This window comes from Macaca mulatta, chromosome 8 (genome assembly GCF_049350105.2).
Source record: "Macaca mulatta isolate MMU2019108-1 chromosome 8, T2T-MMU8v2.0, whole genome shotgun sequence".
Lineage (NCBI taxonomy): Eukaryota > Metazoa > Chordata > Mammalia > Primates > Cercopithecidae > Macaca > Macaca mulatta.
This window is the reverse complement of record NC_133413.1, coordinates 31,842,325-31,986,105: the sequence shown is the minus strand read 5'-3', so window position 1 is coordinate 31,986,105 and position 143,781 is coordinate 31,842,325. Positions and strand designations below refer to the sequence as shown.

The window sequence follows — 143,781 nt, the reverse complement described above, 5'->3', positions numbered from 1 at the left end:
GGGGAAACATTCCCAGAAAATAAGTCTGGTGCCAACTGAGACATGAGGAGATAGAAGCAGAGCACTGTTGCCTTTTATTTTATATGCTTTTGTATTGTTTGAATTTTGCCCCCAATAATAATGTAGTACTTTTTGATTTTTGCTTATTATTATTATTATTTTTTTTTAAGAGAGAGGGTCTTGTTCTTTCACCCAGGCTGAAGTGCAGTGGTGTGATCATGGTTCGCTGCAACCTCCACCTCCTGGGCTTAAGCCATCCTCCCACCTCAGCCTGGCAAGTAGTGGGGAATACAGGCACCAGCCACCACGCCTGGCTAATGTTGTTGTTTTTTGTAGAGACAGGGTCTCGCTATGTTGCCCAGACTAATCTCAAACTCCTGTCCTCAAGCAGTCCTCCCACCTCAGCCCCCCAGAGTGCTGGGGTTACAGGTATGAGTCACCACACCTAGCCATAGTACTTTTTAAAAATAAGCTTTGTACTTAAGAATAGTTTTAGATTTACAGAAAAGTTACAAAGATAATAGAGTTCCCATATGGTAATCCAGTTTCCTCAATTGTTAACATTTTATATTTGTCACAAGTAATGAACCAACTTTGATACATTATTATTAACTAATGTCCATACTTAAATGGGGTTTCTCAAGTGTTTTTCTAATGTCCTTTCTCTGTTCCAGAATCCCATCCAGGATACCACATTATGTTTAGTGGTCATGTCCCCTTGTGACTGTGGCATTTTCTCAGACTTTCCTTGTTTTTGATGACCTTGACAGTTTTGAGGAATACTGGTCAGGTATTTTGTAGAATTTCCCTCAATTTGGATTTGTCTGCTGTTTTTCTCATAATTAGACTTGGGTTATGAATTTGGAGGAGAAAGACCACAGAAGTTAAGTGCCATTCACATTACATCATATCCAAGGATACATTACTTTTATAATGAAACATACGATGAAATATTAAACAAGGCCAGCATTCACAATGGAATATATAAGTTTTATAATGAAACATACAATGAAATATACAATGAAAAGGATATATTACATTTGTAATGAAATGTACAATGAAATATCATTTCTTTTTGTTAGTTTTTTTTTGTTTGTTTGTTTTGTTTTGTCTTTTTCTAGAGACAGGGTCTCGCTATGTTGCTCAGGCTGGTCTTGAACTCCTGGGCTCAAGTGATTCTCCCACCTCAGCCTCCCAAAGTGCTGGGATTACAGGCGCGAGCCACTGTGCCCAGCAAAACATATTCTTAAATAGGATTATGCCAAAAATCTGTTTGACTCTGGGTGGTGGATTACAAGGATTTTCTAAATATTTTCCTTTACAGTTTTCTATAAAAAGCATACAATATATTTTATAATTTAAAAAATTAGTTTAAAAAAGCCCACCGTAAATACTCAAGCTGCCTGGCTGTGGAGACGGGAGGGAGGGAGGGAAGCATCCCGGGGCCTCAGCCTGGCCTGCGTGGGAGCAGAAAGTGTCAGAGTGATGGGGAACACACCAGGACTTGGCTGCATGCTGGGAGCAGTCAAGATTACTTATGGCAGGACAGAAAGTAACAGCAACAAAAGGAGAGCGAGGGCCAGGGCTGGGGAGACAGCTCTAATGAGAACATTGAGATGCATTCCAGGCGAAAGGGTAACCCAAAAATGTAAGCAAGCCTAGAGCAGAGATTAGTTATAGCCAAATAAGTCAGGCAGAACTCAGAGGGTGCAGGCGGCTTCGGGGAGGGACAGGCCACCTCTGTGTCTCCAAATCCAGCAACCTGAGGCTTTGTATAAATACTGACTTTTTAGGGAAGACACAGAGGAGCCTCTCTCTTTTTCCACTGGAGGGATTAAGAAGAGTTTATTGATTTTCAAACAGGCTGTTTCGAATCAGGGCTTATTTTAGATCTAATAAGGCTCTTCTTTTTTTTTTAATTGGGTACAGAGAAGGGAATTTAATGTCAATCTCTGGGTAAAGTATTTTTAATTACTTTGGACGATGTTACATTGAAACTAAGATTGTAGGTCACGCGCAAATCCCAGGGAACTGGTCCTACAAGGATATTCTACTAGAATTAGGGGAGCCTTGCACAAGGTGTCTCCCAGCTCTTGGTCCAGCATGAAAATGACTGCGCAGATGGGCTGGCATCCATAGATGGGGTAAATGATGATAACTTCCAGAGTAAATGAACTTTTTTTTTTTTTTTTTGATAGAGTCTTTCTCTGTTGCCTAGGCTGGAGTGCAGTGGCTTCATCTCAGCTCACTGCAATTTCCACCTCCCAGGTTCAAGTGATTCTCCTGCCTCAGCCTCCCGAGTCGCTGGGATTAGAGGCGTGCACTGCCACGCCTGGCTAAGTTTTGTATTTTAGTAGAGGTGGGGTTTTGCCATGTTGGCCAGGTTGGTCTCAAACTCCTGACCTCAGGTGATCCGCCTGCCTCAGCCTCCCAAAGTGCTGGGATTACAGGTGTGAGCCACCATGCCCAGCCTAAACAACTTTTTTCCCCCTTTAATTAATTAATTTATTTTTTTAAAATTTAAACTTTTTAATAATAGAGATGGGGTTCACTATGTTGCACAGGCTGGTCTTGAAATCCTGGGCTTAAGCAATCTTCCTGCATCAGCCTCCCAAAGTGCTGGGATTACAGGCGTGAGCCACCACGCTTGGCCTTTTAATTATAACTGGCAAACTTCTACACATCCTTCAAGACCCAAATCAAGTGTTCTGTGAAGTCTGCTCTATGAGCCATCATAGCAGCTCTGACTTCTGCCCCCACTATGGAATATCACAGCTACTTTAATTATTGCATTTGTCACGTTGCACTACAATCATTAATTTACGGTTCTGCTCCCCCAGTAGACTATAAATCTTAGAGAGCAGAGGCTGTAGCTTATTCTCATCTTGTATGCCTTTCTTCTTCAGGGTAGCTCAGTTATTAGAAAACAGAAGGCACTCAAATAAAAAATGCTTTTTTGGCCAGATACGGTGGTTCCTGCTTAATCTCAGCACTTTGGGAGGCTGAAGTGGGAGGATTGCTCGAGCCCAGGAGTTTGAGACCAGCCTGGGCAACATTGCAAGACCCAATTTCTATAAAAAATAAACAAAATTAGCCAGGTGTCCTGGCACGTTCCTGTAGTCCCAGCTACATGGGAGGCTGAAGCAGGAGGATCACTTGAGCCTGGGGAGTCGAAGTTGCAGTGAGCCAAGACAACACCACTGCTCTCTAGTCTGAGTGACAGAGCGAGACCCTATTTAAAAAAAAGGAATTGCTGGGCACGGTGGCTCACACCTGTAATCCCAGCAATTTGGGAGGTCAAGGCAGATGGATCACAAGGTCAAGAGATCGAGAACACCCTGGCCAACATGGTGAAAACCTGTCTCTACTAAAAATACAAAAATTAGCTGGGTGTGGTGGCATGCGCCTGTAGTCCCAGCTACTTGGGAGGTTGAGGCAGGAGAATTGCTTGAACCCGGGAGGCAGAGGTTGCAGTAAGCTGAGATCGTGCCTCTGCACTCCAGCCTGGTAACAAAGCAAGACTCCATATCAAATAAAAAAATTTAAAAAGCTTTTTCCTGAATAATAGACTTAGCTATCCTTCTGTAGATCTGGTGTGTCTAGATGTACTGTCACATGTGCATCTAGTCAATTTTTGATTTACTAACTTTATGAGGATTCATTGTTGAGCACTTCCTATGAGTGTAAGTTCTGTGCTAGACATAAAACTTCTGTGCAAGGTTATGTAATCATGCTGTGATGTAGCTCTTGATCTTTAAAGAAATACAATGGAGGAAAATATTAAACCATTAGAGAATAGAAGAAGATGTAATTATAAAAAAATTCTAAGTCAAGTGCCCCCATGCATGATGAAGATGGCGCTTGTCGAGGGGCTGAGGCAGGGGAAGCGGCAATGGCTGGAGTCATCAGGAAGGGCTTTCTGGAGAAGTGGGGGTTGGGTTGAGATATGGAAGACAGGGACAAGCAGCCAGGTGGAAGGAATGGGGGAGAGCTTCAGACCTGCAGAGCAGCCTCCAGGATGGGATGGAGCACAGAGGGGAGGGGATGGTGAAGAGAACAGAGTGGGATTCCTGATTGCAGCTCGGAGTCTTTGAGGTCCACACTAAGCTGTAGTGTAGGCCGGGATGACATCACGGACACTCGCAGTGAACCAAGAGGCCAAGTGCTGAGTGAGCACAGCTGACACCAGAAGCTTGCAATGATCTGAGTGAAACTGGGGCCAGGGATATAGCATCAGTAGGCAGACAGTGGGGGCCCTGGAGGCAGCATCTAGATAACCAACAGGGATGGGGCTACAGGAATTGGTGAGATCTGGCAGTGTAGGCACCAGAGCCCCAGGAAGCCGGATGACACCACCGATTGTTGTGTCCCTATCCCTGCTCCTCCCTCTGAAACAGGCCTCTTCTCTCTACAGTGATTCATGGCCCTAAGTTATTCCTGAAGACTAAGAAGGGGCAGGAGGAAAGGAAAGGATGGGTTGAGGTGATACCTAGAAAGGAAACAAAATTCTGAGTAGAGGGAATTCAGGAAGAAGCATGGCACTTGGGCAAGCTTTTGCTGGACACCACGCTATGGCTACCTGCTAGCACTGTGCCCTGGGCAGGCTGCCTGATCTCTCTGAGCCTTAATCTCATTTGTACAACTCAAATGCTCATCCTTCTCTTCTGTTTGTAATTGATGGGTAAATATCGTATATATTCATGGTGTAAAATTTCTTTCTCTCTCTCTTTATTTTTCTTGAGACAGGGTCTCACTCTGTCATCCAGGCTGGAGTGTGATGGTGCAGTCATGGCTCACTGCAGCCTCCACCTCCTGGGATCAGGTGATCCTCCTGCTTCAGCCTCCTGAGTAGCTAGGAGCACAGGTACACACCGTCACACTTCACTAATTTTATTTTATTTTATTTATTTATTTATTTTGAGACGGAGTCTCGCTCTGTCGCCCAGGCTGGAGTGCAGTGGCTGGATCTCGGCTCACTGCAAGCTCCGCCTCCTGGGTTCACGCCATTCTCCTGCCTCAGCCTCCCGAGTAGCTGGGCCTACAGGTGCCCGCCACCTCGCCCGGCTAGTTTTTTGTATTTTTTAGTAGAGACGGGGTTTCACCGTGTTAGCCAGGATGGTCTCGATCTCCTGACCTCGTGATCCACCCGTCTCGGCCTCCCAAAGTGCTGGGATTACAGGCTTGAGCCACCGCGCCCGGCCAACACTTCACTAATTTTAAAGATTACTTTTAGAGACAGGGTCTCGCTATGTTATCCAGGCTGGTCTTGAACTCCTGGGTTCAAGTGATCTGCTAGCTTTGGCTTCCCGAAATGTTGGGATTACAGGTGAGCCTTTGTGCCTGGCTTCCAGCTATTTCACACATGCATTACCTCGTATATTTATTTTTTGGTGGTGAGAACACGTAAAATGTACTCTCGGCAATTTTCAAGAATACGATACATTGTTATTAACTGTAGTCACCATGATGTCTGATATGGTTTGACTCTCTGTCCCCACCCAAACCTCATCTCGAACTGTAATCCCCATGTGTCACGGGAGGGGCCTGGTGGGAGGTGATTGGATCATGGGGGTGGATTTTCCCCTTGCTATTCTTGTGATACTGAGTTCTCACGACGACATCTGATGGTTTAAAAGTGGTTCTCTTATGGCCAGGTGTGGTGGCTCACGCCTGTAATCCCAGCACTTTGGGAGGCTGAGGCAGGCGGATCACCTGAGGTCAGGAGTTTGAGACCAGCCGGACCAACATGGAGAAACCCCGTCTCCACTAAAAATACAAAATTAGCCGGGCATGGTGGCAAATGCCTGTAATCCCAGCTACTAGGAAGGCTGAGGCAGGAGATTCACTTGAATCTGGGAGGCAGAGGTTGTGGTGAGCTGAGACCATGCCATTGCACTCTAGCCTGGGCAAAAAGAGCGAAACTCTGTCTCAAAAAAAAAAAAAAAAAAAAGCGGTTTTCTCCATGTACCCCACCCCTGCCCCGCTCCTGCCACCTTCTGAAGAAGGTCCTTGCCTCGCCTTTGCCTTCTGCGGTGATTGTAAGTTTCCTGAAGCCTCCCCAGTCCTATGGAAGTATGAGTCAATTAAACCTCTTTCCTTTATAAATTACCCAGTCTCAGGCAGTTCTTTATAACAGTGTGAAAGTGAACTAATACAATGTCCAATGCATCTCTTGAACTATTCCTCTTGTCTGATATTTTGTGTCCTTTGACCAACACCTCCCCAATCCTCCCTGTCAACCTTATGGTGCAGTTCTTGGGACATAAAGCAAATGAGGCACTTGGTTGCAAGCGACTCACTGGGATCATCTAAAGTGTGCAGAGGGTGATGGTCAAGTTGATTGCAAACAGTTCATCCCGGCATGGCCCTCCCGGCCTCATGGTGACCTGCGGCAGACACACAGCGAGGACTCACTATGTGTGGGATGAAGCTCAGATCCGGGGGTGAGCCCGGGGTGCAGAGTGGCCCGGGCAGCAGGGCCACTTTTCTGCGCACTGAGGAGCAGGTGCTCTCATTGGCTGCCTGTCTGCCATTGAGTCGCCAAATCCTCTTTGAGGGCCTACTCTGTGCCAGACCCTGAGTGGGTGCTGGGGACGTGGTTTGGTCTCTGCCTCTCTGTGGTCTTTTGGCTTCTGTGCCCTGTCCCTCACTGCTCAGCTCCCCCTGCCTGCATTAGTCAGTGGTCTTTGTTTTCAAGTGTCTCACTGAAACCCCACTCAAACTAACTGAAGTAAAGGGAGCCATTGGGAGATGCTAGTATAAATCATCCACAGAAAGAAAGGCAGGGGTGGACATGGAAAATAGAGGGAGGCAGCGGAGAATGAGGCTGGCTTCCGGGTTGACAGACCTAGCTCAACAGGGAGCAAGCTGGGATTTTAAAATAGCTGCAGTTGGGTGTGGCAACTCACGCCTGTAATCTCAGCACTTGGGAGGCTGAGGCAGGAGGAATGCTTGAGCCCAGGAGTTCATGACCATCCTGGGCAACATAGTGAAACTCTGTCTCTACAAAAAATAATTTAAAAATTAGCCAGGCATAGTGGCATGTGTCTGTGGTCCCAGCTACTCAGGAAGCTGAGGCGGGAGGATTACTTGACCCCAGGAGTTCGAGGCTGCAGTGAGCCATGATTAGGCCACTGCAATCCAGCATGGGTGACACAGCAAGACACTATCTCAAAAAGAAAAAGCAAAGAATTGGGTTTTTGTCTCTACTTAACAAAGGAGATTTCTTCCATTATACCTCCCCAAATTCCAAACTCTCCAATATTTTAATAGTGTTATGCTCTAATTTAGAAACTCTGCTCTCATTTGAAATTTACTGAGGATCTGTATAACAATAATATTAATAAATAGCAATTGTTGGCTGGGTGCAGTGACTTATCCCTGTAGTTCCAGCACTTTGGGAGGCCAGGGCAGGAGGACTCCTTGAGGCCAAGAGTTTGTGACCAGCTTGGGCAACATAGTGAGACCCCATCTCTAAAAAAATTTAAAAATTAGTCAGGTATGGTGGTGCACGCCTGTAGTCCTAGCTACTCAGGAGGCTGAAGTGGGAAGATTGCTTGGGCCTAGGAGTTTGAGACTTTTGTGAGCTATGATGTCACCATAGCACCCCAGCCTGGGTGACAGAGCAATGCCCTGTCTCAAAAAAAATAAAAAATGCCAGGCATGGTATAACACCTATAATCCCAACAATTTTGGAGATCAAAGCAGGTGGATCACTTGAGCCCAGGAGTTGGAGACCAGTCTGGACAACATGGTGAAACCCCATCTCTACAAAAAAAAACAAAAATTAGCCGGATGTAGCAGTGCATGCCTGTAGTCCAAGCTACTAGGGAGGCTGAGGCAGGAAGGGATTTTGCTTGAGCCCAGGCTGGGATTTCAAGACTTCAGGAAGCTGAGATCACACCACTGCACTCTAACCTGGGCAACAAAGCAAGACTCTGCCTCAAAAAAAGAAAAAATATATCTGGTAGATACTAGGCAGACATTTTTCTGAGCATGGTTTTGATCTTTTGGTAGGAACATTCCAGGAGAAAAACAAGAAAAAAAGCTTCTTAAGGATCTGCTATTCCTCGGCTGAAGGATCGGGTATCAGGCTGATTGATGAAGGTCATGACGTGCAGCAGTTAGAGAAACAAAGCCCTCTTCTCATGATCAGAAGAGCCGCATGGCGTGTGTGAGCCAGTTGCTATCCTGCCTCCTTCAAGGTTAAGTACCTCTAAAAACTACATGTGTCTGTTAGAAATTTTACTTAACCCGAGAAATAAGCAACAATGTGTGATAGGGCCATAAAGAGTTCTGCACCTATGTTCAGATTATTTGCAGAATCATTTCTATTATGATTCTGACCTGTGTACAAACAAATAGACTTCTTAATGCATGGATCAAGTATAATAGTCACCTCTGAAGATTTTTAACATGAGAATGTGATGGGGTGGGACTGTTAACAATCATATTAACAGCTGCATAAGTCATTTTCTCATTTTTCTACTTTTCATAATAATCATGTAACTAGTATAATATATTAGTATTAATGTTATTTCTTTGGTTAAATAAAAATTCCAAAGGACACAGGGCAGATTTTGGAAGTTCTTAACCATGAATGAATCAAGATACGATAGTGATTAGCCTTAGATAAATCCCGAGAAAATTACATTCATTTGGTGGATTGAGACCAAATGCAGATTTTTTTCTTTTTTTTTTTTTTTTAAATAAAAAGGAGACTCACGCCTGTAATCCCAGCACTTTGGGAGGCCGAGGCAGGCAGATCACTTGAGGTCAGGAGTTCGAGACTAGCCTGGCTAACATGGTGAAACCCCATCTCTACTAAAAATACAAAAATTAGCTGAGGGTTGTGGCAGGCGCCTGTAATCCCAGCTACTTGGGAGGCTGAGGCAGGAGAATCGCTTGACCCTGGGAGGTGGAGGTTGCAGTGAGCTGAGATTGTGCCACTGCACTCCGGCCTGGGCGACAAGAGTGGAACTCCGTCTCAAAAAAATAAATTAAATAAAATAAAACAAAATAAACATTTAACCCTCAATTTTTCTTTTAAAAAATTAGTATTTTCTATTTGATTACTATTGGAAATTGACCATGTCCACATTCCCTCTGTGTTAGTCCGTTTATGTTGCATAAAGGAATACCTGAGGCTGAGTGATTTATAAAGAAAAGAGGTACATTTTGGCTTATGGTTCTGCAGGCTGTACAAGTATGGCACTAACATCTGCTTGGCTTCTGGTGAGGCACCAGGGAGCTTACAATCATGGCGGACAATGAGGAGAAGGCAGTGTCACATGGCAAGAGCGGGAGCAAGAAAGACAGCGGGGAGGTGACACACTTTTTTTTTTTTCTTTCTTTTTTGGACAGGGCCATGCTCTGTTGCCCCTGCTGGAGTGCAGTGGCACAATCATAGCTCACTGCAGCCTCAAGCTCCTGGCTCAAGCCATTCTCCCATCTCAGCCTCCCAAAATTCTGGGATTATAAACATGAGCCAGTCCATACTCTTTTAAACAACCAGATCTCACGTGAGCAAGAACTCACTCGTTACTACCAGGAGGGCACCAAGCCGTTCATGAGGGATGCACCCCCATGATCCAACACCTCCCACTAGGCCGCCTCTCCAACACTGGAGGTCAAATTTCACCATGAGATTTGGAAGGGACAAACATCCAAACCATGTCACCCTTCCTTTCCTTCTTATCAATTCATAAAACAGAATATACTCCACCTATTGTTCGTCCCCTCACCCCAAATCCTCTTATTCTCATTAAGGAAGAGTTGCCAAATAATAATATTTGATGGTAGTTTCTGATACGAGAAAGAGAATTAGATAGAGGCCGAGGGCACATCCAACAGATATGGGCAAAGGGCGAGGTCATGTGTATGGGGAAATCTGTAAGATATCATCTAGACATTTTTATTTTGACAATACATTCCCTTATTTGAAAAAGTAGTTTTCCAATGTCTCATGGCTGTAATATCAATACTTATTCTTCTTTCTTTTTCCCCCTCTTTCCTTCTGTGAATGGAATAATCCCAAAACTTTGGGAGGCTGAGGTAGGAGCACTGCTTGGAGTCAGGAGTTCGAGACCAACCTGGGCAACATAGCAATACCCCATCTCTACCAAAAATTTAAAAATTAGCCAGGCATGGTAGCAAGATCCTGTAGTCCCAGCTACTTGGGAGGCTGAAGTGGGTGAATTGCTTGAGCCCAGGAATTTGAGGCTATAGTGAGCTATGAGCACACCACTGCACTCCAGCATGGGCAACAGAGGCAGACCATGTTTCTTAAAAAAAACCAACCAACCAACAAAACAAAAAGAAAAATCTGGACCGAACTCACAGTGTTCTGAATTGCTTTTTGGTTCTAATTCAGTTATTGAGTGCTTACTATGTACTATGCTGAGATACCTGGGGAAAGGCCAGGCTTTTACACACTACCTTCTGATATTGTCTTAGGTGAATCAAAGAATAAAATGGAACTAGGCATGGTGCCTCATGCCTGTAATCTCAGCACTTTGGATCGCTTCAGTCTTGGAGTTCAACACCAGTCTAGGCAACATAGCGAGACCTCATCACTACCCAAAATTTAAAAATTAGCCAGGCACAGTGGCATATACCTGTGGTCCCAGCTAGTTGGGAGGATTGCTTAAGCCCAGGAGTCTGAGGCTGCAGGGAGCTGTGATCACACCACTGTACTCCAGCCTGGGTGACAGAATGAGACCCCGTCTCAAAAAAAAAAAAAAAAAAAAGAATGGAAGGGTCTAAGGATTTGGAGGGAGGCAAAAGGGAAGAGCTACAGGAAGGCATAAAGAGAACCTTGGCCTTTAGGCCTAGATGGGATCTTTCTGGCTTTTTCTTTCTTTTTTTCTTTTTTTTAAGACAGAGTTTCATTCTTATTGCCCAGGCTGGAGTGCAATGGCACTGTATTGGCTTACTAGTCTCCCAGGTTCAAGCAATTCTCCTGCCTCAGCCTCCCTAGTAGCTGGGATTACAGGTGTGCACCATCATGTCTGGCTAATTTTTTTTTGTATTTTTAGTGGAGACACGGTGGCACCATGCTGGCCAGGCTGCTTTCGAACCCCTGACCTCAGGTGATCCACCCGCCTCAGCATCCCAAAGTGTTGGGATTACAGGCGTGAGCCCCTGCGCCCGGCCTCTTGTTGGCTTTTTCCAAGGTCAGCAGTTGTGCTATTGACGCAAACCACTGTCTGTTGTAGCAAGTGAGATTCTCTCTCCACACCCCACACTTGGGCATTGCTGGGAGACTCTAGGCAGCTCTGGGGTCTTAAGGGTGTACCAGTTGGTTATTGAGGGCAGTAATCTCAGATCCAGACGTGCAGTGATAAGAGGAAAATCCTGTTTGGTTGGATTCTGCAGTCTCTCTGACCTGCACTGGAAATATTTTCTGAGGACCTTCTAGCTGAAAGCTTCCTTTATTGTTTCATCGTGTGATGAAACAACAGCCTTACTCTTTTTTCTTATTTGTCATGGCTACCAAAAATCACAGAGATGTTTTTCAGACCAATATATTGGGGACCTTATTGCTTCCAAATTTTCCAGGCAGAGAAGGAAGAACTAAACTTATGGTGAAAGAATACTGTGAGTTTAATTATTGTTTTTTATTTCCTGAAACGCAAGGCTCAAAAGTTCCTGGGTCAAAAGAATGCAGCTGGGCATGATGGCTCACTCACACCTGTAATCCCAGCACTTTGAGAGGCCAAGGTGGAAGGATTATTTGAGCCCAGAATTTCGAGACTAGCCAGGGCAACATAGCAAAACCTCATATCTATAAAAACAAAACAAAACAACAACAAAAAAAAACAGGCCGGGCGCGGTGGCTCAAGCCTGTAATCCCAGCACTTTGGGAGGCCGAGACGGGCGGATCACAAGGTCAGGAGATCGAGACCATCCTGGCTAACATGGTGAAACCCCGTCTCTACTAAAAATACAAAAAATTAGCCGGGCGAGGTGGCGGGCGCCTGTAGTCCCAGCTACTCCGGAGGCTGAGGCAGGAGAATGGCGTGAACCCGGGAGGCGGAGCTTGCAGTGAGCTGAGATCCGGCCACTGCACTCCAGCCTGGGCGACAGAGCGAGACTCCGTCTCAAAAAAAAAAAAAAAAAACTAAGAGTGGGCTCACACACTGTCCAGTAGAACTTGATGCTGGACTGGGCTGGAGGGTCCACCCAATGGTGTCTTGTTCCAGAATTATTTTAAAGCCTTAAGAATTGATGTACTGGAAACAGTGGCTCCAGCCTGTAATCCCAGCACTTTGGGAGGCTGAGGCAGGAGGATCACTTGAGGCCAAGAGTTTGAGACCAGCCTGGGCAACACAGTGAGACTTCATCTCAAAAATTAAAAAAAAAAAAAAAAGAATGAGTGTAGCTGCAACTTCATTTAGTGACACAACATGGGTGAGAAGTATAATATTGGTTGTGAAATATAATACTATTAGCTACCATTTATTAGCACCTCCTGTGTTCCAGGTTTTCTGCTAACTGCTTTGTGTACCTGGTCTCAAAGTCAAATCATCTCACAATCAGTCACAGTGGTTAGTTAGTCAGGGCTAGTACATCTGCTTCTCCACATTCCCTGTTGTTCTGTTCATTTCCACTTTATTAATCTTGATGTATACACATTCTCAATCTTAAACCCCTGCAAATTACTGTTAGAAAGAGGAAGCATACAAATCAGGGAAACAAATGTTTGGCATGATTTTCTAAAGAGTGATCAATTGTGAAGGCTTTGTTTGTTCTTAAATTCTGAAGACTAGGAGGTATATTTGTACTTTTTACTAGGAAGGAAAACCACCACCATTCTTGTTGAATTATTCTGCTAATGTTTACTTTGTTGAAACAGTGGTATTTTATGCAAACAAAACAGAAAAGTCTCTTTTTGGGCGTGGCAGGGGGCAAAGGCCTTTTCTCTATTACTAGGAACTGGTTGAACATCCCTAATCCAAAAAATACAAAATACAAAATGCTCCAAAATCCAAAACTTTTTGAACACTGACATGATGCTCAAAGGATTGGAGCATTTTGGATTTCAGATTTTTGGATTAGGGTGCTCAACTGGTAATTACATAATGTAAATATTAAAAAAAAAATAAAAACACTCTCAAATGCAAAACACTTCTGGTCTCAAGCATTTCAGAGAAGGAATACTCAACCTGTAGTCTGGAAGGAGGCTTTGTCATTTCCATCACTGCCCATGGATTGTAATGGACTTGTGGGGTGTCAAGTCTTCTAGAATGAAGTCTGACTTACTCTCCTTTTCAATATAAATCATGTGTAGTCATAGACACATAATCTTTGCACTTGTCCTCAGGAACAATGTATGCAGGTGTGTGTGCATATAAATAAGTAAACCAAAAATAGTATTCTAAGCCAACTGATGGACCCTGTCCCTTTGGCCAAGGACATTCCAAAGTTAACTTGAAAAACTAGTTCAGTCCATGATGGGAAGGGGACATGTCAGACATGCCTCCTCATTCCCTCCTCCCTTTTGCAATTCAGGCCCAGCTGACCAACATTAACATCAACACAGAGACCTGAAGACTGATAGGACAGACTCTTTAAGTCTGAAAAGAAACATTTACAGTCTATTCTTTCTGAAGCCTGCTACCTGGAGGCTTCATCTACATAATAAAACCTTCATCTCTACAACCCCTTATCTTCACCCAGACATTCCAGGTCTTTAGAAAAGAACTCTTTCAACCAATTGCCAATCAAAAAATCTTTGAATCTGCCTATGACCTGGAATGCCACCCCCACCTTCCAATGTCCCACCTTTCTAGATGAAACGAATGTACATCTTACATGTGTTGATTACATGTCTCCCTAAAATGTATAAAAAAATATAAAATTAAGCTGTAGCCTGATCACCTTGGGTACATGTTCTTAGGATCTTCTGGGGCTGTGTCACAGGCCATTCATTGGTCACTCATATTAAGGGAGGAGACCACCCCTCATATTGTCTTATGCCCAATTTCTGCCTCCAAAGAAAGAAAAAGTAAAAACTAAATGGCAGAAATGAAATCCACAAACAGACAGCCCGGCACCACACCCTGGGCCTGGTAGTTAAAGATCGACCCCTGACCTAATCGGTTATGTTATCTATAGATTACAGACATTGTACAGAAAAGCACTGTGAAAATCCCTATCCTGTTTTGTTCCGATCTCATTACCAGTGCATGCAGCCCCCAGTCACGTACCCCCTGCTTGCTCAATCAATCACAACCCTCTCACGTGCACCCACTTAGAGTTGTGAGCCCTTAAAAGGGACAGGAATTGCTCACTTGGGGAGCTCGGCTCTTGCGACAGGAGTCTTGCTGATGCCCCCAGCCGAATAAACCCCTTCCTTCTTTAACTCGGTGTCTGAGGAGTTTTGTCTGCGACAATATTTGGCTCAGAATAAATCTCTTCAAATATTTTACAGTGTTGGACTCTTTTTTTTTTTTTTTTTTTTTGGACAAATATGTAGTATATATGTAATTATTTCTTTTTGTTTTTTTTGTTTTTTGACACAGTGTCTCACTGTGCTGCCCAGGCTGGGGTACAGTGGCATGATCTTGACTCACTACAGCCTCGACCTCCCAGGCTCAAGCGATCCTCTCACCTCAGCCTACTGAGGTAACTGGGACTACAGGCTTGCACCACCACGCCTGGCTAAGTTTTGTATTTTTAGTAGAGACAGGGTTTCACCATGTTGCCCAGGCTGGTCTCAAACTCCTGGGCTCAAGTGATCCTCCCCTTCAGCCTCCCAAGTGCTGGGATTACAGGCCTGAGCCACGACTGTGCTTGGCCTGCATCATTTCTTTAAGCTGTTTCACTTCTCCTGAGTAGCCCTACAAAACTACACAAAATAATTATGCACAATAACCTAATTGAAATATACATTTTAAAAGAGAATTTAGATTTCCAGAGAGGAGGACAGCTGCCCATTGACAAGAACTCTTGCCACTAGGAAGCCTTTTTGGTTTTTTTGAGACAGAGTTTCACTCTCATTGCCCAGACTGGAGTGCAATGGTGTGATCTTGGCTGACTGCAACCTCTGCCTCCCAGGTTCAAGGGATTCTCCTGCCTCAGCTTCCCGAGTAGCTGGGACTACAGGCATGCACCACCATGCCTGGCTAATTTTGTATTTTTAGTAGAGACACGGTTTCTCCATGTTGGTGAGGCTGGTCTCGAACTCCCAAACTCAGGTGATCCACTCGCCTTGGCCTCCCAAAGTGCTGGGATTATAGGTGTGAGCCACCGCGCCCAGCAGGAAGCCATTTTTGAGGGGCTTTCCGAAATCTGAGAGAGACAACGTGACACCTTCACTGGAAGGGCAGGAAAAGCCACTGTCAGCTGGCAACTGGCTCCCATCACTTGGATGGTATTAAGTCCTGCGGTGCTCCCTCTGGGCCTGGGAACTTACCTCCTATCCTGGTTATACCATCTTTGGGAGAGACTTTGGGAACATCAGTGTAGGTTGGCTCTCAGAAATCAGGGGTGTTAACTCAAAGTTCCTCTCACAAATTTTCAGTTGCCTCCAGGCAAGGTTTAAAAGAAACTACACTTTGGGAGGCCAAAGCAGGAAGACTGCTTGAGGCCAGGAGTTTGAGGCCAGCATGGGCAATATAGTGAAACATCATCTCTACATAAACCTTGAAAAATTATCCAGGCATGGTGGCATGTACCTGTAGTCCCAGCTACTCAGGAGGCTAAGGTGGGAGGATCACTTGAGCCTGGGAGGTGGACGCTGCAGTAAGCCATGATTGTGCTTAGGTAACAGAGTAAGACTCTGTCTCAATAAATAAATTAAATTAAATTATGGATAAGAAAAACACTAGTAGAAAATCTAGTAAGATGAGGCCAGGCACAGTGGCTCATGCCTGTAATCTCAGTACTTTGGGAGGCCAAGGCTGGCAGATTATTTGAGCTCAGGAGTTCAAGAGCAGCCTGGGCAACATGGTGAAACCCCATACCTACTAAAAATACAAAAAGTAGCTGGGTGTGGTGGTGCGTGCCTGTAGTCCCAGCTACTCAGGAGGCTAAGTTGGGAGAATCACTTGAACCTGGGAGGCAGAGGTTACAGTGAGCTGAGATCACGCAGGATCACGCCACTGCACTCCAGCCTGGGCAGCAGAGCAAGACTCCCTCTCAGAAAAAAAAAAAAAAAAAGAAGAAGAAAGAAAAGACAAAAGATAATCTAGTAAAGTGGTATCAGTACTTGTCTCTTGGCCGGGTGTGGTGGCTCACCCCTGTAATCCCACCACTTTGGGAGGCCGAGGCAGGCAGATCATGAGGTCAAGAGATCGAGACCATCTGGCTAACATGCTGAAATCCTGTCTCTACTAAAAATAAAAATTAAAAAATTAGCTGGGCATGGTGGCATGTGCCTGTAGTCCTAGCTACTCGGGAGGCTGAGGCAGGAGAATCACTCGAACCTGGGAGGCAAAGGTTGCAGTGAGCCAAGATCGCGCCACTGCACTCCAGCCTGGCAACAGAGTGAGACTCCATCTCAAAAAAAAAAAAAAGTAGTTGTCTCTTTATGTTGGGATTGTGAATGTTTTCCTTTTCTTTCCTTTTTTCCCAAATTTCATGTACTGAATGTGACTTATATTTATAATAAAACTAAAATCTGCAAAAAAATTTCTAGCCTTGTCTTGCAAATTCAAGTGTAATTATTTTACGTATGTGCCACCTGGGAAACTTTTAAAGTTTTTCAGAGATTTTGAGGTCTGGCCTGGGGGTGTCAATGCACAGCCAAGGTCAAGGGCTTCCACGGACTCTCATAATCTGATGTAACCCTTCTGTGAGGTCCATGGCAAATGGGACCCTAGACTAGAATAATCACAGCTGAAGGGAGTGCTCACAGTCATCCATTACTGTATTGAGCACCCCTGACATAACTAACTCCATCTTAGAAAAATACTCCATTTTATATTTCACAGGGGACTCTGCCAACAAGGATAAGATGTTTTGTTTAATAAACAAATAAAAAGATAAAGACTGCATCCAACCAGATAAAGACACAAACAAGCACACTCCTCCAGGATCAGTTCTCACCAGAGGACTCTGTGACTATAAAAGGTCAGGCTTTCAGCAGCTCGAAATGGCTGTCTTAACTGACACCGTCTGGCAGTCACTCATGATAAGAACTTTGCATCTGCCTCTGAAGGTTCTGCCACCTAAAACACTCTTCCTTTAAAGACCGACCTGGCCGGGCGCGGTGGCTCAAGCCTGTAATTCCAGCACTTTGGGAGGCCGAGACAGGTGGATCACGAGGTCAGGAGAGCGAGACCATCCTGGCTAACACGGCGAAACCCCGTCTCTACTAAAAAATACAAAAAATTAGCTGGGCGAAGTGGTGGGCGCCTGTAGTCTCAGCTACTCGGGAGGCTGAGGCAGGAGAATGGCGTGAACCCCGGAGGCGGAGCTTGTAGTGAGCCGAGATCCAGCCACTGCACTCCAGCCTGGGCGACAGAATGAGATTCCGTGCCAAAAAAAAAAAAAAAAGAAAGACCAACCGGACCAGGCCCAGATTCCTTTTGTCCCTGCCACCTAAAACACTCTTCCTTGAAAGACCGACCTGGACCAGGCCAGAGACTCCTTTTGTCTCTGCTCCCCTGGTCTGGTCCATTAACCCTTTCTCCTATCTCTTTTTTCTGAAATTCGGGAATACTTAGACAAGCAAATTCCTTTTCAAATGAGTGGAGTAGGAGACATGGATGATTTCTCTCAGTTCCTGCCCCTCTTTCCTGAGAGCTGCTCCTGTTCAGGAGCAGTAGTTGTGCTTGCAATACAGGACCACACTCTCTGGATCCTAAGAGTTTCAGATTGGGACTGTGAAATGCTACTTAGTCATTCCTGCAGGGCAAGCAACAGAAGACACAAAAACCAGGGAGCTGAGAGCTGCCACGGTGGGTCTTGTGCATGCATAAGCAGCGACCACATGTGACTGCTGAGAGACCTACAGAGCAGACAAATTTGAGAGAGAACAAAAGCACAGTCAGCCAGCGCCGGCTTCCTGGTCCAGCCATTTGTGGGGCCGGCTATCCTCAGTGCTCTTGGAATCCATGAGCTATCTCCAAGGCCTCCCAGAAAAGGCCTTTTGCTTAAGCTAGTTTGAAGTAGTGTTTTTACCTCTTGACCCCCAAATCCTTAATTAGGAAAAATGGTAACCAAGGCAAAATGCATAACTTAAGCAATAATTAACATCGAGATAGAAATGCAAATGGAAGCAAACATTAAGGATGTATTAGTCATCTTTCCCTGTTGAAAATCTCAGAGCAATCATTCTTAGCTTTTTGAGGATGGCAGTAGTTAGAATTTTTTTTCTTTTCTTTCTTCTCTTTTTTTTTTTTTTTTTGAGACAGGGCTTGCTCTGTCATCCAGGCTGGAGTGCAGTGGTGTGATCACGGCTCACTGCAGCCTCGACCTCCCAGGCTCAAACCATCCTCCTGTCTCAGCCTTCTGAGTAGCTAAAACTACAGGCAGGTGCCAGCATGCCTGCTAATTTTTGTATTTTTTGGAGAGAGGTGTCTTCCTATGTGACCAAGGCTGGTCTTGAACTCCTGGGTTCCAGCAATCCTCCTACCTTGGCCTCCCAAAGTGCTGGAATTATAGGCATGAGCCACTGTACCTGGTCAGTTATAAATTTCTTTATAAAGGATAAGATTATTGTTACTCTGTAAATTTACTTTAATTTCTTTACCTGATAGCTCAATTAGAATTATTACTGTTATCATTTGTCCAATAATCTGATATAAATTTTTAATACTTCAGCCATTAAAATATAGCATTGTGTAGAATTAGTTGAAATTTTATTAACATGTTGTGCACAATTAGTTCACCAAAATCAATGAATTTTACCTTGTGAACATTAAAATACTTTCCAAATGCAAATTGTGATGTGTGCCTCAAACTTTGTAAATTCTTGTTAAAATGGATTACGAATAGTTCACACAGAAATTGAAGAACTTCTGTGGGTTACCCTTGGGTGGCCTCTACTGAACTTGTAATTTATCAACGAAGGGCCAAGTAGGTGTCAACGAAAAGAGTCAAACTCTGTAAAATATTTGAAGAGATTTATTCTGAACCAAATATGAGTGACCATGGCCCGACACAGCCCTCAGGAGGTCCTGAGAACATGTGCCCAAGGTGGTGGGGGTGCAGCTTGGTTTTATACATTTTAGGGAGGCATGAGACATCAATCAAATACATTCAAGAAATACATTAGTTTAGTGCAGAAAGGCGGGACAACTCAAAGCAGAGGCTCCCGGGCTATAGGTAAATTTAAACGTTTTCTGATTGGCAGTTGATTGAGTTTGTCTAAAGACCTGAGATGGATAGAAATGAAATGTTCAGGTTAGAATAAAAACTTGTGGAGATCAAGGTTCTTCTGAAGTCTTCTAGTGGCTGCCCTGAGACACAATAGATGACAAGTGTTTCCTATTTAGATGTTTAAAAGGTGCTAGAGTTTTAATTAATCTCTTCAGGATTGGGAGGACCTGGAAGAAAAATATCTAGCTATGTTAATAGAGATTCTTTACAGATGCAAATTTTCCCCCAGAAAGAACAGCTTTGCCGGGCCATATCAAGATATGGCAAAGAAACATGTTTTGGGGTAAAATATTTTGATTTTCTTCCTTGTCCTGTGATGTTATGCCAGAGTCAGGTTGGAAAGTAAGTCATGATAGATAGTGTTAAATAAAACCCATCTGATGAGGATTTGCGGTTTGTAGGGCATGACTCCCCAGGCCCCTTAGATAGAAATTTGGGCAAGATTAAAAAAAAAAAAATCAAAGCTTAGTCTTCATAGGTATCCAAGTCAGACTGTCTGTATTTGAATCCAGGCTGTACTACTCACCAAATAACCTTGGGCTAGGTATTATATTTGTTTCCCTGACAAGATTTCTCCACTGGAAAATCAGGTATTAGTGGTATCTAATCATAAGGTCTTTGTGAGCTTTTAGGAAGACAATCCATTTAAAGCACCTAGGAAAATGCCTAGGACACAGTAGGTAACCATTAATTTCTTATCTCTATGATTAACAAAGAATATTAGTAACTATTGTTAAGCTGCTTCTGTTGAAAGACCCTTTTCCTGACTTGTATTAATCAGGACTTTCTAGAGGGACAGAACTAATAGGATAGACATATATATATATGAAAGGGATTTTATTAAGGAGAATTGATTCATACAATCACAAGGTAAAGTCCCAAGATAGGTTGTCTGCAAGCTGAGGGGCAAGGAAGGTAGCGGTGGATCAGTCGAGTCTCAAAACCTCAAAAGTAGGGAAGCCGATAGTGCAGTCTTCAGTCTGGGCCAAAGGCCCGAGAGCCCCTGGCAAACCACTGGTGTGAAGTCCAAGAGTCCAAAAGCTTAAGAACTTGTAGTCTGATGTTCCAGGGCAGGAGGCAGCCAGCAAAGGAGAAAGATGAAGTCCAGAAGACTCAGCAAGTCTGCTCTTCCATCTTCTCCTGCCTGCTTTATTCAGCTGGCAGCTGATTAGATGGTGCTCACCCAGAGTGGGGGTGAGTCTGCCTTTCCCAGTCTACTGACTCAAATGTTCATCTCCTTTGGCAACACCCTCACAGACACACCTACGAACAATACTTTGCATCCTTCAATCCAATCAAGTTGACACTCAGTATTAACCATCACAAGCCTTGTCCTGTGTACTTGTGCTCATAGAGTAAGGGCTAAGGTTGAGTCAAGGTCAAGGTCCAGTCAAGGCTTTCCTCTTGATATGGTTTGACTGTGTCCCCACCCAAATCTTATCTTGAATTGTAGCTCCCATAATTCCTACATGTCAAGGGAGGGACCTGGTGGGAGGTAATTGAATCATGGGGTGGGTCTTTCCCATGCTGTTCTCCTGATAGTGAATAAGTCTCATGAGATCTGATGGTTTTATAAAGAGGAGTTCCCCTGCACATGCTCTCTTGCCTGCCGCCATGTAAGACATCTCTCGCTCTTCCACCAAGATTATGAGGCCCCCCAGCATGCGGAACGGTGAGTCAATTAAACCTCTTTCCTTTATAAATTACCCAGTCACGGGTATGTCTTTACCAGTGGGATGAAAACAGACTAACACACCTTTCCTGTGAAACTTCCCTCTGTTTCTCAAAGTGAGTATCCTCTTCAGGTTCCCTGGGCATTCCTCCATACTGAATTGGAATTAACTGTTTAGCTGGGCTCCCTTTCTAGACTGTAGGTACTCTGAAGACAGGAACTGTGTTATTCTCCTCTGAACCCCATAACAGTTTGTTGAATAAATACATGAATAAAAAAGAGCAGAGGCTCTCCTGAGAGAGAGCATAGAAGAGGTTATTGAAAACATGGAAGAAGTTGGGATGAGAATAAAAAGGGTCTCACAAATTTAGGGAAAGACTGATTGTTCTGTAGCCATGGTAACAAACAGCCACCAGAACCAATTTTAAATCTGTTCAATTAATTCGTGACAACTAGCCTCAGTGAACATGCTTTTGCAAACCAACCAATCAATGTCAGCCTTTGCTTATGAAAATCAGCTAATAAGAAAGGATTTGGGGTGGGTGTGGTGGCTCACACCTGTAATCCCAGCACTTTGGGAGGTGGGTGGGTAGATCACTTGAGGCCAGGACTTCGAGACCAGCTTGGGCAGCATGGTAAAACCCCATCTCTAACCTGTAATCCCAGCTACTCAGGAGGCTGAGGCAGGAGAATTGCTTGAACCTGGGAGACAGAGGTTGTAGTGAGCTGAGATCACACCACTGCACTCCGGCCTGGATGACAGAACGAGACTCCATCTCAAAAAAAAAAAAAAAAAAATTAGCTGTGCAAGGTGGACATGGTGTCGGGCACCTGTAATCTCAGCTACTCGGGAGGCTGAGGCCTGAGAATCACTTAAGCCAAAGAGGCAGAGGTTGCAGTGAGCCAAGACCACTCCACTCTAGCCTGGGCAACAGAGCGAGACTCTGTCTCAAAAAAAAAAAAAAAAAAAAAATGGATTTGCTTCATTAGAAACACCTCCAAGTGACAACAAATCAATGTTATGTCTCACTTATGTGACCACACTTCTTCAGATGATGTCAACCTATGTATATCTGTGAACTTCTCAAAAACCCTAAATGAGATCAGATCAGCAGTCTGGTCTGCTCCTGGAGACCACGCCTGACCAGTGTAGTAATATAGTTCTCCTTCATTATAGAAGCAATAAATTCAGTTTTGCTCTTTTATTTCAGGTATTGAGTGCTAGTTTCATCATTCTTTAACAACTCTGATATGGAAATTTTTTTAAAGGTAAAATTCACATAACAAATGTCTTAGTCCATCCAGGTTGCTATAAGAAAAGACTTTAAGAGGGATAACTTAGAAACAACAGAAATTTAATTCTTACAGCTCTAGAGGCTGGGAAGTCCAAGATCGAGGTACCAGCAGATTCAGTGTCTGGTGAGGGATCCTTCCTTGTAAGGTGACTTCTATGTGTCCTCACATGGCAGCAGGGGCTTGCAGGCTCCCTCAGGCCTCTTTGTGAGGGCACTAATCCCATTCATGGAGGTGGAGCCCTCATGGCCTAATCATTTCCCAAAGACCCCACCTCTTAACACTGTTGCATTGGAGATTAAGTTTTAGCATATGATTTCCAGGGAAACACAGGTTTGGACAATAGCAACAAAATTCACCATTTTAAACATTTTACAGCATACAATTTAGTGATATTTTAGTATATTTACAATATTGTGCAACCATTATCCTTATCTAATTTCAGAATATTCTCTTCACCCCCAAGGGGAAGCCTTGTACCTTCCAGTTTCCTTTTCTGTTCATTCCCTGTCAATGACTAATCTTTCTGTCTTTATAGATTTGTTTATTTTGAATAGTTCATATAAATGGAATCGTACTGTATGAGGCCTTTTGGGTCTGCCTTCCTTCACTTAGCATGTTTTCAAGGTTCATTTATGCTATAGCAAGCATCAGTACTTTGCTTGTTTTTATGGCCAAATTATAGTCTACTGCATGAACACAGTACATATTTATTTATTTATTTAGTTAGTTTTTTGAGACAGGGTCTCACTCTGTCACCCAGACTGGAGTGCAGTGACACCATCTTGGCTCACTGAAACCTCCACCTCCTGGGTGCAAGTGATTCTCCTGCCTCAGCCTCCTGAGTAGCTGGGATTGCAGGTGTGCTCCACCAAACCCAACTAATTTTTGTATTTTAGTAGAGTCAGGGTTTCACCATGTTGGCCAGGTTGGTCTCAAGCTCCTGACCTCAGGTGACCTGCCTGTCTTGGCCTCCCAAAGTGCTGGGATTACAGGCATGAGCCACCATGCTGGGCCTATACTACGTATTTTTAACCCATTCATCTGTTAATGGACACTAGGCTATTTTCTACCTGCAGCTGTTGTACATAATGCTTCCATAAATGTTGGGGTACACATATTTGAGTTCCTGTTTTCAATTTTTTGGGGGTATTTTACTTATAAGAAAAATTGCTGGGTCAGCTGGAATATCTATGTTTAATTTTAGAGGAACTGTCAAACTGTTTTTCACAGTGGCTGTACCATGTTTCTTCCCACCAGCAATGAGCAAGAGATCCAATTTTTCCACGACCTTGCCAACAGGTTATTTTTCATTGTTTTGAATACAGACATCTTATGGGTGTGAAATGGTATCCTGTGGATTTGATTTGCATTTCCCTAATGCCTAATGATGTTGAGAATTCTTTGGTTATTTGTATACCATCTTTGGAGAAATATTTATTCACGTTCTTTGCCCACTTTAAAACTGGGTTGTGTGCTTTTTTGTTGTTGAATTGTAGAGTTTCTGTATATAATCTGAATGTTGTGCCCTTATCAGACATGATTTGCAAATATTTTCCCATTTTGTGCATTGTCTTTTCACTCTCTTGATATTTTGATACAGAAAAGTTTTTAATTTTGTTGTTGCCTATGCTTTAGCATCATATCTGTAGGTCTTATATGCTTTTTGTTCTTTCATCACTTCCTTTTTAAATTTAGTTGATTTTGTTTGTGTGTGCTACGATTTTAATTACCTTTTTCTTTCCACATATATAAAAGTTATTTTCTAACTGGTTACCTTGGGCACTACAACGAACAACTTAAACTTACAACAACCTACAGTAATTAACACTAACTAGTGTTAATAAACACCAGTTTGAATAGTATACAAAAACTGTGCTCCTATACATCTGTATCCCTTTCCCTTATATTGTTATTATCACAGATTACATCTTTATACATCGTGGGCCCATTACTAGAGATTCATAATTATTGTTTTATATATTTGTCTTTTAAACCATATAGGGAAAAAAGAGGAGTTACTAAACAAAACACAGTAATACTGGATTTTGTATTTACCTATGTAGTTACCTTTACCAGTGTTATTTATTTCTTCTATGGCTTTGAGTTACTGACTAGTATTCTTTCATTTCAGCCAGAAAGATTCTCGTTAGCATTTCTTGTAGGGTAGATCTAAAAAAAAATGTGGAAATATCTTAATTTATTCTTTATTCTTGAAGAATAGTTTTGCTGGGTTAGAATCCTTGGTTGTCAAGTCTTTTATTGTTTTCGTTTTTATTTTCTCAAGACTTTAGATGTGTTATCCTACTGCCTTCTGGTCTCTGTGGTTTCTGATGAGCAATCAGTTGTTAATCTTGCTGAGGATCCCTTGTATATAATGAATTGTATCTCTCTTGCTGCTTCGGCATTCCATATTTGTCTTTGGGTTTTGACAATTTGCCTATAATGTGTCTTGGTGTGGATCTCTTTAAGTTTATCCTGCTTGAGTTTCTTGGATGTGTTTATTCATGTCTCTCCTCAAATTTGAGAAGCTATTATTTCCTAAAATATTTCCTTCAATATTTTTCTTCCTTTATTAAATCTCTCTTTGGCACTCCTATGATGTGTATATATATTGACATGCTTGATGGTGTCCCAGAAGTTCCTTGGGCTCTGTTCATCTTTCTTTCTTCTGTATTTTCTGGTCTTTAGACTGGTTGATTTCAATTGCTTTATCTTTCAGTTTGCTGATTCTTTCTTCTGTCTGCTCAAATCTGCCATTGCATTCCTCTAATGAATTTTTCATTTCAGCTATTGTAATTTTTAGCTCCAGAATTTCTATTTGATTCTTTTTTACTATTTCCTTATTGATGTTCCCTATTCATTCATACATTATTCTCCTGCTTTCCATCAAACATTTATTGGTTTCCTTTAACCTATTGACTATATTTAAGAGAGTTAATCTGACATCTTTGGCTAGTAATTCCAGTGTCTGGGCTTCCTCAGGAATGGTTTCTGTCAAACTCTTTTTATCTTGTGAATGAGCCATACTTTTATGTTTCCTTGTATGCTTTGTAATTTTTTGTTAAGAACTGGATATTTTGAGTATTGCAATGTGGTAACATTGGAAATCAGTTTCTCCTCCTCCTCAGCGATTGCTGATTTTTGCTTTTTGAAGGCTGCTGCTGTCCACTTGCTAACTGACTTTTTCAAACTTTTTTTTTTTTTTTGAAAAGTGTGTATTCACAGTTGTGTTCAGTCACTGAAGTTTCTGTTCTATTATCTATCTAGTCATCCAGTGACCTGACAAAGATTTCTTGACGTGGTTAGCTCCCAGAATGGAAAAAAAAAAATTGTCACCTTAAATATTCTAATGGATGCCACCAGGTAAAGCCATTACAGCTCATGAAGGCTGAATACAAGGCAAGTATTAGAGAGAGAAAAGCAGATTAGTGGTTGCCAGGGGTTAGGAGGAAGGAGAATAGGAAATGACTGCTAAAGGATATGAAATTTTCTTTCTGGAGTGATGAAAATATTAAAAAATAATATTTAGATAGAAATGATGGTTGCATAACCACCATTATTAAAAACCAGATAATTTTTTAAAAGGTAAATTATACACCAATAAAGCTGTTACAGAAAAATCTAAACTGGATATTTCAAAGGCATCTCAAACTCAGTGTGTCAAACATTAATTTTTGTTTGTTTGTTTGTTTGAGGCAGTCTCGCTCTGTTGCCCAGGCTGGAGTGCAATGGTGCAATCTTGGCTCACTGCAACCTCTGCCTCCCAGGTTCAAGCGATTCTCCTGCTTCAGCCTCCTGAGTAGCTGGGATTACAGGTGCACACCACCACGCCCAGCTAATTTTTGTATTTTTAGTAGAGACGGTGTTTCACCATGTTGGTCAGGCTAGTCTCCAATTCCTGATCTTGTGATCCGCCCGCCTCAGCCTTCCAAAGTACTGGGATTACAGGAGTGAGCCATTGTGCCTGGCAAACATCAAATTCTTATTCTTCAATATCAAACTTTGTTCTCTTCTGGTGATCTCCAATGCTTAGTGAGTGTATCACTATCCATCTACTTATGCAAAATAGAAACTCCTAGGGTCATGCTTGCCACCTGTCTCTCCCTTCCCTTAATATTTAGTTCATCCCTGAATCTTATCAGTTTCGTCTCTTAGTTACATCTTTAATTTTTCCACTTGTCCATATCTTTATTGCCACATCCCAAAGCTGCCATTATCTCTTGTTAAACAAAGCTTTTTCTCTGGCCTCATATCTACGATCATGTGTCACTTAACAATGGGGATGAGTTCTGATAAATGTATCATTAGGCAATTTCGTCATTGTCTGAGTATCACAGAGTGTACTTACACAAACTAGATGATATATCCTACTATATGTCTAAGCTATAGCCTATTGCTCCTAGACTACAAACCTGTATGCACGTTACTGCTCTGAATACCACAGGTGAGTGTAACACAATGGTAAGTACTATACTTTTATACAACTAGCAGCCCAGTAGGTTTGTTTACACCAGCCTTGCCACAACACATGAGTAATGTGTTGCACTATGATGTTCCAATGGCTATGACATCACTTGGAGATAAGCATTTTTCAGCTCCATTATAATCTTATGAGACCACTGTCATGTATGTGGTCTGTCATTGACTGAAACATTGTTATGCAGTGCGTGACTGTACACGTATAATATGCTCTTGCCTCTTTTCAGTTAACCATCCCTACAGCAGCCAGCAATGTTGGGACCAGGCAGATGCTTACTGCATCAGCAGAGCAGGACACTAGAAAATTGAAGCAAATTTTTGATATTTTGTAACAGGACACAAAATTTCTGCAAGTCACAGACAACTCAGTTCACTCTTGCTTAAATAGGGAGAAAATGTATTATCTATAAGAACTAGGCTCTATGTTTGGGCTCAGCCAAGTCTTGAAGCATCTAGATGTTTTATATCTTTGCATTCTGTTGCTTCCCCTCATGGTGGTAAGGTGGCTGCCAGTTGCAAATAGGCAACATGTTCCCCTATTCACACCCAGTGGAAGAAGGAAAACCTCCCCCAACTGTGAAATGTAAGTTCTTCCCTTAGCTTGTATTAGGCAAATTATATATGCGCCTGTGGATCAGGGAAAGGCCAAATATTCATTGGAATGGACTGATTAAAGTCAATCCATGGATGGGTGGATAGCTGAACAAAATTGAAGATCTGTTAGGAAGAAGAAAGTGAGGTGCTATGGTCTGAATCTCTGTCCCATCCCCCAAATTTATGTTTGAAATTCCATCCCCACGATGGTGGCATTAGAAGGTGGGGCCTATGCCAGGCACGATGGCTCACATCTGTAATCTCAGCACTTCAGGAGGCCGAGGTGGGTGGATCACCTGAGGTCAGGAGTTTGAGACCAGCCTAGTCAACATGGTGAAACCCTGTCTCTACTAAAAATACAAAAAATTAGCCAGGTGTGGTGGCACATGCCTGTAATCCCAGCTACTTGGGAGGCTGAGGCAGGAGAATCACTTAAACCTGGGAGGTGGAGGTTGCAGTGAGCTGAGATTGCACCATCGCACTCTAGCCTGGGGGACAAGAGTGAAACTTGGCCTCAAAAAAAAAAAAAAAAGAAGAAGGTAGGGCCTTTTGGAGATGAATAGGTCATGAGGATAAAGCCCTCATGAATGGGATTAGCATCCTTATAAAAGAGACCCAAGGAAGATTGTTTGCCCTTTTGCCATGTGAGGGCACAGTAAAAAGATGGCCTTCACCAGATATCAAAACTACCAGTGCCTTGATCTGGGACTTCCCGGCCTCCAGAACTGTGAGAAATAAATTTCTGTTGTTGAAGTCCCTCAGTCTATGGCATTTTCTTACAGCAGCTTAAATGGACCAAGACATGGAAGACAGATGCTTGTCCTTGATCTCATATGACTCTTCTTCGGTGCAGAGCTTTAAAAATACAGAAGAGGCCACATATCTTGCAAAGAGGAAGGCAGCCTTAGCAAAATATCATTTACAACATGAGAGATTTCACCCTTAATTTTCAACATTCAAAACTGAAAATGCACTTGATTTTATGTGGGACAAACAAAATTTAATAATTGTAACTTAGTAAAGAGTTTTTTAATTTTTCTAATTGCATTATGATAAAGTTAGAATGTAAAGAATGCCCTCTGGGGCAGGGTGTTGTGGCTCACACCTGTAATCCCAGCACTTTGGGAGGCCAATGAAGGAGTATAGCTTGAGCCCAGGAGTTAGAGAGCAGTCTAGGCAACATAGGGAAATCTTGTCTCTACAAAAAGAATTTAAAAATGAGCTGGACATGGTTGTGCGTGCCTATAGTCCCAGCTAATTGGGAGGCTGAGGTGGGAGGATCATGTGAACCTGGGAGGTCAAGGCTGCAGTGAGCCAGGATAGTGACACTGTATTTCAGCCTGAGTGAGACACCTTTTCTTTTTTTTTTTTTTTTTTTTTTTGAGCCGGAGTCTCACGCTGTTGCCCAGGCTGGAGTGCAGTGGCGCGATCTCGGCTCACTGCAAGCTCCGCCTCCTGGGTTCACGCCATTCTCCTGCCTCAGCCTCCTGAGTAGCTGGGACTACAGGTGCCCGCCACCGTGCCCGGCTAATTTTTTGTATTTTTAGTAGAGACGGGGTTTCACTGTGGTCTCGATCTCCTGACCTTGTGATCCGCCCGCCTCGGCCTCCCAAAGTGCTGGGATTACAGGCTTGAGCCACCGCGCCCGGCGAGACCTTTTCTTAAAAAAAAAAAAAAAAAAAAAGAAGCCATCTGGGATTCAATATGGTCATTTTTTTTTTTTTCTGATTACAAAGTCTACTGAACATAGGGGCAAAAGTTCACTGGTTACAGCAACCAAAAGTAGAAGTCTTCCCTTTCGTGCTAAGCATTTAAGCAAGATATATTACACATCCACAGCAGTGCCAGGTAGCCTTAAGTAAAAAGGGAACATATTTTAGGCACAGTTGCAGGGTAAGTTGAAAGACTTGAAATTGTTCTTTGAACTAACAGGCATAGATACTGACATGGTTTGGCTGTGTCTCCACCTAAGTCTCATCTTGAATTGCAACTCCCACAATTCCCACATGTTGTGGGAGAAACCTGGTGGAAGGTGATTGAATCATGGGGGTGGCTCTTTCCTGTTCTGTTCTTGTGATAGAACAGACCGTTGGTCTCGGTCTCAGTCTCATGAGATCTGATGGTTTTAAAAACAGGAGTTTCCCTGCACAAGCCCTCTTTTCTTGTCTGCCGCCATGTGAGATGTGCCTTTCACCTTCTGCCATGATTGTAAGGCCTTCCAGCCATGTGGAACTGTAAGTCCAATAAACCTCTTTCTTTTGTAAATTGCCCATTCTTGGGTATGTCTTCATCAGCAGTGTGAAAACAGACCAATACAGATACATTAATGATGATTAAGTCCTAAAAATCTATTCTATTACAATCAAGCACAGTTAGCCTACAGATAAGGGATGCCAAAGTATAATCTTCATAAAAATGAGGTTATTCATTTGAAAGTATACATGTGTCACTGACACTGAGGATGTGTTGAGGCCCAGGCAATTCATTTCCTTATACCACTGTTTGGCAGCTCCTGGAAATGTACTGTAGAAATTCTGATTCTTCTTCTTCTTCTTCTTCTTTTTTTTTTTTTTTTTCAATAGAGATGAGGTCTGGCTGGTCTCAAACTCCTGGGCTGAAGCAATCCACCCACCTCAGCCTCCCAAAGTGCTGGGATTATAGGCATGAGCTACAGAACCCGGCCATCCTGACTACACAGTCAGAATCTGTAGTTGGTTGGTTAAAGAAAAAAGTCAGCTATATGGGGTTTCATAAAATTATAATGTATATCTTCAAAATTTTATTTTTAACTTAAAACTTAAACAGGTTTATCTACCCATCATTCCTTTGATGTCAGGCTAAGACCTCTGCTTTGCGTGTGGGCCTGCTGACAGGGGGCTGCACAGAGGACATTGATTAGCACAGCAAGCAGCATTATCAATTTCAGCTTCAGTAGAATGAGGACTCAAGACACTTGTGAAGCAAAATGAGGGCAAAGTCCTATATTTTAACATTTCTCTCTCCCTCCCAAACATTCATGGTTGTTTTGCCCACACCTAATTCCACAGCATTTTTTTCTTTAACAACATGTCTTTATCAGGCCTTTCCCAAGTTTTCAATTTATTTTCATAGAGAGTATTCTCTTCACACTCATAATTGTTTGATTTTGGTAATACTGAATTAAATTACATCGTTAGTGAGTACAACTTGCATAAACAAGTTTTGGAACAAATACAACTGACTTTTTTTTTTCTTTTTTTTTTGAGACTGATTCCTGCTCTGTTGCCCAGGCAGGAGTACAGCGGCGCAATCTTGGCTTACTGCAGCCTCTGCCTCCTAGGCTCAGCCAATCTTCCTGCCTCGGCCTCCTGAGTAGCTGGGATTACAGGGACCCACTACCATGCCCAGCTAACTTTTGTATTTTTAGTAGAGATGAGGTTTCATCATGTTGGCCAGGTTGGTCTTGGACTGACCTCGAGTGATCCGTCCACCTTGGCCTCCCAAAGTGCTGGGATTACAGGCGTGAGCCACCATGCCTGGCCAAATACAACTGATTTTTGGAAAGCATACAACTCAGGGAGAGTGGTGATTAGCCTACCAAGGAGCAGACGACTTCCTACTAGGGGAAATTTGGGTTCTGAGCATTAGGCATTATTTTTCACAGAGAGCAGAGATTGGCTCAAAAGTCTGAACCATACAGGTAGCTAACGAAAGCTGAGTTAGTTTAAGAAATGGAAAATCTAGGCCAGGCATGGTGGCTCACGCCTGTAATCCCAGCACGTTGGGAGGCTGAGGCAGGAGGGTGGCTTGAGCCCAGGAGTTCAAGACCAGCCTGGTCAACAGGGTGAGTCCCTGTCACTGAAAATTTTAAAAAGGAAAAAAGAAAGTCTAAATTCAGGGACTTAGCACCACTCAAACTTTCATGAAGGTGAGCAATGCTGAAACCCTGTGGAGAGGAATGCTGACAATGAAGGCTTGGGCAATCCATTCTTGACTGGGTCTCTAGGGGGCCTGACAATGCTTCTCTTCTCAAAGCCTGAGCCTCCATTTGCATGTGTTTAGTGTCACCAACCTAGTCCCAGCTAAATGCTCTAAAATATTTAAATACAACACCCTTTAAGGGAGACAGGAAAGGAACTGCTCCTAGTTTTGTTCAATAAAGTATTAAAGTCTAAAGTATCCTTAAAATGGGTCAGAAGGAGCGATGGCTCATGGCTGTAATCCCAGCACTTTGGGAGGCCCAGGCAGGTGGACAACTTGAGCCCAGGAGTTCGAGACCATCCTGGGAAACATAGGGAGACTCTATCTCCACAAAAAAAAAAAATTAAAAAATTAGCTGGGCCTGGTAGCACAAGTCTGTGGTTCCAGCTTCTCAGGAGGCTGAGGCAGGAGGATCACTTGAGCCCAAGAGGTTGAGGCTGCAGTGAATCGTGTTTATACGCCTGCACTCCAGGCTGGGTAACAGAGCCAGCCTCTGTCTTCAAACAAAAATAAATAAAACTCTCCAAGAGCACCCATTTGCTAGACACTGTGGTGGTGGGAGGGGGGATTATACTGTCTACTGGTGCCCTCTTGTGTTAAAATAGCGGGTCTACATGGGGATTATGAAGCTTTAAGAATGCATCTATCTGACAGATCTTCTTTTACCTTGGATTGCACATTAAAAATTAGCCCCAAAACAATTCAAGTGGTGGTGCTCGAGGTGGGGCCATGGAATCAGAAGTGTTTTCTCCCCACCTCCTAAACTGTGTAAAATGAAATTATTAATGTATTACTTTTACCAGCAAAACACACACACACACACACACACACACACACACACACACACACAAAACAGAACAAAACACCACCACAAATTACCACTACAGTTAATTAGTTATAACAAGCAGACCCAGACTGGGCACAATGGCTCACACCTGTAATCCCAGCACTTTGGGAGGCTGAGGCAGGAGGATTGCTTGAGGCCAGAAGTTCAAGACCAGCCTGGGCCATATAGCAAGACCCTCTCCTCTATAAAAATATAAAAGATTGAGCTGGGCATGGTGGCACAGTCCTGTAGTCCTAGTTTCTTAGGAGGCTGAGGCAGGAGGATTGTGTGAGTCCAGGAGTTTGAGATTGCAGTGGGCTATGATTGTGCCACTTGCACTCCAGCCTGGGCAACAGCAAGACCCTGTCCCTTAAAAAACAAAACAAAACCCCAAGCAGACCCAATTTAAAGTTTTGTATGGAATGACCTGGAGCCCCAGCATCGGGTACCCCTTTGGGTAATTCTTATTGAATTCAATGAGAAGATCAAACAACTCTTTTAAAATGTCCCTATTGTTTTGCCAGGTAGGAGTGAAGAGTATTTTCCTTCAGCCCTCCTGAAGTTTCAATTAATCCAAGTCTATGAAATGAACTGACAAGAGACTGATTAAGAGAAAAGGGACACACATTTAGTACATGTGTTACTGGAAAGGGATCCCCTTCCAGACCGTAAGAGAGGCTTCTCGGATCTCGCACAACAAAGAATGCAGGGTGAGTCCATAGAGTAAAGTGAAAGCAAGTTTATTAAGAAAGTAAAGGAATAAAGAATGGCTACTCCATAGGCAGAGCAATGGCATGGGCTGCTTGACTGAGGATGCTTATAGTTATTTCTTGATTATATGCTAAATGAGGCGTGGATTATTCATGAGTTTTCTGGGAAAGGGGTGGATAATTCCTAGAACTGAAGGGTCCTCCCCTTTTTAAACCATATAGGGTAATTTTCTGATGTTGCTATGGCATCTATAAACTGTCATGGCACTGGTGGGAGTGTCTTTTATCATGCTAATGCATTATAATTATAATGAGCAGTGAGCACGACCAGAGGTCACTTTGGCCGCCATCTTGGTTTTGGCAGATTTTGGTCGCCTTCTTTACCACATGCCGTTTTATCAGCAAGGTCTTTGTGACCTGTATCTTGTGCTGACCTCCTATGTCACCCTATGACTTAGAATACCTTAACCCCCTGGGAATGCAGCCCAGTAGGTCTCAGCCTCATTTTATCCAGTCCCTACTCAAGATGGAGTCCCTCTGGTTCAAACACCTCTGACATGCATGGAAGCATCACAGGAAAGTGAGTCCTCAATACCCAATGAGATTTAGAAGCTATATCCCCTTCTCCATAGGGGAGAGGGAAGTGGGGAATGTAGGCAACTTTTGGAGGAAAAGTAAATAGTTTTTAGGGGAGGTGAATGGAGACAAAGAACAGATAATGGTGTGGGATGAAGTTCATCTGGACTCTGGATGTGGTGTTTGACTTTCAGTCTCTTCCGTGATGAGTTTACTCTTCCTTGGTTGATGAAAAAACAAGGGAAGGGATAGAATACAATTGTGTTCTCTTCTGGCAGATCTTTAGGTAGATAAGGAAACCTCAAAGAAAAAACTCTTCTGGCCTCTGCTGATTCCCAAGTACCTTCAATATAAAATAATCAGCATACCAAGGTGCCATATTTGGGGGTGATATCCCCTGGACTCTTTCGGTCTCATTTAGTTGAAGAACTTAAAGACAGGCAAAGCCTTTAGGAAAGGTGAATCCACATCTGTTTTCCCTGTTTGCATTTAGGAAGCCCACTGAATTATAGAGTATCTACCTTAAAAGGTTTAGTCTTCCAATAAAGCAATGGAGAATGTGCTTAAGATCATGAACTCTGGAGCCAGAATGCCACTTACTAGCTGAGTGGACTTTTGGCAGTTACTTAACCTCTTTGTGCCTCAATTTCCAGTTCTGCAAAATAAGGATAGTAATATCACCTACCTCATTAATATAGTTAAAGGAAATAATGTGCAATTAATGAGTTACATGTAAACTGCTTTTAACAGTGCTTGGTATGTAGTCAGCTCTATGCAAGCTTAATGCGATTTTTTAAAAAGTCAGACTTGACAAAGTATATTAGGGTTAAGAATAGTTCTTGTATTATTTCTCCCGCTCAGTATTCTTATCTCTCAAGGTTTTTGTTAATAATAGTTTCTGTTAAGCCTCAACAAGTTAAACTGATGCTTAATGAAATTTATGTTATATTTAAGGGAAAGTAAACTAAATTTCTAAGAAGATAGGTGTGGCAAAATAAAAAATATTTGGTCTTTGTCCCTGGTCCCTGGCACAGAGTTTCTCAAGCCCTTGGAAATTACTGGGTTGGTTGTTTGTTTTGAGATGGAGTCTTGCTCTCAGGCGGAGTGCAGTGGTGCCAATCTTGGGTCACTGCAACCTCCGCCTCCCGAGTTCAAGCAATTCTGCCTCAGCCTCCCAAGTAGTTGGGATTACAGATGCCCACCACCATGCCTGGCTAATTTTTGTATTTTTAGTAGAGATGGGGTTTCACCATGTTGGCCAGGCTGGTCTTGAACTCCTAACCTCAAGTTATCTGCTTGCCTCAATCTCCCAAAGTGCTGGGATTGCAGGCATGAGCCACCATGCCTGACCAGAATGTACTGTCTTTTGTATGCTAATGAGAACATATGACTAGAGGATCAGAACTCTCAGCCCTGACCCACAAACTCCAGGGAGGTTACAGGGACTACAAAATGAATCATAAAAACTCCTGAATGATTAGACTTGGAAAGCTTCCAGGCTAGTGCTGTGCTGAGAGGCTGACGTGCTCAAAGAAGGAATGGAAACCCTGTGCCATCCCATCCCATCTCATGGCCTTGGCATTTCTTCCTTTCAGCTGTTCCTGAGTTGTACCCTTGTAATACATCTGCAGTAGTAAACACACACTTTCCTGAGTTCTCTGAGTCATTCTAGAGAATTACTGAGCCTGAGGGATCATGGGAATACCCCAATTTGGAGTTGGCTGGACAGAAGTATGGGTAGTTTGGGCACCCTATTTGGTGCTGACAAATGAAGTAGGGGTAGTTCTATGGGAATGTGGGGTCTGGGCTAACTCCAGATAGCATCAGAACTGTACTGAATTGCTGGACATTCAGTTGGTGTTGGAGAATTGGTTGCTGGTGTTTGAAAAACCACACATTTGGTGTCAGAAAACACTACACAATGGGGTTTCGAGTGGATAAGATGACCTCTGATGACGTCATGTGCCATGGCAATTAATATACAGCAGTCCTTCCCAAAGTCATCTTCCTCCCAGTGTGGAGACTCTCTAAAGAGATGCTGACAGTGCACTGGGAGAAACCCAGATGTAAATGGATGTGTGCGTACATGCTGGGGTTTAAAAATATGAGCATGGGCTGGGCACGGTGGCTCACGCCTGTAATCCCAGCACTTTGGGAGGCGGAGGTGGGTGGATCACCTAAGGTCAGGAGTTCGAAACCAGCCTGGCCATAACATGGCGAAACCCTGTCTCTACTAAAAATACGAAAATTAGCTGGGCACAGTGGCACACGCCTGTAGTCCCAGCTGCTTGGGAGGCTGAGGCAGGAGAATCACTTGAACCCGGGAGGCAGAGGTTGCAGTGAGCCGAGATCATGCCACTGCACTGCAGCCCGGGTGACAGAGCAAGACTGTCTCAAAATAAACAAATAAATAAAATAAAAAATAAAAATAAGAGCATGAACTCTTTGATGCCATTCCCTTCAAAAGGTAGAGCCTAATTCCCCATCCTTTCAGTGTAGAATGGACTTAGTGACTCAATTCTAACAAATCAAATTCAGCAGAAATGATCGTGTACAACTTCAGAGACTAGGTCATGAAAGGCCCCGTGGCTTCCGTCCTCTCTGGGATCACTCATTCTGGAGAAAGCCAGCTGCCATGTCAAGAGAACACCCAGGTAGCCTTGTAGAGAGGCTCATGTGATGACGAACTAAGGCCTTCTGGCAACAACCATGTTAGTGCGCCATCTTGGAAATGGATACTGCAGCCCCAGCATCAGCTAAGACACACACAGATTCTTGATTCTCAGAAACTGAGTGAGCTAATAAGATGTGTGTTGTTTTAGTTTTGGGGGTAATTTGTTACACAGCATACATAACTACTACAGTGTGTCCTTATGGATGAAGTGAAGTTTCATCACTGTTTCCAGACCTTACACTATTCAATTGGCGAAGATCCATCATCATTTTGACCAAACAGCTAGTGCCAGATTGCAATAAGATGATTTGATAAAATGGTTTCTCTTTTTTCCCTGTCCAGTTACTACCTCATGTCACATGGATGTCTGGGTTCTCCTAATCACTTAGCTTATTTGTCTAGAATATTTGGGATGTAGTTTCAGTATAGTCTCAAGTGAGACAGAGTGCCACTAGGAGAAGGCTGACAGCCTGGCTATGCAGAAGCCCCAAAGAGTGAAGTCTGCAGTCATCTGTCTGAGCTTTGGTTCTCTATCTTGAAGAATCAGAAACTATGTTTCATTAGAATATTCAGAAATTCATAGACTAAACTGACAAACTTGGGGGCAGAACCACACAAAACAAAATTCACGAGACTGACGTATAAACCAGAGAATTTCTCTAAATTTACTATGTGCAGAATGAAATTTTGGTGCCCTTATGCAGAATTCTCCCTCTTCCTGAACAATAATAGCTTAAAGGCCATATTAACAATCAGAAGATGGTTCAGTTAGACTTGTAATTAGTGCCAAAAGAAGTGGCAAGTCTCAAGGTATGTTCTCCCTAAGCCACATACCTTGGGTCTTGATAAACTAGTCCTAACTGAAGTAGAGAACACTTTGGGTCACTGAATTACTCACATCTCTTGGATGCAGGACTTCCTTTTCATGGATAACACTGTATACACACTGTCATATTTTGTTTCTTCAAATCCCATTTTGGTGAGTTGATAATTTTGGTTATTTTCTTTCCTCAAATGAGTTAATATCATGTAACAACCTACAGTGTACCTGGGAAGCATTGAGACTCTCCTCACTATGTGTTGATTCTCTGGTGGTTTCTTCTTATCAAGTCCTTAGAAGGTATCTCACTGTTGCCCCACATAGTACCTGTGTAGTTTGGAAAGGCCATTTACTTAGCATATCAGAGCCTATCCAGAGAGAATACATTAGAACCAGTATAGAATTTCAAAGACTGTCTTGTAATTTCTGATTTCTTTTATCTAGAAAATTTCCATGATCAACAACATTCTGAACTGATCACCAGGGGGTTGAAAAATGAATAAATAGCAGTCAACAGAAATAGGGCATTTATGTTCTCCTTTTCAAAAGCTCAATGTTTCATCCACTACAGTATAGTTTTCCAAGTTTAGTCGTGAGTATTCTTACCAAGATCATTCCAATTTCGAACAATTGGGCTAATTTGCACTGTCAGATTCAGAAATTCAAAAATATATTTTTCTCTATTCACAATTAAAAATTAAATTTTGAGTCAGGAGTTTGAGACCAGCCTGGGCAACACAGCAAGATCCTGTCTCCACAAAAAGTTAAAAACCATAAAAAAGCCAGGCATGGCGGCTTATGCCTGTAGTCCCAACTACTCAAGAAGCTGAGGATCACTTCAGCTTGAGGAGGTCAAGTGATCCATGCGAGCAAAGATTGTGCCACTGCACTCCAGCCTAGGTAACAGAGTGAGATCCTTGTCTCTAAAATAAATAAATAAAAATTAAATTTTGAGAAAATATCTTAGTATTTTAGTATCTCAGTATTAGTCAATACCTACTAATTCAAAAGTTGAGAAGTATGTTCCAGTAAATGTATACTTGAATTACTTTGAAAATCTGGAATTATAAAATCCTCAACATCTTGCTCACTACAGACAATAGAATAATAAAGCTCAATGATGAGTGATTAGTACTATGCTAAAATATTAACAATTTCAGAAACGTGTATAAATTTCAAAATTTCTTTTCGTTTCATTGTCCTCAGAAACCCAAGAATGCCACTCATTTGTATTCTACTGAAGACATCTTTCCCTGATTACTTTTGTTTTACCAAAAAGAAAAAAACTGTATTTTTCTTAAAAACAAAGTGAAGTCTAAATTAATTCAATAGCTACTGAAATTTCACCTGAAATTTTAAACAGCTACAAATCCACAAGAGGAAAAAGTAAACACATTAGCTTTAATACAACTAGTACATAATAAAAATTAAGAGAAAAGATTAATTCAAATAGAAAACCTGATTATGCCCACTAAAGGCGCTGTTATCAGCCTTTTTATTCAGTTTAGTCTATGCTAGAATGTAAATACATAACAGTATGTCTTTTCTTGTCATGGTAGTCTTTCACATAACTAAAATTTGTGGCAGCAGTTTATACAACAAAAGAAAAGCTAAATCTGTAAATTATCAGAAAAGAAGCAAGGATATATGAAAATAATACATTTATATAAATTACAAAGGACAGTTACAATGAAACTCCATTAGTTTCCTCTCAACCCAATTTTACAAAATACAGTGAACACATATTATTCTGTGCATTGTTAAGAGTGCATAAACACTGTGGGCCCATTCAAAAGACAGTGGTCAAAGACAAAATGTTATCTTCATGTCATATACTGTTCTTAGTTCTTTACTGGAGTTGAGCTTCCTTTCATAGTCTTCTTTAGGTGGTGGTAATTTGGCAAGATTTTCATCAAGAAATCCAGCTGTAGTGTCTGGGGCTAAAAAGATAAGGTAATTAAGGCTGGCTGGCAGAAAGCAAAGTCAAGAGTACCACGAAGCGACCAGGCGTGGTGGCTCATGCCTGTAATCTCTGCACTTTGGGAGGCCCAGAGAGGATGATGATTAGAGCCCAGGAGTTCCAGACCACCTGAGCAACATAGGGAGATCTTGTCACTACAAAAAATTTAAAAATTAGCTGTGTGTGGTGGCACGCCCCTGTAGTCATAGCTACTCAGGAGGCTGAGGTGGAAGCAGGGTGGCGGGGGTGCAGGTGGATTGAGCCCAGGAGGTTGAGGCTGCAGTGAGCCATGATTGCGCCACTGCACTACAGCCTGGGTGACAGAGCCAGACCCTGTCTCAAAAAAAAAAAAAAAAAAAGTTCCAGGTAGCAATGGTTATTAATAAATAAGTTGTGGAATTATAGGTGATTTTCATTGACTCAATTTTGCTTACCTGCTCGTCTTTTTAAAATTTATAATGAACATATGCTAAGTCTGGTTACAAGAAAAAGCCAACAGATTTTATATATTTATATAAAAATATACAGAAGTCACTTTTCAAACTCGCTTTTGTAGATTTCATCTTGGCTTCTGAAAAGTTAAAAAGTTCCAATTACAGAAGACCACATAAGTAAAACACCCATAGTATTTTGTTTTCCACGTGACCTACAGAGCCACACAGCTGAGGTGTACTTGGATACACCTGTCTGATCTTCATTCTTCATATATGAGTACTGCCCAGATTTTCCTGATTGTAAAACTCACTGCAGTACTTGTAAAAAATATAGCTTTTTAGGCCCCTGCCCTAGCACTGTGACTCAATAAGTCTGGGGAATCTTTATTTTTAATAAAGACCTCTATATAGTCCTTATGATCAGTGAAATGTGGAAGACAATATTGCATATTATAAAATAATAAGTTTCAGATATTCTTGCTCACTTAATTCTAATCTCCCTTCCTCAACACCAGCTTCATTTCCCAGTCTTCAGTCATTTTTGCTGTTATGTAGAAAGTAAAAAAATGACTAGATTTGGTGTTATTTCTTTTTTAGTCTATAGAGTAATACTTGTTTATAATTATAATAATAATGAAGCCAAACATTACAGAAATAGAGTAACCCAGAAAGAACTGGAGTTTTGATTCCCGATAAAATATGGCTAAGAATCAGAGGCATAGTTATGTTTTGAAACTATTCTTTTTTTTTTTTTTTTCTTTTTTTGCGACAGATCCTCACTCTGTCAGCCAGGCTGGAGTGCAGTGGTACAGAGCTTACTGCAGCCCTGACCTCCTGGGCTCAAGCGATTCTCCCACCTCAGCCTCCCAAGTCGCTGGGACTACAGGTGAATGCCACCAGGCCCAACTGATGATTTTTTATTTTTTGTAGAGATGGGGTCTCATGATGTTGCCCAGATTGGTCTTGAACTCCTTCCTGGGCTCAAGTGATCTGCCTGCCTTGGCCTCCCACAGTCCTTGAAACTATTTTCTTTAGTGGGAAGAAAAGGAGGCTAGGTAACTGAAGAAATATATATCGAATGTGCCAAGCAATGAGGCTCAAAACTGCAATACAAATGTCTTATGTCCAAAGGAAGCCCAAATGCCCTTTTTCATCTCCTACTCTAATATTAAACTCCAAATATTTACTCGACATTATTCTTGATCTGAGTTTCTAGGAGGAGATAATTTTTCAAGCCAGGAAAATATCCAAACATACTTTCTTATTCACAAACTGTGTTTATTATGAAGCTATGGCAATAAACTAAATAGACACACCCCAGGTAGAGGCACAGGATAAATGTAGTATGGTCATTCCTTAACTTTGAAGACTGGTATTTTAGGAGTAAATCAATATGGCTTGTACGGTTTGTTTATGCATTGTCAGTGACAATGCATGAGACCAAGAGTAACATTTCTGGATCTTTTCTCATAACTGACTTGTCATCGTCATCCTTGTATATATTTTTGATATTAACCTAAAGACTAAATAATTGAACTGCAATTAAATCCTGGGTTTTCGGCATGTTTCTCATTGTTTTCTTTTTATTTATTTATTTTTTGAGTTGGGGTCTCTGTTGCTCAGGCTGGAGTGCAGTGGCATGATCATGGTTCATGGTAATCTCACACTCAAGCATTATCTTCCCACCTCAGCCTCCTCAGTAGCTGGGCTATAGTCATGCCCCACCACACTTGGCTAAGTTTTTCTAGTTTTTGTAGAGACAGAGTCTCACTATGTTGCCCAGGCTGGTCTTAAATTCCTGGCCTCAAGTCATCCTCCTGCCTCGGCCTCCCAAAGTGCTAGGATTCCAGGCATGAGTCATTGAGCCTGGCTTCTTTTATTTTAATTATGTTCTTCTTAAATAGTGTACCTGCTGCCTCATGAAGACAATTACATTGTATTTTGGGAAAATTAGCAGATAGAACTCTTTTTAAAGAGAGGTTCTAGTACCTGTGGTCGCTCAGTCTGCACCCGACGAAGGCAGTCTGCACCATAGATCACTGTATTCTCAGGGATGACTTCAAATGTATTTAGGTTGCAACAAGCCCCAATGATGCAGCCACTTGTCAGTATTACATTTCTGCCTACATATGCTGCAATAAAAACATAGAAAGAACTGCAACTTAAGACATCAAATGACTGCAACACTTTTTTTCCTAAGATGATTTAGGTATAAAAATGTAAACTGGCCTTAAGAAAAAAGTTAAAGAAAATACACCAGTTTGGAGTTTGTATGGACAACACAGAGGCAGGCAGTACAAGCCAGGGTCAGATGGATTCAAAATGGAGCTCTGCTGCTATTTGTGTGACCTTGGGAAAGTCACCGCCAAGTCTCTAAGCTCAAGTTCATCTATAAAACGAAGAGGCCACTCTACCTCACAGTTTAAGGAATAATGCAATAACAGATGTAAAGTGATGAGCACAGGTTTGAAACACAGTAAGCATAAAATAAACAGAAAATGCTGATGATAATAGTGATAATTGATAATCCAAATTAAAATAAAAGTCATTAAGTAGATTAACACAAAGTATCATTTTATTATTTAAAAAAGCAGCATTTTCTTTCATGCCACTCGGGACCAAGAAAGATAACCCACTAATCTAAAGAACTGGCATCATCCAGGTTCTTTCTGGACCTTGGTGGGACAAGCTCTTGAAGTTGCTTCCCAGTAGTGACACTGACTTTACATAATCTCCTGTCTGGTCCCACTTACAAGCTCATGATATTGGTTTCTGATTGGTTAGGGAAAAGTATTCCTGAAATTAAAGAAAGCAACTGCTAGAGACACTGTGATTTTTCCCCTCCTTTAATTCTACAACAACACTACCCAACTAAAATTTCAGAGACTAGTATTTAGTAGAAATCTTTTCCGAATCTTTCATTTAAACTTTATGGTTTAATTCAATCCTGTACACAGCTGATTTTAAATTTAATGTATTTAACATTACCAGACAACCACATAACCAGATTAAGGTTCCTTAGTGGCAAAGAATTAGTTTGCCAGCTATTGTAGCCCCCTTCCAAGCACACCACCTTGCCAGTTTGTATTAGGCTGTTTCCCGGAACACAAAGAGAAAAGAGGTCACTGCTTTGACAATAAAACTCTGAACGTAGCTTACCTTTTGATTCAATGACATTATTATCTCCCATCTTCATAGCTTGGGAATCTGTAAGCCAGAGTTAGGTAAATACTATAAATATGTTCACCTTTAGTCCCCACTAACACAGTATGTTTTTATATTGCACTGGGACAGAGGACAGGGGTGTCAGATGGGCCATGCAGGCTCACCCTTGCCAGAACTCTTGGGTCTGGGCAATCTGTGGTAACGGTTTAATCTTTAAACATAAATATCTCTAGGTATAAATAAATGATTTGTGTTTTTTGAAGAAACAAGTCCTTATACTCTGATTTTATGAGTATTTTCATAATTGTTTCAAGATAATTAAAATTATCCATCACCCAATCACTTAAACACTGTTAAAAGTTTGATATATCTTTATATGAATATATAGAATTTCCTGTATATAAGTGGGAATCAAACTGTATAAACTTTTATAGCTTATTCAGTTCACTTAAATTTGCAAGCATTATTCCACGCTATTAAAATCTTTAGGCCAGGGAGGGTGGCTCACATCTGTAACCCCAGCACTCTGGGAGGCCAAGGTGGGAGGATTGCTTGAGCCTACGGGTTCAAGGACCAGCTTGGGCAACAGAGTGAGACATCATCTCTACCAAAAGTAAAATTAGCTGGGCACGGTGGTGTGCGCCTATAATCCCAGCTACTTGGGAGGCTGAGATGGGAGGATTGCTTGAGTCTGGGAGCTGAGGCTGCAGTAAGCTATGATTATGCCACTGCATGCCAACCTGGGTGACAGAGCAAGATCCTGTCTCAAAAAAGATAAAGTAAAATCTTTGAAAACATAATTTTAAATGACTGCTTAGTGGTCCTAGTGGTTTTATGCTCATAGTTCAATTTATTTAAATATCTTGCTATCGTTGAACATTTAGATTTTTCCTTGTAAATATTTTCTACTATATATTGTATGTTTTGCTGACGCCATAAGATTTTACTATCTTTTTTTTTTTTTTTTTTTTAAATCTTTTTGAGACGGAGTTTCGTTTCACTCATTGCCCAGGCTGGAGTACAATGGCGCAATCTCCACTCACCACGACCTCCGCCTCCCAGGTTCAAGTGATTCTCCTGCCTCAGCCTCCCGAGTAGCTGGGATTACAGGCATGCACCATCACGCCCGGCTAATTTTGTGTTTTTAGTAGAGATGGGGTTTCTCCATGTTGGTCAGGCTGGCCTCAAACTCCCAACCTCAGGTAATCCGCCCGCCTTGGCCTCCCAAAGTGCTGGGATTACAGGCATGAGCCACCGCGCCTGGCCTGATTTTACTATCTTTTTAGAGTACTAAACTAAGCAAAAGAACTGGAGACATTCTGGGGGGGGGGGGAAGACAACACATGAATAATGGAATATTTTCAACCCTACACACCATTTTCTTGAATCAGACAATGTGTTGTCTACCTAAAACTATGTAGGTGACACACTGACAAAGTTGGGATTCTTGAATCAAGAAGGAAGCCAGCATTGCTATTTCTATGTTTATTGTCACTCAGACATTGCTACCTGTCAACCAGCAAAAGTGGTTACTTTCAAAGTGCTGAGCTAAAGATACATGTGTGTCTGCGTTGTCTAAAAACGGCATACTTACTTTACTCTATTGACTTATTTACAGGAACAGAAGGGACCATTTTAAACATATATACTATTAAAAAAGTCTGTTCAAAGAGCTAGGTGACCTATTTTTATTTATTTTTATTTTTATTCTTTTTTTTTTTTTTTTGAGACGGAGTCTCGCTTTGTCGCCCAGGCTGGAGTGCAGTGGCCGGATCTCAGCTCACTGCAAGCTCCGCCTCCCGGGTTTACACCATTCTCCGGCCTCAGCCTCCCGAGTAGCTGGGACTACAGGCGCCCACCACCTCGCCCGGCTAGTTTTTTGTATTTTTAGTAGAGACGGGGTTTCACCATATTAGCCAGGATGGTCTCGATCTCCTGACCTCGTGATCCGCCCGTCTCGGCCTCCCAAAGTGCTGGGATTACAGGCTTCAGCCACCGCGCCCGGCCATTTTTATTCTTTTTTGAGATGGAGTCTCGCTCTGTCACCCAGGCTGGAGTGCAGTGGCATAATCTTGGCTCACTGCAACCTCCGCCTCCTGAGTTCAAGCGATTCTGCCTCAGCTTCCTGAGTAGCTGCAATTTCAGGCATGCGCCACCGTACCCAGCTGATTTTTTAATTTTTTTTTTTTTAATAGTAGAGATAGGGTTTCAACATGTTGGCCAGGCTGGTCTTGAACTCCTGGCCTCAAGTGATCTGCCCACTTTGGCCTCCCACAGTGCTGGGATTACAGGCATGAGCCACCGCACCCAGCCTGGATGACCTACTTTTAAAAATATAATATATATTATGAATGTAAGTATATTTGATAGCCAAATTGTGACAGTTTTACAATTTCTACAGAAGACTTAGGTACCAAAGGACAGCCGGGAATTATTTATGGTAGATTATTGTAAAGGATACAACAGCCAACTTCAAACACATTATTGGTGCCAATGATCATAGGTTTTGGTTCTGGATCTTCGGTGTCAGGAGTGATATTATCTGGGTAACTGTAAAAAGAAGAAACAAATCATCCAAAAAGTCAGTAACACGATGAGCAATTTTCTTCCCATTTTCGAATTTTGGTTAATTCTTTTTTTTTTTTTTTTTTTTTTTTGAGACGGAGTCTTGCTCTGTCTCCCAGGCTGGAGTGCAGTGGCCGGATCTCAGCTCACTGCAAGCTCCGCCTCCCGGGTCTACGCCATTCTCCTGCCTCAGCCTCCCGAGTAGCTGGGACTACAGGCGCCTGCCACCTCGCCCGGCTAGTTTTTTGTATTTTTTTGGTAGAGACGGGGTTTCACTGTGTTAGCCAGGCTGGTCTCGATCTCCTGACCTCGTGATCCGCCTGTCTCGGCCTCCCAAAGTGCTGGGATTACAGGCTTGAGCCACTGCACCTGGCTGTTGGTTAATTCCTTAAATTTTACCTACATCAAGCTTAAAAGATATGACTATGTAAGTTATTTGTCTTTTGTTTTTTTTTTTTTTTTTTGGATATGGAATCTCACTCTATCACCCAGGCTGGTGCGGTGGCGCCATCTTGGCTCACTGCAACCTCCATCTCTGGGTTCAAGAGATTCTCCTGCCTCAGCCTCCCAAGTAGATGGGACTACAGGCACGTGCCACTAGGCCCGGCTAATTTTTGTATTTTTGTAGAGGTGGGGTTTCACCATGTTGCCCAGGCTGGTCTCGAACTGATCTCAGGTGATCCACTAGTCAGGGCCTCCCAAAGTGCTGGGATTATAGGTGTGAGCCACCACGCCCAGCCTATGTAAGTTATTTCTTAATTTAAGTCATTCATTCATCCTGTATGCTAGAGCAGGCTTGATTTTGAGTTGAAGAGAGCTACTGAAAAATGAAGAAGTCATTGGTGTGTAGAGAAGAACAGCCTTCCTTAATTTATTTATTTTAGTTTATTATATTTTTTGAGACGGAGTCTTGCTGTGTCGCTCAGGCTGGAGTACAGTGGCACAATCTTGGCTCACTGCAACCTCTGCCTCCCAGCTTCAAGTGATTCTCCTGCCTCAGCCTTCCAAGTAGCTGGGACTACAAGGTGGGGTGCCACCATGCCCGGCTAATTTTTTTTTGTATTTTCAGTAGAGACGGGGTTTCACCATATTGGTCAGGCTGGTCTGAACTCCTGACCTCATTCATGATCCATCTGCCTTGGCCTCCCAAAGTGCTGGGATTACCCGTGTGAGCCACCACGCCCGGCCTACTTTAGTTTATTTTTTAAATTCAAAGTCCAGTGGGTCTTCTCCAGGACTAAGGAAAAAAGATGCTAGCTATCTTTTTAGGCTGTTAACTAGAATCAAAATCATGCCTAACTTGAAAATTTTCCACTCTTAATAATTATTTGGGATTGTGAAACATAAACAGATATTCACATAAAATAATTATTGCTATTAGCTAGTTGAAATACTTGGAAGATAAAATGTTTGTGTTCTAAGAAGAGGACGCCATTTTTAAATGGTGTTTTATCTCTGACAGTTGAGTTACTGCAGAATATAGCTGCTGTTAATTGACTTACACTGAAGGTGCCAAATGTATTTTAAATCCTAAGTAAGCATTAAATCAGTCTTTTTCTGACAGTTAAATATTTTCCCAAGGTCTTTCTTACAAATTCCATACACGGTTGCTATAAATTAGGTATAAACTTGAATTCCTTCCCAAAATTTTATCTAGAAAGAACTTATAAATGTTTATGAAAAATTCATGGGTTTTACAGTCTGGTTCACTATGATCATGCACATGTTCTAGTATTTTATTATTTTTTAATCTTTACAGTTAAAAAATTGCCTCTAGGACTCCACATTTTTCAACTATAATTCTGGGTGTCACCTGTGCAAAACATGTGAAAAAATATATTAGAGTTAAATTCACATGTTTAGGCATGAGTAATAACATTTCGGCTAGAACCGAAAAATCCAAAAAAACTCTCTGCAGGGTGGTGGGCACAGCACTGGGAGGCTTGAAGTGCTCAGGAAATGTTTGCTTAAGGAATGGGTGAGAAAGCCACATGTAAGGGGAAGATGACCAGGCCCAGCATCAAAGATTCTAGGCAGCTACTCAGCTCTCTCATCTTGGACAAGTCTTTTCCCTCATATGGTTTTTGGTTTGCTTATTTACTTATGTTGAAAAAGACCCTTAATGTTTCTCTAGCTCTAAAATAGTACGCATCCTGGATGTCCGTTGAAAAGGGTCTTACAGACAGCTAAAATTAAGAAAAACCATTACCCATCGTCCTTGGTTCACAGTATGTATAAGAGTCTTACTTACGCATTTATGATGAGGGCCTGTTCTTCTATTAGGTTCCCTTCGCCAATCACTATTGGCCCGGCTTCTGCAATAATTCGTGCTTTAGGGTGGATCACTGTCCGAGGTCCTGTTAAAAATAGTTTGAGAAGAAATTAGTGGTGGAGGCTATGCTTCCAACAGGCGGGTGGAAGGTGACTGAGGATGGGTGAGGCTGTTGGGAGGAACATTTTCTAAGTATGTGCCAGGCACCAAGCTAGGTACTTCACAGATACTATCTCCCGGGCTTTATCATCGGTAGTCAGGGCCAAATTGCAAGCAAATGTGAGTGGAATGGCACAGGCACTACAGCCAGACAGCTCTGGCTCAGCCTCCACTCGGAAGCTTCCCGTGATCTCAGTGGTGAAACAGAGGTGATGACAACACCAGTCCCACAGGGTTGCTGTAAGGGCTAGGGGTGATAATGTTGGGAGACACAGCATGTGACACAAAGTTGGCAATAAAAATTAATTCCTTCTTTTCCCTCAGCAAGGTAAGGCTCTCTTTGCTTAACATGTTCTGCTTTCTTATGTGAGTGTGCCTCCGAATTAGTCTTTTTATTACATAATTAAGAAGAAATATGGAGGCCGAGATGGGCAGATCGCTTGAGGTCAGGAGTTCGAGATCAGCCTGGCCAACATGGCAAAACCCCATCTTTACCAAAAAATACTAAAATGAGCCAGGCATGATGGTATGTGCCTGTAGTCCCAGCTACTTGGCAGGCTGAGGCAGGAGAATCGTGTGAACCCAGGAAACAGAGGCTGCAGTGAGCTGAGATCATGCCACTGTACTCCAGCCTGGGTGACACAGCAAGACTCTGTCTCAAAAAAAAAAAAAAAAAAAAAGGAGAAACATGGGTGGACAGAAGTCAGAAATTATGGGATCTAACAGCTTTGCTCCTCTGTCAGTGTCCCTATTACGAGCACACCTACTGAAAGGAGGCACAGCTTCTGCCGTCTGGCCCAGGATATGATTCAAACCAGTGAAAGCTGAAAAGGTTAAAGGGAGGCAGCAGAAGGACCCAAAGGTGATCACTGGAGTCCTAGGACTTTGGTGTGGGGAGCCCTGAGGCGATGCCTCCAGTCTCAAATTGAAGGGAACAGCCAGGGCCCTCATTACTCTCACTTCACCAGCACAGTACCCCGCCCTGAGCCTGGAATGCTAACACACTCCCTCCCAGCTTTATCTACCACAGGCTGAGGGTTCTGGTGATAATGAAACCACTGATGGGAAAACATAGCCTCCTTCAGCCTCTCTCCAATACCCATCCCATGTACCCCCCCAAGGCAATTTTTATGGGTAAACACAAGCAGATGAAATAACTGACTCTGAAAGTAAGGGAGGGTGGACAGAAGTGTTGACGGAGGGGGTGGGGGATTAGGAAAGTGACACTGTCCAAAAAATTCAGTATTCAATTGTGTAAATTGGTTTGTTTTTTTTTTAGAGACAGGATCTCATTCTATCACCCAGGCCGGAGTATAGTAGCGTGATCATAACTCCCTCCAGCCTTCAATTCCTGAGCTCAAGCAATCCTCCTGCCTCAGCCTCTTGAGCTGCTGGAACTACAGGCACATGCCACCACATCCAGCTAATTTTTAGAGATGGGGTCTCACTATGTTGCTCAGGCTGGTCTTGAACACTTGGCCTCAAGAAATCCTCCTGCCTCAGCCTCCCAAAATGCTGGGATTACAGGCGTGAGCCACTGTGCCCCACCTAATTATATAAATTGTCAATTCATAATTATTATCTGCCTGTGACAGCTGAGATGCCCCACTATATGATATGGGGCAATAAAAATAAATACATGTTATTTTTGTCCTTTTGAACTTTTTATCTTGAAAACTGGGAATGCTTAATATACACTCATTCACAAATGTACTAAAAATAAGGAGGTGTTTCTGGTGCCCAGAGAATTGGAGAGAACCTCAGGGACGCCTATTCTTTTTCCTGATGAGGAATTGCTGGAGGTTGATAAGGAGGGTGGGGGCCTAAAACAGGCTGCTCAGTCCAACACCCCAACATTTCTTATCAGGACGCACAGTCTGGTAAGAAATAACAAGAGAGTGGCCTTGATCTCTCAGTCACTTCTGGCTTTCCAAATCTTCAGCTTTTAAAGTAAAATTTCCCAGGCATATTCTCCTATTCAGGATGGAAGATTTCAGGATAGAAGATGGGATGGATCTCTGAGATCCCTGGGAAGCTTCTCAAGTGGAACATGAGTGTAAATGTGTGCATCTAATCTTTTATTTAAAACAAACAAAAATATATATGCATATATATACACACATTCACACAGCTATATACATATTTATATAATAACATGATCATTACAAAAAATTCAAACAAAGCAAAAAGTGAAAGATCTTCTTATGCTAATCTCATTCCCCAGAGGTAACTACTCTTAAAAATTTGGGGTATATTATTCCAGATGTAAGCTCCACTGTATACTTAAGATATGTAAATACTGCTGTGGGCGGTGGCTCATGCCTGTAATCCCAGCACTTTGGGAGGCCGAGGTGGGTGGATCACTTGAGGTCAGCAGTTCGGGACCAGCCTAGCTAACATGGTGAAACCCTGTCCCTACGAAAAATACAAAAAAATTAGCCAGGCAGGGTGGTGCACACCTGTGGTCTGAGCTACTCAGGAGGCTGAGGTGGGAGGATCGCTTGAACCTGGAAGGTGGAAGTTGCCATGAGCCAAGATCACACGACTGCACTCAGCCTGGGTGACAGAGTGAGACTCCGTCTCAAAAAAAAAAACAATAAAAAAAAAATCTGTAAATATCACTCCATATAAGCTATATCTCATTAAAAAGTTTAAAAATAAATATGATTTGGAAAAAAATATGCATTTCAAGCACACGTCTTTCAAATCAAGAAATAGTACCTATTCTTCTACAATTTGCTTATTTCATGGTAATTTTTCCATGTAAGTATATCTAGACAGATACTCTTTTTAATGGCTGAAAAGTATCTCATTTTATATTAATATACCATAATTTATTTCACAGGTCCCTTAATAATGGCATTTTAGACATCACCACTTTCGGGGCTGAGGCCCCAAACAACAGGGAAACGAGCAGTGGATTTCTTTTAAAGGAGAAACTGTAAGGCTTCCAGCTGTGGGAACCAACTGAAATGTATAGTTTGCACCATACCAGGTTTATATTTTACGTCAAAATAGTCTATGATAACAGGACACAATATGCCTCTTTTAGGTTCTTTGTAATCAAAGCCCCAGCCAGTCCCACCCCCCGCCTTGTCTAGAAAGTCTAGACACCGGACTCTATCACCTAAAGGTGACGTGCTTACTCTCACAAAGGCGTGTTTTCTCATCTATAAAAAGAAGAGATCTGTAACCTACTTCATTGGGCTGAAATGTGGATTATATGAAATAATGTTTGAAAGAGGGATTGTGGGGTCTGGACCATGGTTCTTAAAAAATGGGATATTTATCACTATTTACTACTAAGAGCTAATGAATAACTTTTTCATAGTAAGCAAAATAACTAGTTCTGGTCTGGGACACAGAAGAAAAAGAACCGCTTTGCACCTCTACTCAGGTATCAGGGTAATACCTCCTGTTAACCAAGGGGAAAAATTCCACACCACACGATCAGACAGTAAAAAGATTAATGAAAGTATTTTCCATAACTAGCTTTAAAAATCTTAGATATGGGGCTGAGCACAGTGGCTCACACCTGTAATCCCAGCACTTCAGGAGACTGAGGTGGGAGGACTACTTCAGGCCAGGAGTTCCAGACCAGCCAGGGCAATGAGTCACACCCGCTTCTCTACAAAATGAAAAATTAAAAAAAATTGGCCAGTTATGGTAGGGTGCACCTGTGGTCCCAATTACCTGGGAGGCTGAGGCAGAAGGATTGCTTGCGTCCAGGGGTTCAAGGCTACAGGGAACAATGATTGTACCACTGTACTCCAGCCTGGGCGACAGAGCAAGATACTGTCTCTGACAATGTCTTTTTTTTTTTTTTCTCTGAGGGGGAAAAAAAAAGATAGGAGGATGTGATCGTCACGTCTGTGACAGAAAGCAGATCCTTTGCCACTGCTAGATAAGTAGCCAGAGACACTAGATATTCTGCCGGTCATCAAGCTGTAGCTCTTGACAAGACAAAGATACCCCTGGGACCTGTGTGTTTCTTTAAAACTTATGAAAACAAGTGATACTTTCATTTTTCCCTTTCAAAAATGACTAATCCATGTTTCTTAAAGAACCCAAACAAATAAGCACACTTTTTAAAAATTTTAAAACTTTTTTTTCACAGAAGATACCAGAAGCACACATTTTAAAAAATCAAAATAGGCCAGGCGTGGTGGCTCACGTCTGTAATCCCAGCACTTTGGGAGACCACGGCAGGTGAATCACTTGAGCACAAGAATTCGAGACCAGCCTGGGCAACATGGCGAAACCCCATCTCTACTAAAACACCAAAATTAGCCGGGCATTGTGGCGGGCATCTGTAATCCCAGCTACTTGGGAGGCTGAGGCAGGAGAGTCACTTGAACCCGGGAGGCAGAGGTTGCAGTGAACTGAGATTGCGCCACTGCACTCCAGCCTGGGTGACAAAGTGAGACTCTGTCTCAAAAAAACAAACAAAAAAAATTAAAATAAACCTCAGTCCTGTAAGACGTCTTACACAATATTGAAAAAATAATATGTGAACTATTTCAAGCAGGTATTTTATTATTATTACTGTCTTTATCATTATTAATAATTATTAAACAAGTAACTGGAAAATGCCTGGTTAGAAATCTGAGGGCTGTGTCCAGAGAGGGAGAGAAAGCACCGCTGCATTTAGGTGAGACCAGTGATTTAGACACCACCTCCACCTGCTGGCAGCATTGCAAACTACAGGTCCCAGTGTTAAGCGGCTGAAATAAAAGTTTGAGAAACGATCAACTTTAAATTGTGAGGTGACAGCAAATGTCACAGGCAATAATACATCAAATAGGTTCTCTCAACTTCTTGTGGGTCTTTTCTGGGCACAGACTGAAGTGGTTAGCAAAAGCGGACTTCAGGATATGTAACCGCTAAGATTTTGGTTTGGTGAACTTTTTTCTTTTTGGATACAGAGTCTCGCTCTGTCGCCCCGGCTGGAGTGCAGTGGCAAGATCTCGGCTCACTGCAACCTCCACCTCCCAGGTTTAAGCAATTCTCCTGCCTCTGGGGCTACAGGCGCCCACCACCACGCCCAGCAGATTTTTTGTATTTTAGTAGAGATGGGGTTTCACCGTGTTGCCCAGGCTGGTCTCGAACTCCTGAGCTCAGGAAATCCGCTCGACTCAGCCTCCTAAAGTGCTAGGATTGAAGGCGTGAGCCACCGCGTCTGGCCTGGTGAACTTCTTAAAGGAAGGCTGTGATTTCCGAGAATGACGCGGGTAATTCTGTCTGTGTGGTCTGATGATGGGAGGTTGGGCAGCAGAGTCCAGAGCCCAGCAACTCAAGCACCATTAGAAATAGCACACTGAAACGTGGCCACGGTTCACTTCATGCTTTTCTGATGCCATGAGCACTTTTATTATACCTAGATCGGGTCTGAATTCAACATGAAGTTTAAGGGTCTTGAGGTTCAAGTGCTTTAAAAATAAAACTCTGTCACCATGGAAAACACTGTTTGAAAGCTTGCTGTGAACCCTGGCGCTCCTTCTGGCAGGGCAGTTTGTGTATTTTCTTACCAAATGTGCTGAAGCCCTATTTGGCTTATCTCCGTGTTTGGATAAACGTGTCTAGAGTTGGAACTGCCTTACTGGCTGATGAATTATTTTTCTAAATGGGTTGGCTGGGCTTGGTGCCACACAGCCAGAAAGATATTCCTTGCATCCAATTTCCATTTCCCTGGTAAAGGACACTTTTTCTGTCTATCTTTGCCACAGAAAGCAATCTTTGTGTACATTTCCATTTGTCAATAAATAATTCGAAAGGCCTTAAGCTCTGTTTTTGTGACAACTAAACAATTTTCTTGAACTGTAAGCTGAAGTACCTCTAAGAGTGCTTTCTAGGTGATAATTTCTCAAGTCAAAGCCACTGTTCTGCCTTCCTGAAAAAGATTGCTGCAATGAAAGGGAGGCTTTTGGTCTGTATTAAAACTCTCCTAGAGAGACTAAGTAAGTGGGACAAAGTGCTTCCAGCACAAAACATTTCCACTGTGAAGAATTCTGCCTTCACATACTGATGTCCTGACTAAGTCCTGTCCCAGCCTCTCGCCCTGTAACGGACCATGGGACTGTGCTTCAGGGTGCCTTTCAGAAAGGTTTTCGGCTCTCAAAGATTTACGGGAAATAATTCACGGCCCATGAATGAAGGCAGACTGACTAAAAATAGGCTTGATGCTATGAAACCTTATTTACCCAAATTGTAATTAACAAGAGGGCTGTTACTTTTCCCAGACTTTGTCTCTGAACAGCCTTGAATAAGGGGGTCAGGCTCCAGCAGAGTTTCAAGTTATAGGGTTTCTGCTTAAGGACCATACTTCCAAGCATCCAGCTAGTTTCTCTGAAAAAACAAATACCTGCTTTTCTAGGAAAACAGATTGAGTTTAAAGTTCCATTAGCCTGAAACATAGCAAAGGAAAACATTACTTTATTCCTAAAATATTTCAGAATGGAATAATTTGTAAAAATATACATGACTAGAGGGTGGAAAATTACACAAAACATCCTGAAAAAAATCTATGAATTAAACTACAGTTTATTGCTACTTAACTCAGATAAACTAAGCAAAAGCAACAATAAAAGCCCTAAGATGAAAAATAAAGCAGGGTGGTGACAGTTGTAATCAGATGACTTATCTCCACTCTTTGCTTTTATAATTATATCTCCCAGAAGCTTTTTAATCTGATGCATTACATCAGAAAAATGAATTAATAGAAGCCAAAAGACTTGAAACATTTTATACTAAATACAACAAGGACAAAAATGATTATCTAAATACCAATTCTGGAAAATTCCCGTATTATACAGTTGAAGATAAGAAACATACGTAACAAAAAGGAGACAAGAATTGTAGAAGACAGAACCATCGGTAACTGTAACACTCTTCTGAACCTTCATTTTTCCTCAAATTTTCCTTAACTTTTAAAATTGAGTTTTTTTGTCTTCAGTATTTGAGCAAAAATTTTCTTGTTTCGAAACACTGGGTCAAAGTAAATATAACAAGTATTCACTTGGAGGCCATCTGCTGTGATAAACTGTAAATCGCTAGGTATTTCTTTCCTTAAAAATGTATTACCACTTCTTATGTTATAATCCATCACCGAAAATCTGTGTTAACTTTGGAGGCCAAAAAGGGCGGATCATTTGAGGTTAGGAGTTTGAAGTCAGCCTGACCAACATGGTGAAACCCTGTCTCTATTAAAAATACAAAAAAAAATTAGCCAAGTGTGGTGGCGCATGCCTGTAATTCTGGCTACTTGGGAGGCTGAGACACGAGAATCACTTGAACCCAGGAGGTGAAAGTTGCAGTGAGCCGAGATCACGCCACTGCACTCCAGCCTGGGCAACAGAGTGAGACAGACTCCGTCTCAAAAAGAAAAAGAAAGAAAGAAAATCTGTGTTAAAATGTCATTTTAACTATCAGAATTGTGCACCACCAGCTAGTGGTCAAAAACTAGTTGAAGGGCCAAGAGCAATGACTTACACCTGTAATCCCAGAACTTTGGTAGGCCAAGGCAGGAGGATCAACTGAGGCCAGGAGTTTGAGACCAGCCTGGACAAAAATACAAACATCAGCCAGGTGTGGTGGTGCATTGCTGTAGACCTGGCTACTTTGGAGGCTGAGGTGGGAGGATCACTTGAGTGCAGAGGTTTGACACCGCAGTGAGCCATGATCACACCAGTGCACTCCAGCCTGGGCAACAGAATAAGACCTTGGTTCTAAACAAACAAACAAACTAGATGGAAAGTAGCTTTAAACAATGTACCTCCTTATGTAATATTATTATTATTATTTTTTTGAGACACGGTCTCATACTGTCATCCAGGCTGGAGTGTAGTGGTGCAATTATAGCTCACTGAGCCCTCCCAAGTAGCTGGGACTACAGGCACGTGCCACCACATGCGGCTAATTTTTCCCTTCCTTCTTCCCTCCCTCCCTTCCTTCTGCTAATTTTTCTTTTTTCTCCTTCCTTCTTCTCTCTCTCTTCCTTTCCTTTTCTTTCTTTCCTTCCTTATTTTCTTTCTCTCTCTCTCTCTTCCTCTCTCTCTCTCCCTTCCTTTCCTCCCTCCCTCCCTTTCCTCTCTTTCTTTCTCTCTTTTCCTTCTTTCCCTTCCTTCCTTTCTCTCTCTCTCTCTCTTATCCCACTATATTTTCCACACTGGTCTTGAACTCTTTCCGGCCTCTGCTTTCTTAAATAATTTCAACATGTAGGGAAAGTAGGAACATAAGAGGCATAAAGAAGGGGGAGGAGCACAACGTAGTGAAAACCAGAGGGAGAAACAGGAAAGTGAATACTGATCCCTGATACCCCTAAAACTCAGTCCTAGGCAGTGGTCCACCAATCACTGGCAGCTACCTTCCTTGCACAGATAATGCCTTTACAGCCCAGAAAATCTTCTGTAAAATATGTTATTTCAAATCTGAAATACATATCCCCCACCCATGTAATGTCTGTGTATATTTATGCCTGCAGATGTAGCTATACTATCTATATATCTATCTTATAGTAGACATTATATAGTTATTTAAAATGGGGTTGTTGTGGGGCCAGGTGTGGTGGCTCACACCTGTAATCCCAACACTTTGGGAAGCTGAGGCAGGAGGATCGCTTGAGCCCATGAGTTTAACACCAGCCTGGCAAAATAGCGAGACCCCGTCACAAAACAATAACAACAACAACAACAACAAAACAGGGTTGTTGTAACATTGGGGGATTTTTTAAAAAAAGAAAAAATGTAAAATGGGGAAGTAGAAGAAATGCCAGGGAAAATCTACATAATTACTTCAGTCTTACTTTCCTTCTAACTGAAGAATGCGTTGTAAACTACTATAAGGTATTATTCCTAGAATATCATGATGATAGCCACAATTATAATGCAGTAAAATGATGAGTAAAAACAACACAGAGGAGCATTTTGATAAATATGTGGTCCCAGTCTGCAGCAGAGATTGTAAAAAATTAAAAAACATGGCGCTCCTCATTTTCCTTCATAAACACTTTGCAAGTGGTTTAGGTAATACAAAAGACAAAGAGTTAACACAGCACTGAAAAGAAACAGGGCCGTTTTCTACATTTTTAAAGTATCTCAATTTAAAATAATTAAATCAACCAACCTGGCAAATTCTTTTTTTTTTTTTTTTTTTTTTTGAGACGGAGTCTCGCTCTGTTGCCCAGGCTGGAGTGCAGTGGCCGGATCTCAGCTCACTGCAAGCTCCGCCTCCCGGGTTTACGCCATTCTCCTGCCTCAGCCTCCCGAGTAGCTGGGACTACAGGCGCCCGCCACCTCGCCCAGCTAGATTTTTGTATTTTTTAGTAGAGACGGGGTTTTACGTGTTAGCCAGGATGGTGTCGATCTTCTGACCTCGTGATCCGCCCATCTCGGCCTCCCAAAGTGCTGGGATTACAGGCTTGAGCCACCGCGCCTGGCCCCTGGCAAATTCTTAACAATGTTCCATAATACTGGCACAATCTCCACTGGTTTTATAAGACAAGATGCCTAAATTGTTTGGAGGCTTAGATATTTTTAGAATAAAAATATGACATTACAGGGTTTTTTTTCTATTAAAGAAACTGTTCATTTAAGGAAATAAAGTGTATTTCCTCTCTGAAAGTGTAACAGTTCACTGAACACTTTAGTCTGGTAGCATACAGGTGACATGCGGCTGCTGGTAAGAATGAGCTCACACCAATAAAACCGCAAGGGCACCATATCCAGGCAAACCCCAGGTAAAAGAACAGAGTAAAATGTCTGAGGAATTTAGTCAAGTTCATGTATGTAAAATGTTGGACTTGAGCTCTGACAAGGCTACACTGAGAAGATCTGACCGCGTTAACAGCAAACGGTTATTGACAGCTCACTACTCACAATTTTCATGTTCTCTTTCAAGAAACCTAAGAGATAGACAAACTCCCCTGCAGCTTGGTCTCATGGCTAAGACAATCTCATGGACACATCAAGCTGCAGGGGAGGGTCGTGTGGAACTTTCAGGAAGGCTATTTAAAGGGAGCTGACTCACAGCTGGGACACATGCCCTTTTGCTTCCATGCCTCCCCTTTCTCACCCAGGATGACGGCTGGTGCTCTAGCCATCACTTCCTGGCCTACAGGACGGGAGCTCCATGCTGGACAATGAACTAATCAGCCTTGCATTACTTACCTCAAAACTTTTTATATGAGAGAATAAACCCCTGCAGCGGTAAGCCACACCTACATGCAGCCACACCTGATCCTGATATACACAATTATATAGATGGGGAAAAAAAAAATCAAGGTTAGAGAGGTTAAGTAATATGTCCAAAGTAACCCAGCAAGAAAGGAGCAAGGAGCAAAGCAGCCCAGGTCCGTTGACTCCATGGCCCACGCTCTCCACGAAGCTCCACAAAGGCAGCACCGTAGCACCGTGCCTGGCACATCGCAGGTACACAACGGATCTCTCTCAAATACACGAATGACTTTGTTATACAGCCTCATTAGTATTTCAGATAGGAGTTTAAACACAGCCTCCATCACACTGTATTCCTTCAGAAATTTTAAACACATAGGAGAAAATGCATTGTTTTGTCAATAAAACTAGGACATCCGTGAAATAAACATGGAAGACAGTATCTAATTGTAAAGCACTAAAATAGATTAAATCACATCAATTCTTGAAAAAGAGTAAATAAACTATTTTCTTACCGATAGTCACATCTCCTCTGATTTCACTTTCTACACATACAACTGCTCCAGGAGCAATCTTCACACTGTAGCAAGAAAAAGGTAACATTTACCAGGAGTAAGATTAAAAATACTGTTGGAGAAGCTACCCTGACACTGTAATGAAAACAAGGTTTAAAAAATGATGGAAAAAAAGACCAGATGCAGTGGCTCACACCTGTAATCCTAGCACTCGGGGAGGCTGAGGTGGGCGGATCACCTCAGGTCGGGAATTCGACACCAGCCTTACCAACACGGAGAAACCCCATCTCTACTAAAAATACAAAATTAGCTGGTGTGGTAGCGGGCACCTGTAATCCCAGCTACTCGGGAGGCTGAGGCAGGAGAATCACTTGAACTCGGGAGGCGGAGGTTGCAGTGAGCCGAGATCGCGCCACTGCACTCAAGCATGGGTAATAAGAGTGAAACTCCATCTCAGAAAAAAACAAAAAAAGATGGAAAAATGGAAAGTCAATGGTAAGAGGGTAAGGTTTTAATAGATTATAAATTTTTCAATTGGTATATTGTCCATCATCCCAAATCACATGTGCTATAGTATTAAAATGCTTGAGAAGAGTTTTGAACCTTTTCTTTTAATATCAGCATGTTTCTAAACAGCAAACAGCTGAAAACAACCTAGATATTCATTAGTGGAAGATCAGTTAATAAATTATGGTATATTATAGACTATTACATGGTCATCAAAAAGAATGAATAATCCCTTGTCAAGATTTTAGAATGGCTGTGCACAGTGGCTTACACCTGTAATCCCAGCACTCTGAGAGGCCAAGGAAGGAGAATTGCTTAAGCCCAGGAATTCAAGACCAGTCTGGGCAACATAGTGCGACCTCATCTCTTTTTTTTTTTTTTTTTTTTTTTTTGAGACGGAGTCTCGCTCTGTCGCCCAGGCTGGAGTGCAGTGGCGCGATCTCGGCTCACTGCAAGCTCCGCCTCCCGGATTCACGCCATTCTCCTGCCTCAGCCTCCCGAGTAGCTGGGACTACAGGCGCCCACAACCGCGCCCAGCTAATTTTTTGTATTTTTAGTAGAGATGGGGTTTCACCGTGGTCTCGATCTCCTGACCTTGTGATCCGCCCGCCTCGGCCTCCCAAAGTGCTGGGATTACAGGCGTGAGCCACCGCGCCCGGCCGACCTCATCTCTTAAAAAAAAAAAAAAAAGGAACGATCTCCAAGCTATATTGTTAAAAGTAAAAAAAAGTGAAGTGAGAAAATAGACAGTATATAATATGCCATTATTTTTGTAAAGGCAGGGTGAAAAAATATACATTTAAACTATTTAACAACCAGCAAAGTAATACTAACTTAGAAATTTAAAATTTACAAATACTTCTATTTACTCTCATATATATACATACACACACACAAACATGAGAGAAACTTTTTACAAAGTAATATAAATTGTAGTACAAATTGTTCAAAAGACTCTAATAATTTCCATATAACTTATTGATGCTTTTTTATATTCTGCTGTTATCTTTTGTTTGACAAAGCTGTATGTAAACACCGACCCTAGCTGAACCATGAGCTGACATGAGGAAGTGCATCAAATGACTTCTCCATTACAGTGATGGTTATTAGGAAACTTCATTAAGAAAAGAATTTTTCTAAATGGCAATGACATTCACGGTGTTAAATGTGCTCTCAGCTACTATGAAATAACACTAACATTTTAGATATTTTGTCTTCGTAATTTTGTTTGGATTTTTCAAAATTTTGATTTCCAATTTTTCCACTTTGGGCTGGGCATGGTGGCTCATACCTGTAATCCCAGGACTTTGGGAGGCCAAGGCAGGTGGATCACCTGAGGTCAGGAGTTTGAGACCAACCAACCTGGCCAACATGGCGAAACTCTGTCTCTATTAAAAATACAAAAATTAGCCGGGCATGGTGGTGGGCGCCTATAGTCCCAGCTACTGGGGAGGCTGAGGCAGGAGAATGGCGTGACCCGGGGAGGCAGAGCTTGCAGTGAGCCGAGGTAGCGCCACTGCACTTCAGCCTGGGCGACAGAGCGATACTCCATCTCAAAAAAAAAAAAGAAAAGAAAAGTGTAAATGTTTGTGCAAGAACACTTATGTAAAAATATTAAAACACTATTTTATCTATTCTATGTTGAAATACCATATGCATACATCTAAGCAGAGACTAGTAAGTAACAAAGTAAAAACCTCTTCCCCCTCCCAGGTTGGACATCACCGAATGAGTAGAAGCATGAAAGTCATGAAGAGAAAGGCAGCAGGTAAGGCTGGGAGGAAAAGCAGGACCAGCCCATGAACAAGCTTGTACACCATGACAAGGGATTTGAATTTGCACCTGTAGGCAAGAAGTCACTGAAGGATTCCCATTCCCAAGCCAACAATGTCACAAAATGGTATGCAGATAATTGACACGTATGAAGAAGTACTTGGCGGTGGTGGGGGTCAGGGAGGCAGCTGGTCTAATCCTACAGAGAGAATGCACGCCTGAAATGCTGTATTAGTCCGTTTTCACACTGCTATACAGAACTTCCCTGAGACTGGGTAGTTTATAAAGGAAAGAGGTTTAATTGACTCACAGTTCCACATGACTGGGGAGGTCTCAGGAAACTTACAATTATGGCGGAAGGTAAAGGGGAAGCAGGCACCTTCTTCACAAGGCAGCAGGACAGAGAGACAGTGAGAGCGCAGGGAAAACTACCATTTATAAAACCATCAGGTCTTGTGAGAATTCACTCACTATCACGAGAACCGCATGGGGGAAACCACTCCCATAATCCAATCACTCAGATTACTCGTCCCTCCCTCAACAGGTGGGCATTATAATTCAAGATGAGATGTGAGTGGGGACACAGGGCCAAACCACATCAAATGCACTGGTAGCACATAGGAGAAGCTGCAGGTATGTCTAGGAAATAGAAACAAGACTTGGCAATAAACACATTTAATAAAAATCTGGTTTCTAGGCAACGTTGAAGGTAGGTACTTCCCATTCCTTGTTACAGGCCCCAAGGACCATAAAGTGTGTATAATCACATCCCTCAGTATCCAGTATCTGTGGGAGATTGGTTCCCAGACCAATCCTCAGATGTTCAAGTCTCTGATATAAAATGCTGCAATATTTGCATAAAGCCTATACACATCCTCTCATACTTTGTCATTTCTAGATAATTTACAATACCTAATATAATGTAAATGCTCTGTAAATAGTTATACTGTATTGTTTACAGACACAATTTTTTTTTCCTATTTTCGATCTGAGGTTGGTTGAATCCATGGATGTGGAACCCATGGATATAAAGAGCAAACTATATTTGCTTTCTTCTCTGTGGAGGGGAAATAAGTTTGACTAGTGTATTAGTCTGTTCTCACACTGCTAATAAAGACATATTTGAGACTGGATAATTTATAAAGGAAAGAGGTTTAATTGACTCACAGTTCAGCATGGCTGGGGAGGCCTCAGGAAACCTACAACTATGGCAGAAGGGGCAGCAAACATGTCCTTCTTCACATGGTGGCAGGGAGGAGAATGAGTGCCCAGTGAAGGGAGAAGTCCCTTATAAAACCATTAGATCTTGTGAGAACTAACTCATATCATGAGAACAGGAAGGGGGAAATGGCCCCCATGAGTCAATTATCTCCACCTGGTCCCTCCCACAACATGTGGGAATTATGGGAACTACAATTCAAAATGAGATTTGGGTGGTGACACAGCCAAACCATATCAACTACAGAAGGATGGGGGTGAGGGGCATGGAGTGAAATAAGGAAACTGGTGCCATCCTGTCCCCTTCCTGGGAAGGGATGATTTCTGATGGAGAGGGAAACTCAAATTCCAGGGCTCAAAATCAGCTGCTCTGACTCAGCTTCATTTATGCCAGAAAAACAACCCAAACCAGCCCGGGTCACATGGTAAAACCCAATCTCTACAAAAAATAGAAAACTTAGCTGGGTATGGTGGCTTACACCTGTACTCCCAGCTACTTGGGGGGCTGAGGCGGGAGGACTGCTTGAGCCCAGGAGGTAGAGGTTGCAGTGAACCGAGATCGCATCACTGCACTCCAGCCTGGGTGACGGAGTGAAACTCTGTCTCAAAAAAAAAAAAAAAAAAAAAAAAAAAAGGAAAAAAAGAAAAAAGAAAAGAAAAAGAAAACTAACCAAAAGTCAGGAGCCAGGGAGCAAAGTCAAAGCCTCTAGGTTTCTGATCTGGAAAACTAATGGCACCATCTGAGAATAGCCTATGGGAGGAGGGGCAGATTTCAGAGAAAAAAGTCATTTGGCTAAATTTTAGATAAACTCAGTCTGAGGTATCTACGGAATAGTCACCAGATATGCCCAATAAGCGACTGAAAATACAGATTTTGAAGCTCATAAGAGAGTTCTAAAAATACAGCTGTGAGAGACAGAAGGGTAAAGATTCTTTCATTAACATGACTCTCCATCATTTCTATGCCAGAATCTTACCCCAAAGTATTCCCTAATATACATGCAAAGTAAGATGAAAACTATTTTTCAGATTGTACCAATTTCCCTACTAGTGTGATGAACTAAAAAAAAAAGACATACACAAATTTTTCTTCCACAATTTAGGGTGGACAAACTTCACACCGCAATGTATTTTTAAAGCTCTAAGTAAAGAAAAAAATAATGTATCAGATAGAAAAAACTAATAATCCCTGAGTCTATCTTCAAGAAATGGTTTTGAGAATAGACACAACTCCAGCTGTTTCCATCATTTTGTCAGGCTCTGACTTTTTACAAGGCATAAGTCAATGAAATCCTACCAATGGTCCTTCTGGGTGATACAGCCTGTCAAGAGTCAATTTGGGCCAGGTGCAGTGGCTCACGCCTGTAATCCCAGCACTTTGGGAGGCTGAGGCGGGCATATTCCTTGAGGTCAGGAGTTCGAGACCAGCCTGGCCAACATGCTGAAACCCTGTCTCTACTAAAAATACAAAAATTGGCCAGGTGTGGTCGTGGGCACCTGTAGTCCCAGTTACTCAGGAGGCTGAGGCAGGATGATCGCTTGAACCCGGTAGGCAAAGGTTGTAGTGAGCTGAGATTGCGTCACTGCACTCCAGCCTGGGCAACAGAGTGAGACTCCAATTCAAAAAAAAAAACAGGAAGCAGGCATGGTGCAAAGCTTTCACGGCACTCCAACCTGAGCGACTCTGTCTCAAAAAAAAAAAAAAAAAAGTCAATCTGCTGAAATAACAGAAAATACGTAGCCCTCCTACTGTATTGGAGAAGAAAGATTTTAGTAAGATTAGAAGAAAGAAATTAGAAGAAAGTAAAAGAAAGAAAACTTTAGTAAAAGCAGAAAATCACCTGGTCTAACCCTCTCATATTACAGAAAAAACTGAAATTCAGAGACTAGAAATTTCTTGGAGCAGAGTTCATTCCTGGGGCATCACTGTCCTGAAATCAGTCATCTCTCTTCTAGTTGAAAGTTTTCTGGAAACATCCTGTCACTCCAGATGTTTTTCCATGATAAATGAATGACACTGTCCTTGAATGTATCACCATCTGTAAATGTCATTTCTCCGACACTTTTCACTTAAAGTGGGTTTTTATGGTAAAATATGCAGTTTTATTAAGCCCTGGTCAAATAAATTAGCCTCTATAAAATGTCTCTTGTTTTAGACCTTATTTCTCATTGCAATTTTCCATTTCCTCAGCTTCCTTCCCATTATGAAAAGAGCATTATCTAACATTTAACTTGTCCCGGGCAACTGAGAGTAGGAGAGACTCACAAGTGCCCCCTGCCTTCAGTTTTACGCCCAAGGGAGAGATCCCAGGTAATGCTTGCATCACAATCAGCACACTTCTCAGTGGGGGAGGGAAGAATTAATTCACCAACTAGGCCAACTAAAACGTGGTCCCAATATCTCTGCAAGGACCCCTCTGTATCTCGGAGTGGTGGGAGCAGAGAGGTGAGCCGGCAGATGGGAGGGCAAGACTTAACCTCAGATCTGTTAAAGTAACAAGTCAACAATACCTTCATCTTCACTGTCAGCTACTATCTACTGCACATAATATTTATAACACATCTGTTCCTCTTTAGCTTACAAAAAAAAAATTATAGAGCATCTGCTTAAATGGAAGAAAAATCTAAATTTTAATTTACGGCACCAGAAACAATGTCAGTTTTCTTTGTCAAAAAGAGTCAGCAGAGGGAGCTCAACACTGCTGCTGTTCGAAACGGCTTTACTTTTGCACTTGTGACATCCCAGCCACCAACAGCCACCAAGAGACCCCAGCAATGAAGACTACCGGAGAAGCAGCCAAAATTGCCCTCCCCATATGTTTACAAAGGAGCTTGTTCACTCCACGCCTGGCAGAAAATGTCACAGTTCTAAGCTTATACACTATCGGTGGGAATGTAAATTAGTTCATCTATTGAAAATAGTATGACTTCTCAAAGGACTAAAGACAGAAGTACCATTGGACCCAGCAATTCATATAGAACTACCAATCCAAATGGAACTACCATTCGACCCAGGATCTACTCAAAGAAAACCATCGTACTAAAAAGACAATTAAACTCCTTTATCACTGTACTACTCACAATAGCAAAGTATGGAATCAACCTAAGTGTTCATCAACGGATGACTGGATAAAGGAAATGGGGTGTATCTATACGATGGAATACTACAGAGCCATAAAAAAGAAAGGAATCATGTCTTTTGCAACAACATGGATGGAACTGGAGGCCATTACCGTATGAAATAACTCAGAAACAAAATCAAATGCACATGTTCTCACTTTTAAGTTGGAGCTAAAATGAGTACACAGAAACATAAAGAGGGAAATAACAGACACTGGGGACTCTAAAAGCAGCGAGGGTAGGAGGGGTGTGAGGGCTGAAAAATTACCCATCGAGTACAACATTCACTATTTGGGTGATAAGTACACTAGAAGCTCAAACTTCACCATTACGCAAAATATCTGTGCAACAAATCTGCGCATGTACTCCCCGCATCTGAATATATAGTGTGTGTGTGTGTGTGTGCGCACGTGCGTGTGGGTCACAGTTCGAGGCGCGGATCCCCTTCTGACAGGGACCGTAAATCCCTTTACACACCCCACCCTCCAGAGACAGGAAGGGCCTGGGGTGCGGCCAGCACTGGCGTGGGGTCTCGCAACATGCAGCAGAGAATCCAGCGCCAAGCCGTGGGGTACAGCTGCCCCAAGTACCGCCGATTGTGCTGGAGAAGGGAGCCCGCCTCCCCCTGCGCCCCAAGAAAAAGCTGACGTCACCCTCTCCTCGCAGCCCCGCCGGGAGACCCCCTCTGCGCAGGCGCCTACGGGGAGGGAAGGACAGACAGAAACAAAAACCTTCCAGGCGGTGACTCCGTGTCCCTTCTCAGCCCTCCCCGCCCCCACTCCGTAGCCCCCTCCCTCAGTGGACGCCAGGTCTGGGCTTGAGGTACCTTCAGCCCGAAGGCCCAGGATGAGACACCCTCTGAGTCGCCACCATTGGCGACCAGGAACAGGTTCCACCCCTACGCAAAGCTGAGAAAGGGCTTTTCTCAAGCAGCAGACCCACCTCTTTTGAGTCTTCTCCGCCATGGTACGGCCCCAATTGGAGCGGAGATCCACACCACCGCCTGGGTAGAGCGATAATTCCACACGCGATTGGAGAGCCTGGCAGGGTTGGGAGAGGGGTGGAGCCGGGGTGGGGCGAGGACTCTGCGGGGCGGGGTCAGGGAAGCTTGCGGCTGTTGTTTGCGTCGAGTCTGGGCGCGCAGGACTGTGCGTGGCAGCGGTGCGGGGCCGTAGACCCTAATTTGGAACAGCCATTGGCTGGGCACAGGCCCCCACTTTGGGAGGCCGAAAGGCCGAGGCAGGAGGATCGCTCGAGGCCAGGAGTGCGAGACTGCGAGACCAGCCTGGTAACATAGTGAGACCCTCTCTTCCTGAAAAAAAAAAAAAAAAAAAAGAGAAAAGAAAAAGCCGGTCACAATGACCTACGCCTGTACACCTAGTTACTCGAGAGGATCGCCTGAGCCCAATGAAGCTGCAGCGAGCTATGAGCATGCTACTGCACTGCAGCCTGGGCTACAAAGCTAGATACTATCTCTGATAAAAGAATAAAAGCTGTTTATTGCAATCCAGTGCGCGTCATTATGCCCTCATTTTACCCACTTGCGTAGGCGTAATCATACCCTAAAGATATTCCTCTGACCTCGCCGTTGCTTCTTTTCAGCCTCTGCCTTTCTCTACACATTAGGACTTTTCCTGGCCCTTTTCTCGCTCTATCCTTCCTATAGGTTAAGTGCCCTCCACCTGCTTGCTCTCTAATGAATGTCTCTGGTTCTGCCCGCTCTGCCGATCTTCACACCTGATATTCGGTTGACTGATTGACATCTCCACTCAGAGTCATATCGAACCTAAAACTTCCAGAACTTCGATTAACACTCCCGTCCTCCCTCCAACCTGCTGCTTTTTTGATCCACACCATTTGCCCAGTTGCTCAAGCCAGACACTCGAGAGTCACCCTGGCACTCCTCACCCCTACATCTTGTAATAGAACTGCAAGTTCTGCTTGTCCTAGCTCGGGTCTCATGCTTACACTTTACCCTGTCAACCCGACCATCTCTGTAATCTAATCTCAGCTGATGCGTCTCTCTCAATTGTTTGCTCCTTCCATACTTGGCCTCTGAAATCACACCCCCTCATCTCACCCCCCCAACCCTGATCCAAGTAATTCTCCTGTAGTCAAAATCATCCTTTAAAAGACAAATTGAGGCCGGGCACGTGTCTCACACCTGTAATTAATCCCAGCACTTTGGGGGGCCAAAATGGGAGGATCGCTTGAGGCCAGGAGTTGGAGACCAGCCTGGTCAACACAGCAAGATCCCATCTCTATATTTTTTTCTATAATGTATTTTTTTAAAAATGGAAAAATAAGAGCCAAATTCAGTTATTTTATTTCCCCTTTCTCTTAAAATCCACACTGCTTTCCATAACCTATCTTTGAGCTACATCAAGCCCCTGCCTACTTCTCTCTTCTCTCATTTCGTGTTCCTCTTCCTCTTTCTATGTGTTGGATCACACCCTCATTCTCCAAAAAAGCAAAGCTGACACTCCACCCTCAACCGCTTTCACTTGCCCCCACCCTAACACCTTCTGACCCTTTATCTCTCAGATGTCACATACTCAGTTTTCAACCAGAGAAACAGAACTAGTAGTAGATGTATATCAAGAGGTTTATTGTAAGGAATTGGCTTACATGATTGTGGGGCTCCAGCTAAGCAAGTCCAAAATCTGCACACTACACTGGAACTCTCATGCAAGGGGTGAGGCTATTGTTTACAGGAGGAATTTCTTCAGGGAAGCCCAGCTCTGTCTTATGGCCTTCAACTGATTGAATCAGGCCCACCCAGATTAGCCGGGATAATCTCCCTTCCTTAAAGTGAACATCAGTTCACTTTAGGAAGGATGGACTTTAATCACATCCACAAAATACCTTTACAGCAGCATCTAGATTAGTGTTTGACTAATGACTTGGGAATGTAGCCTAACCAAGTTGACACAAAAAAACTGACCATCACACTCAGGGACTTAGTTCTTTCTGGCTGCTATAACAAAATACAGTTGGCCCTTTGTATCTGTGGGTTTGACATCTGTGATTGGTTGACATCAACCAACGTTGGATCAAAAATTTGGGAGAAAAAAATTACACAAGTTTCCAAAAAGCAAAACTTGAATTTGCTGCATGCCAAGTACTACATTGAAGCCATGTGAATGAAGTGATATGTAGGAATTGTATTAGATATTCTGAATAATATAAAGATGATTGAAAGGATATGGGAGGGTATGCATCAGTTAGTTATATGCAAATATTACACCATTTTATATCAGGGACTTGAGCATCTGCAGATTTTGGCATCAGGGTATCCGGGAACCAGTTCCCCAAGCATACTGAGAGTCGGTTATACCTTAGACTGGATACAGTAGTCCTTTCTTATCCTCGGGGGTTACATTCCAAGACCTCTTGTGGATGCCTGAAACCACAGATATTACTGAACCCTCTATATACTATGCACGCATTTCCTTTTCCTCATTAATAGTTTTATGGATAAAATATTTATTCTTACCATAGATCTTAGCAACCTCAGAATATAGGTTTGGTTTCTTTCCCTTTTAAATCAAGAAATTTTCACATTTTCACTTAAAGAAAGCATTTTACAGTTTCTCTTTGGCAGATCCAAATCACCAGCATCGCTACTTTTGTGCTTTGGGGCCATTATGAAGTAAAATAAGAGTGACTTGAACACAAGCACTGTGATACTACAACAGTGTATCTGATAACTGAGAAGGCCTTAATGGGCAGGTAGTATCAACAATGTGGATACTGAGGACAAAGGGATGATTCATGTCCTGGCCTAGAGAGAGCAGGATGGTACCAGAGTTCGTCATGCTACTCAAAATGGTGTGCAATTTAAAACTCACGAATTGTTTATTTCTGGAATTTTCTATGTAATATTTTTGGACTGACGTTGACCACAGAAGATGAAACCATGGCTAAGGGCGACTACTGTTATTTATAAACAAAGACATTTATTCCTAACAGTTCTAGAGGCTGGGGAGTCCAAGATCAAAGCGCTGGAGATTCTATGTCTGATGAGAGCCCTCATCACCTAATCACCTCCCAAATGTCCCACCTTTTAATTGCCAAGTAGTCAATAAAATATCAGATGTGAAGCTCGGCAGAGAGGACAGAACCTCGAAGGTTTTATGTCAACATATGAATTCTGGAGGGACACAAACATTCAGACCATAGCACCATTTAATAAAAAATAGGCTACCCTTCGTATTCTAATTATTTTCTCAATGGGGTACGGATTGCACTCATCACCAGCTATACTTACTTATCTTACCATTCCCCACAAAGACTTAAGTTCCACGAAGGTAGGACCGTGTGAGTTTTGTTCCCACTCTTTACTCAGCACCAACCACAGTGCCTGGTGCATGGTTGATATTCCCGTAAACTTGTTGAATAAGTATATGCATGAATTTAGAGTATCCTGTCGCTGCCAACCATGTAAACACCTATCCATTTTCAAGCAATGTCTATCTATATTAATTTGAAAGACTTCTATGGCATACTTATAAAGGACCATTTTATCAGTATTAGGTAGAGTGTCCAGGGCCCATAGGCTTTTTGGGGATCAATGAACTGTTTGAAACCTGAAAATAAAATGTACTGATTCCAGAATGCAAAAAGTACAGGTAGGAATTAATTAATACTAACGCCAGGCACAGTGGCACATGCCTGTAACCCCAGCACTTTGGGAAGCTGAGGCAGGTGGATTGTTTGAGTTAGGAGTTCGAGATTAGTCCGGGCAACATGGCAAAACCCTGTTTCTACAAAAAATACAAAAATTAGCGAGGCGTGGTGGCATGTGCCTATAGTCCCAGCTACTTGGGGCCTGAGGTGGGAGGATCACTTGAGCCCAGGAGGTCAAGGTTGCAATAAGCCAAGATCATGCCTCTGCACTCTAGCCTAGGCAACAGAGCAAGAGCCAGTCTCAATAAATAAATAAATAAGTAAATGCACATATACTTTTTTTTTTTTTTTGAGATGAGTTTCACTCTTGTTTCCCAGGCTGGAGTGCAATGGCATGATCTCAGCCCACTGCAACCTCTGCCTCCCGGGTTCAAGTGATTCTCCTGCCTCAGCCTCCTGAGAAGCTGGAATTATAGGCACCCGCCACCATGCCTGGCTATTCTTTTTGTATTTTTAGTAGAGACAGAGTTTCACCATGTAGGCCAGGCTGGTCTCGAACTCCTGACCTCAGGTGATCCACCTGCCTCTACCTCCCAAAGTGCTGGGATTACAGGCATGAATCACCGCGTCCAACCCCATACATACATACTTTTTTTTTTTTTTTTTTGAGACGGAGTCTTGCTCTGTCACCCAGGCTGGGGTGCAGTGGCTGGATCTCAGCTCACTGCAAGCTCTGCCTCCCGGGTTTATGCCATTCTCCTGCCTCAGCCACCCGAGTAGCTGGGACTACAGGTGCCCGCCACCTTGCCCGGCTAGTTTTTTGTATTTTTTAGTAGAGATGGGGTTTCACCGTGTTAGCCAGGATGGTCTCGATCTCCTGACCTCGTGATCCACCCGTCTCAGCCTCCCAAAGTGCTGGGATTACAGGCTTGAGCCACCGCGCCCGGCCTCCACACATACATACGTAATGTCTACAAAGCAACTGTTTTCTTAACTAATCAACTGCAATTCAACTCTTCTGTACCTAGAAATTATATTTAATGTGGGATATGGTTTCATTCAATATGTTTAATACGATGTTAGCTTGTTTAGTTCCTTAGGGAGCCCTCTTCTTCCCTGTTGGGAATAAGCCCCCAAAATCTGGCCATAAACTGGCCTCAAAACTGGCCATAAACAAAATCTCTGCAGCAGTGTGACGTGTTCATGATGGCCACAACACCCAGCTGGAAGGTTGTGGGTTTACTGGAATGAGGGCAAGGAACACCTGGCCCTCCCAGGGCGAAAAACCGCTTAAAGGCGTTCTTAAACCACAAAAATAGCAGGAGCTATCTGTGTCTTAAGGACATGCTCCTGCTGCAGATAACTAGCCAGACCCATCTCTTTATTTCAGCCCATCCCTTTATTTCCCATAAGGAATACCTTTAATGAATCTATAATCTATAGAAACAATGCTTATCACTGACTTGCTGTCAATAAATACGTGGATAAATCTCTGTTCGAGGCTCTTAATTCTGAAGGCTGTGAGACCCCTGATTTCCCACTCCACACTCCATATTTCTCTGTGTGTGTCTTTAATTCCTCCAGTGCCCCTGGGTTAGGGTCTCCATGACCGAGCTCTCAGCAAGTGGCGCCCATACGTGGGGGCTCGAACCCAGGTCGAAGGGTCACCAGAGTGACGGTTGGAGAACATGGAACTAAGCTGGAGGACACTCAAGTACTCTTAAAATGATCCCCGTGGCCGGGCGCGGTGGCTCAAGCCTGTAATCCCAGCACTTTGGGAGGCCGAGACGGGCGGATCACAAGGTCAGGAGATCGAGACCATCCTGGCTAACCCGGTGAAACCCCGTCTCTACTAAAAAATACAAAAAACTAGCCGGGCGAGGTGGCGGGCGCCTGTAGTCCCAGCTACTACGGAGGCTGAGGCAAGAGAATGGCGTAAACCCGGGAGGCGGAGCTTGCAGTGAGCTGAGATCCGGCCACAGCACTCCAGCCTGGGTGACAGAGTGAGACTCCGTCTCAAAAAAAAAAAAAAAAAAAAAAAAAATGATCCCCGTGGTAAGAAGAGGAGCTCGGAAGCATCACGGTAACAATGGGACAAATGTGGGCTTTGCTTCATTCCACCTTGGAACCTTTTCACACTAATGATGAGGAGGAGGGAGAGGATAATTAAGTTACAGAAGAAGAAACAGAGCAGGTTTGTTTGCCAGCTAGAGCTACAGTGGCAAAGGAGGGAGAAGTTCATCCTTACCCTTCTGCACCCCCTCATTATTATTTTGAAGAAAAAGAGTGGCCTGACCCTCCAGATCTTTCTTTTCCAGAGGACACAGGGAGAAAAGTTTTTGCCCCAGTGACTTAGCAGCATCTCGAGCAACCACTCTCAGTTCTATTCAGGCAGGAATTCAGCAAACTAGACGAGAGGGTGATATAGAGGCTTGGCAGTTCCGTGTTAGAATACACCTACCTGATCAGCAGGGAAATATTATAACTACATTTGAGCCTTTTCCTTTTAATAACTCAAAGAATTTAAACAAGCTATTAATCAGTATGGACTGGGTTCTCCTTTTGTAATGAGACTGTTAAAGAATGTTGCTGTTTCCAGTCGAATGATTTCTACTGACTGGGACGCTTTTACTTGAACTTGCCTGACTCCTGCTCAGTTCTTACAATTTAAAACTTGGTGGGCAGATGAAGCTTCTGTTCAGGCTACTTGCAACGCCCAGACCCAACCTCAAATTAATATAACTGCAGACCAACTTTAGGGTCAGTGGCAGGGCTGGTTTAGATGCACAGGTGGTCATGCAGGATGATGCCCTAGAACAGCTTAGAGGAGTGTGCATTAGAGCTTGGGAAAAAATCACTTCAGGTGGAAAACAATACCCTTCCTTTAGTGCTGTAAAACAGGGACCAAAAGAACTGTATGTGGATTTTACAGCTCGGTTACAGGAGTCTCTTAAAAAGGTGATTGCAGATTTGGCTGCTCAGGATATAGTGTTGCGGTTATTAGCTTTTGACAATGCTAATCCAGATTGCCAGGCTGCTCTGCGACCTATTAGAGGGAAAGTGCATTTAATTGATTATATCAAGGCCTGTGACAGTGTCAGAGGTAATCTGCATAAAGTTACTTTGTTGGCACAGGCAATGGCAGGACTGAGAGTGGATAAAGGAAATACTCCATTTCCTGGAGCTTGTTTTAGCTGTGGGAAGCATGGTCATACTAAAAAAGAATATAGAAAAATCAGCGAGTCAGGCCGCCAGATAGGGGAAAAAAGAAAACTGCTGAGCCTGAAATTTGTTCAAAATGCAAAAAAGGAAAACATTGGGCTAATCTGTCACTCTAAGTTTGATAAAGATGGGAACCCCATTTCAGGAAACGCCATGAGGGGCCCGTCCTGGCCCCGTTCTAAACCGGGGCATTTCCAGCTCAGGCCATTCTCACCCCTGTGCAATGTCTGTCCCCCACCACAGCCAGTAGTACCACAGTAGATTTATGCTGCACAGAAGTTGTGAGCCTTCTGCCTCGGGAACCCCCGCAAAAGGTGCCAGCAGGAGTTTGTGGGCCCTTGTGAGGGGGGACGATGGGGTTACTTCTAGGAAGGTCTAGTTTAAATTTAAAAGGGGTACAAGTACAAACAGGAGTCACTGATTCAGATTATAATGGGGAAATTCAAATTGTTATATCTATTTCTGTTCCCTGGAAAGCAGAGCCAAGAGAGCGCATAGCACAACTCCTGATTGTGCCATATGTGGGAATGAGGAAAAGTGAAATTAAATGAACAGGAGGATTTGGAAGCACAAATAAACAAGGTAAAGCAGCTTATTGGGTAAATCAAATTACTGATAAACGTCCTACCTGTGAAATAACTATTCAGGAAAGAAATTTAAAGGTTTGGTAGATACAGAAGCGGATATTTCAATCATTTCTCTACAGCACTGGCCATCCGCATGGCCAATCAACATGCTCAATTTAACATAGTTGGAGTTGGTAAAGCCCCTGAAGTATGTCAAAGTAGTTATATTTTGCACTGTGAAGGGCCTGATGGACAACCTGGGACTATTCAACCAATTATAACTTCTCTACCTATAAGCCTGTGGGGAAGAGATTTGTTACAGCAATGGGGAGCACAAGTTCTAATTCCTGAACAATTATATAGCCCTTAAAGTCAACATATGATGCATGAAATGGGTATGTCCCTGGTATGGGACTAGGAAAAAATTTGCAAGCTTTAAAGGAACCACTTCAAGCAGAAAGACAAAGTTCCCGCCAAGGTTTAGGATATCGTTTTTGAGGGCGGCCATTGTTAAAAGCCTCCAGAACCTATACCTTTAAAATGGTTAACAGATAAGCCAAGTTGGATAAAACAATGGCCGCTAAGTAAAGAAAAACTGGAGGCTTTAGAGGAATTAGTTACTGAACAATTAGAAAACGGGCACATAGCTCCAACATTTTCCCCTTGGAATTCTCCAGTTTTCGTAATTAAGAAAAAATCAGGTAAATAGAGAATGTTAACTGACTCAAGAGCTGAAAGGAGCTGGGCACATTCCTCAGCCCCGGGCTCAAAACTCCCTGAGCCTAGCACAAACACATCCCATCCTCCCATCCCACCACCATATATCTCTCAAACTCCCTGAGCCCAGTATAAACACCACCTGGAAAGTCTCCGATAAGGGGACAGCCGTTCAAGGTTACTGAAAGCGCAGGAGCCAAAAGAATTTCTTTGTTCCCCTACAACTTTCGGGCTATAAAAAGCAAACGCTCGCATTGTTCAGGGCCCTCTTGTATACTGTGTAAAGGAGGGACCAAGTTCGAACTTGTAGTAAAGATCCTTGCCGCTTGGCTTTGACTCTGGACTCTGGTGGTCTTCTTTGGGGAACAAACAGTCTGGGCATAACATCTGGGGGCCCGTCCGGGATTCCCCAAGCCCACCAGACCCCTGGTCAACGGATCTGCTAAGATCGATCTACTGATAGGTGAGCTGGCTCGTCTCCGTTTGTCTGTCTGTGTCTGAGTGTCTGTTCTGAATCTGAATCTGTGACTCGCGAGGTCTGAAACTGAAGCTGGCACAGTCCTGGCGGACGCGCTATAGGACAGCCAGTAGAGACCGGTGGGAGACGTCCCCTGGCTCTCTTCTGATTTAAATTGCGATCTGAGTTGCCGGAGCGCATTCGCGATCCGGGCAACAGCTGAATCTGACCCCGGTCCCCGGGTGCGCGCTCGCTGTCTGAATTGCCCCGGTCCCCGGGTGCGCGCTCGCTGTCTGAATTGCCCTGGTCCCCGGGTGAGCGCTCGCTGTCTGAATTGCCCCGGTCCCCGGGTGCGCGCTCGCTGTCTGAATTGCCCCGGTCCCCGGGCTCCCGGCTGCCGGCGCAGATTTCCTTTACAGGGATTCTAACCCACATTCCTTTACAAAAAGAGACACAGAAAGTGAGACGGGAGAGGGAAAAAATGAGTGAGAGAGAGACCATAAGAGATGGGAGAGGGAGAAAGTGAGAAGGGAAATCGGAAAGAGAAAGGGGAGGAAACGGCAGACGTGGAGAGTCAGAGAGAGAGACAGAAAGAAAAAGAGACTGAGTGTGAAGGAGAAAGGACACGGGATGACAGAGAGAAAGAGAGCGCGCGCGAATGAAAGAGCAGGAGAGAGCAGGCGGAGGGGAGGCAGCCGGCACTCACGGGCCTGCTGAAAGGGAAAGTAACTTTGAGGGGCCGGCGGGGCAGACGCAAAGGCGTACTTCGCGGACTAGCCCCCCCCCCCAGCCGCCTGACTCCACGGTGGCTTTACCCCTCCGGGAAATAGGACCCCCAGATGACACAGGAATCCCCAGGCTCCAGTACTGGCCATTCTCCACCAGTAATCTGTATAACTGGAAAACTCAGAGTGCTCGGTTTTCAGACAACCCCAAAGATCTACTGGCTTTACTGGATAGTGTCATGTTCACCCACCAGCCCACTTGGGACGATTGTCAGCAGCTCCTCCGAATCTTGTTTACCACGGAGGAGCAAGAGAAAATACAGGTAGAAGCTAGAAAGCTGGTCCCGGGGGACGACGGTCAACCGACTGCCAACCCCGACCTCATAAACGCGACCTTTCCTCTGACCAGGCCGGCATGGGACTACAACATGGCAGAAGGTAGGGGACGGCTACGCCTTTATCGCCAGACTCTAATGGCAGGTCTCCGGGCAGCTGCTCGTAAGCCCACTAATTTGGCTAAAGTATATTCTATTCTGCAAGAAAAGACAGAGAGCCCAGCCACCTACTTAGAAAAATTAATGGAAGCTTTTAGACAGTACACCCCCATAGATCCAGAGGCTCCAGGAAGTCAGGCAGCTGTTGTAATGTCATTCGTAAATCAGGCAGCCCCAGATATTAAAAGAAAACTCCAGAAATTAGAAGACTTGGAAGGAAAGCGGATTCAGGACCTCCTTCAGATAGCCCAGCGGGTTTACAATAACAGAGATACTCCAGAAGAAAGGCAATTTAAGGCCACTAAAAAAATGACCAAGGTCCTGGCAGCAGTAGTACAGAAAGAGCATCTACAGCCAGAGTACACCCAACCCAGGCGGCCCCCCAAGGCATGATAATCTGAAAAAAGACCAATGTGCCTACTGCAAGGAGGCTGGCCACTGGGTAAGAGACTGCCCCAAAAAGAAACAACAAGGACAGGGACTCCCTAGGTCTACACCCGTACTAGTCACTCAAGATGAAGACTAGGGAAGACGGGGTTCGGATCCCCTCCCCGAACCTAGGGTAACTTTGCAAGTGGAGGGGTCCCCGGTCCAGTTCTTGGTCAATACGGGAGCACAGCACTCAGTCTTAATTAAAACTAATAGAAAATTATCCTCCAGGTCCTCGTGGGTACAAGGGGCCACAGGAGTTAAAAAAATACCCATAAACAACACAAAGAACAGTAAACCTCGGAGCCAAGAATGTAACCCATTCTTTCCTGGTTATCCCTGAGAGCCCCTGTCCCCTATTAGGGAGAGACCTGCTAACTAAAATGGGAGCAAAGATCCATTTCCTCCCTGAGGGGCCCATCGTGACCAACTCCCACAATCAACCCGTGTCCGTCCTAACTATAACCCTAGAAGATGAGTACCGGCTCCACCAGGAGCAAACGGCCCCTGACCAGGACATAGCAACCTGGCTCCAGCAATATCCAGAAGCTTGGGCGGAAACGGGGGGCTTAGGACTAGCAAAACACCATCCTGCTTTATTTGTTGAACTTAAACCTGGGGCAGACCCCGTGCGGGTACGCCAATACCTGATGCCCCTAGAGGCCAAGAAAGGAATTGCCCCGCATATCTGCCGGCTCCTTGACCAAGGGGTCCTCCGCTCATGTCACTCACCCTGGAATACTCCATTGTTGCCAGTACAAAAACCTAATAGTGGAAAATACAGACCTGTACAAGACTTAAAAAAAATCAATAAGAGGGTTGTGGACATACATCCAACTGTGCCTAACCCATATACCCTCCTGAGTACCCTAAACCCTAAACATCAATGGTACACTGTTTTAGATTTAAAAGATGCTTTCTTCAGTTTGCCTTTAGCCCCTCAGAGCCAAAAGCTCTTCGCCTTCAAGTGGAATGACCCTGATAAGGGCATAAGTGGCCAACTGACATGGACCAGACTGCCGCAAGGATTCAAAAACTCTCCTACCCTGTTCGATGAGGCCTCCATGAAGACCTGGGATAACTTTCCTGCCCCCAACGACCTTAAACCCTGCCTCGCTGCTGCCCAACCCGGACCTGGACGCCCCACTCCACGACTGCACCGAGATACTAGCTCAGGTGCACGGAGTTCGAGAAGACCTGCAGGATCACCCACTTCCTGACGCCGACCTCGTCTGGTTCACTGATGGGAGCAGCTTCATGCATCAGGGCCAGAGGTACGCTGGAGCGGCAGTGACTTCAGAGACTGAGGTAATCTGGGCGGAACCCCTGCCCCCAGGGACGTCGGCCCAGAAGGCCGAATTGATAGCGCTCACCCAAGCTCTTACCTTAGGGGCGGGGAAAAAGCTGACGGTATATACAGACAGCCGATATGCTTTTGCAACAGCGCATATACATGGGGCCATTTACAGGGAGCGGGGGTTACTGACGGCTAAAGGAAAAGAAATAAAAAACAAGCAAGAAATCCTAGCCCTGCTAACAGCCCTATGGAGGCCAGAAAAGTTAGCCATTGTGCATTGCCCAGGGCATCAAAAACTAACTACTCCAACTGCTCAAGGCAACTTTCTGGCAGACCAAACTACAAGAAAGGTAGCGAAGGCTCCCAGCCAACTCCTTGCACTCCAGCTCCCTGACCCGGGCCCCCGGGACTTGCCATATTTCCCTGATTATTCAGAACAAGATCTCCAGTGGATTGACAAGCTTCCCCTGAAACAGATCCAGAATGGGTGGTGGACTAATACTAATGACCAAACCATCCTACCAGAAAAATTAAAACAACAAGTGTTAAAACACATCCACCGAACCACCCACCTGGGTGCTCGGCGGATGATAGACCTGATCAAACGTTCTAAGCTCAAATTCAGACATACAGCCGAGATGGCCAGCAACATCGTGACAAGTTGCAAAGTCTGCCAGCTTAACAACGCCTATCCCCAATCCCAGGCTGCAACGGGAACAAGGCTCAGGGGAACCAGGCCCGGTATCTACTGGAAAGTAGATTTTACTGAGATAAAGCCAGGAAAATACGGGTATCGGTACTTACTTGTCTTTGTAGATACTTTTTCAGGGTGGACTGAAGCATTCCCCACCAAGAAAGAAACTGCTCAGGTTGTAGCAAAGAAAATCCTGGAAGATATCCTCCCCAGGTATGGCTTCCCCATCCAGATAAGGTCAGATAATAGGCCGGCCTTCGTCGCTAAGGTAAGTCAGGATTTGGCTTCCATCCTTGGGGCAAATTGAAAACTACATTGCGCTTACAGGCCCCAGAGTTCAGGACAGGTAGAGAGAATGAATCGGACCTTAAAAGAGACCTTAACTAAATTGACTATGGAGACTGGCGCTAATTAGGTGGTCCTTCTCCCCTACGCTCTGTTCCGGGCCCGTAATACCCCTTACAGACTGGGCCTTACTCCTTATAAAATTATGTATGGCAGCCCTTAGTTCCCGGCCTAAAAGATGATCTGCTCAAGTCCGAAACAGAAAATGTCTCTGAACTCTTATTTTCCCTACAAGCCTTGCAGAAAATTCATCAAGAAATCTGGCCCAAGCTGAAAGAACTATATGAGACCGGTCCCCCGCCGACACCCCATCCGTACCAGCCGGGAGACTGGGTCCTGGTCAAGCGACACCGACAAGAGACCCTAAAACCCAGGTGGAAAGGACCACTCCAGGTACTCCTAACCACACCCACTGCCCTGAAGGTAGAAGGCATCGCATCGTAGATCCACTACACCCACGTCAAGCCAGTGGACCCAACCTCCGATCTTCTGGGACCAATCACGGCGGCGGCTGAAACACCGGACGCGTGGACTGTGGACAGAGCTAGAAACAACCCCTTAAAACTCACCCTGCGCCGGCAGCATAACTCACTGCAAACATGCAGTTAGGTAGTCTAACCCTAACGTTAGTCGCCCTAGTGGCCGCTGGGGAAATCACAAAACCAGCTCATAATCCCTTTGTCTGGAGATTCTGGCTTTATAAAAACCGAACCCACCCTGGGCAACCTCATAAGCCCGGAAAATTATTGGCCAGTGCTGGTTGCCCTTCCTCAGGGTGCAACAGCCCAATTCTACTAAATTTTACTGGTTTTCAAATAGCCAAACCTATGACACCAATAATATGCTTTGAGTTTGATCAGACTAAATACAATTGTAAACACTATTGGTGGCACCAAAATGCCGGCTGTCCTTATAACTATTGTAACATCCATAGACCCCGTTATTGGGGAGAGAGAAAACAGTTAGACCCTAAATGGCCCTTCCATCGTAGACGGGATAGAGACTTTTCATATACATGAATAGTTAGAGACCCCTGGAACTCCCGCTGGACCACACCTCAACATGGGGCTGTATACTACTCCCCCTCCTCCACATGGCCTAGCAGTCACCTCTATCTGTGGCGAGGCCTAGTGCAAGTACTGCCCCTGGTCCACGGGAATATCCAACGACAGGAAAACAGACTAACACAAGACTTACGTCCTTTCTCCTGGTTAAAGTTATTACAAGAAGGACTAGAACTTGCTAACCTTACAGGACTTCATAGCCTGTCTGGCTGCTTTCTGTGCGCCACTCTAGGGTGTCCACCGCTAACCGCTGTCCCTCTGCCATGGGGATCCTCTACCTTTGCCCAAGCTAACAACCTCCGAAACCTCTCGTATGCTCCTATCCTGAACGTGCCCCTATACCTAAACCCCAGTCAGGAGAAGTTTCCCTACTGTTTCTCAGGAACCAATTCCAGCCTCTACAGCATCACTGCAACGCCCCCTAATATCACCTTAAGGGCTCCATCAGGCATATTCTTCTGGTGTAATCGAACCTTATCTAAGAACCTACCTAGTCCTTCTGTTAATAACCTACTGTGTCTCCCTGTCACATTAGTTCCCCGGTTGACTCTACTAACTGCTGGCGAGTTCCTAAGGTATACCGGTAACTGGACTAGTGCTGTTATTCACCCAGACCCTAGACCAAGACCTGCACGAGCCATATTTCTCCCCCTCATTGCAGGAATCTCCCTCACTGCATCCTTCATTGCGGCCGGACTAGCGGGGGGAGCCCTAGGTCACACCCTCATAGAAAGTAACAAGTTGTACCAACAATTTGCCGTTGCTATAGAGGAGTCGGCTGAGTCCCTTGCCTCCCTTCAGCGGCAGCTCACGTCCCTAGCTCAGGTAACCTTGCAGAACCGGAGAGCCCTGGACCTACTCACTGCAGAAAAAGGTGGTACATGTATATTTCTAAAAGAAGACTGTTATTTCTACATAAATGAATCAGGACTTGTAGAGGACCGGGTCCAACAGTTACGCAAGTTAAGCACTGAAGTAAAAACACGGCAGTTTGCTTCAGCTGCAGACCAATGGTGGAATTCCTCTATGTTTTCTCTGTTAGCCCCCTTCCTTGGACCCCTGCTAAGTCTACTATTTCTGCTTCCCGTAGGACCTTGTGTTGTTAACAGAATTTTACAATTTGTTAAGGAAAGATTTAACACTGTACAACTCATGGTCCTCAGAGCCCAATACCAACCTGTAAACGCTGAAACAGAATCAGACTTATAAGACCCAAGATTGGCTCTAAAGATACCTGAAGAGAATGGGGGAATGAAAGGAGCTGGGCACATTCCTCAGCCCCGGGCTCAAAACTCCCTGAGCCTAGCACAAACACATCCCATCCTCCCATCCCACCACCATATATCTCTCAAACTCCCTGAGCCCAGTATAAACACCACCTGGAAAGTCTCCGATAAGGGGACAGCCGTTCAAGGTTACTGAAAGCGCAGGAGCCAAAAGAATTTCTTTGTTCCCCTACAACTTTCGGGCTATAAAAAGCAAACGCTCGCATTGTTCAGGGCCCTCTTGTATACTGTGTAAAGGAGGGACCAAGTTCGAACTTGTAGTAAAGATCCTTGCCGCTTGGCTTTGACTCTGGACTCTGGTGGTCTTCTTTGGGGAACAAACAGTCTGGGCATAACAGAGCCATTAATTCGGTTATACAACCTTAAAATAATAACTTGGGGTCGAGGTTATGCTTGTGTTTCTCCAGGACTGAATCAATAGCTGATTTGCATACCATCAAGATACCTGAAACCTTATTATGAGCCAGATGCCAAGGAAGGGATTCTGGGAGGATCCCGAGGACCCCCCCGGTTGCACCCATCTCAAGACTGATGCTGAGGAGGACCCCAACTGTCACGAGCAACACCCCCCAAACACAGTCACCCACCTGGGGACAGATCAAGAAGCTGTCACAGATGGTGGAAGAAAGTCTGAGGAGCCGGGCGCGGTGGCTCACTCCTGTAATCCCAGCACTTTGGGAGGCCGAGGAGGGCGGATCACAAGGTCAGGAGATCGAGACCACGGTGAAACCCCGTCTCTACTAAAAATACAAAAAATTAGCCGGGCGCGGTTGTGGGCGCCTGTAGTCCCAGCAACTCGGGAGGCTGAGGCAGGAGAATGGCGTGAACCCGGGAGGCGGAGCTTGCAATGAGCCGAGATCGCGCCACTGCACTCCAGCCTGGGCGACAGAGCGAGACTCCGTCTTAAAAAAAAAAAAAAAAAAAAAAAAAAGAAAGTCTGAGGAAAGCGGGACAACCAGTCACAAAGAGTAATTGAATGGTAACTATGATCACAGTGATCACCATTGCCGTGAGTATTCCTTCAACAAGGGCTGACAAGAGAACAATTATACTTATTAGGCATATTTATCAATCCTGGCTGGCAATAATGCCTAGATGTAATCACCCTATGACACAGTTACACATGCTTTCTGACCTCAGTATTTACCATAATAAATCTACTCCTATAATTGAGGCATACTGCCCTCAAAAACCTATTTGTAAACAGAATTGGACCTGGCCAGAAATAATGAACATACTCGTTTAGGAAGATTGCATTGCAGAACAGGCAGAGGTGCTGTGCAATGATTCCTATGGAATCATTATTAATTGGTCCCCTAAGGGGATGTTTAGTTTAAATTGCAACTCTCAGTCTGCATGCCACGGCCACACTATATTCAGCTGGTCTGAACAAAATGGTCAGATGGTAGAAATGGTAAGAAGTATGGCAAGAGTTCCTATTATCTGGAACCATGGCGATATAGTGGCACCTTAACCTCAAATGATATGGCCCACTGTAGGAGCTAAACATAAGGATTTGTGGAAAACAATTTTTTTTTTTTTTTTTTTTTTGAGACTGAGTCTGGCTCTGTCGCCCAGGCTGGAGTGCAGTGGCCGGATCTCAGCTCACTGCAAGCTCCGCTTCCCGGGTTTACGCCATTCTCCTGCCTCAGCCTCCAGAGTAGCTGGACCACAGGCGCCCACCACCTCGCCCGGCTAGTTTTTTGTATTTTTTAGTAGAGACGGGGTTTCACCGTGTTAGCCAGGATGGTCTCGATCTCCTGACCTTGTGATCCGCCCATCTCAGCCTCCCAAAGTGCTGGGATTACACGCTTGAGCCACCGCGCCCGGCTGGAAAACTATTAATACTCTTAATAAGATCAACATTTGGGAAAGAATAAAAAAAGTATCTAGAAGGACACTCTACAAACTTGACTTTGGATATTGCAAAATTAAAAGAACAAATATTTAAAGCATCCCAGGCACACCTGAAGTTAATGCCAGGAACTGGAGTGCTTGAAGGAGCTGCGGACAGATTAGCAGCTAGTAACCCATTAAAATGGATAAAAACACTTGGAAGCTCTGTGATTTCAATGATGATTGTGCTTTTAATCTGTGTTATTTGTCTTTGTATAGTCTGCATATGCAGATCCCAACTCCTGCAAGAAGTAGCTCACCGTGACAAAGCTGCCTTTGCTTCTATCACTTTGCAAATCAAAGAAGGGGGACATGTTGGGAATAGGCCCCCAAAATCTGGCCATAAACTGGCCTCAAAACTGGCCATAAACAAAATCTCTGCAGCACTGTGACGTGTTCGTGGTGGCCACAACACCCATGCTGAAAGGCTGTGGGTTTACCGGAATGAGGGCAAGGAACACCTGGCCCACCCAGGGTGGAAAACCGTTTAAAGGTGTTCTTAAACCACAAACAAGAGCATGAGTGATCTGTGCCTTAAGGACATGCTCCTGCTGCAGATAACTAGCCAGGTCCCATCCCTTTATTTCAGCCCATCCCTTTATTTCCCATAAGGAATACTTTTAGTTAATCTGTAATCTATAGAAACAATGCTTATCACTGGTTTGCTGTCAATAAATATGTGGGTAAATCTCTGTCCGAGGCTCTCAGCTTTGAAGGCTGTGAGACCCCTGATTTCCCACTCCACACTCTATATTTCTGTGTGTGTCTTTAATTCCTCTAGCGCTGCTGGGTTAGGGTCTAAGCAAACTACTCTTGGCATTCCCATTAACTGTTTTATTGTTGCCTAAGACTTTGTGCCTTCTGTGGCCTAGAATAAGCCACCCATCTGTTTGGAAACATCCTTTCATAGAGAGCCAACTTAAGCATTTCCACTCTTCCAAAATCCTTTTTGATTCTCTATTTCTGCAGGTGATTATTTATTTATCCCCTTCTGTACGCCTGTGTACCTACCATTCTTTAACAAAGGTATTTATTTCCATTTCTGTCTCTCCAGTAGACTGAGAGCCACATGAGTGCAGGGACCATGTCTTACTCATTCCCATAATCGTAGTGCTTAGCAAAGAGCGTCATAAAATGGTAGCCCAATAATGCTCATAATGTTAATTATTCAATCACTTTACCTTCAGCTACATTCCATCAGACAGCTTTATATGCCATGCTTTTACATGCTTTAGCTGATTTTCATAACGGTTCTGTTGAGACAGGCATAATTATGTCTAATTTTAAGGTGAAGCTTAGTCCCAGAGGGGTGATGTGACTTGCTCAAAGTTTCCCAATCAATAAGATTCTTTTGGATTTTCTTCTCTGTGCAGAGCAGTCTCTGATATGTTCGGGTCTATGTCTCCACCCAAATCTCATCCCCAGTTGTAATCCCCACGTGTTGAGGAAGGTAAGTGACTAGATTATGGGAGCGGTTTCCCCATGCTGTTCTCGTGATCATTCTCACGTGATAGTTCTCACAAGATCTGATGGTTTTATAAATGGCAGTTTCTCTTACTTCTCTTTCCTGTCGCCTTGTGAAGAAGGTACTTGGTTCTCCTTTGCCTTCCACCATGACTGTAAGTTTCTGGAGGCCTCTCCAGCCATGCAGAACTGTGAGTCAATTAAACCTCTTTCCTCTATAAATTATCCAGTCTCAGGTAGTTCTTTATAGCAGGGTGAAAACGGATGAATACAGTCTTTCACTAAAGGATGGTCCTTGCCCTGAAGATGCTCATGTCAGAGTTTCCTGTCCTTTATTGACAGCTTGCTCATGCACATGCCTTTGGAGAGGCAAAAGAGCTGCTCAGGGACAGCCCTGGAATGCCCTGGGCTCAGGAGACGGATCGCTACTAGCCAAGAGACGCCTTGCCTCTAGGAAGTCTTCTTCTGTATTACTTGTCAAGAAAAGATTCCCTTGAAATGTTTCCCTTCTACACTTTGGTATCCTCAAAACCTTTGTTTTTTTTTTCACCCTGATACGGAGTTTCACTCTTGTTGCCCAGGCTGGAGTGCAGTGGCGTGATCTTGGCTCACTGCAACCTCTGACCCCTGGATTCAAGTGATTCTCCTGCCTCAGCCTCCTGAGTAGCTGGGATTACAGGTGTCCACTGCCATGCCCCGCTAAATGTTTGCATTTTTAGTAGAGACAGGGTTTTCCATGTTGGCCAGACTGGTCTTGACCTCCTGACCTCAGATGATCCACCCACCTTGGCCTCCCAAATTGCTGGGATTGCAGGCGTGAGCCACCATGGCCGGCCTCCTCAAAATCTCTTAAACAAATATTGACTGGGTATGTAGTATGTATTCAGCAGTGTTCTATGTGCTAGGGATATCGTAATCTATAAAACAAAGTCTTTCCCTTGCAGAGCTCACATTGTAAAGGGGGCAGGCAAATGAATTGAGAAATAGATACATAAGAGGGACTCATAGGAAAAAAAAGTAGCATAAGGAGAAGAGTTATGGTGAGGAAGAGGAATCTTGGTTTTCGCCTTAAGAACCTGCCTCCAGCTGCATGCAGTTCCTCATGCCTATAATCTCAGCACTTTGGGAGGCTGAGGCAGGAGGATCGCTTAAGTCCAGGAGTTTGAGATCAGCCTTGCCAACTGAGGCAGGAGGATCACTTGAGCCCAGGAGTTTGAGATCAGCCTCGCCAACATGGCAAAACCCCATCTCTACAAAAAAATATAAAAATTAGCTGGGTATGGTGGCACATGCCTGTAGCCCCAGCTTCTCAGGAGGCTGAGGTGGGAGGATCACTCGAGCTGGGGAGGTGGAGGTTGCAGTAAGCTGAGGTTGCACTACTGTACTCCATCCTGGGTGACAGAGCCAGACCCTATTTCGGAAAAAGAAAAAGAAAATAACCTGCTTCCCTTCCTCCTGGTCACATTCTTGTTTCCCCTTTTCAGTCCACAGAGTTGTCTGTCCACAGTTGGGAAATGAGATTTTTCATTAACTTAGTGAAGAAAATATGATAGCATGACGACTGGAAAGGCAAATAGTATGCTATGTCAATGAAACAAAACCACAACTCCCAAAAGCAATGTTTTTAGTGCATATCATGATTAATGTTACACCAAAATGTGTTTTGGTTTCCATAGTGCAGTTCCTCAATCAGAAAGCCAGTTTTTATTCTGCTTATCTCCGGAGCTTTTGTTTGCCTTTTGCTCACCCTAGCCCCACTAAACCAGATAAAAAGACCAGAGAGCCTGGTTGAGATTACTCTTGGAGGAAGGCATCAGTTAAGGACACTGGAAAAGACAGGCTTTTTTGTTCTGGTTCCTAATGGAGTGGCTTCGGCTGTTCTTTCTCCATCCTGTATCATTTTACCAGGGGGCTGCATTTCCCTTTGCATTTCTGTTCAATTATCTCTGCATCATGGATTCATTCTCCACTCGTGCCAGGTAGGCTGGATGGCTATTTTTACTCTTATATCCAGAAATACGATAGTGACCGGGCGCGGTGGCTCACGCCTGTAATCCCTGCACTTTGGGAGGCTGAGACGGGCAGATCACTTGAGGCCAGGAGTTCGAGACCTGCCTGGCCAACATAGCGAAACCCTGTCTCTACTACAAATACAAAAAAAAATTAGCCAGGCATGGTGGCTCACGCCTATAGTTCCAGCTCCTCGGGAGGCTGAGGCAGGAGACTCGCTTAAGCCCAGGAGGTGGAGGTTGCAGTGAGCCGAGACTGCGCCATTGCACTCCAGCCTAGGCAATGGAGCAAGCCTCTACAAAAAAAAAAAAAAAAAAAAAAAAAAAGAAAAGAAAAAGCCAGAAATACTATAGTACGGCAAAAAGCAGAGTAGACTGCAGATGTGAAGATTACAATACATTAATTACACTTGTTTTTAACTTACTGTCACTGTCACTGATTATTGATTGCTTGATAATGAGTATGTGTAATAGAGTAAAACTAAATTGGAAATTCACATCCTGTCTGCACTGACGTAAGTTTTGCTGGGTTCACGTTAAATGGCAAATGGATGAAAATAAACTCTCAGGAGAGACGGTAGTTGCAATGGTACAGGAATTCTCCAAATGGATACATCTCTGTCAACCATAGATCTCAGATATTCTTGAATAGACCTAATTTTATGGAATTTTATCATTTTCAATCAAATTACATTTCATACAAAGTTACATCAGTTTAAGTTTTATCATAACTAAATGTGATTTTTAAAGTGCCTTTATATGAATTCTCAGAGAAATGAAATAAGTCAAAATGAATCTTGTTAGATTAGCTATATGATCATTTGAAGTTCAAAAATTATTGTCACTAGAGATGTGATGACTTGATTTTAATGATTTTTTTAATATCAAATAACCTCAACACATTAGAGACAGTACCTATCTTTTTAGATTGTTCATGTAAGATTTTATTTTTTTAACATAGACAAAAGGCAAGAACTTAACTGAATATAGAACAGAAATGGCGAGTGTATTGTTAACGTGGCTACATGATTTTCTGTTAAATTGAAAAGTCGCAAATACATTTTTAATTTTATTTATTATATGTATTTTTGGAGACAGAATCTCTCTCTGTCACCCAAGCTGGAGTGCAATGGCACGATCTTGGCTCATTGCAACCTCCACCTCCTGGGCTTGAGGGATTCTCCTGCCTCAGCCTTTCCAGTAGCTGGGACTACAGGTGCACGCCACCATTCCCAGCTAATTTGAAATACATTTTTAAAAATAATTCCAACTTTTATTTTAGATTCAGGGGGTATATGGGTAGGTTTGTTACATGGGTATATTGTCTGATGCTGAGGTTTGAGGTACGATTGAGCCCATCACCCAGGTAGTGAGCACAATACCCAACAGTAAGTTTTTCAACCCTTTTTCCTGGCAGTCCCTATTTTTAACAAGGTTTTGTGGAATGTCCTTTTGTAAAGTGAAAATCTGTTGCCAAAGGGCCACTTCCTAATAATTCACTTATTTTGGGAATTAGGATTTTTATATATTGGGTTTCTTAAATAAAATATAGCTGTATCTAACGATCAGTTAGGATTGTGGAATTTGATTAAACAATAGTATGATCACGTGTTCATGACTGTTAGATGGCCCTTAACTTCACTTATGGAGATTGGAGTTGGGGAACAGCTGTAAAGAAGTTTCCTTTTGAGAAAGAATCTCAAAACAATAAAGCAACGTGAGTGCAAAAATTAGGATTAATCCTCATGGAGTTACCTTAGGGTGAAGATTGCTTAGTTTCTGGCCAGACGCAGTGGCTCACACCTGTAATCCTAGTAATTGGGAGGCTAAGGCAAGTGGATAGCTTGAGCCCAGGCGTTTGAGACCTGCCTGGGCAACATGACAAAACCCCTGTCTCTACGAAAAGTACAAAAAATTAGCCAAGTGTGATGGTACACGCCTGTAGTCCCAGCTACTTAGGAGCCTGAGGCAGGAGGATGCCTTGAGCCCAAGAGGTTGAGGTTGTAGTAAGTCGTGATCATGCCACTGCACTCCAGCCTGGGCAGCAGGGCGAGACTGGAAATAAATAAAATAATAATAAAATAAAAATAAAAATAAAATAAAAAAGACTTCTCACTTTGGATTCAGCCTGTTGAGTCCTAACTCCCTCACCTAACTAAGTGTCCTTGTGTATGTGAATATACTTCACCCAAATGCCCTCTTCTTATCTATAAAACAGAAAACATAATGCCTATCTCACGAGGTTATTTTAAATATTAAATAAATATATTTCTCATAAAGGATTATTAGCACAATGCCTAGAATGAAACAAGCAATCGCTAAGTCACACATTCTACATTGTCCATGTACAGACAATTTAATATTTATAAAACTCCTAGGGAGCTGCCTCTGGGTGGGAGGGTTGCTGTGTAAAGGATAAATGTTCCCCCTTTTGTTTTCCCATAGCAGGGAAGTGAAGGACCACAGTGTTAACTGGGGCGTTAAGCGGGGAAGTTACCCCAAGCACAGGCTCAAAGAGAAGCAAAGAAATGGCCCAGGCTTTTGAGTAACAGATGCTCTCACACTGAGACACTTAACGTTCTCCCCCAAGAAAAAAAGTGGGCCGGGCGCGGTGGCTCAAGCCTGTAATCCCAGCACTTTGTGAGGCCAAGACGGGCGGATCACGAGGTTAGGAGATCGACACCATCCTGGCTAACACGGTGAAACCCCGTCTCTACTAAAAAATACAAAAAACTAGCCGGGCGAGGTGGCAGGCGCCTGTAGTCCCAGCTGCTCCGGAGCCTGAGGCAGGAGAATGGCGTGAACCCGGGAGGCGGAGCTTGCAGTGAGCTGAGATCCGGCCACTGCACTCCAGCCTGGGCGACAGAGAGAGACTCTGCCTCAAAAAAAAAAAAAAAAAAAGAAAAAAAGTGGTTCTTGCTAACCTGTGCCTGGCACTGTGCCCAGAGCCATGACACACATTTGCCTTGCAATGGTGTTTCCTGGTTCTGAGTTGGTAGAGAAATTCTAAGCTTCTTTGACTCGCTTTCCCTGACCAGTCAGTCCTTTCTTCTGTTCTTCTTTTCTTTTCTTTTTTTTTTTCTCTCTCTTTTTTTTTTTTTTTTTTTTTTGAGACGGAGTCTCTCTCTATCACCCAGGCTGGAATGCAGCAGTGTGATCTCAGCTCACTGCAACCTCTGCCTCCTGAGCTCAAGCCATTTTCCTGCCTCAGTCTCTCGAGTAGCTGGGATTACAGGGGCCCGCCACCGCGCCCTACTAATTTTTTTTTTTTTTTTTTTTTTTTTGTATTTTTAGTAGAAACAAGGTTTCACCGTGTTAGCCAGGCTGGTCTTGAACTCCTGACTTCAAGTGATCTGCCCACCTCAGCCTCCCAAAGTGCTGGGATTACAAGCATGAGCCACCACTCCCAGCTATTCCACACTTTTTCTGACCCCTTCATTAAACTTTATTAATTTGGCACCAATTAAAAAACAAGCCTCCATATAATGCAGAAGGAAGAACCAAGTGTGCATAATGTGAACCTTCCCAGGCCTCTGCAGATCCGCATCTCCTTGGCTTCTGAGAGAGGCATGATTCACAAACCATTTCATCAATGTGGGTATTTTACAACATTAAAAAAAAACACTGGCCAGGCACCCTGGCTCACGCCTGTAATCCCAAGACTTTGGGAAGCCAAGGCAGGAGGATTGCATGAGTCTGGGAGTTCGAGACCAGCCTGGGCAACACGGCAAATCCCCATCTCTACAAAAAATATTTTAAAAATTAGCCAGGTATGGTGGTGTGTGCCAATAGTCCCAGCTACTAGGGAGGCTGAAGTGGGAGGATTTCTTGAGCTGGGGAGGTCAAGGCTGCAGTGAGTCATGATCGTGCCACTGCACTCCAGCCTGGGCAACAGGGACCCTGTCTTAAAAACGAGACAAACACTGCTCTTTTCCTCCCTGGCCACCTGAAAATTGGCCACTGTGATGAAAGACACAGCAGCTATCCAGACAAAGGAGTTCATAATCAACTGACAACGTCGGTGGAAACATATGGTCGTGGTCATCCTTCACTCTGGGAAGGCAACAGTACTGAGAAAGAAATTTGGGAAAAACTAGCCAAAATGTACAAGATCTCCTGGACATGATATATAAGATGGAGATCATCTTTGTATTTAGATTCTGACCGCATTTTGTTGTAGCAAGATAACTGGCATGATTTATGATTCCCTGGATTATGCAAAAAAAAAAAAAAAGTGAACCCAAGCGTAATCTTGCAAGACATAGCCCAGATGAGAGAAAACGACACCAAGAAAACAGCAAAAGGAATGCAAGGACAGAATGAAGAAAGTCAGGGGGCCCCAAAAGCCAGTGTTGGTGCTGACAAAAAGGAGTCCGGATTCTGCAATGGCCGGGCGCGGTGACTCACGCCTGTAACCCCAGGACTTTGGGAGGCTGAGATGGGCATATCACCTTAGGTACAGTGTCTTAACACTGTACCAGGAGTTTGAGACAGTGTCTAAGACTGAGGCCGGGAGTTAAAGAGCAGCCTGGCCAACATGGCGAAACCCCATCTCTACTAAAAATGCAAAAATTAGCCAGGCATAGTGGCAGGTGCCTGTAATCCCAGCTACTCCGGAGGCTGAGGCAGGAGGATCGCTTGAACCCGGGAGACAGAGGTTGCAGCGAGCCAAGGTCACACCACTGCACTCCAGCCCAGGCAACAGAGTGAGACTCCGTATAAAAAAAAGAAAAAAAGATTCAGCAATGACTTCATCTGCGGTGATTGTGGCGATTTTTCATGACAGGATATAATAAACTGTAACAAGCTTTTGGGTTTTTTTAGAGATAAGATCTTGCACTGTTACCCAAACTGGAGTGCAATGGTGCGATCACGGCTCAAGTGTAGCCTCTAACTCCTGGGCTCAAGCGATCTTCCCCCCTCAGACTCCTGAGTAGCTAGGACTACAGGTGTGCCACCATGCATGGCTATTAAAAAAATTTTTTGTAGAGATGAGATCTTGCTATATTGCCCAGGCTGCTCTCAAACACTGGCCCCAAGTGATTTTCCCTCCTTGGACTCCCAGAGTGTTGAGATTACAAGTGTGAGCCACTGTGCCTGGCCTAAACTGTATAAACTTTAATAAAACAAAATCCTAACTTATAAGATCTTAAGATGCAGTAGTGAGGATGAAGGGTGGATATAAAGATTTTTCTGAGTTTTCACTTTTCAAAGGGAAGTATTGAGTCTCCTTTCTCTGTCAGCCTCTGGAATGCTTCCGGGTAGCGTAACCCTGTGAAAAGGAAGGCGCTTGTCTTGAGAGGATGTCTTGGGCGCTCTTCTAGATCCTTTACACTAGGTTCACAGCACGTTTCAGTCAGACGACGTACCAGGAGATTTCAAAGATGTCCTTGCTAGCCAGACTTTCAGGACTGTCAGGGGCAAGTGGTGGAATACCTTGGGTGGGAATCGCTTGAATGGTGGGCATCAAAGAGAGAGGTTCCAGGGCCACTAAGGCAGAATTGAGATTTGTCTCCAGGCCAGGGATGTAGCTCATGCCTGTAATCCTAGCACTTTGGGAGGCCAAGGCAGGAGGATCGCTTGAGGCCAGGAGTTTGAGACTGGGCAACACACCAAGACCCCATCTCTAAAAAAATAAAAAGTTAACAGGCATGGTGGTGCATGCCTTTAGTCCATCCCAGGTGGGAGGATCACTGGAGCCCAGGAGGTCAAGGCTGTGGTGAGCCATGATTGCAACTCTGTACTCACCCTGGGAGACAGAAAGAGACCCTGTCTCAAAAAAAAAAAAAAAAAAAAAAAAAAAAGATTTGTCTCCAAGGCGGAGGTTTACAAATTTACCCTGGCTCTTTCTCCTGTGATTCTTTTCTTCTGAAGAGCAAAAGGAAGGCCCCAGAGTGCTAACAGCACGGCTACTTTAGGTGTTGTGTGGGGCCTACCCAGATGGGGTTCCCTGGAGTGACATCTGCAGTGATTCCTTTGCTGCGTGGTTCTAAGTCATTTTCCCCAGGGTGTCCCTTCTCTTTCAGGTACCTCTTTCTCCTGGCTGGAGGAGGTGCCCTGGCCGTGGCTGCCATGGGTCCCTATGCCGTGCTCGTCTTCACCCCTGCTGTCTGCGCTGTGGCTCTCCTCTGTTCCCTGGACCCGCAGCAAGTCCACAGGTGGACCTTCTGCTTTCAGATGAGCTGGCAGACCTTGTGTCACCTGGGTCTGCACTACACTGAGTATTATCTGCATGAGCCTCCTTCCGTGAGGTAAGCAGCCTGTTCATTGGTCATGCTCAGCCCTCCCGCGGTTTGCTTGTACCATGGCGGTAGCAGAGAGAACCTGGGTGTTGGGTTGGAATCCTGATTCTTCCACATTTGACCAGTGTGACCTTGAGCAAGTCATTTTACCTCTTTCAGACTCATATCTTTTTCTGGAAAAAGACATGGGGCTAACAATAGTGTGTTGCAAGATTGTCGTGAATGTTAATTAACCACCCAATGGGTTCACCTTCTCCACTGCCTAGACAGACAGGGGAATTGCAATAGAGAAAGAGTAATTCCCAGAGAACTGGCTATGCAGGAGACAGGAGTTTTATTATTACTCCAAGCATTCAGGGTCATCATAATCAGCTTCCCCGAGCATTTGGGGATCAGAGTGTTTAAGGATAATTTGGTGGGTAGGGGGAGGCCAGTGAGTTGAGAGTGCTGATTGGTTGGGTTGGAGACGAAATCATAGGGAGTCGGAGCTGTCTTCTTGTACTGAGTCAGATCCTGGGTGGGGGCCACAAGATCAGATGAGCCAGTTTATCGATCTGGGCAGTGCCAGCTGACCCATCAAGGGCAGGGTCTGCAAAATATCTCAAGCACTGATCTTAGGCCTTAGTATAGTAATGTTATCCCCAGGAGCAATTTGGGGAGGGTCAGAACCTTGTCATCTCCAGCTGCATGACTCCTAAACCATAATTTCTAATCTTCTGGCTAATTGTTAGTCCTACAAAGGCAGTCTAGTTTCCAGGCAAGAAGGGGGTTTGTTTTGGGAAAAGACTGTGATCGTCTTTGTTTTAAACTATAAGCTATAAACTAAGTTCCTCCCAAAACGAGTCCCAGGAATGAACAAGGACAGCTTGGAGGTTAGAAGCAAGATGGAGTTGGTTAGGTCAGACTTCTTTCACTGTCTCAGTGATAATTTTGCAATGGCAGTTTCATTAGAATGAATATAAATGTGATTCTGTATCTAATCATCGCTGCCACGTGTTGCCTACCTGGTGCAGTGTTTGGCACTGAGCAGTAGCTGTCATTGTGCCTGAGAGGGAGGGCAAAGCAGGAATCCTAGAGCCCACAGAGCAGGCCTGCCCAGAAGTGACTCAGCACTGCCTGCCAGCCTCAGCACGGGCTGAGTGGACACTCCGCTCGCAGGTATCAATCTTCCCATGGTGGCTGCTGGGAGAGGCAGCTGCTGCGTCAGTGTTTCTCTTCCTTCAGACTCAGCTGTTCCCATCTTGCTGAAGAAGAATAGGCACTCCATCTAGAAAACAGAAATCAAGAGCTAATTACAGTCTAGAGAAGTGTTGTCATGAATCAGCAAGATCCATGAGATGAGGGGAAACATTGCTTTGTGATCTGGAGATCTCATGTTCCTGGCTCTCTCTGGTGATCACAGTTGGCTTCAGGGTCACTCGGTGCACAGAGGCTGTGATGCTCCATGTGGTCACCCATCTGATTCTAGCCTGTGGTTGGTTCACTTGCTTTGCCATCCTGACTATACCCAGAATTTTTTTTTTTTTTCCTATGAAGACTATTTTCAGCCGGGCACAGTGGCTCACTCCCGTAATCCCAACATTTTGGGAGGCCGAGGTGGGCAGATCACTTGAGGCCAGGAGTTCAAGACCAGCCTGGCCAACGTGGCGAAATCCCATATCTGCTAAAAATACAAAAATTAGCTGGGCATTGTGGCGGATGCCTGGAATCCCAGCTACTCGGGAGGCTGAGACAGGAGATTGCATCACTGCACTCCAGCCTGGGTGACAGAGGGAGACACTGTCTCAAAAAAAAAAAAAAAAAAAAAAAAAGACTATTTTCACCAAAAGCTTCAGGTTGGCTGCTCTAAGGAAAAGGCAAGATGGCAGGTGGGTGGGGTGTAGGAAGTACCAAATGGGATGGAGTGAATCAGGATTTCAGTAGGGAGCTGGGGCCTGATGGGGCTGGGAGGGCAAGTTGAACAAGAGCTGGCTGGATGTGAGGGAGGCTGGAGCAGACCTGGAATGGGGGGCTCTGCTAGTCGAGCAGGGCTGCTGCCATCACACGATGCCACAGACTGGGTGGCTCAAACAACAGAAATTCATTTCCTCACAGTTCTGGAGGCTGAAAGTCACTGATGATGGCGTCAGCAGGGCTGGGTTCTTCTGAGGCCATTCTCGTGGCTTGCAGGTGGCAGTGTCCCCCTGTGTCCGTGTGATGGTCACTCCTCTGCCTGTGCGTGCATCAGTGTCCTAATTGTCTGTTCTCATAAGGACTCTGTGCATGTTAGATTAGCGCCCATCCTAATGACCTCATTGAACCTTAATCACATCTTCAAAGACCCTAACTCCACATACAGCTGCATTCTAAGGTACTGGGGTCAGGCCATTAGCACAGGAATTTTGGGGGCACATTCAGTCCATGAAAGAGAGTGAGTGAGCAGGGTTTGGTGGCATTTGGAGGCTACCTTGCTTCCAGTGAGAATCAGTCAAGTAAGCAGGTCAGTTTTTCTTAAATCTTCAGACACACGGATAGAGACAGCAGCAGCTGGAAGACTGTTGTTTCCTCTCCACAAGATAGTGTTTCTGATTGTAGAGTGTGTCATTGTAATTTTCTTTCCTTTTTTTTTTTTTTTTGAGACAGGGTCTCGCTCTGTTGCCCAGGCTGGAGTACAGTGGCATGCTCATAGCTCACTGCAGCCTCGACCTCCCGGGCTCAAGCAATCCTCCCACCTCAGCCTCCTCAGTAGCTGGGACCACAGGCATGCGCCACCACATAGGGCTAATTTTTCATATTTTTTGTAGAAATGGGGTTTTGCCATGTTGCCCAGGCTGGTCTCAAACTCCTGGGCTCAAGTGATCAGCCCACCTCACCTCAGCCTCCCAAAGTGCTGGGATTATAGGCGTGAGCCACTGTGCCCAGCCTGATTTTCATTCTTTGTTCTCCTCAATGATCTTGCCAGCAGGATATTTGATGGTGAAGCAGTAAGAGCTCAGGTGATTGGTTAAGACCATATTTCAAATTGCTGATGGCTCAGCACACACTGTGATCCATTCCTCAATACAAATCCCACATTAGGCAAAGTCTTACAGCCAGGGCCCGGTTTGTATTTAAAATCTTCAGCTTCCTATCTTTTCTTCACTACCAAGTTTTTGTTTCCTCTATGGCAAATTTCTCCCAAGTCTCTGATCCTAATCGTTGTAGGCCTTTCTTGGAAATATTATAATCAACATTGCCCACAATGTTCCTCATCATTCTCTTATTTGCATCTCTGACTAATATTTAATTTCCCCATTTACTTGATCCTGCCTGATGTCATCCTAAATAACAAACAGAAAGAGGCTCCCTAAAAGAAAATGATGGGGCTAGGCGTGGTGGCTCACACCTATAATCCCAGCCCTTTGGGAGACTGAGGCAGGTGGATCACTTGAGCCCAGGAGTTTGAGACCAGCCTGGCCAACATAGCGAACCCCTGTCTCTGCAAAAATAACCCACAGAAATTAACTAGGTGTGGTAGCACATGTCTGTAGTCCCAGCTTCTCAGGAGGGAGAGAGGGGAGGATCACTTGAGTTTGGGAGGCAGTGGTTGCAGTGAGCCAATATGGTGCCGCTGCACTCCAGGCTGGTTGATAGAGTGAGACCGTGTCTCAGGAAAAACAACACAAGAAAAAAGAAAAGAAAAGAAAAAAACGATGCTTATGGCTGGGAGCAGTGGCTCACACCTGTAATCCTAGCACTTTGGGAGGCCAAGGCAGGCGGATCACCTGAGATCGGGAGTTCAAGACCAGCCTGGCAGACATGGCGAAACCCTGTCTCTACTAAAAATACAAAAATTAGCTGGGCGTGGTGGCGTGCACCTGTAATTGCAGCTACTCAGGAGGCTGAGGCAGGAGAATCGCTTGAACCCAGGAGGCAGCAAAGGTTGCAGTGGGCTGAGATTGCGCCACTGCACTCCAGCCTGGGCCACAGAGCGAGACTCCGTCTCCAAAAATAAAAAATAAGAAAAGAAAATGATACGTATTTAGGGATTGGCATTACAGTGGGAATATGTGTGCCATAGTATGTGTATTCAGGTAGGTAAAGGAAGACAAAGTTTTTGTTTGGATGGTTGGTTGGTTGGTTTTTTTGAGATGGAGTCTCGCTCTGTCACTAGGCTGGCATGCAGTGACACAATGTCAGCTCACTGCAACCTCCGCCTCCCAGGTTCCAGCAATTCTCCTGCCTCAGCCTCCCAAGTAGCTGGGACTACAGGCATGCACCACCACGCCCAGCTAATTTTTGTATTTTTAGTAGAGATGGGGTTTCACCGTATTGGCCAGGAGGGTCTCGATCTCTTGACTTTGTTGATCCATCTGCCTCAGCCTCCCAAAGTGCTGAGATTACAGGTGTGAGCCACCATGCCCAGCCAGTAAGAGAAAGTGTTTTAAGAGAAAAATAAGGAGGATTACGTAATTGTGTTGAAATCATTATCCTTGAATACAGGATCCATGACAAGGGTGATGCCAGCCTGTGGTTGGGCGGGCAGTGGCTGGGCAGGTGACCTCACAAAAGTATTTTTTGGGTAGGGTTGCAATGGTTTTTGTGCAAGGTTGTGGTTTTTGCAGTCTTTTGTGGTAGTTTTTGTTATCTGACATACAAGCATTGAGAACCCTCTCTTCATACCTTTCCCTGGCTCTGTTTGTCAGAATTATTTTGTTTTGTTTTGCTTTTTAACACAAGTGACTTCGTTTTTGTTTTTTTTTTTTCTTTTTCTTTTTCTTTTTCTTTTTTTTTTGAGACAGGGTCTCACTTGGAAGCCTAGGCTGGAGTGCAGTGGTGCAATCATAGCTCACTGCAGCCTTGAACTCCTGGGCTCAAGGGTTCCACCCATGTCAGCCTCCCAAAGCGATGGGATTACAGGCATGACCCACTGCACCCAGCCATGATTCCATTTTTATTCCCACAGCTTTCAAATTGGAGTAGGGTGTGGTTCTGAATTAATTCAAGAGTCTTCAGCTGTTAAAGTAAAATTTCCCAGGCAAATTCTCCTATTCAGGATGGAAGATTTCAGGATAGAAGATGGGATGGATCTCTGAGATCCCTGGGAAGCTTCTCAAGTTGAACATGAGTGTAAATGTGTGCATCTTTTTTTCTTTAAAACAAACAAAATATATATGCAATATACATACATATTCCTACAGATATACATATACTTACTTATAAAAAACACATGATCATTACAAAAAATTCAAACAAAGCAAAAAGTGAAAGATCTTCTTATGCTAGTCTCATTCCCTAGAGTTAACTACTCTTAAAAGTTTGGGGTATATTAGTCTAGACTTAAGCTCCACTGTATACTTAAGATCTGTAAATATTGCTGGGGGTGGTGGCTCACACCTGTAATCCCAGTTTACACTCCCAAAGTGTAATCCCAGCACTTTGGGAGGCCGAGACTGGCAGATTGCTTAAGCCCAGGAGTTTGAGATCAGCCTGAGCAACATAGTAAGACCCCATCTCTATAAAAAATAAATAAGATTGATTTATTTTAAGATTTATTTTTTGTGGGGTCCTGCAGGCCATGAGATTAATCTTAGCTATACAGACCTATGTATTTCCTGTGAGATCATGTATGACAGACTGGAATAAGAGAAAGAGAATAAATACAGAGTGTTTTTATGTTTTAAAAAAAATTATCTTGCAGGTTCTGCATCACTCTTTCTTCTCTCATGCTCTTGACCCAGAGGGTCACATCCCTCTCTCTGGACATTTGTGAGGGGAAAGTGGAGGCAGCATCCGGAGGCATCAGGAGCAGGAGCTCTTTGTCTGAGCATGTGTGTAAGGCACTGCCCTATTTCAGCTACTTGCTCTTTTTCCCTGCTCTCCTGGGAGGCTCTTTGTGCTCCTTCCAGCGATTTCAGGCTTGTGTTCAAGGGTCCAGTGCTTTGTATCCCAGGTACTCTTTCTGGGCTCTGAGCTGGAGGGGTCTGCAGATTCTTGGACTAGAATGCATCAACGTGGCAGTGAGCAGGATGGTGGATGCAGGAGCAGGACTGACCGATTGCCAGCAATTTGAGTGCATCTATGTTGTGTGGACCACAGCTGGGCTTTTCAAGCTCACCTACTACTCCCACTGGATCCTGGATGACTCCCTCCTCCACGCAGCGGGCTTTGGGTCCGAGCTTGGTCAGAGCCCCGGAGAGGAGGGATATATCCCCGATGCGGACATCTGGACCCTGGAAAGAACCCACAGGATATCTGTGTTTGCAAGAAAGTGGAACCAAAGCACAGCCCGATGGCTCCGACGGCTTGTATTCCAGCACAGCAGGGCTTGGCCATTGTTGCAGACATTTGCCTTCTCTGCCTGGTGGCACGGACTCCATCCAGGACAGGTGTTTGGTTTCCTTTGCTGGGCCGTGATGGTGGAAGCTGACTACGTGATTCACTCCTTTGCCAATGAGTTTATCAGATCCTGGCCCATGAGGCTGTTCTACAGAACCCTCACCTGGGCCCACACCCAGTTGATCATTGCCTACATCATGCTGGCTGTGGAGGTCAGGAGCCTCTCCTCTCTCTGGTTGCTCTGTAATTCGTACAACAGTGTCTTTCCCGTGGTGTACTGTATTCTGCTTTTGCTATTGGTGAAGAGAAAGCACAAATGTAAGTGACATCTTTCCCTGGCTTTCATCTTATACACCCATGAAACAGTTTAGAAAGTGCCAGATGACGCATCAATAATGCGTACATTTGAACTTTTCCATAATAAAAATTTTTCTAAAGTTTTAGATGAATATACCCAGTGACTTGCAGTAGGAATTTGTGTATCTACTTTAGCAAGCTATTCTGCTGGTACTGAGGATACGAAAGGGAAAAATATGTGGTTTCTTCCCATAAGGTTTACAGTCTAGATGGGGAAGCAAAGATTAAGTAAAGTGATACATAAAAACACAAGGTGCTGTGAACGAGATGGCAAACGCTCTATATATAGACACCCCAAAATTGAGTGTTCAGTTGGCCCACCTGATCCTGGAATGGGAGCTTTAGCAACACAAAACCAAAACAAAACCTAATTCATTATCACATTGGTTTGTTATGTGGACTACAGACTCATATCCATTATTAAGTTTGAAAATTTTTTTCTAAATTTGAAAATTTGGGCCAGGTACAGTGGTTCATACCTGTAATCCCAGCACTTTGCAAGGCTAAGGTGGAAGGATTGCTTGAGGCCAGGAGTTTGAGACCAGGTTGGGCAACAGAGCAAGACCTTGTCTCAAAATATATATATGTGTGTGTGTGTGTGTGTGTGTGTGTGTGTATATGTATATGTATATTTGGGTGGGCATGGTGTATGCACCTAAAGACCTAGCTCCTCTGGAGGCTGAGAAGGATCTCTTGAGTCCAGGAGTTTGAGGCTGCAGTGAGCTGTGATTGTGCCACTGCACTCCAGCCTGGATGATAGAGGAAGACCCCATATGCTAAAAAACTTTTTTGGCCCGGGTGCGGTGACTCACACCTGTAATCCCAGCACTTTGGGAGGCCAAGGCGGGCAGATCACAAAGTCAGGAGTTCAAGACCAACCTGGCCAATATGGTGAAACCCCCTGTCTACTAAAAATACAAAAATTAGCCAGACGTGGTGGCGGGTGCCTATAGTCCCAGCTACTCGGGAGGCTGAGGCAGGAGAATTGCTTGAATCTGGGGTGTGGAGGTTGCAGTGAGCCGAGATCACACCATCACACTCCAGCCTGGGCAACAGAGCAAGACTCTATCTCAAAAAAAAAAAAATTTTTTTTCGAAAATTTGAAAAAAAATTGTCCTAAAAATAAATGGCTGATATTATTCCCAGAGATATGTTAATAAAGTAAAAACCCACATGATAACTATTTACATAATTGTTAAATACAAAGCTGACTCATAAACATGTCTTACAAAGAGATCAATAACAGGAAGTAAACACTAATGTGACTTTGAGGGTGGGTTTGATTCTTTTTTTTCTTGGCATATCCTAAATAACTCCCTCTGTTTCTTTCTGTTAGAATTTAAAATACGCAAGAGAAAAGTATCAGGACTTCCAAATTATGCAGTAGCAATGTCATTTAACTAGCACTTACAAATTACTGCCACATCTGCAGATCACCTGTACTGTTATGCAATTACCATTTTTCTTCGATCAACTTTAACTTACTTATAAAACTTACCCTGCTTCTAAGCAATGGCAGTGATGAAAATTGGGTTTGTTGTAGTAATTCTATTTTACTCCAGTACTCACTAAAAGAGACACATTCTTGTTCAAAAAAAAAAAAAAAAACCTCTTTATTTGTGTACTGTGTAAAACCATCTGCTTATCTAGGGTGACATCTATCCCACCATATGAAACATTGGACAGGTATCTCAGCTTGAGTATTCCAAACCAATCCTTCTCACCCTTTTCAAAATGTAAAATTGCAAATAAGCTTTTTGATATGGTTTGGGTCTGTGTCCCCACCCAAATCTCACATCGAATTGTAATCCCAGTGTTGGAAGAGGGGCCTGGTGGGAGGTGATTAAATCATGGGGGTGGATTTCCCCTTTGCTGTTCTCATAATAGTGAGTGAGTTCTCACAAGATCTGGTTGTTTATAAAAGTGTGTAGTACCGTCCCGCTCTTTCTCTTCCTCCTGCTCCAGCCATGTAAAACGTGCCTCCTGCCTCTTCACCTTCCGCCAGGATTTTAAGTTGCCTGAGACCTCCCCAGCCATGCTTCCTGTACAGCCTGTGAAACTGTGAGCCAATTAAACCTCTTTTCTTTGTTAATTACCCAGTCTCAGGTAGTTCTTTTTTTTCTTTTTTTCTTTTTTGTGGGACACAGGGTCTTGCTCTGTCACCCAGGCTGGAGTGCAGTGGTGTGATCTCAGCTCATTGCAACCTCTGCCTCCCAGGTTCAAATGATTCTCCTGCCTCAGCCTCCTGAGTAGCTGGGACTACAGGCACATGTCACCATGCCCAGCTAATTTTTGTATTTTTAGTAGAGACAGGGTTTTACCATGTTGGCCAGGCTAGTCTTGAACTCCTGACCTCAAGTGATCCGTCCACCTTGGCCTCCTGAAGTGCTGGGATTACAGGTGTGAGCCACCACTCCTGGCCTCAGGTAGTTCTTTATAGCACTACAAGAACAGACTAATACACTTTTAATCGGTAAAACTTCACAAAGATAATACTAAGTTAGAAGTTATAGATAACTTAGAAAGTTATAGGTCAATGTCACTGATTAACATGAAGGCAAACAGCACGCCCAATCTTAGCACTCAGAACATAACGGGACAAGCAGTGAGGGTCTTGATGAACAGAGACGGCAAGGATTTGTAGTGGCCTTGGTAGGGCGCAGTGGCTCACGTCTGTAATCTCAGCACTTTGGGAGGCTGAAGCGGGAGGAGCTCTTGAGCCCTCGAGTTTGAGACCTGCCTGGGCAACATAGGGAGATGCCATCTCTATTAAAAAACACACACACACAAACCCAAAACTTGTAGTGACCTTACCCAGAAGGGTTCTATACTTTCTCTCACCATACTCAGTAGCCCAGAGGAGACAAAGTAGATAAACGGGGTTTCCCAGAGTTGGGAATAGTCAAAGAGACTCTGTCTCAAAAAATAGTTTCAGACTCTGTCTCAAAAAAAGAAAAAAAGAGTGATTTTTATAGAGTCACTTCTGAGGAGCTGTCTATGGGTGTGTCCAACTGATGAAAATCCTTTGAGAGGTACACTTTAGATGTGTGTCCATATATATGTTACACTTCAGTATTTTTTTTTTTTTGAAACAGGGTCTGGCTCTGTCACCCAGGCTGGAATGCAGTGGCATAATCTCGGCTCACCGCAACCTCTGCCTCCTGGGCTCAAGCAATCCTCCCACCTGAGCCTCCCAAGTAGCTGGGACTACAGGAGCACACAACCATGTCCGACTAATTTTTTGTATTTTTTGTACAGACAGGGTTTTGCCATGTTGCCCAGGTTGTTCTCAAATTCGTGAGCTCAAGCGATCCAACCTCCTTGGCCTTCCAAAGTGCTGAGATTACAGCCATGAGCCACCGTGTCCAACCCCGTAATTTTTTTAAGTGACTATTCTTCATGATTAGGGAAATGCTCACGAAGGAATGTTAAATTTAAAAAAGAACTTGGTTAACAAAGCCTTTTAGAATGCAATCTGGCCTCCAAATCTATCTCCCCACTGATGGCCAGGGGTAATTTCTACTCCTCTGATTGGTTAAACCAGAACGTCTGCTTCCTTCTTTTTCTATTTGCATTCTGTAGAGAATGATTCATTTCTCTGGACAGTAGTAGAAAGAACATTTCTCTGGACAGTAGAAAGTGATTTGTGGGAATTGATCTAAGGAAGAAGTTGGAGCCAAAGATGTAGACCGGAGCCATCTGTCTGCCCAGAGTACAGCCCGGATCCAAGATGGGCAGAGAACAGAGAGGAGGTGTCTCCTTCCAGTTCTGTTTCTTTTGTTAGGTCTTAACTTGTTCACTTCCCAACTCCTGCCCCCGCTGCTCCCTCCCATTTGGCAGCAGTTTCCCTATCCTTCATTACCCATTCTGTCACTTCCAAGACGCTGCCCATTCTCCCGAATTCCATTTGCCACATGACTGGTAGTACCTGCTTATTAACACCCCACTCTCTCTTTTAAAAAAATTCAACCACTACCCTTCTGGAATATCCTCTCGTTAATGTGCTCTAACCTCACTTCCAGATCTGGATTTGATGTTTTCCTTCTCTTGCTTGATCTAGAAGTAACCCTCAGGTTACCCCTGCTTTCTGTCTTGTTCCGGCCCGTTTATTGGCCTAAGCAGAATATATATATATATATGAGAATGAATCATTCTCTACAGAATGCAAATATATATATATATATATATATATATATATATAGAGAGAGAGAGAGAGAGAGAGAGAGAGAGAGAGAGAGAGAAAGAGACTGTGTGTGTGTATATATATATATTTTTTGAGACAGGGTCTCACTCTGTCACCTAGGCTGGCATGCAGTGGCACAATCAGAGCTCACTGCAGCCTTGAACTCCTGGGTTCAAGCAATCCTGCCATGTCTGCCTCCCAAGTATAGAATAGTATTTTGACGAATTGTGCCTATCCTTACAAATGCAAGGATGGGGCCAGCTGTCTCTGTCTTGCAGGAAGTAACCCTGGACAAGTGAACTAAATTCTGTGGACCAAGTACTAGAGCTCAGTAACCCATGGAAACAGCGCCCAGTAGGCACATGCCTCCTGACCTCTGGCTTCCCACTTTCATCAGCCAAATCACTCTGAGAGGTTTGGCAGCTCTTTCAGGTCCCCAGGCAGGGGGCCTCATTCATTTGTTTGAAAATAGTGTCTGAGAGTTTGGTGATTAAGAAATCCCTAAGAGGAGGGTAAGCTAAGCCATGAAAACCAACTCAGGATGCTGGCAAAGCTTAACAAGAAAATGTTTAGCAGAAAGCTATAGCATTAGCCTTTCTAAGAGCAGCAAGAAACTATAGCCTTCATTATTTATAGATTAAAATGGCATCATCACCTAGGAAGTGTCACGAGAACTCAGGTAATCTGTCAGCATATTATTTTGTTTTTTCTTTGTTTTCTTTTTCTGAGACACAGTTTCACTCTGTCACCCAGGCTGGAGTACAGTGGTGCCATGTCGGCTCACTGCAACCTCTGCCTCCCGGGTTCAAGTGATTCTCATGCCTCAGACTCCCAAGTAGCTCAGATTATAGGCATGCGCCACCATGTCCAGCTATTTTTTGTGTGTGTGTGTGTGTGTGTTTTTAGTACAGATGGGGATTTGCCATGTTGGCCAGGCTGGTCTTGAACTTTTGGCCTCAAGTGATCCTCCCACCTCAGCCTCCCATAGTGCTGGTCTGGCCTGTCAACCTATTATTCTGAATAATCTACCCTCATAGTGCAGCCCCATCCTTCTGAATCATAGCAGCTACTAAGCTGCACTGGCCTCCTTCTTAATCTGTAGACAGTTGTTGTGATCAACAGTCAGCCAGTGGCTTTAATATATGTCCCAGGTTTAGTGATCCACTCCAGTAGTTAAACTTCTCCAAAGGGGACAATCCAACCTTGGCCTTTTTCTTTTTTTTTTTGAGACAGAGTCTCGCTCTGTCGCCCAGGCTGGAGTGCAGTGGCCGGATCTCAGCTCACTGCAAGCTCCGCCTCCCGGATTTACGTCATTCTCCTGCCTCAGCCTCCCGTGTAGCTGGGACTACAGACGCCCGCCACCTCGCCCGGCTAGTTTTTTGTAGTTATTTTTTTTAGTAGAGACACCTTGGCCTTTTTCTATTTATGTATTTTCATAAAGCAAACCACAGGAAGACTTCACTGATATACATTCAGTCTGTTGATTCATCTATACTGGATTCATCAATTCCATGAGAGCTTGGAAAAGGAGGCTGGTATGCTTTGAATGTGTCCCCTAAAGTTCAAATGTTGGAAACTTAATCCTCAGTGCAGCCGTGTTGGAAGGTGGGGCCTAATGGAAGGTATAGTCATGTGTCACTTAATATGGGGACACATTCTGAAAGATGCATTGTTAGGCTATTTTGTCATTGTATGAACATCATAGAGTGGTCTTACACAAAGCTGGATGGTCTAGCCTACTACACACCTAGGCTCTATGGTATAACCTAGGGGTCTCTGACCCCCAGTACTGATCCATGGCCTGTTAGGAACTGGGCCACACAACAGGAAGTGAGTGGCAGGCAAGTGATTGAAGCTTCATCTGTATTTATAGCCACTCCCCATCGCTCACATTACTGCCTGAGCTCTGCCTCCTGTCAGATCGGTGGCAGCATTAGATTCTCATAGGAGTGTGAACCCTATTGTGAACCGTTGTGAACTGTTCTCCTTATGAGAATCTAATGCCTGATGATCTGTCACTGTCTCCCATCACCCCCAGAAGGGACCGTCTAGTTGCAGGAAAACAAGCCCAGGGTTCCCACTGATTCTACATTATGGTGAGTTGTATAATCATTTCATTATATATTACAATGTAACCATAATAAAAATAAAGTGCACAATAAATATAATGCACTTGAATCATTTCGAACCATCCCCCATCCACCACCTAGTCCGTGGAAAATTGTCTTTCACAAAACCAGTCCCTGATGCCAAAAAGGTTGGGGACCTCTAGTATAGCCTATTGTTCCTAGGCTGCAACCCCCCACAGCATGTTGCTATACTGGATAACGCAGTTCTAACACAGCAGCTACATCACTAGGCAATAGGGATTTTTAAGCTGCCTTATTATCTTATGGGACCACTGTCATATATGTGATCTGTTATTGACTGAAACGTCATTATGAGTAGCATGACTATATTTAGGTCATAAGAATTCCACTCTTATGCAAGGATTAATGTTGATTATAAAAGGGCTTGAGGCTGCAAGTTCCATCTCTTTTTTTAAAAAAATATATTTTTAGTTTCCTTTTTTTTTTTTTTTTGAGGCGTGGTCTCACTCTGTCACCCAGGCTGGAGTGCACTGGCTCGATCTCAGCTCACTGCAACCTCTGTCTCCTGGGTTCAAGTGATTCTCCTGCCTCAACCTCCCTAGTAGCTGGGACTACAGGCACACGCCACTACACCAGGCTAATTTTTGTATTTTTGGTAGAGATGGGGTTTCACCATGTTGGCCAGGCTGGTCTCAAACTCCTGACCCCAGGCAATCCACTCACCTTGGCCTCCTAAAGTGTTGGGATAACAGGTGTGAGCCACCACACCCAGTTGCAAGTTCGATCTCTTATTCTCTCTCATACATGCTCTCCTGCCTTTCCACCTTCTGCCATGGGATGGTGTAACAAGAAGGCCTTTGCCAGATGTGAGCTCCTGGACCTTGGACTTTCCAGCCTTCAGAACTGTAAGAAATATACCTCTGTTCTTTATAAATTACCCAGTCTCAGGTATTCTGTTACAGCAGTACAAAATGGACTAAGTTAGAGGCACCCAGATGGAGAGTTCGAGGAATTCATATTGACAGGCATTAGGAAATGACTCAAACCAGAAAACTGCCAAGAGATCGTGTTCTACCTCTGCCCAGAGGATGCCACTCAGCCTATGTGATCTCCCTTCTGCAGGTGATGAGCCCTCTCTCTGGTCACCTGAAAGGTCCTGGCAGCTGCCTGCCATAGCTGGGTGATGGGGGAAGAAGGATGAATTGATGAGGAGCATATTGATTTTGATGGTGAAGCAGGTCCAGTGGATGTGAAAGAACTGATTTGACCACCACATTTGTAGACATATCATAAAGACCCACAGATTATGGCCATTGCAATGACCAATTGCAATCATTAGTAATTATCCTGATTAGAAAGCCAACTATTAGATAGTACATTCAAGTCACTTACAACAGATTCTTCACAGATTTATAACATAGGAGATGGTTCAGGAAATTTGATTCTCCATAGTCTAAGAGCTCAGTACTAACAGGTGAAGGGATAGTGATTATATTTTATGTGAGCTTTTTCCAAATGTCTAAATGCATCTATTTCCAAAGCATTTCAAAGGAAATGATACAGTAAAATGACCCATGACTACTTTAGCATTTTCTTCCTGATAATGGCTGATTCCGATGTTGGCAAAGCCATCTCATGGGGAAACAGTCTGAATCCCTTTCCTCTAGGCAGGAGTTCTGGCTCTGTCCCAGTTCTAGCACAGGCCAACTGGGCGACCCAAGCAATTCCCTCGGGGCCCCAAGTTTCCTAGTACGCCAAAACAGGATGTGGATAAAATATTCCTTTTAGAGTATTTAATTTTAAAAATGAAGGCATTATGATTGTATAAGTGCTCTATTAATTTTTCAACACATTAAGCAGAAAAAGTAAGGCACCCATCTCCCAACCTGCCTCTATTCATCCAGCAAGAATTTTATAGAAAGCAATGGAAGAAAATCTGCTGAGTGCTCAAGGTTCTTTATAAACAGCCGGCATTTCCTATTACGTTCCTTCCATTTGTTTTCTATTGTATAAAAAGAACAAAGTGATATTTTTGTGGCTCACCAAAAAGCTGAGAGTCGACAATAGTTCTCTCCTACTAAGAAAACACTGTTAACTTCTCTCTTTCTTTCCTGAATAGTAGGTTTAATTTCTTAGTCTATATTTGGCAGCTCATAACCGTCAAATAGTTATTGATCTCCTTTGGCTCGTTTCCAGGAACAATCATAACAACAGCTAGAGATACCAGATTATTTCTAGGGAAGTATTTTTGTCTTGCTTGGTTCTTGCTGCACCTTTTTCTTCAGAAACACCTTTTAAGCTACGACAAGTGAGATAATTATGTATGTATGTTTTCCTTGCGGGGAATTTTGAGCAGTTCATAAGATTCAAGTGATGCTTTGATTTAGTTTCATGGCCAATCTGGGTATGTTACATCGAGTGCCTTAGGTGGATTCATTAGCCTGAGGACATGTGAGGTGATATTTTCTGGCATTCTCAACTTAGGAAAGGAATGCTTACACAACTTTGCTTCTAAATTGTTTAGAGCTTAGATGACATTTCCCTGTAGAAAGAACATTATGTTAACTCCTAATGGGTGACACTCATGGTAATGACCTGAATTCAAGGGAACATGTTGTTTAGGATTGAAGAGAAAAGCAAAGGTAATTTCCTCCCCATTTCTTAAATGTGCAGCTGACCCTAAGTACATTTTATTTTTATAATTTTTTCTGTTTATATAGTTATGTAAATAACTATATAATAAACTATATATACGAATTATATGTGGACTTTGTTTAGATCTTGATCCAAATGAACCAACTTTGAAAGGATACTGTAGGGAAATTTAAACAGTAACTGGATAGTAAAGCTTTATTTTTAACTTTTTCAGGTGTAATAATCATATTGTGTTTTTTCTTAAGAATAAGGAAGGGTCACATTTTAGAGATACTCACAGATTAAGTGATATGTCTTGGATTTGCTTTAAAATAATCTGAGTTAGAGAGAATGGAGAATACATGGATGAAACAGAACAGCCACGTGTTGAGAATTGTTGAAACTGGTTGATGGGGAGTTCAATATATTCTTCTATTTTTGTATAGGTTTGAAAATTTATATGAAAGCAAGTATGCAAGAGACTACTGGGCAGATAAGGAAGAGGGAAGTCAGGTACAGGAATTTCCATTCCCCAATACCTAATGAAAAGATCAAAAACTGCAAAAAAAAAAAAAAAAATCACTGTGGCCCCAGTGACCCATCCCCTCTTCCGGCATTCTCATCACCCCACATTGAATCAAGGTTGGTCTGTGTGATGAATATTACATGACAGAAGTGATGGTATGTCACCTCTGAGATTAGGTTATAAGAGACAGTTGACAGTGTGAGACTACCAATCTTACCAACTTTGTGTTTTGGTAGTTTCTTCTTCACTGCACTCCAGGTACAATGGCCTTGCTATCTTCTGGAAAAAAAAAAAAAAAGCATATTCCTCTCTTTGAGCCTTTGAAATTGCTGGTCCTTCTATCCAGAATGTTCTTACCCAGATCTCCAAGGAGAGAGATGCTGCTTCTTTACATCATTAATGTCTCTGTTCAAATGACAGCTTGCCAGAGAGGAGCACCTTGTCTAAAATAAATCCCATTCCCACGCCATCATTCCCATCTCCTCACTCTGCTCTATTTGGTTCATTTACTTTTCATTGATTGAAATTATGTTATTTATTGTTTGACTAAATGAATAAATTATAGGTCTGGATAGAGCTTCCTAAGCAGGAATAAGGATAGACATGGGAACCATGCAAACATACTTCATACTTGAAGTTTGTATGTGTGTATATGTATGTGTGTGTGAGTGAGAGAGACAGCGAAAGAGAGAGGAATGCTAGTACGACATCAGAAAACCTGATATGTTTAGGAATAAATGTAGTAAATGACTGCAAGATCTGTACATGGAAAACTATGAAACACTGCTGAGAGATGTTGCAAACCTCAATAAATTGAGAGATATACCATGTTCATTGATTGAAATACTCAATACTGTTGTGGCAGATTGCATTTTCCAGAGATGGACACCATAATATATTCCTTCCCATATGCTTTTCTTACAATGTAACATTAACACTCTTCCCATTGACTGGTCTATGGTCATTCCCCTTGAACCTGGAGGGATATTTACACAACTGAGTTGACCACTAGAGTATGGCAGAAGTGATGCTTTGTGAATTCTAAGGTAGGTCATAAAATGTCCACACACTTCTGACTGGTTTTCTTGGGATGATTCACACTCTTGGAATGGATGTAAGAAAGCCACATTGCCATGGAGAGGCAGAGTTTTATATGGAGAGGAGCAGAGACCCCTGGCCTTCATACTAGCTGAGCTCCCATTTAGACATCCAGCACCAATTGCCAGCTATGTAAGTGAACCATCTTGGGAGATGATCCACCAAACCCCAGCTGACACCATGTGGAACAGACAAACTCTTACTGTTAAGTCTGGACCAAATTACAGATTTGTGAGCTGAACAAATGATTATTGGTTTAAGTCAATACGTTTTGGGTGGTTCGTTATGCTGCAATAGATAACTGTTACAATTATTAAGATTCATTCTCCCCAAATTGATCTATAGCTTCAGTGCAATCCCAATCAAACTCCCAAAAGTTTTTTTTGAGAGAGAGTCTTGCATTGTTGCCCATGCTGCAGTGCCGTGGCACGATCTCAGTTCACTGCAACCTCCGCCTCCTAGGTTCAAGGGATTCTCCTGCCTCAGCCTCCCAAGTAGCTGGGATTACAGGCATGCACCACCAAATCTGGCTAAATTTTTTTTAATTTTTTTTTTTTTTTTTAGTAGAGACGGAGTTTCACCATGTTGGCCAGGCTGGTTTTGAACTTCGGACTTCAAGTGATCCACCCGTCTTGGCCTCCCAAAGTGTTGGGATTACAGGCATGAGCCACTGTGTCTGGCCCTCCCAAAGTTTTTTAAATAGAAACTGACAAGCTAATTCTAAAGTTTATATAACAATGCTAGACTGGGTGAAGTGGTACCCGCCCATAATCCCAGTACTTTGGGAGGCTGAGGTGGGAGGATTGCTTGAGGACAGGAGTTTGAGACCAGCCTGGTCAACATAGGGACACCTTGTCTCTACATAAAAATTGTGAGTGAATTTTTGAATATAGAGTGAAGTAGGGATCCAATTTCATTCTTTTGCATGTGGATATCCAGTTATCCCAGCAGAATCATCTTGAAGAGATGATTCCTTCCGCATTGAATTACCTTGACAACTAAAGTTAATTTTTTTTTTTTTTTTTTTTTTTTTTGAGAGGGAGTCTTGCTCTGTCACCCAGGCTGGAGTGCAATGGCATGATCTTGGCTCACTGCAACCCCTGCCTCCCGGGTTCAAGTGATTCTCCTGCCTCAGCCTCTCGAGTAGGTGGGATTACAGGCACGTGCCACCACGTACAGCTAATTTTTTGTATTTTTAGTAGAGATGGGGTTTTACCATGTTGGCCAGGCTGGTCTCGAACTCCTGACCTCAAGTGATTCTCTCGCTTTGGCCTCCCAAAGTGCTGGGATTACAGGGGTGAGCCACTGTGCCGGCCTAATTTTTTTTTAAAGATAAAAATAAAACAAAAAAGGAATCACTGGAATGCTTGGGGGAGCAGAAGGTAAGGAGCTGTCCACCAGCTTTCCTGTTAGTCCCCACACCCCTAATCCAGAGGTCAGGACATTTCTACTGCCATCCAGAGGCCAAGAAACCACTGCCAGAATCAAATATCCTCGCATCGGGTAAAAAGCAGTGCAACGGAGTCTTGTCAGCCCCAGAAAAACCATACCAAAGCCCACATACCACTGCTGGCAGAGGAAGGATGTCTTTTGCTTTCCTTCAGGTGTCCAAGTCATTTCATGAGTTTATCTTATTAAAAATATCTAGGCTGGGCATGATGGTTCACACCTGTAATCCCAGGACCTTGGGAGGCTGAGGTGGGCAGATCACTTGAGCTCAGGAGTTCAAGACCAGCCTGGCCAACATGGCGAAACCCCGTCTCTACTGAAAATACAAAAAATTAGCCGGGGGTGGTGGCGGGTGCCTGTAATCCCAGCTACTTGGGAGGCTGAGGCAGGAGAATCACTTGAACCCAGGAGGCCAAAGTTGCAGTGAACTGAGATGGCACCACTGCACTCCAGCCTGGGCAACAGAGTGAGACTCTGTCTCAAAAAACAAACAAACAAACAAAAAACCAAAATACACAAAAACAATAAACAGCAAAACATCCAAAACACAATACGTAGATGAAACACAGAACCCTGGAGGTAAGGGAATCGAGAAGAATCTGTCTCAGAAACAAAATTAAACAAAGATGGTAGATTTCGTGTCATGTATTTTGTTACCAGACTTAAAAAATATATACATATATATGTGTATATATATGCATATACAAATACATACAACTTATTAAGTGACCATTTATATTTTGCCCTCTTTATATTTTACAACTAAAAGAATATCATGTAACATCTTATGCACGTGCAGTCTTATGATAGTTCTTATTCTTCTATTTTTCCCCAAATGGCTGGGGGAGATCTGGATCCATGCTGTTCTTTTATGTTTGTTATGGAGGAAGCAACTGTTAACAAATTTTCCAACTCAGAATCTGCTTCAAAGGGATGAGCTATTTGGACCCTTTTCAGAAACTTGCTTGGGGCAAAAATTATTAGTAATAATGACAATCAACTCTAATTTTACTATTTTATTTGAGGTAGTTTAATGTGCAGCATTAAAAACATACATTTATTTATTTATTTATTTATTTATTTATTTATTTATTTAGAGATGGAGTCTCACTCTGTTGCCCAGTCTGAAGTGCAGTGGCACAATCTCGGCTCACTGCAACCTCTGCCTCCCAGGTTCAAACGATTCTCTTTCCTCAGTCTCCCCAGTAGCTGGGATTACAGGCATATGCCACCACACCCTGCTGGTTTTTGTATTTTTAGTAGAGATGGCATTTTGCCATGTTGGCCAGGCTGGTTCTGAACTCCTGTCCTGAAGTGATCTGCCTACCTCGGCCTCCCAGAGTGCTGGGATTATAGACATGAGCCAGCAGGCCCGACTTAAAAGCTTTTTTATAAAAAATCGTTAAGAAATTCTCCATATTTTAACAAATATCTAGTTAATATTTTTGTATATAGCTGTTATGGGCTGAGTAGTAGTCCCCTAAAATTCATATCCTAACCCCAGTACCTCAGAATGTGACTGTATTTGGAGAAAGGGCTTTAAAGATGTAATTAACATTAAATGAGGTCATTAGCACGGACTCTCATCCAAAATGACTGGCATCCCTCTAAAATCAGACAATTGGGACACAGACACAAAATAGAAATTGACAAGTGAATTGTAAAGTTTATATAAAAAAACTAGATAGGGTGCAGTGGCAGCTCACACCTATAATCCCAACACTTCTGTGTGAGGACACAGGGAGAATGGGCCATCTGCAAGCCAAGGAGGGAGACTGTAGGGAAAAGAGAGATCGGACTGTTACTGTGTCTATGCAGAAAGGGAAGACATAAGAAACTCCATTTTGACCTGTACCCTGAACAATTGCTTTGCTCTGAGATGCTACTAATCTGTAACTTTGCCCCACCCTTGAGCTCACAAAAACATATTTTGTATGGAATCAAGGTTTAAGGGATCTAGGGCTGTGCAGGATGTGCCTTGTTTACAAAATGTTTACAGGCAGTATGCTTGGTAAAAGTCATCGCCATTCTCCAGTCTCGGTAAACCAGGGGCACAATGCACTGCGGAAAGCCCAGGGACCTCTGCCCTGGAAAGCTGGGTATTGTCCAAGGAGGTTTCTCCCCATGTGATCGTCTGAAATATGGCCTTATGGGATGGGAAAGACCTGATCATCCCCCAGCCCGACACCTGTGAAGGGTCTGTGCTGAGGAGGACCAGTGAAAGAGGAAAGCCTCTTGCAGTGAGATAAGAAGAAGGCCTCTTTCTCCTGCCCACCCCTGGGAACTGAATGTCTCCGTATAAAATCCTATTGTATGTTTGTTCAGTTCTGAGACAGGAGAAAAACCGCCCTGTGGCGGGAGGCGAGACATGTTGGCAGCAATGCTGCTTTGTTATTCTTTACTCCACTGAGATGTTTGGGTGGAGAGAAGCATAAATCTGGCCTACGTGCACATCCAGGCATAGTACCTTCCCTTGAACTTATTTGTGACACAGATTCCTTTGCTCGCATGTTTTCTTGCTAACCTTCTCCCCACTATCACCCTGCTTTCCTGCCGCATTCCTCTTGCTGAGATAGTGAAAATAGTAATTAATAAATACTGAGGAAACTCAGAAACCGGTGCCAGTGCAGGTCCTCTGTATGCTGAGCGCTGGTCTCCTGGGCCCACTGTTCTTTCTCTATACTTTGTCTCTGCGTCTTATTTCTTTTCTCAGTCTCTTGTCCCACCTGACGAGATATACCCACAGGTGTGGAGGGGCAGGCCACTCCTTCAGGAGATCTCAGAAAAAAACTGAACCTGCTGACACCTTACTGTTGGACTTTCAGCCTCCAACAGTGAAAAAATAAATGTCTGTTGTTTAAACTACCCAGTCTGTGGTGCTTTGTTATTGCAGCCCTGGTAAATTAATACAATAACCTTCCAGCTTTTTCCACATGTACATATGTATCTGTATGTACATATATTAATATATTTATGTTTTTCTGGCCAGGCACAGTGGCTCACACCCGTAATCCCAGCACTTTGGAAGGCCAAGGCAGTTGGATCACTTGAGGTCAGGAATTCGAGACCAGCCTGGCCAACCTGGTCTCTACTAAAAATACAAAAATTAGCCAGGTGTGGTGGCCGGCACCTGTAATCCCAGCTACTTAGGAATCTGAGGCAGGAGAATCACTTGAACCCAAGAGGCAGAGGTTGCAGTGAGCCAAGATTCTGCCACTGCTCTGCAGCCTGGAAGACAGAGCGAGACTCCATCTCAAAAAAAACAACCAACCAAAATGAAACAAATAAACAAACAAAAATATATATTTTGTTTTTCCAAACTATATACATATATATTTTGTTTTCCCAAACAGTAGATTCACACTAATTTCTATTTTGTAGCCTGCTTTTTAAACTTTATGTCTATAAGCATTTTTCTACAATGTAATTTTTAATAACCACCTAATACAGTCATAGTTGATTTAATTGATTTTCTGCTAACTTTCAGATTTTAAAATTTTTTTGTAGAAACAGGGTCTCACTATTTTGTCCAGGCTGGTCTGAAACTCTTGGACTCAAGTGATCCTCCCACCTCCAACTCCCAAAGCACTGGGATTACAGGCCTGAGCCACCACACTTGGCCTTAAGATTGTTTTGATTTTTCAATACCATAATTAGTAAAGCGATGACAATCTTCTGTCTGTGACTAATTCCCTAGGATTACAATACAGGGAGTTAGTAGGTCAAATGGTATGCATATTTTGAAGGTGTATAGGGAAAACAAACCATTTTTTTTCCTCTACTCACACATCTCTCAATACTTCTAATAACCAAATGTATGGTTTTTTTTCTCCCCCATCCTGACCAATTCTCCAGCACCAGCTGGGCGTCCTATAATTCAGTTCATGTCTGATACTGACTACCTGGAGTTAGCATCAGATCCCACAGGGTGAGGGCCCAGTCCCACAAGATTGTCCCTCCCTTCAGATGCAATCACAAGTAGCAGGTCCCCAGAAAACCCACAATGTCTGTCTGACTTGGCTACAAATCAGAGGTTCTCACAACCCCCTTCTTGGATTTGACCATTTGCTAGAGCAGCTCACAGAACACAGGAAAGTGCTTTACTTTATTACCTGTTTACCCTAAGGGATACAGCTCAGGAACAGAAGGACATTTATCACGTAAGGCAGGGGTCCCCAACTCCCGAGCCCTACAACCCCCAGGCCAGAGGCCAGTATCAGTCCGTGGCCTGTTAGGAACCGGGCAGCAGAGCAGGAGGTAAGCAGCTGATGAGCGAGCATTACTACCTGAGCTCCACCTCCTGTTAGGTTAGTGGTGGCATCAGACTCTCACAGGATCACAAGCTCTATTGTGAATTGCACATGCAAGGGATCTAGAGATCTATGAGAATCTAATGCCTGATGATCTGAGGTAGAACAGTTTCATCCCAAAACCATCCCCCGCCTCCCTGTCCATGGAAAAACTGTCTTCCACAAAACCAGTCCCCGATGCCAAAAAGATTGGGGACTGCTGACCTAAGAGACCTCAAAGATGTTAGGAGCTGTGTGCCAGGAAATGAGGGTAGCAACCAAATTTTTTTTTTTTTTTTTTTTTTTAAGACAGGGTCTTACTCTTGTCACCCAGGCTGGAACACAGTGGCATGATCATGGCTCACTGCAGCCTCTACCTCAAGGCTTAGGTGATTCTGCCACCTCAGCTTCCTAGGTAGCTGGGACCACAGGCATGTGCCACCATACCTGGCTAATTTTTTGTATTTATGTAGAGATAGGGTTTTGCCATGTTTCCCAGGCTGGTCTCAAACTCCTGGGCTCAAGCAATCTGCCTGGCTTGGCCTCCCAATATATTTCTTATTATATCATAACATTATAGAAGGCTTTTAATATTTACTACCAAATTACATTTTAGAAGGTTCAGACCAACTACTTACACTCTCACCTAAAATATATGAGAGTGATCATTTTCATATGTACTACCTGGGTATTATAATTTCTTAGAAACACTGGGTATTATAATTTTTACAGATCTTTGCCAAATTTGTAGGTAATATAAAGTATGAGATGGATATTTAAATTTCATTTATGTGATTACTAATGAGAATAATGCCCCTTCCCGCACTCTTTATTTGCCACTTATGGGTTTTTATTTAGAAATTGCCTGTTTATATATTTTGCTATTTCTCTCTTGGGCCTTTTATCTTTTCCTTATTTATTTGTGAGGTTTTAAAGCATTCTCCTAAGCCTGGGCATCATGGTGAAACCCTGTCTCTACAAAAAAAAAAAAAAAAATTAGCCAGGCATGGTGGTGCGTGCCTGTAGTCCCAGCTACTAGGGAGGCTGAGGTAGGAGGATCCCGTAAGCCCAGGGAGATCAAGGGTGCAGGATTAGATGAAGGTATGCATTTTTGGTAAGAATATAATGGAAATGGTGTGCTTTTCAGTACATCATATCTGGGGGTACATGATATAGATTTTTTTTTTTTAATTTTAAGATGGGGTCTGGCTCTGCCGCCCAGGCTGGAGTGCAGTGGTGAAATCTTGGCTCACTGCAATCTCTGCCTCCTGGGCTTCAGTGATCCTCCCACCTCAGCCTCTGGAGTAGCTGGGACCACAGGCCCGCAGCACCACATTTGGCTACTTTTTGTATTTTTACAGAGATGAGGCTTATCATATTGCCTAGGCTGATCTTGAACTCCTGCTCTCCAGGGATCCACCCGCCTCTGCCTCCGAAAGTGCTGGGAATACAGGCGTGAGCCACCACTCCTGGGCCACACAGTATTTACATCAGAAAAAAGTCAAGTACTGTACATGAGTTTCAGGAGCAGGGGAGAAATAAGGGAAGAGTTGTATAAAGAAGGGTGTTCGACTGTCTTGCTGGCATTCACTTTCCCTCATGTCTTGAGATCAGGCGTGGCTGTGTGACTTGCTCCGGCAATGAAAGGGGAGTAGAGGAGGAGCGTGTGACCTCCAGGTAGGAGATCTAACAGCCACCATCGAGGCCTCCATGCTTGTTCCCAAGTCTGCCAGAAGACCGACAGTGCTACTGATAGCCCAGATTCCTGAGACAATACTCCAGTAAAGTCACAGCCAATCTGTGACGTAGTGAGAAATAAACCTTTGTTGTTAGCCCTGAGATTTGGGAGTCGTTTGCTGCTGCAGCATAATTGAGCCCATCTGGACTCCATCAGAGAGTTTTCCAACTCGAATAAATGTCCACAATGGGCCATGCAGGGTTCTAGGTGGGTATCCAAAATGTCATGTAAGCTGGGCACAGTGGCTCACGTCTGCAATCCCAACACTTTGGAAGGCTGAGGCAGGCAGATCACTTGAGGTCAGGAGTTCAAGACCAGCCTGACCAACATGGTAAAACTCCGTCTCTACTAAAAATACAAAAATGAGTTGGGTGTGGTGGCGGGTGCCTGTAATCCCAACTACTTGGGAGGCTGAGGCAGGAGAATTGCTTATGCCGGGGAGGCGGACGTTGCAGTGAGCCAAGAGCCTGGGTGACAGAGCCAGACTCCATCTCAGAAAAACAAAACAAAACAAAAAATGTCATGTAAGATATGTCATTCCGAGCATAACTTTTCCCTACCTTCCTATCCAAGCAGATGGCAGGTTCTGGGTTCATTGTCTCAGGACGAGTGTTAAAGGAAGGAGAATACATTGGTGAATAAGGTTTATCCGTATTAAGATTATACTATGTGTCTTTGAATCAAATTCATCTTTGTGATAAAACAAAGAGCCTCTGAGGAAAACCAAAATGAAGTGTTTTCCCTAGGGTTCAGTCCTGGGGCAGCCTAATTGGATTTGGGTGCAAAAAATGTAAAATATTCTCTAACTTTAACCCTGATCAGCTTGACTTTGCACAACAGTTGTTAGGGTCTTCCTAGGCCCGTGGGTGGCTCCAATACTTAAAACAGTAAAAACGGAGCTTTGGTGTGTTCTCTTGTTTCTTCAGTGGTGAGTTCTCCAAATTTGTTTTCTTCCTGCGCTGTTGAGTGATCCTCTTTGCACGGAGACCCCCTGGCTGGACGGCCAGACGTGACTGCTTGTGGGTCTCACTAAAGGGAGAGGCACAGGATTTTCCCAGCATTAGGGATGAAAACGAGGTGCTGCTGAGCAGACGGCCCGGTGGCTGCTCTTCCAGACTTGGTATTCTTATCCTCGCTACTGCAGGAAACATGTTCTCTCTGGCCCAGAATGGAGGGTGAGACGGAGACGCATGTGTACATGGAGCTAGGCAAGTATCTACCGTCTTGGCTGCTCCCCTGTGGCCCCCCAAGTCCTCTCCCTGCAAGTTGCCTCAATAAGTCCCCTCCTGCTCCTGGATTCCACCACTTGTAGCGATGACAGGCTCTTTGGCAGGGCTCCCACCTTTTATGGTAGTATTTTTCCAAGCTTGCTAGCAGCATTTTAGGCTGCAGTTTCCCTCTTCAATATGATCCCGTATGTTTTCGTTTTCTCAGAAATGTCTTAGTTTCAGATCCACCAAGGCTTCCCTTTCTTGTTTTAACTTTGCCAATGTATTTTTCTGTTCTTTTTTGTTTTGTATTGTTTTGAGACAGTCTTGCTCTGCTGTGCAGGCTGGAGTGCAGTGGTGCAATCTCAGCTTACTGCAACCTCTGCCTACCAGGTTCAAGCGATTCTCCTGCCTCAGCTTCCGGAGTAGCTGGGATTACAGGCATGAGCTACCACACCTGGCTAATTTTTTTTTTTTTTTTTTTTTGGTAGAGAGGGGGTTTCACCATGTTGGCGGGGCTGGTCTCAAACTCCTGACCTCAAGTGATCCGCCCGCCTCAGCCTCCCAAAGTTCTGGGATTACAGGTGTGAGCCACCATGCCTGGCCTATTTCTCTGCTACACACACACACACACACACACACACGTGTATCATTGCTAAGATTTGGTGCAGGAGTAGGGATAGGGAGGATCACATGCTTAGTTCCACTAGATCGTTAAAATGTGTTTTTAAAGAGTTTGTCCACTTAGAAGAGGAAACTGCTTAGCAATACAGGTAATTGGTAAGAAACAGTGAAAGTAACGGCTAACATCTATCATTCACTCCCTATCTACGTGAGCTCTCTGCGGGTTACATTTAAATCTCACCACCACTTTATGAGATACTATTAGTATATTCACTTTACACATGTGGAAATGGGACACAGGTTAAATAACTAGGCTAAGGTTACACCGCTAGTATCAGGAAGAGCTAGAAGTTGGGTGGTCTGCCTCCAGAACCTGGTGTGTAGCCCTTACGCTGTGATGTGTGCTACAAAATGTAAACCCTCTAGGAATTTGAAAAATGGTTACAAAGGCCGGGCATGGTGGTTCACGCCTGTAATCCCAGCACTTTGGGAGGCCGAGGTGGGTAGATTGCCTGAGGTCAGGCGTTTGAGACCAGCCTGTCCAATATGGTTAAACCCTGTCTCTACCAAAAATACAACAACAACAAAAAAAATAGCTAGGCGTGGTGGTGGCGCGTGCCTGTGATCCAGCTACTCGGGAAGCTGAGGCAGGAGAATTGAACCCAGGAGGTGGAGGTTGCAGTGAGCCGAGATCGTACCAGTGCACTCCAGCCTGGGAGACAGAGCAAGACTCCATCTCAAAGAAAAAAAAAGAAAAGAAAAGAAAAGAAAACGGTTACAAAGTTAGCGTCCCAACTCTGAATAGTGTTTTGTTTGGCAAGGGTCTGAAACAAGGCAAATCGTGGCATGTCTGAGTAACGGGTGGATATGATGAACCAGTTTGGATCTGTGGTCCAGAACCTTGGTTTTTATTTTCAATCTCTCCCCTCACTACGCCTTTACTCCTACCCAGGTGATACGGATGAGCAAAAACTTGGTAGTCCTGACTCCACTCTCTCTTCCACACAACTCATCAGCAAACCTTTTATTTCTTTAAAATATAGCCTGAATCTCACCACTTTTTATATCTCCATGGTATCTGGGGTCTAGAGATCAGGGTGTCAGAATAAAAAAGCTGTCCCCAATTGCCTCTGAAACCCCAAGACGCTGAAGAACCCCAGACTGCTGCTCCAGAGGAACTCTCACATCCCTATGACCCTGCTGGCTGACACAGGACCCGCCAGAGAAAACGGCCCCCCACCCAGCCTCTGCCTCTCAGATCTTTCCCTTCCGTGAACTCCACACTTCTCTCTCGGCTTGGAGAGGAATCAGCTTCCTTTGATATATTTCTGTCTCTCTTATCTCATTAGATTACCACTTCAGAGAGGGACTGTGCTCCAAGATTTTCCTCTTTCCAGTAGTACCTGGAATGCTGTCACGTGGCATGTAACTGCCACTGGGAACAGGGAAGTTTTCTAGAGGAAAAGCTGAAACCAAACGTGGAATTTCAGCGTAAGTATCTTATGACATACCTGAAGCGAAATACAGAGATGTGAACACCAAGTTGTTTCTACCTAATTCATTGGACATTTCTTAGCATCTGGGTTTTTAAATGTATATATTTTTGAAATCACTGTTTTAATCACTGTTTTGATTTAGTTGATAATTTAATAAATTAAATTATTTAATTTAAATTACTAGGCCATTTACATGAGTAAATGACAAACATCATTTCTAGTATGAAGTAGAGCTCGAAACCACCTTCTTTTTCTTTTAATTCTCAGGGACTAACACCTTTGTCTTCACTGCTACACTCAGTTAATGTTTAGAGCCAATTCTTGCTTATGTTTTGGAAGCTGATGATTTAGACCCTGACAAAAATAAATCCATCTATACTTGGTTTAATCCTAGAAAGTTGTTTCAGTTGTAAACCCTTTTAGAAACAATCCTCAAATAGCTGACATAAGTAAACCTAGCTTTCAGGAAAACATCTGTCCTATTTTGGGGAGGTTCCCAAATCTACACAAGTTCATTTACTTTTATGTCATAGTTGTATTTACATATTATACAATAAACTGATCTACCAAAAGATACTTTCGATATTAAATGCCAGACACACTATATATCAAGATAATTAATAAATACTAATGCTCTTAACTAACAGACATGGAAATACTCAGGTTTAGTCTTTAGTATTTTATTCTATTTGCTGGTTTCTATGGTTGTAAACTGCCACCACGCTTCCCTTTCACAGTATTAGATGTTCTACTTTTTTTTTTTTTTGAGACAGAGTCTCGCTCTGCCACTCAGGCTGGAGTGCAGTGGCACGATCTTGGCTCACTACAACCTCTGCCTCATAGGTTCAGGCGATTTTCCTGCCTCAGCCTCTCAAGTAGCTGGGACTACAGGCACCACCACCACACCAGACTTAATTTTTTTATTTTTAGAAGAGATGGGGTTTCACTATGTTGGCCAGGATGGTCTCAAAGGTCTGACCTCAAGTGATCCACCCACCTCAGCTTCCCAAAATGCTGCGATTACAGGTGTGAGCCACTGCGCCCAGCCTCTACTGTCTTTTGAAGTAAAATAAAAATTCTGATTCTGCCCCCACTACACACACACACACACAGACACACACACACACACACACACACACACACACACACACACACACACACACACACGGAGTACTGCCTCTAAATACAAAACTCCCCAGAATTACAGTTGAAAGATAAATGCTTTATGGTCATAATCTCTCACTCATAGAAACAGGTTTGGATTTTCTCTGTTCCCACCACCCTCTGCTGGAATTTACAAGCTTAACAGTAAATATTTGAATCGCTGTGACTAACCATGTGTATGGGCATAAGCCACATAAATCACAGATGAATTCAAATAATCTTCAAGAGACTGGAAGCAAACCATACAGTCTAAAGTTTCTTGTAAAAATAATCTGTAAATCTGTCTTCATCCCTAAACTTTTAGTAACTAAACACAAAGGGTGAAGTGAGATATAAGACCCCAGAAATCAGATAAAGGTCTATGAGTATCTTGAGCTCAGAATAAGCCCTACATTAAAGCGTAGTAAACTTAATAATAAGGCTTCTTCCGCTGCACAGCACGGGAACACCTCCTTACGTGGTGCTCCTTTTGCAATCTCAGATGATCTAGTATACAGTTAAAAATTAATTTTGTTTTCTTAAAAAAGCCTTTCAAGAGGAAGAATACCTATCACAAAGCATTTCATTTGTGCAAGAGGTAGGAGGCACCCTAATTAAGTTCACTGACGTTGTACTGTGTACAGAAATGTTACATAATTGATTTAATAAGCTTGATTGCCTTATTTTTTTCCTTGACCACTTTCCACTCTTCCTAATATACTGTAAATCAGCAACTTGGAAACAAAATAAGTTAAGGGGTGCTAGAAACAAATACTCAGTTGTACGAAAAGGATCAAAAACACAATTCCAGAAAACTACAGGTCTGCAGCCACTTACGATTGGGGGGGGACATAGTTTATGATGATAGTCCTAAATTACCAAGGCAAAATTAAAGTGGTTTAATATATTCTAAGAAAGCACAAGTGTACGATCCACTTAATACGTTCAAACGATTACAGTAAAACAAACATTAGTTCTTAGTAAGTTAAGCTTCATTGATCTGAAATATTTACCTACAGGATATGTCTTCTTCCTTGGGAATGCCATAAAATGAACAGACCTGTAATAAAATCAGAGCTCCTAATCTTCACTGAAAGAAAGGGCAATACAAGATTATAGGGAAGAAATACGAATTTCAATTTCCCACCAATCGTATACATCATAAAGCATCCTGGGACCTAAAACACACATATCACTTAACAATAATGTGTTGCTTGTTAACTTTGGTGCATTGATTAAAAGTTATCTGAAACTTAAGAATCTAGTCACATTCAATATAAATATCCTAGACTTTAGAAATCTGGATTATTTTGGCTAAGTGTGGTGGCTCACGCCTGTAATCCCAGCACTTTTTTCGGGGAGGTAGTGGCCAGGAGTTTGAGACCAGTGTGGCCAACATGGCAAAACCCCGTCTCTACAAAAAATACGAAAGTTAGCCCGGCGTGGTGGTGCACGCCGATAATCTCAGCTACTCAGGAGGCTGAGGGGGCAGGGGGATCACTTGAGGCCAGGAGTTTGAGACCAGTGTGGCCAACATGGCAAAACCCTGTTTCTACAAGAAATATAAAAATTAACCAGGTATGGTGACCCATGCATGTAATCCCAGCTACTTAAGAGGCTGAAGCACGAGAATCGCTTGAACCTAGGAGGCAGAAATTGCAGTGAGCAGAGATTATACCACTGGACTACAGCCTAGGCACAAAGCAAATCTCAAAAAAAAAAAAAAAAAACTGGATTATTTTGACAATGACCCCAAAATCATATTAGAGCAGACATTTAGTGTCCATGGCCTAACTTTTTAAAGTATATGATGAGATTATAATTAGGACAATTTGGGACATGACTAATGTTTGAAAAAAAAGAACAGTACTTTTCTCTCTTCATAGTGTACCAAACAGAAACATTTTTTGTTTAAAATGTTCACAAAAAGTAACATGCTATAATAATGAGTGGTAATAAAATACATAGTAAGTAGTCATAAAAATGTTCTGAAAATTTAAGAACAGGTAGGACCTTGCCTTTAGATCAGTAGTAGTCTTAAATGTCAACAAAACCTTCTATGACTGTTTTTGTAAAAGATTTTATAAAAATTCTACTTCCCAGATTACCAATCCTTTTACTATAGCTCAAAATCACAGGGCTGCATAGTAATATCTGTTACTATGGTTTCCATTTTATTTTGGAATGGAAACTTCTGCAAGTCTAACATTACACCAGTGTCATCTTGCTTTATATCACATTATTAAAATGGTTAATGCACTTTACAACAAAAGCGTGCAATATATTTTCATTTCAAAAACACCCACAAACTAAAATAGGTATTTAAAATCTTTATTGTTTCATCATCAAAAGTTTTCATTCCATAGAAGAATGGTAATGCTGTATCAGTGCATATTCTATGGAAAATTCATATCTCAAGTAACTAGCCTAGAAATCAGAGACAGCACTATGTCAAGCTAGTGTACAAGGTCAAAGACACAATGCTGCCAATGCAATTAGTATATAGAAAGAATATGCAGCTGTTAGAAAAAGAGTCTATGGCCAAGTGGATAAAACAGTAGCAGTGCACTGCACTGACATCTAGAACAGAAAATGGGGAAGGACTAGAGAATGCACTTCCTGCAAAAAAAGTCCAGTAGATCACAGGCACAAAGAGTTCCCAACTGTCTCACCAGCTGTCTAATTCATGTGTACCTGCACCTTCCTCTTCAAGTCTGAACATTATAATACCACAAGCCACTTTCAGCCTCAAGTGTGAAGGCTCCAGCCACATGCCAATATTTCATCCTGATATTTCATCCTGCTTCCCGTCATCTCGTATCTAAAAGTCATGGCTTAAGTTAGGCAATAACACCTGTGGCTTTAGGCATCTTTAGTAAAAATGGTGAACAAACCCCAAATTTATTCCCATTTTCTTGAGAAATAAACTTCATAAAACAACAAAAGATAGCTGTCATGATTACTGAGTTTTGGCTGATGGCGAAATAATTTTTATGTAAGTATACTGAATAAACATACAAACAAATATTCTTAACAAAATACTGTCAGACCAACTTGAATGTTTTTATAACCCACTCCCGAAAAAAGTCCTGATAATTGTTAGATGTAAACGACCACTATAAATTGATCATGCCTAGTTACTGGGAATTTTTTGGTCACGTATGTTTCTGAAGCTGCTATATAGCTGGACTTGGCTACTTTGCATTAACTCACACAACAAATGCCTTTTTTAAGGAAACAGCAGATCTATCATGATGAAATCAAAATCAAAACAGTTCAGAGGTATACAGGAGACTTGTCTTAAATACTTTTAAATTACATATGATATAACCTTAGAGAATAAGAACTACCATTACCATGGTCTAAATCTTAAACTGTTAATGCATGAATTATCTGTAAGACTAACAAGTTACTTGTTAATCATGGCAAGGCCTTGTCGGGGAGGGGGCATTCTGAATGTACGGCATAGCAATTATTTTCCAGGTAAGTAAACACTTCTAAGTGTTATTAAACTATATTTGAAAAGTTATTTTATGTAATATATACAACATACAAAATAAGTCAAGAGGAGGAAGCAGAGGAAGGTTTTCTGGCATATATGATGCAAACATACAACTGTCCCTCATCAGTAGTGGTTCCATGTATGTCCATTTTAACAGGGTAAAACATGAAAGGTTGATAGGAGATCACAAAATTCACTTACAAATAGAAACAGGATTCAAAAACTGGAATTTCAATGTCATTTCTTCCCATATTGCAACTCACTCTAACGATAATAAACATAAATAAAAACCTTATCTCAAAAATCTGTTTTTACACCCTTACCTCAAAGTTTAACATAAATTCTTCTAACAATTGAGAAGAAAAGTACTCCTCTGTAGCAATTCCATAAAATAATTTTCAATTCACAAAACACCTGTCATTAGTAAAACCAGCAACCCTTATGGAGGGCATGGGCATTAACACTTGGCCCCTCTGAGGTATAAATGCAGCTATATTTGCACTGAGTATATAGTCTATAACGTATGCCAACCATCTGAACCATCTGCATGTCTGCATAACATTGGGAGTGATGTCATCCTGACTGATTGAAAACTTATTTTTACAATTTTTTGTAATAATGGAGGCTAAATAATTTTAAGAGAAAAGATGTACTTGCCCAGTAATAGAGCCGGCAGAATTCTGAATTCCTAACCAATGTAAATGATTACATTAAAAAAGTGTTTAACATTGCATATTGATTCCAAAAAAATCAACCAAACAGGAAAAACACATAAATATTTAAATTCAGCAGGACGCCACAAAAAGCATACTATAGATAAGTGTGAAATCAGTCAGGCTTTTCCAAAAGAGAAAATCCTTTTAATCCTTCAGCAAGTCTCTGTGAAAATAGTACGCTTACAATAAAAGTGAGAAGGGAGCACCTAAAATACCCCCAACAGGCTTGCTATATCATTCAGCATTAACTGCCCCGTCTCCTGTGTGCGTGAATGGCCAACGAATGACAGGAAGTCCATTTGACAATAGTTCAGTAATTTCTTTTCACCACTGCTGCCAGCTGAAGTCGTCGTTGCTTCCAAAGACCAAGAAAAAGCCTAGTATAGTTGCAAAGATGACTGTGTTTCCTGTGAGAACAAGTGCACAAGCTCCCCACTCAATCTATGGAAATAAGATACACTCAGTTAACAGGCATGAAAAACAAAAGGAAAATGAAAAAAAAAAAAGGCTCCAGTTGTGTCCTAATTATGATCTAAAAGAAACATGGCTTGTAACAGTAATTGTTACAGTGCTGAACACATACTTAGTGGTACTTTTATACTGTTTTATATTGTTTTCATTTACCATTGGTTCCTTTAAAAAGAAAGTCATGAAATGACCATTCAAAAACAAGCTTGACTTCTGGGCTACGATGAAGCAGCATAAAATTCTACAAGTTTCTGTTTATAAAGGAATATGCTTACTCTTCCTTAATCTAAAAATCTGTCTAGAGTAGATTAAATTTTAGCATATCACAGATGGAAACACACCCGTGTACATTCTTTTGAAGGGGTGGGAAAACAATTGCCTTCTCCATATGGCTGTCTTCTCTACCTCCCCAGAGATGAAGGCGCCAAGTGTGGATCAGTAAGTTTGGGAGGAAGAACTGAGTACCCATAGCCAGCCCCTTCCCCTCTTCAGTGCTCTTCCGCCTGCAGAGCACATACATCTTTTTCAAGTCTTCCAGATTTTAAGTTTTACAGGATAGGCCTGGGTTGTTCAGCACCAGGGGAGTTGATATGCTCAACTCTGACAGTTAAGTATTAGCAAGCCAACAGCTGCTGCAGATCCAAGCCACGTTCTCAAATATCTCTTTTTTTAGTTAACAAGAACAAACAATAAAGTGAGATTTTAATCTCTGTCTTCTAGGCTCTTATGTCTTTCATCTCTTTTCATGTCATTAACAAAAACTTTGCTTGAGAAAAATGTAACACATGTTCAATATAAAATCATCAATGGAAGAAGATAATCACTTACCAGATGCGCTCTGGCAAATACAATAGGGAGTCCAAAAGCTGACACAACAATGCCTGTTGTAAGAAAGATGGCAAGTTCCTTACAAGCGTTACTCATAGCATCTGTATCATCCACTAATCTTCTTGCTATGCAGTATGGAATAGGTGAAAGGATGTAAAAAAATAGAACAAAGAGGGGCCAGTATTTGCTAGAAAAAGAAAAATAAGTTAATGTAATTTTTGCTATGTCATTTTCCTACACACAAAATATGGTCTTTTTAAAAAAATCAAGATTCATTCCCTTGACTTCTAATGGATGATACCCAAACTTAGCATAAAGCTGAAGCAACCCTAAACTTAACTTCCCTTACATCACAAGGAACTCCCAAATTACAGAAATCAAAATACAGAAAAGAAGCTAAAAGTAATTTTGAACACTTTCAGTCAGAATATAGAATTTATCACAATAAAAACAGATGGCTTTTACTCTACCATCTAGTTAATTGTATTGTACCACAGTCATTTCCTGGTTTTGGTAACTACAGTTATGTAAGATCTTACGACTCTGGCAAGCTGTGTGGAGGGTACAGGGGATCTCTGTGTATGATTTTTGCAACTTCTTCAGAATCTAAAATTGTTTCAAAATAAAAAGTTAAAAAGGAAATACATGCCCTTAAAACTACCATAGAATAAAATACATACCATGGTGGAGATCTGATTATACAGAGGCTAATGATAAGCAGCTATTTATGTTTCCTAAATTTATTTTTATTTTTTTGAGACGGAGTCTGGCTCTGTTGCCCAGGCTGGAGTGCAGTGGTGTGATCTCGGCTCACTGAAACTTCTGCCTCCTGGGTTCAAGTGATTCTCCTGCCTCAGCCCCGCTGACTAGCTGGGATTACAGGCGTGTGCCACCATGCCCTGCTAATTTTTGTATTTTTAGTGGAGATGAGGTTTCACCATGTTGGCCAGGCTGGTCTTCAACTCCTGAGCTCAGGGGATCCACCCGCCTAGGCCCCCCAAAGTGCTAGGATTACAGGTGTGAGCCACTGTGCCTGACCATTTCCTAAACATTTTAAGAAAAAAAATTAAAAATTGAATATATGCTTAAGAAAAATAATTTAAACAGTACAAAAGCACAAAAAGTAAAGACTAAAAGTTCTCCAAATCTCCTCTTGCCCACTCTCCTATTGAGCTTCTCGGGGACTCTTCCACATTTCCACATAAACTTTAAAATATGAATGGGTCCCTGCAGTTTCCTAACAGTGTGTCTTGAACATATTCACATGTTCGCACTTACAGCTCTTCCTCATTCTTTTTAAGACTGCCTTGTATTTCCATTAATAGATTTACTATAATGTAACCATTTTTCTTCTGAAGGACATTTAGGATATTTCCAGAATTTTTTTTTGGCTCTTATAAATAAGGCTCAGATGAACAAAACAAAACCAAAAACCAAAAAACAAGGCTGCTTGAACATCCATACTCTCCCCCACTAAATGTATCCATGTAAACATCTGCAAGTGGGTTTGCATGAGTGAAAGGGCTACCTCAAAGAATATATACTTTGAGAGCTACAAGCAAACTTATCTCCAAGAAAACTACCTATGTGTACTCCCCCACAGCACAAAAGAGTGTCTGCTTGCACTGTCTCTTGTCTTTGCCAATGGATTTGGCTTAGTTTTCAGTGAAGCTGGGGATATTTTTATATGCTTATTAGCAATTTGTAGTTCTCTTTTTATATTTTTTTTCTATTGAGTTGTCCATTGTTTTCTAATTTATCTAAATGTTAAAATGTTAACTTTGAGAAGTTCTTTCTATCCTAAGGAAAGCAATATTTGTTTTTTTGTTTTTTTTTGGAAACGGAGTCTTGCTCTGTTGCCCAGGCTGGAGTGCAGTGGCGTGATCTTAGCTCACTGCAACCTCCGTCTCCTGGGTTCAGGTGATTCTCCTGCCTCAGCCTCCCGAGTACCTGGGACTACAGGCATGCGCCACCATGCCTGGCTAATTTTTTTTTTTGTATTTTTAGTAGAGATGGGGTTTCACCATGTTAGCCAGGCTGGTCTCGAACTCCTGACCTCAGGCAATCCTCCCACCTTTGGCCTCCGAAAGTGCTGGGATTACAGGCGTGGGTGAGCCACCACACCCGGCCGGAAAGTAATTGTTTACATATCTTTTTTTTTTTTAGTCATTTGTGCTTTGACTGCTTATGGCATTTTTTTGCAAAAAGACATTTTAAATTTTCTTGTAATTAGTATTATCAATAGGTGTTAAAAACTGAGCAGGAGGGCTGAGGTACTGTGTAGCTATCCTGCCATTGCAGACTCAGCAGTAGTGAAAGAGCAGGTAACAGCCAAAAGTCTTATTTGCATTTTGGTGTCCTAAAATCTTTAGAAACAAATTTTAAGTGATGATTTTTACAAAGGTATGTGTTTGGTAAGTGAACATTTCTCTGCTTTACTTTTACAGTAGTGAAAAAAAAAAAACACTTTTTTTAAGCTTTAAAAGTAGAAAAATTTTACCCTTAAATATTCAGAAAGACAAACATTTTACATACTTGTATATTGGAAGGGCACATCCAAGCATCAAAAACATCAGTCCGATTGCTCCTCCAAAGGACAAACTAATTAAAGCTGCAAAGCAAATAAGAAGTGCAATAGGAATATAAATTAGTTAAATAAATATTTTTATTAATATCAGCAGTCTGAATATTATCTGTAACCTCAGAAGCAAAAATCCCTCAAACGTATTAATAGCAAGTTGCCATCAAAAGTGTAAGTTATCTAGTCTTAGAATAAGTCTTCTGTGGCATCTTCAGGGCAAAATAAAGTGACATTGACTTTTCTTGTTTTGTTTTGTTTTTGAGATGGAGTTTCACTCTTGTTGCCCAGGCTGGAGTCCAATGGCTCGATCTTGGCTCACTGTAACCTCCACCTCTCAGGTTCAAGTGATTCTCCTGCCTCAGCCTCCTGAGTAAGGTGGGATTACAGGCATGCACTACCATGCCCTGCTAATTTTCTATTTTTAGTAGAGACAGGGTTTCTCCATGTTGGTCAGGCTGGTCTCGAACTCCCGACCTCAGGGGATCCACCTGCCTTGGCCTCCCAAAGTGCTGGGATTACAGGCATGAGCCATCGCACCCAGCCAGGGACATTGATTTTTAAAGCTCTAACCTATTGCTAGTACCCCACCATATTCCCCAATTGCTGGTTCCCTTTCTAGAGTCACAGTCCACAGGCTCAATGCTCTTCTGGGCATTAGAATTATATTTACTTCACAGATCACTACAGTTTTGAAAAGCTGTATATGGAGAAACTCCACATTCTCAAGTTTACTGCACTTTAAAAGCCTCATACTATAGGAAAACCTCTTCTAATCAGCTCCTGTTTCTTGCATATATACTCTCAATGTGCATAAAACTGACCAGAAAAAATGCCTGAAGATATCTGTAGTTAATGATTTTAATCAATTAATTTTGTTGCAGATCTTTAAATCGTTTGCAAAAGTAGAGCTGGGTTTCCTTCCCTAATCTACATTAGAAAATCTGTAGGATAACGGGTTATAATCCCTCTGAGGTATCACTATTTTAAGGTGTTATTATAAGCAATAGATGCATTCTACAGGTGAAATATAGTTTCTAAAGCTACACACACACACACACACACACACACACACACACAGAGTAGTACATTTTAAGGTGCTCTCACATGTTAGTGAATAGAAACAACTTTCTTGAATAGGCATAGTTAATCAATGACCTAGACTAAAGCAAAGAAATAAATGATAGCCGAGTGCAGTGGCTCATGCCTGTAATCCCAGCACTTTGGGAGGCCGAGGTGGGCAGATCACGAGGTCAGGGGTTTGAGACCTACCTGGCCAATATGGTGAAACCCTGTCTCTACTAAAAATACAAACAATTAGCTGAATGTGGTGGCACATGCGTGTAGTCCCAGCTACTCGGGAGGCTGAGGCAGGAGATTTGCTTGAACCCGGGAGGGGGAGGGAGGTTGCAGTGAGCCTAGACTGTGCCTTTGCACTCCAGCCTGTGCAACAGAGCAAGACTCCATCTCAAAAAATAAATAATAATAAATTTATGATGAGTTCTATATAATCTGTATTTCTACAGTTACAGTGGCTAAGAAAATAACTAGTTTTGTTGTTGTTAGGCCATTTTATTAAAATTCAGAAGTTAAAATTCGAAACATTTGAAGAAGGTCTAAAAGTTACCAGGACAAAGGCTAACAAAGAGAAACCAAAATGAACAGGAAACAGGTTAAACTTTGCCAAGTACTACTGATACACTCTGCAGAACTAAAATGGTTGTAATCAAGGACGCCCAATGACATAGTGGCTTGGCAGATTTAGTTTTTGGTTAGATCGCTGATGCAGGTGATGTTAACCCCGAACACAGTCACTTAGTCCTGAACACCATTCTATTTCCAGCTATAGGAAAAGAATTGCATTTTTATTTTACAGCAAACGAGGCACTTCAAGTTTACAGGGGAATGCAATATAAACTGTAAGGAAAATTACAGAATTTACCATTTGTTTTCTTCAGTTCCAAACTGGTTCTCATGACCGGGCCCTGCCCGCCTCTCTTGTGATGTGTCACACCAGACTACTACAGTGTCCCTGAACCCTCACTTTAGTTACACTGGCCCTCTTTCCTTTCCTGGAAATCAGCAGTCTCGCTCACTCACGTGGCCTGGGCATACTGTGTCCCTTCTGCCTCGGACATTTTTTTCATTCACTGAAGAAATATTCACTGAGCACTAAATATGTGACAAGCACTGGGGATACAACAGTGAACGACACATGGCCCTTTCCCACTCCTCTCCACTTTCTTCCAACTTAACTCCTGCTTTTCCTTCAGATCTCAGCCTCCCGGATAGCTGGGACTCGAGGCACACGCCACCATGCCCAGCTAATTTTTTTTTTTTTTTGTATTTTTAGTAGAGATGGGGTTTCACCATGTTGGTCAGGATGGTCTCAATCTCTTGACCTTGTGATCTGCCCGCCTCAGCCTCCCAAAGTGCTGGGATTATAGGCGTGAGCCACCGCACCTGGCCCCAATGAAGTTTTTCCAAACCTTCTGACTAGACCAATTCCCCGTTATATTCATTTATTCATTCCTCTAACAAACATCTATGGACCACCTAATGTGTGTCAGATACTGTTCTTGCTACTGGAGACAGAGCAATGACAACAATCAAAGCTTTTGCTCTCACGGAGCTTATGTTCTAGTGGGAGAAGAAAATGATTTTTAACAAGCAAGCAAATAAATGTCAAGTGATGACAAATGTCAGGGAGAGTAAGGGATATTAGTGCTAGTCTAGACACAGTGGCCAGGGAAGGCATCTCTGATGAGGAATCACCTAAGCAGAGATCTGTGTGAAGGGAGGGAGGAAATCACATGGATATTTGGGATGAGTATTCCAGGCAGAGACCCATGTATGCTGAGGCCCTCTGTTCACTGAATGCCTCTCCTTTGCTCAGTTATTAGCTGTGATTTCCTACTGGTTTGTATTTTGTCTTTCCTTCTCAACTGTCCATTTCATGAGAAGGGGGAGCAAGTTTTTCTGTTGTGATGGTCGTGCCCTGGCTCTTAACACTCAACAAATATTTGTGGAATGAATGTAGCAGAGTGGAAGCAGCATGGAACTGACAGTAAGCAGGGTCTGAGGCCCTAACAGCTACTAACTAGTTGTCCAAGTAATTTATGAGTCTCAGTTCTTCCTTCTTTAAAAGGACAGTTGGACTAGATCTTAAAAGCAGATAATTTTCTGAACACTAAAGGTACTATTAAGACAGCTAAGTCCATTACTAAAAATACTACCTAGTAACACCTCCATCATTCAGAAGCCATTTATATGCAACTTAGAATCCTGGAGAAAACAAAGGCCACTAAAAAAAGACAAAATAGATGTTACAAAGCCCATACACTAAAGCCAACATTCTCTATAAAAAGACCCTTAAGTTCTTATTTATATTAATTCATTTTCGTGACACAGTTGTTAGGTAGGAATTCAGAGGACAACACATTTTTATTTTAAAGAATCACCTATGCTCACTTATATATTTTTCAATACGTAAATCATACACCCAGAACAAAAATTAAGTAAAAAGGAACTTTCCCTTCCCAAAAGTAATCACTATTACCTGTATACCTTGTGACACAAAATTTTCTAAGTTTGATTATCTTGCTTCCCACACTGAAACAAATGGGAACTAGGAGAAAGAATTGCATACAAGTAAGAATTGCCCTCTGACAGAAGGCAGGAAGCAAAGAAAAAAATATATATATATTTAAACCAGGAAGAAAAATCTCAAAAAGCATGTTTATGGTAATCTCTGCAAGAGGCAAGCCACCTTAGGACCATGATGGCCTCTGAAGGTGACTGTTCTGTGACAGAGAACAGTCATTCATGTTCTTATCAAAAAAGAAAGTCTAAATTCTTTGACTATACTCTTGCAAAGTTAATGAAAAATGATTCCTTAAAAAAAAACAAACAAGGTCTAAAATGAGATAAGGCTCAAGTATCAAAAAATAATTTAAAAAACATAAACCAATGTTGTCTTCTTATAAGTGTTATGAATAGGAATACTGGAATAACTTTAATATATTTATTTATGCCTGAGATTCCAGTTCCTTGTAAACGCTGTTGTATCATGAAAAAGTAAGTTTCTTGGAATTGTTTGGGGGAATTAAGATACCTTGAGATAATACTTCCATTCCATTAAATAGTAAATATAATATATATACTATATATAATTATATATATTATTGTATATGTAATATATATGTATAATAATAATATATGTATATAATATATAATGTATATTATATAATATATAATTTTATTTCATATATAATTTAATATATTATTTTTTTTTGGGGGGGGGAAGGAGTCTCACTCTGTTGCCCATGCTGGAGTGCAACAGCGCGATCTTGGCTCACTGCAACCTCCACCTCCCAGGTTCAAGCAATTCCCTGCCTCAGCCTTCTGAGTAGCTGGGATTACAGGTGCCTGCCACTATGCCCGGCTTTTTTGTATCTTTAGTAGAGACGGGGTTTCACCATCTTGGACAGGCTGGTCTTGAACTCCTGACCTCGTGATCCACCCCGTAGAGACGGGGTTTCTCCATGTTGGTCAGGCTGGCCTCAAACTCCCAACCTCAGGTAATCTGCCCGCCTCGGCCTCCCAAAGTGCTGGGATTACAGGCGTGAGCCACTGTGCCGGGATTAAATACTAAATTTTTAAAAAAATATTCATAACACAGTTATGATGTGACATCTCATCTCCCAGTCATATCGAATAAGGTAGCCAATTAGAGTTTAAATAAATTGCTTATCAGTATTCTCAAAACTTGCAGTTTCTTCAATCTTATGAAATTGGCAACTGCCTAGTTTATATATACATTTCATCATTTGTATACAAACTGTTTCTTAAATGACACATCAACAAGGCAAGAATTCATAGAGTAATTGTGTGATGCAACATTTGGAAGGCAAAGCTTAGATAAGTCTGGTTTCTACTCCCAAAGCCTCTAGGCTAGGGATGGAGCAGCCCAATTAGCTAGAAAAACTCTCTAGAGACAAGATGCTGACTCTGTGATTACAAAGAAATTAGAGTAGAAGGAGGGACCACTTCTCTAACCTGGGAGTTACCAGAAAATCCAATATATCAAAAAGTAATAGACAAATGGCTCAAGAAATGCCTAATGGTCTCTAATTATAGCAACACTCCTTCCTAATATAAAGATGATATTAGGCCAAGAGAAAGAAACATACTGACTCACACCAACCAGAAAATCCTGCTGAAATCAAAAGTGCAATTCACCTGAGGCACCTTCGTCAGTTTAATGCAGTATTTCCCTAGGTCTGGAGAAGTAAATTACAGAGCGATTTTCTTAAGAGATTCCCGCATTAATGACACTGAAGAAACGGGGAAGAACAGGGAAACAGGCAACATCCTAAAAACCACAGCAATTCACAATAACTGCCTTTCACATAAGGGTTTAAAAGAGTCTATTATAGTTCAAAATGAGATTACAAAAAGTATCCCAGTTGCTTAAATGACAAGGTTTTATATGGGAAATGAAATGTTTCCAGACATTGAAAATAAACAAGAAACAGTAAGACCGACCCTGAGAAAAAAAACTCGATTAAGTTTTCCTTAGAGAAGAAAAAATACAAAGAAAACCACTGCTCCCAAAGTAGTTCCTGCTTCCTGCCTGACTGCCCTTCTACAAAGCGGCAGGTCAAGAAATCAATGTAATTAGTAAGCAGTAGTTGAAAACTTTGCTTCTCATCACACTGACAACAAAACTACCTAACATTTGGAACAAATGCGACATCCCTTTTTTTAAAAAAGAAAATACATGAATAAGCCAATAGTTTTTCATTAAGTTGTAACACTATTTTATCTTCTTAAAAAAAAAAAAAAAAAAGAAATACTTCGCAATTTGAAAAAGCCTCAGGGTGCAACTGCGGAGAGGGAAGTGAGCCAAGAGCACTCTGGGGTCGCTACGGGATCCACTCTAGGGTCCAGACACCGCAGATGAAAATGCACCGGTTTCGGGAGCCTGTAAAGCTTCGGGCGCGGGCGGCCGGGGTGGACGTGGGGCTCGAGGTTTCGGGGAGACCCGTGCAGTGACCGCAGCCCGCACTTGTGCCTTTCGGTGGGAAATGACTGGTTTTCCATAGCTGGCATCTCCAGCAGCCTCAGCCTCCTCAATCCCACGCTCTGCCTGCCTCTCTCTTGGATGCAAACTCCTGCAAAACGTGTGTGGCCGCCCAAGTCGCGACGGGACTCCTCACTGACCGCCAACCACTTCATATTTTGTCCGGGGTACGATGGGTGGGAGAGAGGCTGCCGAAATCGGCAGAAAGTGGGGGCTGTCGGGGGAAGCCGGAGTCGCAACCGTCCCTTGCCTGAGGGCGCCGCGCCCACCTCCGGGCCAAGGGCAGGGCCGGGGCGGGGGTCGCTTCCCCGAAGCAGGGACCCCCACGCGCGCGCCCGGGCCCAGAGGAGAAGTGCGGGGGCTGCGTGGGACCCCCGGCCCATCTTCCCCGGCGGGCCCCAGCCCTCCTGCGTCCCGCACCCCAGGCCCACCTTTGATGCCTGCCATGGCGGTGACGTCGCTCCTGGCTCCACGACCCGAGGCGGCGGCGGCGGCGGCGGCCAGGAGACCCAAGACGCTAAGGCGGCCAGACAACACCCGGAAGTGCGCGACGCAGCACTTCCGCCGGCGGCTCCGGCTTGCGCGGGGGCGCGGAAGCCGCGCCAGGTTAGGCTGTGTGGCCGACCCCTGCCTCCCTTCTTGGCCGTTCTGCAGATCGCCGCCGGCCGAGGCTTATCACCGCCGGCCGAGGCTTGCCGCCGCCGCCCCGACTGGGGGAATGAGCCGGCGCCAGGTCTTGAATTCCCGTCAGGGCCGGTCTGGGGGCTCCCTGCTGAAGCCCCTGTAGCTGATCCCGCAACCTCCCGCGTGCTTTGGGAAGGGATCGCGGGTGGCGGCCGTCCTTTGGATGCACGTGTGATGGCTTTTGGCTTAATTTCACATTCTTTGTTTGTTTTTTGACACAGGGTCTCTGTCGCCCAGGCTGGAATGTGGTCACGGCTACTGCAGCCTCTATCTCCAGGGCTCAAGTGATTTTCTCACGTCAGCCTCGCAGTAGCTGGGACCACAGACACGAGCCACCATGCCTGGCTTTTGTTTTGTTTTGTTTTGTTTTTTTGTAGAGAGGGGGCGGGGTATGAGACTCTCACCTTGTTGCCCAAACTGGTCTCCTGAGCTCAAGGATCTGCCCTCCTCAGCCTCCCAAAGCGCGGGGATTACAGTGTGATACCCTACCTTGTTTTAACCTGATTGACTCTCTTAGCTGAGAGAGCCGGACAGACTCCATTTTGGTTTCTTCGCTTGCAGACCCTTGTCCCCCTCCCTTAAGGACATAACTGGTGTAAGCTGACTCCAAGCACATCCAGGAATGCGCTTATTGATAAGATACTGAGGCAAGCTTACCAGCAGCTCCTGGGAACGTGCTCAGTTGATGGTACCCAAAGCCCCTGCGTTTATCACTTTGTGATAATTTAAGACCCATGCACCTGGAACTGTTTATTTTCCTGTAACTGTTTCTGTAATCATTTATCTTTTAACTCTTTGCCTGTTCTGCTTCTGTAAATATTGCTTCAGCTAGACTCCTCCCCGATTTGGACCAAGGTATAAAAGGAAATCTAGCCCCTTCTTCAGGGCCAAGAGAATTTCGAGCTCTAGCCGTCTCTCGGTCGCCGGCAATAAAGGGCTCCTGAATTAGTCTCAAAGTGTGGTGTTTCCCTCGGTTACAACAGGTTTCGCCATGTTGGCTAGGCTGGTCTCAAACTCCTGGCCTCAAGTGATCTGCCCACCTGGGCCTCACAAAGTACTGAAATTACAGGCGTGAGCCACTGCGCCTGGCCCTCAAAAATTTTTTTTCTACTTATAAATATTTACATTTCCCAGACCAGGGAGAGGAGGCAACTCTTATGCCCCAGTAAACAGCATTTATTGGAGTCTGAAAACGTTACTAAAGTAGACCTTATCTTTCATTAGTTTCCCCCTATATATTTACCTTCTTACAATCTACTGCCCCTAGAAGTCCAAACCCTTTTGTTTGTCTACTTTTCCACAATGCATCACCCTTTGTTAAAATGATCCAAGGTTCCAGGCCTAATTACTTTTTGGGTTTTCACTTCTTTTTCTGTGAAGACTCCTTGTGCCTGCAAAATAAACCTTTTTTTTTCCCCCTGGTAATCTGTACTTTGTTAGTTTAATTCACAATTCTGCTTCTGAACCTAAGAGGGTAAAGGAAGTTTTTATCCTTTCCTACACTAGGAAAGATGGGTAAATAGTCCTATGAAAACTTTTGATTATGGCCGGGCGCGGTGGCTCACGCCTGTAATCCCAGCACTTTGGGAGGCCGAGGCGGGCGGATCACAAGGTCAGGAGATCGAGACCACGGTGAAACCCCGTCTCTACTAAAAATACAAAAAATTAGCCGGGCGCGGTTGTGGGCGCCTGTAGTCCCAGCTACTCGGGAGGCTGAGGCAGGAGAATGGCGTGAACCCGGGAGGCGGAGCTTGCAGTGAGGCGAGATCGCGCCACTGCACTCCAGCCTGGGCGACAGAGCGAGACTCCGTCTCAAAAAAAAAAAAAAAAAAGAAAACTTTTGATTATGATCTGCCAGGGAAAATTTCCCCCAAGGAGAGACAACACAGGGATGAATAAATGTGTTAATAGAGAAGGGAAAAGCCATCACAGGTGGCGGGGTGTGTTGTTTTTGTGTTTGTATGTGTGTGCGTGCATGTGTTTGTGTGTGTACGTGTGTGCGTGTTTGTGTGTGTGTTTGTGTGTGCATGGGTGTTCGTGTGTGTGCGTGTTTGTGTTGTGTGTGTGTGTCCTTGTGTTTGTGTGTGCGTCCGTGTGTTTGTGTGCATGTTTGTGTATGCGTGTTTGTGTGTGTGTGTTTGTGCCTGCGTGTATGTGCGTGTGTATGTGTTTGTGTGTTTGTATGTGCCTGCGTATGTGTGTGTGCGTGTTTGTGTGTGCACGTGTTTGTGTGTGCATGTTTGTGTGTGTGCCTGTGTGTGTGCGTGGTGTGTGTGCGTGTTTGTGTGTGTTTGTGTAATGTGTTTTTGTGTTTGTGTGTGTGTTCACGCGTGCGCATGCATGTGTGTGTGGTGGGGAGTTAGGAACTTTGGCAGCAAATGGAGCAAGGAGCTTGCTTGGTCCCTTGGAGAGAAAAGAGGTGGCCAACAGGGTTGGTCAAGGTTGGGGTGGGGCAGCATGCTTATATAGTAGGGCCATACACAAGGATTTTTGGCTTTTCTCTCTGAGCAATAAAAATCTTTTGAAGTTTTTAAAAGTAAGTAGGTGGGGGTGAGCTACATACGATTTGAATTTTTAATTTTTTTTCAGTCATCAGACTAAGATAAAGTGGCATATAAGACTTTGTTGAGTGAATGTTTAGAAGAGATATTTCCAATATGCTTTTAAATGAGAGCAACTGGGAAGTTTGAGGCATTACCCACTCCGCTTCTCTCTACTATTTCTAGAGTTGAATTACAATTTAAACAACAACAGCAACAACAAACAGGTCACTTCTTGAGTCAATGCACCAAATGAGTCTATGGGTGTTTTGTAGGAGAGTGGATTTTTTTCTGTTCAAGTTAGTGCAGAAAGATCTACCATCTCTTTCCTGTATCATGAAAAAAATTTTCATTCAAGGATGTGGTAACAAAACCACAAGGCACACTTGAACATATGCCATGGAAATGCACGCTGTTTACATGGAATCTGTGAGCCACCAGCTCCTTTCCCTAAACTACTGAAGCAGGCATATGCACCCTTCTCCCCAGCCATCTTGAATGGATAGGTAGAATTCCTGGAGAAGTGAATAATTCCATCTCACATGTCACCCACCACACCACCTTTTCTTGTTTTGTTCTGTGAACCCACAATATCTGAGACAGGTCTTAGTCAGTTTAGAAAGTTTATTTTGCCAGGGTTAAAGACGCACCCTTGACACGCCTCAGGAGGTTTTGATGACCTGTGTCCAAAATGGTTGGGGCACAGCTTGGTGTTACACATTTTGGGGAGACATGAGACAGCAATAACTGTATATAAGGTGTACATTGGTTCGGTCTGCGAAGGGGGACAACTCAAAGTAGGGAGGGGGCGTCCAGGTCATAGGTAGATAAGAGACAAATGGTTGCTTTATTTTTTATTTTTTATTTTTTTGAGACCAAGTCTTGTTCTGTTATCCAGGCTGCAGGCTGGAGTACAGTGATGCGATCTCGGCTCACTGCAACCTTCAACTCCTAGGCTCAACTGATTCTCCTGCCTCAGTCTCCCGAATAGCTGAGATTACAGGTGTCCACCACCATGCCCAGCTAATTTTTTTTTTTTTCTTTTTTGAGGCCGGAGTGCTGTGGCACCCTCTGTCTTCTGGGTTCAAGTGATTCTCCTGCCTCAGCCTCCCAAGTAGCTGGGATTACAGGCATGTGCCACCGCACACGGCTAATTTTTGTATTTTTAGTAGAGATGGGTTTAACCATGTTGGCCAGGCTGGTCTCGAACTCCTGAGCTCGAGTGATCCACCTGCCTCAGCCTCCCAAAGTGCTGGGATTATAGGCATGAGCCACCGTGCCCAGCCTCTTCTGAGTTTCTGATTAGCCTTTCACTGAATACACAATTTACAGGTATAGTCACTTACGCTTTAGTCTGGTTTAGTGAAAAGACAGGGCAAAGGAAGCAATCAGATAAGCATTTGTCTCACAGTGAGCAAAGGGTGACTTTAAGTTCTCTCTGTCCTTTGTCCACAAGGAATATCCTTGTGGGCAAATTGTGAGGTGGGTATATAGCTTTATTTTTTCATTTATTTTTATTATTTTTTAATTTTTTAATTTTATTATTTTGTTATTATTTTTATCTTTGTAGCTATCTTGTCTAGAATAACTACAAAGATAAATTTCCTCCTTTTTTTTTTCTTTTTTTTTTTTTGAGACAAGGTGTTATCCTGTTGCCCAGGCTGCAGTGCAGTGGTGCAGTCACAGTCATGGCAGCCTCCTGTGTTGGCAGCCACCACCTCCAGGGCTCAAGTTATCCTCCTGCCTCAGCCTCCCGAGTAGCTGGGACCACAGATATGCACCACCACTCCCTGCTAATTTTTTCGTTTTTGTAGAGGTGGGGTTTTGCCATGTTGTCCAGGGTAGTCTTGAACTCTGGGGCTCAAGAAATCCTCCCACTTTGGCCTCCCAAAGGGCTGGGATTACAGGTGTGAGCCACTACGCCCTGCCTGATTTCCTCTTTTCAGTACAAATGTGTTGGCATTACAGATGTCGTTGACAACATTCATGGGCAACTGGGATTACTCAGCAGGTTACAGGAATCTATATTCTTTTCTTCCGTGGTCACAGAATCCTAAGAGATTGTGCTCTTTATCTTTCCCATGAGATTCACAGTGTTTCCAGCACAAAAACACTCATTACTCTAATGACTATTTTTGGTTTACTGTTGTAGGGACCAGTCACTTGAGACCTTAAAAACAGTGTTTCCAAATGTTGTATTTCAAGGACCACCTAAAGCAGAGTACTTTGGGATGCTTTCCAAATTCTTGACTGCTACTCCAGACCTTCTGAATTTAGAAATCTTGTGGGTAAAGCCCGGAATCTAAAAATTTAACAAGCACCTCAAACGATTCCTATGCAAACTAAAGCAAAGCTTGAAAATCATTGTCTGAAAAAAGGTAGAATGTCAGTTTTCTTCACCAGTTTTCCAAGAGAACCCTGAATGCTAGTTAATGTCATATCCTTTAAATGTTCTCTATTGTTATGTAATAGCCAATTAGTGTTACCTTTCAGTTTTAATACTTCTTATACAGATGGTTTTCCATTTTCCAAAGTTAAATGGTAAAGATGAGAATGTGGATGAGAGGAAGGGAATTCTTGCTTTTTGAGCAGGTGCTATGTGCCTGGTGCTTTAGCATTCATCTCATTTAATCCTCTTCACAATTTTGTAAACTGGGAATTACTAACACTTACAGGTTGATTCAAAGAAAACTCAGAGAAAAAAAATATTTTTTTGAGTCAGGGTCTCACTCTGTCACCCAGGCTGGAGTGCAGTGGTATGATTTTGGCTCACTGCAACCTCTGCCTCCCAGGCTCAAGCTATCCTCCTGCCTCAGCCTCCCAAGTAGCGGGGACCACAGGTATGCACCACCATGCCTGGCTAATTTTTTTTTTTTTTTGTAGAGACAAGGTCTTCTTACGTTGCCCAGGCTGGTCTCGAACTCTTAAGCTAAAGCGATACACCCACCTCGGGCCTCCAAAAGTGCTGGGATTACAGGTGTTAGCCACCACACCCAACCCTTCCTGTATACTTTAAATAATCTCCAAATTATTTATAATACCTAATGCAATGTAAATACTATGTAAATAGTTGTTATACTGTATTGTTTACAGACACAAGAAAGTCAGTCACCAGAAAGACCATGTGATTAGAGTGTTAGAGGGTTGGAACTTTCAGCCCACCCACCAACTGACAGGAGAGGTGGGAGGAGGGCGGCTGGAGATTAAGCTCTATACAAACCCTAGACAATAAGATTTCGTGAGCTTCTAGGTTGCTGAATACAGGGAGGTGCTGGGAGGGTGGGGTGCCCAGCGAGGGCATGGAAGCCCCATGGCCTTAATTCTTATCTTTGCCCTATCCATCTCTTCATCTGGCTGTTTGCCTGTATCCTTTATAAATCCTTTACAATAACAGTGGTAAACATAAAGTATTTTCCTGGACTGAAGCCTGAAGTGGGGGCAGTCTTGAGGATAGTGGGCCCTTAACTTGAATTGAGTTATAGGACGTCATGTTGATGTCCTTTAGAGTTGGTTGGTGTGTGGTAAAATACTCTCCCAGGTTCCCTTCTGGTCACAGAACTGCTCTGTGTTGTGTGACAGTAAAAAGGAGAAAACAGTTTGTTTTTTCCTTTTATAGCCTCATCATTTAGCTCTCAGCTCAAATGGTAATTTCTTAGAGAATCTTTCTGGGCCATCCTACTTATTATAGCACTACCTGTCATATTGCTCTGTTTTCTTCTTCAAGGTACTTATTATTATTTGAGATAGAGTCTTGCTCTGTTGCCCAGGCTGGAGTGCAGTGATGCAATCATGGCTTGCTGCAGCCTCAACCTCCAGGCCTCAAGTGATCCTCCTACCTCAGCCTCTTGAGTGTCTGGGACGACAGGCACATGACACCACATCTGGCTTTTTTTTTTTTTTTTTTGAGACGGAGTCTCACTCTGTCACCCAGGCCGGAGTGCAGTGGTGCGATCTTGGCTCACTGCAAGGTCTGCCTCTTGGGTTCACGCCATTCTCTTGCCTCAGCCTCCCAAGTAGCTGGGACTACAGGTGCTCGCCATCACGCCCGGCTAATTTTCTGTATTTTCAGTAGAGAAGGGTTTTCACCGTGTTAGCCAAGATGGTCTTGATCTCCTGACCTCATGATCTGGCTGCCTCAGCCTCCCAAAGTGCTAGGATTACAGGCGTGAGCCACAGTGCCTGGCCACATGTGGCTAATTTAAAACTTTTTTTTTTTTTTGTAGAGATGGGGCCTTACCATGTTGCCCAGATTGGCCTCAAACTCCTGGTCTCAAGTGATCATGCACCTTGGCTTCCCAGAGTGCTAAGATTACAGGTGTGAGCCACCGTGCCTGGCCCAAGGCACTTACTTATTTGCAATGACATAATTTGTTGGCTACCTCTCCCACTAGAATGTTTATTAGTACAACCTTTCATGTTTTGTTCATGACTGTCCAGAACTGTACATGGTGTATGGTGAGAATCTCAAATAACAAGAATTCTATTCTTAAGGTAATTAGTGATTTCTACAGTGTAAAATTCAAAGACCAAATTTTGCTTCAAGCTTTCAGCGACAGTGGACACTGTTGACCATTCTTTCTTTCTCTCAATTACCATATTCTATTTTCCTAGTTCTTCCTCCTTCTTCACCAGAGGTTACTTCTCAGATTCTTTCTAGAATCTTCTTCTGCTCAAGGTTCAAATGTTAGTGTTCCCATAGCGTGGGCCACCTCTTTTGTGGTATCTCAATTCTCTCCTTATGTTACTGTATCTCTTCTCACATGTCTCAGTTCATTTTGTGTTGCTATAACAGAATACCTGAGACTGGTAAATTTATGAAGAATAGAGATTTATTTCTTACGGTTCTGGAGGCTGGGAAATCCTAGGTCCAGGGGCCTGCATCTGGTGGGGGACTTCCTGTTGTGTCATTTCACGGTGAT

General features: G+C 43.2%; 3 protein-coding genes across 4 annotated transcripts; 1 reads left to right on the top strand and 2 right to left on the bottom strand.

The window, feature by feature from the left end:
• Positions 1 to 38,404: 38,404 nt before the first annotated feature.
• Positions 38,405 to 65,814, bottom strand: DCTN6 (dynactin subunit 6). Its single transcript, NM_001257422.1, is given in 7 exon segments — positions 38,405 to 38,876; positions 41,320 to 41,462; positions 42,490 to 42,537; positions 44,957 to 45,045; positions 47,312 to 47,417; positions 58,176 to 58,240; positions 65,736 to 65,814. Coding segments are annotated over 7 exon segments (573 nt in total). The 5' UTR covers positions 65,759 to 65,814; the 3' UTR covers positions 38,405 to 38,777.
• Positions 65,815 to 85,864: 20,050 nt separating this feature from the next.
• On the top strand, positions 85,865 to 100,069 carry MBOAT4 (membrane bound ghrelin O-acyltransferase MBOAT4). Its single transcript, XM_002805304.3, has 3 exons — positions 85,865 to 86,057; positions 92,114 to 92,338; positions 97,989 to 100,069. The coding sequence occupies exons 1-3, from the start codon at positions 85,939 to 85,941 to the stop codon at positions 98,950 to 98,952; spliced, it is 1,308 nt and encodes a 435-aa protein (XP_002805350.2). The 5' UTR covers positions 85,865 to 85,938; the 3' UTR covers positions 98,953 to 100,069.
• Positions 92,523 to 136,187, bottom strand: LEPROTL1 (leptin receptor overlapping transcript like 1). 2 transcript variants are annotated; one of them, XM_077942291.1, is made up of 4 exons: positions 136,070 to 136,183; positions 129,511 to 129,586; positions 126,976 to 127,162; positions 92,523 to 93,596 (listed from the first exon to the last, which is right to left on the bottom strand). In XM_077942291.1, exons 1-4 carry the CDS (start codon positions 136,083 to 136,085, stop codon positions 93,366 to 93,368), a joined length of 510 nt encoding a protein of 169 aa, XP_077798417.1. In that variant the 5' UTR covers positions 136,086 to 136,183; the 3' UTR covers positions 92,523 to 93,365.
• Between the last annotated feature and the right edge of the window lie 7,594 nt (positions 136,188 to 143,781).

Bases quoted from the DNA above. Each gene is read 5' to 3' on its own strand.
- MBOAT4 (XM_002805304.3), top strand. From the start codon at position 85,939: ATGGAGTGGCTTCGGCTGTTCTTTCTCCATCCTGTATCATTTTACCAG. The intron at 86,058-92,113 runs GTAGGCTGGATG...CTTCTCTTTCAG, and splicing joins TCATTCTCCACTCGTGCCAG to GTACCTCTTTCTCCTGGCTG. The intron at 92,339-97,988 runs GTAAGCAGCCTG...ATTATCTTGCAG, and splicing joins CATGAGCCTCCTTCCGTGAG to GTTCTGCATCACTCTTTCTT.
- LEPROTL1 (XM_077942291.1), bottom strand. The intron at 127,163-129,510 runs GTATGTAAAATG...TTCTTTTTCTAG, and splicing joins TGTGCCCTTCCAATATACAA to CAAATACTGGCCCCTCTTTG. The intron at 93,597-126,975 runs GTAAGTGATTAT...TCTGTTTTCTAG, and splicing joins TATTTGCCAGAGCGCATCTG to ATGGAGTGCCTATTCTTCTT.